General features: G+C 41.0%; 2 protein-coding genes and 1 long non-coding RNA gene across 3 annotated transcripts; 1 reads left to right on the top strand and 2 right to left on the bottom strand.

Annotated features, from left to right (window-relative positions):
- Window positions 1–3,255: 3,255 nt before the first annotated feature.
- Window positions 3,256–21,986, bottom strand: LOC308178456. The gene is made up of 3 exons (XR_013939775.1): window positions 21,892–21,986; window positions 11,415–11,545; window positions 3,256–3,538 (listed from the first exon to the last, which is right to left on the bottom strand). It is a non-coding gene; the product is annotated as an uncharacterized lncRNA (long non-coding RNA).
- Window positions 21,987–26,459: 4,473 nt separating this feature from the next.
- On the top strand, window positions 26,460–98,441 carry USP7 (ubiquitin specific peptidase 7). Its single transcript, XM_080557014.1, has 31 exons — window positions 26,460–27,169; window positions 58,154–58,258; window positions 64,083–64,281; window positions 65,682–65,820; window positions 66,565–66,653; window positions 67,334–67,442; window positions 72,846–72,976; window positions 75,850–75,904; window positions 76,440–76,520; window positions 76,608–76,698; window positions 77,565–77,647; window positions 78,672–78,781; window positions 79,092–79,248; window positions 80,329–80,473; window positions 81,059–81,189; window positions 82,278–82,412; window positions 82,584–82,685; window positions 83,336–83,441; window positions 83,837–83,929; window positions 84,852–84,919; window positions 86,867–86,967; window positions 88,347–88,500; window positions 89,198–89,265; window positions 90,475–90,583; window positions 90,678–90,755; window positions 91,062–91,162; window positions 91,671–91,770; window positions 92,618–92,737; window positions 94,031–94,102; window positions 95,005–95,095; window positions 97,817–98,441. The coding sequence occupies exons 1-31, from the start codon at window positions 27,085–27,087 to the stop codon at window positions 97,921–97,923; spliced, it is 3,315 nt and encodes a 1,104-aa protein (XP_080413140.1). The 5' UTR covers window positions 26,460–27,084; the 3' UTR covers window positions 97,924–98,441.
- Window positions 98,442–106,417: 7,976 nt separating this feature from the next.
- Window positions 106,418–119,315, bottom strand: LITAFD (LITAF domain containing). The gene is made up of 5 exons (XM_080557128.1): window positions 119,148–119,315; window positions 110,535–110,650; window positions 108,763–108,828; window positions 107,482–107,641; window positions 106,418–107,022 (listed from the first exon to the last, which is right to left on the bottom strand). Exons 2-5 carry the CDS (start codon window positions 110,635–110,637, stop codon window positions 106,914–106,916), a joined length of 438 nt encoding a protein of 145 aa, XP_080413254.1. The 5' UTR covers window positions 110,638–110,650; window positions 119,148–119,315; the 3' UTR covers window positions 106,418–106,913.
- Between the last annotated feature and the right edge of the window lie 2,581 nt (window positions 119,316–121,896).

Raw genomic sequence — 121,896 nt, forward strand, 5'->3', positions numbered from 1 at the left:
GAATGGATAGCCATATAGCAGTCCCATATGTTTACAGGTATCTGAACCTATTTGGGGTAGGCTTTTTGCTCCTGTGAGGTATTTTTTGTTCATTCATTCATAAATAAATGATCTGAGTAGACAGAAAATTGTTTTTAATAAGGATTCAATGTGCTTTGAACTCAGTGTGGATTTTCCACTGGTTTTAAAAGACTGGATGAGGTCTCAAAACCATAGATCACAGAAAGGGACATAGGAAGAATGTGTATTAGCAAACTGTTTAAAGATAAAGCCAAGCAATTTCAAAAAGAGAAACAAGGAGCCAATTGTTAACAGTAGGGGGGCATCAGCTCAAAATTTAACGCCTTTTCAGATGCAAAAAAATATATTTGGTCTAATAAATGATTTGATGTTCCTGTCTAGCCTTCAACAATATGTGGAGCAAGGCAACCTCTCACCAAGTAAGGACTTGGTGAGAGGTTGCCTTGCTCCACATATTGTTGAAGGCAGATGACACCAAGCTAAGTGCGTGTGTCGATCTGCTCGAGGGCAGGAAGGCTCTGCAGGAGGATCTGGATAGGCTGGAGCGATGGGCTGAGGTCAACTGTATGAGGTTCAACAAGGCCAAGTGCCGGGTCCTGCATCTGGGGCGCAACAACCCCAAGCAGCGCTACAGGCTGGGAGATGAGTGGTTGGAAAGCTGCCTGGCAGAGAAGGACCTTGGAGTATTGGTTGATAGTCGGCTGAATATGAGCCAGCAGTGTGCCCAGGTGGCCAAGAAGGCCAACAGCATCCTGGCCTGTATAAGAAGCAGTGTGGCCAGCAGGGCTAGGGAGGTGATTGTCCCCCTGTACTCGGCTCTGGTGAGGCCGCACCTCGAGTACTGTGTTCAGTTTTGGGCCCCTCGCTACAGGAAGGACGTGGACATGCTCGAGCGAGTCCAGAGAAGGGCGACCAAGCTGGTGAGGGGTCTGGAGAACAAGTCTTACGAGGAGCAGCTGAGGGAGCTGGGGTTGTTCAGCCTGGAGAAGAGGAGGCTCAGGGGAGACCTTATCGCTCTCTACAGTTACCTTAAAGGAGGCTGTAAAGAGGTGGGGGTTGGTCTGTTCTCCTGCGTGCCTGGTGACAGGACGAGGGGGAATGGGCGAAAGTTGCGACAGGGGAGGTTTAGGTTGGATGTTAGGAAGTACTTCTTTACCGAAAGGGTTATTAAGCATTGGAACGGGCTGCCCAGGGAGGTGGTGGAGTCACCATCCCTGGAGGTCTTTAAAAGACGTTTAGATGTAGAGCTTAGTGATATGGTTTAGTGGAGTACTTAGTGTTAGGTCGGAGGTTGGACTCGATGATACTGAGGTCTCTTCCAACCTAGAAATCTGTGATACTGTGATACTGTGACTTTTTCTTACCTTTAAATTACCTTTAAATGTTTTATATGGTCATATTCTAAATCTATTAGGTAGTAAGTGCTCATTCCAATATGAAAACCCATATATCCCAACAAAAGAAAAACTGGAAAATGTTTTGCTTTTTCTCTCATAGTTCCATTAGACCTGTTCTGATTATGTTTTCTTCTATAAATCTGCTTTGTCTTTGGAGTTATAGCCTCTGAATATCTGTATACTGTCTATCAATCAATGCTTAGTCGATTTATAAATACTCCCTTTAAACTCCTGCAAGTCTCCCAGTCTTTGTACAGCTCTGTAAACTTGGGAAAGAACATTTAAATGATTCAAACATTGCATGAGTTTTTCATAGGTCCTCTGCAGAGAAGTGATGTTCATCTGAAAAATCACCTTAATTTGCATCACATGGGAAATGGGGGAAAAAAAAAAACGGAAAAAAAAGTTAAATGTCCTCCTCATGGTCATGGTCATGCAACAGTTTGGTGAGAGAAGTAGCTTCTTGACCCTAGTCCCAGGCCTGACCTTAAACCATATGCCAGGTGGATATATATCTCTTCAGGATTGCCATACTGATCTCATCTCTGGCATCTCACTCGCTGCTTTTTTATCTGTAATTATGTACTGACATAATTATCCTTCATTACATAGAGTGCATGCTGTGCACACACGGACAGGAAAATGAACTGTGCAGTGCAGCTGGGGTGTGCTTTATTCTGACCAGAGGTAAAATTTAGCCACCATCATCAGTGTGCAACATTGCAACACAGACCAGTTGCACTGAGTGCAACATAGAACAGTTAGGGGACGGGGTTTTCTTTTTTGGGATAGAGCTGTCCTGATGTTGTGGTTTGCAGTTCATCCATAAAGCTGCAATGCATTTTTGTGTCTTCTCACTTCTGTTCTACCATTTTCTCCAATATTCAAGCATCTTTTGAAATAGGTGTGATAAAATTGCTATCACTAAGTCTTTCTGCTTGGTTCAAGGTGCTTTCCCTTGTCATCCACCTGTATTTTCTTCTCCTTTGTGAGGATATCAATAGACAAAATATAAAATCTTAGGCAATCAAAGTATTGTAAATTACTTCTTAAGTCATCAGATGGAAGTCAGTCAGTTCTTTACTCTGTGAGGAAGAGGTGAACGAGGATAAGGATTCCTGGCCTGAAGATCACCACACGCTGCTTCATCCATGAGTGAGGAGAGGAGAGGAGAGGAGAGGAGAGGAGAGGAGAGGAGAGGAGAGGAGAGGAGAGGAGAGGAGAGGAGAGGAGAGGAGAGGAGAGGAGAGGAGAGGAGAGGAGAGGAGAGGAGAGGAGAGGAGAGGAGAGGAGAGGAGAGGAGAGGAGAGGAGAGGAGAGGAGAGGAGAGGAGAGGAGAGGAGAGGAGAGGAGAGGAGAGGAGAGGAGAGGAGAGGAGAGGAGAGGAGAGGAGAGGAGAGGAGAGGAGAGGAGAGGAGAGGAGAGGAGAGGAGAGGAGAGGAGAGGAGAGGAGAGGAGAGGAGAGGAGAGGAGAGGAGAGGAGAGGAGAGGAGAGGAGAGGAGAGGAGAGGAGAGGAGAGGAGAGGAGAGGACTGCAAGTGACACTGATATCGCATAAGACGTTTAGCCGCACATCTGCCATTAACGGCACCGGTGACAGCAGTGCTGCTCAGAGGGCTCACCACCATAGCCAGCACTATTGCACCTTTACGGTGTGGCAGTTGGTGGTGGCAGCACGCCAGGATCCCTGGTTTACGCTTAATGCCCAGCACACAGCACTATTATCTATTATCACCAGTGCTTCTAACTGTACCTTTCCTGATAGACCACGTGCAACTAGTTTTATTTTATGCAAATGAGGAGTGGGGCCTTACCTTTGATCTGAGGAGTCACCACGTATCGGTCTGACAGAGAAGTCAGGTAAGGATGGTGGTTTATGAGTGCCCTGGGTGTGCTTGGCTCCTGAGATCACAAGCTGTGCCTCCCGCTCACAAACAATTCCGGTGTCTGATGCCAGTGGCCTTCCGTCGGCATATAGGCCCTTCAGATAACCGAGCCATTTGATGGCAGGAGTTTATCTGTCTGAATCTGTTACAGGTCAGTGCTATAAATACTAACCTTTTTAGTATCTTGGTTCCTCCTCAACGTTTTTGCCTTTCATCTTCCCTATTGGAGTCAACCTGGAAAAGATAGGGATGGTTTCTGGTAGAGTATAAATCTCCTTTGTAACAGCCAAGGATGTGAACCTATATGCTTGGTACTGCCCAGGAAAGGAACTTCTCTGTTGTCAAGAGTTGGCTTTCCCAGTTAAATCAGCCTTCCATCCTGCCGCCAAGGGAGTGAGTGTCACATTCCTTTGTATTTTTTTGGATGAACTATTAGACCATACTGGTCTGAAAACTTACTGAAAAAAGGAGGCAGGGCTGTGTTTTCTTTTCTTGTATTGTTCTAAGCAAGTTGATATGTACCACAAATAAAAATGCTATTTGTTTTATGCATAACAGCAAGAGAGGTTGGGAGGCTGAAGCTTTCCAGAAAATCCCACAGGAATTTGAGTCCAGTGCTGTGTTCTGGCCCAAATGCAGTATTGCTGGTAGGAAATACAGATCTCCATTGTCTCCTAGCTGTTGATGTTTGACTGAAGTCTAATCTGAGCCCTCCGCTTCTATTCCCAGTGATCACCTCTGGAGCATGTCTCAGCTTCCAGGGGGCACACAGTCAGGAGGAACTCACCTGCAGAAGGTTTCATTCTTCAAAATGCACACACTAGATCAGAACTGTTCACTCGTTCATATTCACTTTGAATAACACCTCACTCCCATGACCACTTGTACTTTCCATGGGTGAGGATGGCAGACAGCAGCGCACCACCTGGTTTGTAACCTGTGTGACCTCTGGAACCTGAGGAGTGCAGTCACTTCACCATTGCACAGCACGCGTGCACCAGGAATGAGATGCCTTATGACTGATTTGTATTGTGATAGTGCTGTATTTTATGTGCTATATCAGTTTTTGGCAGCATCAGAAAAGTTCTACTCAAACTTTTTTTGTGGGAGGCAGAATAGGAGGTGAATGGAAAGACTACTTTCCCCAGTTTTGGTCAAAGGAATGAAAAATACCTACCATAAAAGAAGTGGAACAGCCAGTTCACAGAAATGTAATGCAGTTTGCCTGTGGCACTGCCTTGCACTGAATTCAGAAACCCTAAAAACTCACAACTTTTTTATTTCAGAATTGAGACAAGTTGTGTAATATTTATGTCCTTCTTTAACAGATCACAAGAGTGAGTCATAATGCTTATCTCACATTGTTGTCCCTGGCAGCATGATTTGAGGCTTTGTGCACCGTCATATTATTCAGAATAGGATGGGAGATTCAGAGCAGGGGCTGGCACTGGAAGACCAGACCCATGTGTGGCTGCTGGGTAGACATGATGCACACTTACAGAAGAAATCCTGCTGCATCAGAGCCTGAAATTCGGGCTTATGCTCTTTATTAAAATAAGGAATATTATTTAAAAAATCAGGAGTTTTGGCAAAGTTTCTTAAAAAGAAAGTTCTGGGCAGAAAATAGACAGCTTCAACCTGATGAGTAAATGTTTCTTTAAAGCCTTTCACCTCACGTGTAACAAGACTGGTAGCAAATTTTATCTGAAAGACTATTTTCATTTGATACTTTATGCTATTCCACCATATCAATGTATTACTAGAAATTATAACCCGCAGAAAGAACTCAAATAAAACCTGGAAACCGTGCATTGCTCTGGCCTTGAGTACTCCTCAGACACAGCTCCACATTCATCTCTGTCAACTCAGCTTAAATTGAACTTTTGTTCCTATTCCTGCCTGCTCTTGAGGTAATATCCAGTGACATTACTGTAACTTTATTTGGGGATGCTTAATGTCAGTCAGAGATCAGGATGCTTACACTTCCAAAACATGAGAAAAAATACTAATCTATATTTTTAAGAGAGAGGATGTAGACTACGCTGTTTTATTCATAATGAAGGAATTAAAATTACTTATCTGATATTTCTGAATTTGGGAGGACTGAAGAAATATTTCAGATTGGTCTTTGTGTTACTTTGCTCAATGACAATTATTTTATTACTTTTCACACTAACAGAAATTTTTATATCATTTTGTACACTAATACTGATACTTCTGCTTCATCACTGGCAACCTCTTATCTTTCATAAAGCTGCACTCTAAATATCCATTTCTCCACTAAAAGCCTTCCAACACCGATCAATGTTATCACTGTAAAACAACTGTCCTAATATTTAAGCATTGTATTATAATTGCCTGTAATAGTTGCAGAACTGTAGAAGTGTAAAGTTCTTGGGACACAGACTACTATACACGTTTAGAGAGCAACATGGCTAAAACAAAGCAAGAGAAGGTGAAAGTTGAGCTCCTTGAGTAGACCATTCCATCACCTCCTGTGAGCACTTTAACCCTTATTTACTGCTGAGGTTTGCATCTTATCTTTTCACTAGAGCCTGATTGAACCTTACAGTCTCTTCATAAAGAACGGCAGTACATTTTTATCTTCCCCCTGAAAGATGTCTTACGCTTTGGGATTTGGGATTAGAGGCAGAAGGTGAACAAGCTGTTGTCTAAGGGCCTCACATTTTGACGCTATGCCAGAACTAATGGAGGTTTAAACCAAAATGAAAAGCAAACAACCTTAAGCAAACCAAGGTGATGACGGTAGGGAGAAATGAATGTTTAGGGAACTGCTAAACGTCTCTGAGCCACTGTCAATCTACAGGCTTTGCTTTCCTTTGACTTATGACACTAGGGTTTGTTGCTCTTGGTGTCAGGATGACAGAGACTCTCCCAGGCATCTGATAACTAGGGAGAATCCTCCTCTTACACCTATGACCTTGCATGCGCTGCCTACCTTGCATATATGGTCTTGCAAGCTGTGATACAGAACTTCCTGAATAACTGCAATGTGCCTCAAGATAGAAATAACAGCCAAATGTTGCACACAAACTTTGGCTCTATCTACACACATTGCTTAGAAGTTTGTCACAGTTAGCGTGTTAGGGGTTTGTCACAGCAATACTCTGGGCTTCACACCAGGCTCTAATTCTGGATCAATTACAAGTTCCTTTTGCCTGGGCAGCGCATCTCAAAGTTTGCCTTTATATCCATCACTTTACTTGTGATCAACTCTGCCTTTGGAGTGCGGTGCAGTTAATAATGGAGACTACCTGGGGAAACCCACACCAATTGCCTCACATGGGGGACCCTATCTTGGGATACTGCAACTGCACATCAGGACAAGGTTGTATCTTCAAAGCCAAGTTGAAATCTTCAAAATCTGGCATAAGAATCCTTTGGCATAAGCTCACCCTCGCTGCTCTGTCTGGCCTCTGCAAGCCAATCCGAATAAGTAGCCTAGACTTACTCCTGATAGTAAATATTCACCAACAACCCCTCACTTCAATATGCATCTTTAAAAATAAGCACAAATTTAATGCTGGTAGCAGAATATATGCTGTTTTTTTGTTGTTGTTTTGTTTTTCCCGAGTTCTCAGGCTTGGCATGCACCTGCCTTTCACATTTGCTCTGGCATACCAAAGTTTCTATGTGTTTTTCTCACACAGAGGGTTATATGCTAAGAAATATGCCTTCAGAATCCTTAATTATCCAAATTCTAACCTTAGAGCTGAGTGGTTGTTTCATGAGCAATCATTTATGTTTGTCCGTGAGCAGAAGCACTCATGCATGGAAGCTGGCTGTTTAAAAGGTTCTCACCTTCACTCTGGCAAGGGTTCAAGTAACTATGTTTACAGTTAATAAAAAAATTTCGTTTTATCTTTTATTTGCTTCTTGATTCTGCCTTTTCAGCCCATTAAAAAATAAGAACAGAATCACCTCAGAGAATAACTTCCACGCTGTTTTGTTGTCCCCTATTTCTTTAAGTTGTGGTCACCAAAAGCAGTCCTGTCCTTGTCTGAACTTTGATTCAGCCTCAGGTCTAGAGAGTCCATTTACTGAGGAGCCAGGAAGAGTACATAGACAAAAAGGCACATTCACAAAAGAGGAATTATATTAGTCTCCATAAAATTCACACTGATACTTTATTTTCAGTGAATATTTGGATATACTCCTTATAAGAATGACCCAGAGCTTTTCCCAGCTGTGAGGCAGTTAAATATTGTATGATTAAAGATGCCAAGATGTCTTAGGATGTAGAGGGCTTGAGTCCTTCTGCTGTAATGGCTCCATCTTCTGGGATGCAATCAGTTGAGCTTTCTAGGTAGGTTATCATTTTGATGCTCCTAAATTCTCACTACTACCTAAGCCTGGTAATAATGTCCTGCGAGAAGGCTTCTGAACTGTGGAGCTTGTTCTGTGTGAACTTATCAGTACAGCTGCCTCTACTACCAAGCCCAGACTTGCCAGCAAATCACTCTTCTTTAGGGAGTCCTACACGCTGGAAAGCAGATTTAGTTTCATTATCGTCTCCTATGAAAACAGGGTAACTCTTAGTCCCGGGAAGAAGTAGGTCGTATTAGAGAGGCTAACAAGATTATGACCAGTTCAGTAGGACACTCAGGAGGCCACAGATTTCTCCCATGCTGCACCTGACAAATGCCCTGCAGCATATTTGAAAGTGCTGAACGTCCCTGACAAAAACAAGACTTAAATTCTTGTTCCTCAGGTACACACCTGCTGCCACCTTGAAGAATGAAAAGAACGTACAATCTCATAATGGGGTCCAGGGAGTCAGCAGAAAGACTATACAAAATACTTCACATTTTATTCTTTCCTCATCTCTTCATTCCTTACTTCTTAAAATTCCCGGCGTCCTCAGTGGGAGTCGTATGTGTCGGATGCAGGGCTGGGTGCAGACCACAGTCCCTACCTTAAATCTTCATCATCTGTTGTAGCAGCAGCAATTACATCCTCTCCACTGCCTCTAGAGGGTAGAGCAATCATGAGTCTCTACCAGGGCAGGCAGACTGAACACTGACTGCTATTTCAGTCTCCCAAAAGCTTTAAAATTTCCTTAGCAACCCTGCACAAAAACTGCCCGTCAGTGCAGCCAGCCGGCAGACCTGAGACTGGTGATACAGCAGTTTAGCAGCGCTTTGCCAGATTCATCCCACTCCAAACATATTCATAGCAGTCTCATGGAAGTCCCAGGACTGCTTTGGCAGCAATTGTGCAGGATAAATAAAGCTCCCATTGTTGCAGATGATTCTGCTTTCAATTGCATGGGAATCCAGGACAGCAGAGACTTCTGACTGATAAAGGTTAGCACATTTGTACTACTTTTTGAGTGACACTGGGCTAGAACCAACGCACGAAGCGGCACCTTTTGGAACTTAATTTTGGGCAGCTTTCAGCATTTTTTAAGCAGCTAAGTCTCTTTGATTTTTGTCACTGCGCTGCCATTTGAACAAGTATGAGTTAATATATTCTCAGACATAGATATGTCTGGATCTCCAAGTAAATAAGGAGGGAGTCTTTTCCCCAAAAATCTTTGTGAGGTGGAGTTATATCATGGAAATATATATATCATGTTGAGTAGAAGAAACAGTGCTCTTTTTATTCTATGCTTTGATAGAAACTCTTTATAGTTGAAGATGAAGAGTGTATGTTCATTTAAAGTAGTCCTGATCATGACCTCTGCAAGTATTCCTGAAAATTCTTTGAATTTCACCAGCTATAAATATTCCTTCCATGGCATAAATTAAAAAGACCCAATACATCTCCTTGTATACTACCTTAACATTACAATAAATTTATTTGTCCCTCCAGCAATTTACTGAACTGAACTTACTGCTCCTGAATATACAGCATGTACAGAATAGAGATACAACCTCTTCAAAGAAAAAAAATAGTCTATTGATTATTTACCTCCTAAAGCTTTCCAGAAAGTGCATGCAGCTTTCCTGAACCAGAGATTTCCCAATAGTAGATACCTGAATAATTAGTGGTGTTACTGAATATTTACTTCCAGCAATTTGGTCTGCCTATGTGGTGTATGGGTTTTTTTGAGCCTAATCAGATCTCCAAAGGCAGTTTATATAAACCAGCCTCAGGATGGTAATATGATAGCAGCTGAGCTTGTTTATAACACAGACTTCTACATGGTGCAAAGTCTGAGTTTGATGGTTTATAGCAGGCAATGAAAAGGCATGCCTCTGCCTTGCCCTTTGATTGTTTTGCTGAGCCCGAACCATTGAACATTGCAAAAAAAGTTCACAGCCAATTTTTCTAGAAGTTTAATTCACTGTGTTGCAGCCTGTAGAATAGGGAAAAAAAAAAAGTATATAATAAAGTTTTTCAGAAGTTTAACCTCCCTCACGTGAGCCAGAGTTTGAGTGTAAAAGCACATAGGTGCCTCTCTATGCCAGCACAGTAACAAAATTCACTGTGGCATCCTGAACTGATGGTCCCCAACTCTTTACATCTGAACCCAGCCATGCAACAGCTAATTGACTGCGTGCTTGCAGCCAGCGAGCTCAGCCAACCTGCTTTCAAAGAGGAGGCAAAAAGTGGCATTGGGACTGCGAGAGCAAGTTGTTTGTTTTTCCCCCTCCTCTGGATGCCAGACGTCTCAATCTGCCAGCAATTTGGGAAGGGAGCGATCCCCAGGGGAGGAGCAGGGAATGCATGGAGGAGGCTGCTTCCTTTGCTCTCTGCAGCATGGCAACCCGTTGAGAAATAAGGGAAGACAGGCAAGAATAGTGTTAAAATATAGTCAATTAGGGCTAAGGAAGATGGTAAAGGAAGAGATGGCTGCACTCTACTCAAGCAAAATTTAGAAAAAAATCTAATCTTTGGGGCCTCACTGTCAAATTTGACTGAACCTGGCAACAGAGGCACATGTGTGCCTTATTTCCACAGGGAACTGGGTTAAATACCCTGGAGTTTTGGCTGGGGAATGATATACAGACAGGGCTTTTTGGGGCAGTTTGAGAAGCAGGCTCCAGGGCTGGGCAGAGGTGTGAGGAGCACATGTGGCTGTGTTGGACATTCAGAGCCCCTCAAATGGGTAAATCAGGGCTGGCTGTGAGTTAGTGCATACCACAAATGTATACGTGTGCACATACACATTGCAGAATGAGGTTTTGGGGGGAAACTTGTCCCCGAGCCCCAAGGAGCACCGCAGATTCACTGGTTTTAGGACTGATCTTGCCTCTCCTGTGACCAGTGAGTGAATTTTCCTCAGGGGAGAAAGGCAGGAGGCGGCAGGAAGGGTGGGCTTCCTTCCTCACCCGGCTGGCACCGTGTGGGGCTCAGCCTGGCCCTACACACAGGAGTGCCATAGGCCAGTGCAGAGGGTACCTCCTCACCGCTGAGAGCAGGTGGGCACATATTAACTTTGACACAGGCAGTCACAAGTAACGCGGCCTGTCCAGCTCAGGAACCATCTCACCTCCTATTGCCAGACGGCAACGCGCTGCCCAGCCGCAGTGCCTGTGGGATCAGGGAGGCAGGGCCAGGGCTGTTCTCCAGCACCTCATAGCAGGCACCATGGGCAGCAGGAGGCAGAGGGCCCTTCTGGGCATACCAGCTTCACCCCAGCCACTGAACTGCACTCAAACCTCCAAAATAATACCACCAACGGCTGCGCTTCCATCGGCCCAAGCGCAACTTGCCCTTATAAAGCTCTTAGTGATCAGATCATTTGTGATATGCAAAATATAATGAAAAGACAAGTGACCAGGAGTTGGCCTGCAACGACCACCTCTGTGTTTCATGACAGTGCTCGGTGTTCACTGGCAGTGCAGGCCGGGTTTATGGCCACCACTGAGGCTATGTGGAAAGTCACCTGACTCTGCTGGATTACTACAAATGCGTTTATGGCACATTGTTTTCCACTTCATTGTGCTTCTCCAGGAATGTAGTGTCACTTGAGATTTGCAAGATTCATACACTATGCTGCATAAACAACCTCCAGTGGACTGGACTGACGTGTCTGTATTGCCTTCATTGAACTGCTCAGTTCTACAACAGTTGAGGATTTAGCTTGCAAGGCCTATAGCACGTTAAAGATGATATTTTGGTAATTTTGTTATCTGATTACCTTACAGCTCCCCCGAAGAGGGACCTGCATTCACCCATTTGCTGCCCGGTGCTCTCCCCGCAGGACGAGCTGGTGCTGGCAGTTGAGCTGAGGTGTGCTCACATTTGGGGGCTTGCTCCAGACAGCACTCTCTGTGAAAGACCAGAATGTTAACAGGTTAGTCCCAAGCAATTTTTTGGTTCCCTTTATCATTTTTCAGTGTCTTCCTTTAACCTTAGTTCTGTGTTGATATTTTTGGTGATGGTAACGACTGTCTTTCCTTCTTTCTCTTAAACCTGTTGAAGTAACAGTGTACCTATACTGAAATACTGTCCTGTTTGGTATACAACAATGTAAAGTTTGAGGAACTGATTTTAAAAGAAAAACAAGAAAAAGAAATTTATAATTGTTATTTTGGTGCTTACGTTTTTTATCAGAGAGGGAAACAAATTGCAGAACTCATTTTTTTACCTCACTGCCCTATTCCCTCTGTTCTTGAAGCAGCTGGCATTTCTTCCAGCTCACCAGCAATGTTCTAAGAGAGTGATAACCCTGGCAGCAAATTATTTGGGGATTGGTAGTCTGAAATCGTGAATTTTGAATTCCAGATGCATGGCAGAACCATTTTGCTTTTCCTCCCCTGGAACAAACTGAAATTACCTACAGGTTGCTTTTATACTTTTGTGCTTCTTTCACCTATTTAGCCTATTTTTCTGCTTCCCCATTAAACCATTAAGGTAAGATTCACATTTCCCTACAGGAATGCCATAGATGTTTCACAAACGTAATTTCTTGGGAACCGTTCCTGCAATAGTTAAACATTTGTGTTTCTAGCATAAGGGTTAAGGAACTGTCCCAAACAGAAGAGGCAACACCAGGCTGCTGACTGCAAAACATCACACAAATGCGCCTTCCGTTTGTAATATCCCCATTCCGTGTCTTTTGCATAGTAAAAGCATTTAGCAACAAATACAGGCCACAAGGAGTTTATTCATGTCATTGTTTAATATAAGAAATGCCATACATGAGCATCTAGTAAACTACAGATTTTCTTAAATGTCACCAAATGTGGTTTTTGAAAGAGAATCGTTGCATCTGCTAATGCAAAACAAGATGACAGACCAAGATGGAAAGACATGGTCTATGCTCTTCCTGCTCTACTAGCAGGTCTTCCTCTGTCTCCCTCTGTTTCACTGAGATGAGCTTATTTCATATAATTTCTATGGTAATTTTTCTGTACACAAACTCTCGATTAGTACAATAAGTATGTAATTGGTTGTTGTGTTAGTTAATCATGTGGCCAAATAATCTCTCCATAAATAACGCAGGAAGAATCATACATCATCAATCTAGGAAAACAAATGAAAATAAAATTTTCTACAGAAAGATTTTTAAAAAGACTTAATTCTCAAGAAAGGCGAATGAGCTCTGTATGCCTTGCTGCTGCTGAGTCTGGCCATCTCTTTCTTGCCTTTGGTGCAGGCTGGTGTTTCCACAATGATCCTTGATTCTGCTCTAGAAATGTTTGTTTGGCATTATGAAACATGAGATTCATTATTTCATTGATCAATCAGTTTTACATTCTGTCTTTGGGAAATGGAAAGAGGTGGATTCAAAAACAACAGGGAAAGAATGAGGAAGCTCCTCCAGGCAGGGACTGGCACAGAGCTGATGGAGCCAGAAGAACAGGAAGAACAACAAAATAAGGACCAACAGGCCTTTCTCATTCATGCAGGTTATTGCTATTTGTCTTCTCAAATTCTCAAATCTTCAGAAATGACTCCTTAACCAGCTCTTGCTTCCTCCAGTTTCCTCATAAATGTTTTCTGGTTGGAATTTTCAAAGTGCTCTTGAAGAATTAAGATTTGAAAAGGTCTGGCTTTCCTTATGATTATAACATGGTGGTATAATCTTTTTGCAAAAACAGTTATTTTTTTTCCTGAAATAAAGGGGAAGAAAAAGTAATGAACCCAAAAGAAAGAACTGAGGGTGAATGTGGGAGCTTAAGCATTGCACAAGGAGCATGTGTTTGCACATGTCTCTGTGAAATAGCACTTTCCTTGCAGTGCTTCAGACCACAGCAACTACCAGGTGGCAGAAAACCATGTGCTAGGCATGCACCATCACACTGCAAAGTGACGTCCACATGAAATAAGTGTGTCTCTCTTCAGAGCTGCACCCTGTCACAGGATCTGGATACACATGTGGGCTTCCCTGCTCTCAGGAACCCCCATCTGTGCTATTTTACCCTTCCCCTCCAGGACTTCTGCCTACGCATGGAAATTCCCTTCCCCTCAGGCAGTGGGTATGCCCGGGCTTCCACTCATACCTCCTCCACCACCACACTCAACTGTAGCTCCCTCCACTCAGGCTCTGACTCCCACAATCTGCAGCTGTTTCTGCATTGTTCTTGCAATCCTTTAAAAACCAGCTAGGGTCTTTCCACCTGCAGCTCCTCCTCCTCTGCTGTCTTTCTGCTGTGTGTATCACATAACTCCTTTACTTTTATGTCTCGTCTGTTGGGGTTGAAGACAATTTAGGATGTCCCATTAATTTCTAAATAGCCAATCCTCAACTTTTAGCTTAACAAGGTTCAAAAATAGCCTATCTGTATATCCGAGTGCTACACAACCCCCCAAAACTCAGCACTGGAGTGTAAAATTATGCTATTCCAGATTATGCTGGCCTCTAGTACCTCTCATGTAGTACAGCCCCTCTCCATCACTACCACTACCTGATGCTTAACAATGCTCCAACACACTTGGTGCAGCAGATTAAAACCAGTGGTTTCATGGCCTCCAGCCTGTGGCCTTACTCCTTTCCAAGGCGCAGACATCTGATTATCCAGGGAACCTGGTCCTGGATTGCCACTGTGGTCAGCCCAGTACCCTAAAGGAAAATAACTCAAGCCTGGGCTGGCCTTAATACAGAACTGCAGTAGTTCGAGGGCTAATTCACAGGTGGGTGAGCTGTCCTTGCTTTTAGGGCAGTGACGTCCAGCAAAAGGATGGGAATGGTGACTAACAGTAGTGACCTCTTCAAGTGCAGTGACCCTTTCAGTGTAATGTTTCTGGGACTGTGTGACCTTGCTATGAATTTCTGTTCAGAAACATAGGAAATGAAGATGCTGGACTGGAAAAAGTTTCCGACTTCCTTGAAACTAGTGCCTAGCTATTGTATCGAGAACTGATCGGTAACAGGTTGAAAGCATCCTCAAAATGTAACCTATTTAAACATCGTTACCTTCATGTTTAAATAACACTCCCTTTATTATAAACTGTATTCAGCTTTCAAATTATAGCATACAGAGAGGAAGACATCAATCACATTAGGTTTGCAAGTCTGCAAACGTGTGTGTGTAAATTTATGCATGGGAATATTCCCACTGAAAAGGTGTGCATGAGCCTTAGGCCTAGCAACTCATTCTCTTGGAACTGCAGCTGTGCTGGCTACAGCCGTTGTTGCCTTCCTCCGGTTCCAAGTGTCTGGGTCACCAGTACTTCAGTCTGTCCAATCTGCTAGTGCAGGATTGATTCCTAATATTTTAAACTGCTTAAAGGACAGACTTCTACCCTTTTACTTAAAAGATATGTCCACGATTTAATAAGTAGCTCTTGTAACACATTTTTCACATACTCTCCCTAAAGGTTTTGAAAAATGTGCTCACTTCTCTTACATTTACTCAAATTCTCAGAACAGTGTTGTTGTTGTTGTTTTCTTTTATTTCTGTAAATAATCAAGATTTCATATAATAATCCATCTCTGCATTGACTTATGCATGGTTAGTTATTGACTTGTTCTCTGGTTTTGGTTAAGCTTTAATGCTGCAAATACCTAATGGCATCTTACACTATATTAGCAACATGTCAAAAACAACTGATTGTGTAATCAAGCAAATGCCTAAAAAAAGTTACTAACCTGTAATTTTCACCTTTGCAAAGAATATTCAGATTCTCATCTCATTGAAGATCCTCAGTCCTACTTCTTGACTTCTCAGAATGAGATAAATGCAACTCTTTGAAATCCTGAGAGGTTTGGGCCCATATAGTGGTGGCTTGGTACTAGTGCCAAGCACAAACTGGTGGTCTCCACATCTGGATCGGCTGCTCTGTGCAGCTCCAAATATGAGCAGGCATTAATGTTTTACCAGTGAGATAAACCAGTCAAGTAGGGCAAAAAATAAAAGAGGATGGGAAGGGGAAGAAAGTCTAACAGAGCAATACAGAAGTTACAAAATCAATATCTTATCAGAGACTCTCCAACAATAGGACAGAGGTGAACAGTCTCTTCAGAGCAGTAAATTCCGGTGAGTGGCTGGCCCTCTCCAGAGATCTGTCTGGATTCTTACCCCTGGAGTGTCAGGAGGTGAGAGAAAAGAAGGCACAACAATAAGAAAAGCCATGTAAAGGTGGAATTCATAGGGGAAAGGAATGTATATAAAGGCAGTCATATTTAAAAGAAAAGGTGAGGCAACTCGGAGCAACCTCCAGCACAGCGTTTCCAACTCTGAACGATGCATGCAAGACTAAAGCAAAACTCAGTCAAGTAATGTTATCCTGCAACAGATGAAGTTTCTGCTGTGTTGAACAGCTTGATTCCTATAATCTTGGAAACAACTTCCACAGCACAGGATGACTAAAATAGGATCTCTTGCTGTAGACTAAATCTAAATCATAGCGGTTTTGTGAATGCGTGGAGCATGCACCACGTAGCTAACTTGCAGTTGTCTTGGATGAAAATATCCCCAAGAAACACAGTGGGGGCTGCTTTGCTTCAGATCAAATGCATTTTGACATGATTTCAAACTTCAGGCCAGACAGGTTATAAAAACAAAATGTACTGGAGCAGCTTAGCAGTTAGACAAGGTATTGGTAGCAAAGCTGCTTGTTGTGTTGATACCAAGTGAGACAGTAAGGTAGATGGGCCTTCCAAGTGCTTTAGTTCACTCAAGCCCTTTACAACTGGTTTTTACAATAACAACAACAACAACAACAATAATAATAATAATGTTTTACTAGAACATGCAGGGCAGAAATGGCAAAGTAGCTCAAGTCTCGTCTTTGCAGTGATTCTCAGATGAGTCCTCTGCAGCACTCTACCATGTAAAATCTAAAAGATAACTGCTTGATGTGTGAATCTCACTTGATGCCACCAAGAAAGTATATAAGAAACCACAAAGTGAGTGGTTCCAAGGAAGTCAGTGATGGAAGACTCCATAAAGATCCTAGAAGAGAGCTTTTAGTAGGAGGTTTCAAAAATACACTTTGATATATGAACGTATAAAAAGTCTCAAGAGTCTACCCTGGAGTAATTCAGTTTAGGTAAAACTTGGCATTTTTACTATGAGAAGCCTGACTACTTGGATATACTGCTTCCCACGTGGATTGGGGAAGGTTAGTGCTTCAAGCTTTAGGTTCTGATGGAGTGAATTGCCAAAGAATCATCAAATAAAAGTGGCAGTCCTGTACTTGCAGCTGTAGGTCTTTCCAGATTTGAAAACCAGCTAAGAGCATTCAAAATCTTCCACTTGTTCTGATCTGAGGCCAGAGTTAGAAGACTTGCCTTTTTTAGAAAGCTTCTGACAAGGTGAGTTAAATATTCCAGCCTCCAGGGACTTGGTCTGTGTTGGAAAATGGCTTTTGCACCTTCAGCTTCTGCTGTGAAGGACCTTTGGGTCTGATCTCCTTGAAGCTATCCAGAAGCATGAAATCCTGTTAATAAAAAAGAATTCATTTTCTCTGCCATGAAAGGAACACTCGGATGAGTCAGTGAGCTAATATTTGGCAGAATCTTCCAATTTGATGGTGATAGTTTATTGGGCCTATGGATGGAAATATGAAAAAGCTAACCCATTGAGCACCAAATTAATGCTTTTGTAGAAGATACTGCTTAAAAAGATATTAAAGGAAAGCTTCTTAAATTTATCAAGGCACCTTGAGCATTGAGGCAAAAAGTAAAATGAGTACCAATAACTGCAGTTTGCCGAAACACTGAAGTAGCCTCCAGAGAAGCCAGGCAAATTGTGTCAAAACAGGTTCCTACAGGCATCACACCACTTAAGGCAACAGCCTTCAACGTTGGCAGAGTACTGGTGATTCTGCAAGGGCCTCCTTTGCCAGGTACAATCAGGAAGAAATAATGGGGGGTATATAATATATATAATATAAATAAACATATGTTTGGTGGAAAAGGTAAATGATGAACATAGGAATCCTGCTTTTTGCTTAATGCAGCAACTGCAGACATCAAGGATCAAACAAAAAAGTTATTGAAAATTATCTTATACTAAGGATCTCAAACCAAGAATTCTGGCCATAGGCTATCTTTATAAATTATCAACTTAAGGGTTTCTAAGCATAGCATATCAAAAAAAATAAACTTGTAACTCTCTTTTCTCCCCAAACCCTACCACTAACACACCATGCACCAGATTTATTTCAAATGCAATATATCCAAAACAGCCCAAAAGAACATTTTCCCCAAACTTTCTCAAAGAAATTAAATGCTTTAATCTTGCTAAAAAAAAAAAAACCAACAACAATAACCTTAGCCAAAATTTACTTTGAGTGAAAGGATCCTTCACTTCCACTACACTGGAGGTGGGATGGGTTGCCTAGAAAGCAAGGCATTCCGAAAGAGTGCCAGCCTGCTTTAAGCTGCAATGTTAGCACCAGCTGCTTTAAGCTGTGATGTTAGCACCAACTAATGCTTAATGCTCATATTCGAATAACAAAACAGCTTGCTTTAAATATAATTAATATTCATTGCTAAATATTGAGAACAAATAAAGGTGCCACATTTGGCTTTGACTTCACCACCGTGGAAATGTTAATCCAGGCTCTCATCTTGCCTCCCACGGCCTATTGTCAGTTCTCCTTCCATGTTCTTTAAAAGCCCAGCTTCCCAAACTCCCCTAAATGTAAACTATTGCTGATAATAGGACGAAGTACACTTATGTGATTCCACCTGCAAACAAATCTCCCAGTTTCAGTTCCATTTCAGGACTGCAGTTAAATTCATCCTTCCTATTTTTAAGTCTTCAAGTGGAATTGCCCCAGGGAGCCTTCCAGATGTTTATCTCTGTGCTCCCAGCCCTGCTCTTCCTATTAGTCTAATTGGTGTCTTCCTCCTTGCTGCAACATAGCACAATTCTGGCATTGCTGGTGTTAGGAACTCCTCCTCCACAGACCCCACATATAGCGGCAGTTTTCCAGCAATGAATTCTCTGTCTCTACTCAAATATCTGGAGTGATCATTGCTGTTTAAATAGCCCTCTGAAAATTGTCTTAAAGGGGAGAAAAAAATCCCACATCTCATTTATTTGTTATGGATTTATGAAGAAAGAGCAAAGACACCTTTTTTATTCTGTCCTGGGTTTTTGGCTTGCTTGCACTTTGACCTCTCTAGCTTTGCTAGCTGCCACAGAGCATAGGAAAACCAGAACGATGGCAATGACAATAGGGTCTGACATCTGAACAATCAGAGGCCAAGGGTCTTTAATCAAACTTTTTCTTCCTCCTGCTGAACCCAAATTCCTAATAATACTTCAGAGACAGCCTTATCTGGGAAAAATTCAACAGTCACATCTTTATCAAAAACCAGAGAGCTTTCACTTGAGCAGTTTCTTGTAGGGACAATGAAACTTCATAATTCTGATATTCCTTTCACATACACACAAAAACTAAGTGGAGAAAAACACTTTTGTCTATTTTACTGGGACTTTCTGACCTGAAATCAAATCTCAAGACACCGAAGAACACCACATTGCTTCTTGGATCTGTCTGCACAGAGCTCCCTGCAGGATCAGGGCTCACATTTGAGTGATAGAAACAGACATGTCTTCTAGGACCTGGTTTTGTTCATTGCAAAGCAAAAGGTGTATCTTCCTGAGTTTATCTTTAAAAAGTTTTTTTCTGTTATTCAATTCACTTGTTCTAATTTATTCCTTCTCTAGGATCTTTTCTCTGCCACTCAAAACAAATGATTAATTCAACCAATGCTAGAACATTCATTTGAAGTAAAAATGACAATGCAGATCTCAATTGCCTTTTTTATTTAATCACTGAGAGATTTTGTGAGGTTTGCTTGTTAAACAGGTTAAAAAATTAATCTTCAATACTGGAATCTGATCTATCCACTGACTTCATTCGGTTTACCCAGGCTGATCAAATTGCAGGATCAGTTCCTACCTTCGTACTGAACTCTGCCAGACATGCTACATAGAAAGGAATCATAGCTACTCCTTACTATATGAGAGATAATTCTAATATGATAACCATTCAATGTAGTCCTAGCATCACCTATGCTTATGCTGCTCCAGACCTGTTTTCACAGTTTTTAACCCATCAGTATAAAGTGAAGACCAGGGTGAAGAAGAATCAGTATCAGAATAGAGGTAATTGTTAATGTGGCCTCCTGAAAGAAAGAAAGAATTTGTGGGTGTGGGTTTTTCTTCTAAGGAGGAAGACAGAGTAAGGAGGTAAGGAAATGGCACTGGAGATATGGCACTGTAGGTCCCAGCCTATGCCTGGGCTGACAGCTGCTTCTGGGTGTACAAAAGCTAAACTCAGTATCCAAGTGGGGATGTGATTTGCAGCCAGGCAAAGGGAGGTGATTGCAGGAAGGAGAAGTAGTTTAAATCTTTAAGCACTCTGATTTCTCATATTATATTTTATGTTTATTTTCATGTGAACATAGTAAGTTACCTTTGCTTAGGAGCACTAACTCCTGGCAGACCTAGTGAACGTCAGGAAACATCTTATTTAGCAGAGACAGTACCTGCCCGTGTCTGTGACCTTTTCCACTAAATTGACCAAACAAATTGACATTTACGGATACAAAACTAACTCTTATGTTAGCAAGACCGAAGTTAAATCTGTGTTGTGTTCTTCTGGATCAGCCGCCTGGTGCTTTGCAGAGGAGGTGTCACAGAGGAGGTCTGTGACAAAGCCAGGAACTCAAGTGTCCTCTCATAAGTCTCAACCTGATACCTTAACCAGAATGTTTATCTTCTTGTTGTCCTCAAGAGCCCCCGGGGAAGATGGCACAGAAACAAATTCTTTGTTATCCTCCACAGATGAATGGACAAGCGGCCAAATACCACTGCAGGTGCTATTTGCCTTTTGATGCCAAAAGTGAAGAGACTTAAAATTTGGGAAAATTGCTCAAAGGTGATCAGTTGCTACGCCATGGCAGAAGAATTCACCTGATTTTCATCCCGCTACTCTGTGCCACCTTTCCATGGATGTGTCCAGTCCCACAACAGCAATGTGAACAGGGGTTATGAAGCTGCAAGTGCATGGCCTGTTGGGGCACATGCTGGAAGGACCTGCCCCTGTAACTACATATGTGATACATGGATGGCCACAGCAAAGAAACCATCATTATTTTTTTTTCTAAAAGCAAAGAAAGTAACAAAGAAACAAGCAAAACCCAGACCATGTAACTCATTTCTGCTTTAATATATTCACAGCTCACATTCTGGCTCTGACAGTGAGTTAGCTGGTGTATGACCTGTGGTGTACAACAAGTCACTTAATCTTTTCCTGCCCGTTTGTAAATATGGTGATCTTAAGCACCTCATCTCCCTTACAGAGAAGGAGTTGTACGGATTATTCAAACACGGCATTACAAGCATTTTGAGAACCTTTGTGGGTCAAGGCGCTTCAGCATAACAATGCAAGCTGCACGGAAGCATCGGTTTTCTTACTGGCAGTCCCTATCTTCCACTAATAATGAATTCACTTTAAAAAGGGCTGTTGCAAGTATACCTAATTTCATAGATACTTTTCAGCTTCACCTTCTGCCTTCTACTCAGAGTAAGACACAATTTTTATGGCTAGACTTATTTGATTAATTATAGTTGCACAGAAAAAGATGAACCAGTAGAGTACCTTCTGTTCCTTATTTCACTATGGATGTATATCACTGGTAACACTTAACTTCACAGTTTACTGTGTCCAACAAAATTTGATGCGAAAAAGGGATCATCTGACTTTTCAAAGATGGTAAACAGAGACTGGGTCACCACCTAGCAGCTCAGATGTAAACACACCTCTTTATAATAACAGGCTAGTTTTTAATGTGAAAATTAAACCTCGTGGTTTTTGCTTTTTTGTTTTGTTTTGTTTTTTTGTATGTATGTCTTGACCCTGTGAAAGTCATACGAAGGACGTGGCTTTGGGAATCGCTCAAAGTATACCTTAAATCATGTAAAACTTTAAACTGTGGGATGCATTCAGATGTAATGGATTTCCCACCTTTTATTATTAAGGAATAATGATTTCTATATCTCCTTAAAATATAATTGTTATTCAGTTAAAGAGGAATCATCAAACCAAAGATCTCTGAATTGAAAAAATCTCTAAAATAGACTTTGTCATTATGTATTTTTACCCTATTTTCCTGTGAAAGCAGAACTTATGGCACAGTCTGCCTGTCTGTCAGATACTAAAAATAAATAAATAATGAACGGGTAGAAGACTGAAATATTAAGTACCTGCAAACTGTGTAGAAATCGCTGGCTAATTAAAGAATCACAGAATAATTTCAGTTGGAAGGCATTTCCAGAGGTTGTTGGATCCAGCACAGAGAAATACTGGGGTTATTGGGAGCTATTTGTCACTTTGTGGAAAGAAAAAAATACAAAAGTCCAGAGTTATTGCAGGATTTTGAGGGTTAGAAAATGTGGAAAATACGTTCATAGGACATGAGATGCTCTCCATCCCACTAGCTGTGCACTAAGTTGTTGCAGTTAAATACATGCACTGCAGCCAAAGAAATTACTCAGTTTTTGCATCCAATTCTGTACCTTTAATGACTTTTTCTGCCTATTGCCTTCCTGTCTCATGTGCTCCAGCAGCCTCATGATTATTTTCTTCCCCACACTCAGCTTGAAGGTGTTCACAAGAGCAGCTGATCGCCTGCTTCAGCTGGAAGGTCTCTTCTCAAAATTGTCTGCACTAATGTAGAGAGCTCGGGACGTTTGACTCTGACTCCCTGCATAAGGTGCCCGGGGATCCACCTTTCACTCTCTAGATGCAGTGCAGTATCAGCAATGTGGCAAAGCACCAAAAGAACCATGAACACGGGAATGGAGAGCTTCTGGCAACAGTGAGAATATTTTCACTTACTTTTATCACTGTAGCACTAAGTGTCTCTGATCGTGGAAGAAGCAAAACCGTGAGACCAGAAGCAGCTGCCTGAGTGGGGAAGGCAGCCTCCGGCACACTTTAACTCATAACTTTAAGAGGTATAGGATGGTATAACTGTGCATATGGTCCCACGAATGCAAACGCAACATCCTGAGGAAGCACGTTGCTGGCACAGGGGCACGTTTGCATTAATATATATTCATCCAGAAACATGGTAGAATAAGCTGCACAAGTGGTAACCCCAGTTTTGCTGGTTTAGTGCATCTATATTAAGGGTGTGCGCTGGTGTAGTTGCCCTTCTGTCATTACACAGCTATAAATTTCCTTAATTATAGACATGGCCACCTGCACGCATTATGGGGCACCATAAGTGGTGCTGGAAGCGTAGAGCCTGGCCACGAGAGGACGTCTGCGCTGAAGCCAGGGCAGCAAACAGAGCCAAGTGGGAGGCGAGATGTCCTAACTCAGCTAAGGATCTGGGAGGAAATCAGCAGACTGGCACAAGTGCTCCTGGTCCAGGATATTGTGCCATGGGGCAGCATCCTCCTTTCCTTCCGCCCGGTTTGCTGTGGTGTTCCCCTCTACAGTTTACCCTGTGGTGGCCATCTGAAGCCATGGGTGGCCACTGTGGGCACCTGAAGCCTGCTAAAGACAACGTGGTCTTTCGGAGGAGGGGGCAGCAGCAGGGCGGGACAAAGCCTCCCCGACTCCATCACAGCCAGGATCTCACCTGGAGGGCAGACAGGCAGCAGAGACACGGGGCTGCCTGGTTCGGCGCTCGGCCTGGCACTCAGGCAGCCAAACACTGGCTTGCGAGTATTTTAAAAATAAACAGACCGAGTTGGATTTATTTTTAATTTCAGTGAGGCTCAGGAGCAGGTCAGCTTCACGAAGTGAAGCCCATTTCTTCAATGGCATTTTAAAGATGATAGCGCCTCTTTAACTTCATCTCTCATTACGATGACTAATGTGGAGGGAATGCCGGGAGGCTGCAGCCTGTCTGACAGCCCTGTTGACCCAGCCAGTACAAAACAGGGAATCTCCTTTGCCTACTAATATACAGCTTGGGCCTGGAGGACAAAATCCTTTGCTCAGGTGCAGCTTTACCGAATTCCCCAGTGCTTTGTGTGGGCATAAGGGCCAAGAGGGACTGGATTAGCTTACAGGATAGAGGCCTAAATTTAGATAAGATTCAATAAGTGGGTGTAGGAAATGAAAGGAAGGAGTGAAAAAGGAAGGACAAGAATAAAACTGATAGCAATGGATACATAGACTGTATTCATCACGTCCCCACTCATGATCTTAATTGTTTCTTTTTCTTTTTTTTTTTTTTTAGTACCAGTAACCCTTGTCAGGTGTTTGCCCACCCTTCCACATACGGAATTTACCATCAGAACTGCAGGAGACTGGAATCATCTGCAGAGGGATGTGGCTGTTAAAGATGGGGCGTGCAGTGCAAAAATGGATTTCTTATGAAAATAGAAGGTATTTATGGAACAGCTGGATAAATAAGTGATTGGATATCACTGCTGAGGTGGAGGCTAAGCCAAATGCTGGCAGCGATGCTATGGACAAGCGGTTACATAAAAGGTGACCATCCTTTCCTTTAAAGGATGGAGCTTTTGTGTCTTGTACTGGGGAGAGGTGAACAGCAGTTTCAGAAGGGAGTGGCAACAGGCCAGAAGTACTTTGCAGAAGTATGCTTCATGTAGTTGGGATAAAATGTTAGCATATGTTGAGATCTGGACTTCACCTTAGGCTTGGCAACTGATAAAATTTGTATTTCCTGTCCAAGACCAATCAAATCGCAGTGTTACAACCACTGGCTGGCTGTGTAAAATGCTTACCATTTATTTCAAAAATGCATTTGAGATCATTATACACACAAAATTTATTCCCTCTTAAATATGAGTACCCAAATCAATTTTCAATAGATTTTTTTTACTTATAGCTATATTCACACAATGTAAATGATATATTTTCAACTGTTTTTTTTTTCTTCAAAACATTACAAGATACTTAAGTCTGCATTGTATCTGGACCCCGAAAAGTTCACTTAAATTAGAAATATACGGAAATGGCACTGCTTGATTGTGGCATTCTTCATAAGCTGACTATGCATTGTCCAGTTGATGACAAAAATTCCTGCCCCTCTTCCACACTGCCCTCTCCACAGCAAAGGATTTGTGCAGATGCCTTTTGCCGATTTCTGCTCCCCTAGAACAGCAGGAGAAGCCAATGACTTTGGAAAACTTAGCTGACTGAAAAATAACTGAAACTGAGAAATTTTCATATGTAAAAAAAAATGTTTTTAATGCTTATGATAAATTAGCTTGACTGTCTTTAGGGACTTGTTCCTAAACAGTGAAATTGTTTTCCTCAGTTGATCCTTGCTTACAACCTCACCGTCTGTGGCTGAAGAATCAGGTAATAATCTGTAGCTATCTCCTCGTTGTGACATACTCGTTCATCCTGTATTGGGAATCACTTGTGGAGGAAGGACAGAGGGATGAGTTTAAACCTGCATATGATTTAGGAGGTTGGAATGGAAGTCATTAGGAAAGAGCAATTGTTCAGGGAGGTAACGATAGGGAAAGGCTGCAGTGTGCAATTCAAAGTTTAGGACAGAAATGAATTTCAGAAATGAAAGATCTGTGCATAAATCTCTGTCCTAAACCGGATCCCATCTCCATCTTTATTGGAAACCCGGGTTTTGTAGATTTCCATGTTTTTGCCCAGGTCAATATCAAGTAAATGCTTGTAAATGATTTTTCTTTAAACAGCTTTTGAGAATTGAGAGGAAGAACAGGGAACATCAGAATGTCCTATTTGGAAGGCAAACTATCAAACTGTTTTTAAAAGCTGATCTTCCCACTAATACCTTCAGCCTCCATTATTTTTCCACTTTCTAACTCTGGATTTTTGCTACTTAAGGCAAGGCTTCAGATGTGGGACATTATTTTCCTGTCCTGCCCACCCTGCAGACTCCTGTGTTGCTGAAAAGGGACCAGCTGGAGCCCAGACAGACTGGGTTTGTCCCCCAGATCGGGTGTGATTTGCTCATTTTATAAACTGGAAAAATAAATAAACTTGTAGATTACTTATCCACTTGCAGTCAGAGCAGCACTGTCTGCTAGGGTACATTTTCAGTCCCTTCAGGAGGCCCAGTCTTGCACGTCCTGGGCATTTCCCTTCAGACTATCCTCCTGCCCCGTTTTCCCACTACCGCGAATTAAATACTGCACTGTTTAACACCACGCATTACTAAGGCCCTCTCTGCAGTCTCCCACCTACTCTTTCATACCTAAATGAATTTGCTTCCTTCGTCGCTCTAGCTCTGGACTGGCCAGGCATTATCTATTCATCTGCACCCTTCCCTGCTCTTTCCAGTGTACAAAAACATAGTCCACGGGAGGGGCTATCCCCCACACAGGGCCCATGAAAAGCAATGGCACCCAGGCAGGGAACAGCCTTGTTTACAGGATCTCTCCCGTGCCTGTTCCCCCATGCCGCCCCCAAACACCCTTCCCCCGCCTGCCCGCTCTCCCCACGCATCGCAGCCCGGAGCCGTGCGGGCCGGGGGGCCTCGGCCACAGCTTCCCGCGCGTGCGGCTGTGCCCCGAGCTCCGAACCCCGGCGCCCGGCGGTTCCCCCGAGCCCCGGCGGCCTTGAGATGCCCGCGGAGAGGCCGCGGCCCGGCGGCAGGCCCGGCCCTGCCCTGCCCGGCCCGGCTCGGGCGCGGGGCTGCGCGCAGGTGGCGGCGGCGGCGGGGCCCGGGCCCCTGTGGCTCCGCCTCCCCGGCCTCCTGCGGCGGCGGCGGCGGCGGCAGCGGCTGCTGTTCCCGGCGCGGCCGCGGCGCTGCCTCCCCCTCCCCGGCTCGCTGGGCTGCCTGCCCCTCATGCGGATGTGACATTTCACGGCGTTTACCGCAGCCGCCATTTTGAGGCACAGAGCGCTGGCGGCGGCCGAGCGGCACCAGCGCGCCGGGCCACGGGCGACGGGGGCGGCCCGCGGGCCGGGAGCAGCGAGCCGGGCGGCGGCCAGCGGCGGTGCCGGGGCGCTGGGGGGGCCGGGAGGGCAGAGGAGGGGCCCCGCGGCGCCTCCCCGACTTCGCAGCGCCGGGGACACCTCGCCAGGGGAGGGGGAAGCGCCGGGCGCAGCCGCCGGGCCCTGACTCCTGATCTCCTGGCCCCCCCCCCCTCCCCCCTCCCCTCGTCCCGGTCCCCTCCCCTCCGGCCCCCGGGGAAGCCGCCACCCCCGGCCGGTCCCTCCTCCCCACCCCTTTCCCCCGACCGGGTGCCGCCGCCGAGATTGGGCGAATAGCGAGCAAATACGTGCGCGTCTCGCTGCCTCCTCCGGCTGCCCGCTCCCTGCCCGCCGGAGCCCAGCCGCAGCCCCCCGAGGCGGGTGCCCAGTCCCGGCCGCTGCCCAGGCCCCGCCGCTCCTCCGCCCCTTCCCCTCCCGACGCAGGCCCGCAGCCCCCAGCGGGAAAGGCCCAGGCCGCCGCCGCCGAGCCCCAGCCCCAAGCCCAGCCCGACATGAACCACCATCAGCAGCAGCAGCAGCAGCACCAGAAGCCCGGGGAGCAGCAGCTGAGCGAGCCCGAGGACATGGAGATGGAAGGTAAGGCCGGGGCCGGGCCGGCCCCTGGGCCCTCTACTCCGCGCCGAGTTTCCCCCCCGCTCTCCCCCAGCCTCGCCGCGGGCTCCCGGGGCTCCCCCGCAGCCCCCGGCGCAGCGCAGCCCGGCCCCCCCTCGGGGAGCTCCCTTCCTCGGCCGGAGCCCCCCCGAGCCCCGGTGCACAGGCACCCGGCCCCCCGGTGCACAGGCACCCAGCCCTTTCCCTCCTGCTCTGCAAACATGGGCGGCCGGGGCCGGCCGTGCTGCGGGGCCGGGGGAGCTCGGGCGGGCGAGTCGGCGGCGGGAGGCGCTGAGCGAGGAAAGTTGAGGCTGGGAGCAGCGTGCGAGGGGCTGGGGGGCGGAGGGGGAGCGGGGGATGGGGGGGGGGGGCGGCCCGGGAGGGGCTCTCTGCAAGAATGCGAACCGTGCTGGGGGGGGGGGGAGCGGCCGTACGGCAGGGGGCTCGGCTCCCCGGGCCGCCTGTGCGGGGCTCGAGGCTCGGCGGGGCGCGCAGCAGCGCTCGGGGGGCACCGGGAGCCTCCCGCGTGGGTCGGGGGCTCCCGGGGGCTGGGGGGGGGCAGCGGGTCCCCAAATCCCTGCAGCTCGGCAAAGCGGGGGGGTCGCGCTCCCGCGGAAGGCGACGCCGCTGCCCGGCGGGGGGCTGGGGAGGGCAGCCCGGGCCCTGTTTTCCAGCGGGGCGTGGGGGGCCGGGGGGGGTCCGCGTTGGCCGGGGATGAACGGGGGGGGGGGGGCCGGGGCCTCCCCGCCGCCCCCCTCGGGGCGGGCTTGAGCAGCGCCGGGCCGGGGCCGGGGCCGGGGCCGGGGCCGGTGCGGGGCCGCTCATTGTATGCGCGCAGCCACGCTGCTCGCCATTTTTAATTAACCCTCATCCCGGGGTTATTTACAGCAAACGCGCCCGGCCGGGCCTAGCGCGGGGTCGGCGGGGGCTGAGCGCTGCCCATGTGTAGCGCCCGCGAGCCGCCGGCCCTCATCCTGCACCGTCATGCAGTTGCGCCGCGCTCATAAAGGAGGCACTGCGTGTGCGGGCTGCTGCCCCGCGCCGCTCCCCGCCGCTCCCGAGCGGTCCCTTCGGCGTTTCTCGCCTGCTGTCCTTGGGTTTTGTTGTTTTGGTTTTGTTTTTGTTTTTTTTTTTCCCTCCCTCCTTCCAAACTACGAACTCAGCCCCGTGCAGTTATCTTGGGCAAACGGCACGTCGGGGGTTCGCTTCATCAGGAGGGGCAGGCACGGCGCTGAGCGTGCCCGTGGGGTTTGGCTTGGAGGTCAAAATATTGCCTAAATCTTGTTTAGGGTGGCTGGCCATGAATGCACACATTTTGTTATAAATATTTGGATTAGCAGTAAGGTAAATCGACACAGGGTATTTCACTTGTGAACCACGGAAATTGACATAGCAGATGTTTCTACTAAATAACAGGCCTGGAAATTACAAGTAGCAAAGGTGTTTTGGTGGAAGTTTGTCACAGTAACTGTGTGGTTACCTTTCAAGATTAAAAGGTCATTACAGGAAGCCTTGCTTTTTTGAATGTAAATCCTATTTCCTAAAATTATAGCTAAAACCTATTTGCTATTGGAGTGATTTTTTTTTTTGGAAAAATCTCCAAATTGGCAATTATATACTCAGTGACCAATACAAAAGACTTTTAAAATGCTTCATATTTGTTTTTGTGCACGCGTACGCACACATTAACATTTTGTGGGATATATTTTCCAGCAAACTTTGATAGCCTTTAGCAATCTGCTTTCTCAAAATCCTTTTCAAGTTCATAATACTACTGACTATCTAATGTTTTTCTTTTGATTTTTCTATGGGCTTGGTGTTCTACCATGCTGGGCACGCTGTGAAATACTGAACACCTTTATTCAGTTAAAGGTGTCCTGCACCTCTCAGGATTGCATCCCCTCTATCAGTGGGGAAACAGAAGCCCAAAATACACGTGGAAGTCCTTCTGATGGTCGTGCAGACCTTATGCTGCTGGCCACCTACTTTGGAGGGGCAAGGAAGGAGTCTGTGTACATCAGCACAGCGTCCCTGGGAATGCAGTGTTGCCTCAGAAGTCTATTTGTGATCTATTAGGCTGCGCTCAGCTGATTCAGGATGTTACTATGAGCTCGCTAATTTGTGACAGCTTACTGACCTGTCTGTTTGCAAAACAAAAATTGTTCAGCCTTTGGAGGCTCTTTTTAAATGCTTTTTCCCCCCCTTGAAATGTGAAGTTTACTGAATTGCTGAGATCAGGTTATTGCTAACTTTTAATAAAAGTAGATGTCATGGGTATATATTCTATTTTGTGTGAAACAGTGTTTACCATCTTATGTATGGGTGTTCATGCTTCCATGGGGGAGATGTTTTCAAGCAGTGAGGAAAATATTTAATAGCGTGTAGTTAGCTTAATTTTAACGTGCATAAAACAGTGTCAGATGCCATTCTTCACTGAATGATCACACTAGATTTAGGAGGTATGTGAAGAATGCACAGTGGAAAATTGCACTTCTTGGCTTCAAGCTATGTGAAGGCATGCTTGTTCTCTATACGCCTATACTAGATGAACAATTTTAATGAATAAAATAACTATCAAGCAGTAATAAAAGCATGGAACTAAATTCTCCAGGATTAAGCGGATATGATATTCTGAGCGTCTGCTCTCTTGTCCAGGGTTTTTCTCCTTTCCCTTTCCCTTGTAACTAATGTACTCTTCACTGATGATCTTGCGGACACTGTAAGTGAGAGTAGTGTGCATGGGGCTGTCAGGCTTTAGGAGTGAGGGAGACGTACCCTCTAGAAAGGAAAGCTGCTTAATCTCTGCATCATGAGCTAAAGAAGCGATGACAGCCTTGATAAGGGGCAGGTATCTACTCCATATGACCATGTGTGATACAGGCTTACTTTATTCTGATTTAGCTAGAATGTGATGTTGTGAACCACCTCTTTGTATATTTAGTCTTCCTGTGGATGTTGTGTTTGAAATCAGTTTTAGCCTTACTAAGGTACAGTGGTAGCGATGCATGGACAGAGAAACTCTGAATTTATGAGAAGTGTAGGAAAACATTTTGTCCCTTCAGCTGAACATGATAGCTTCCCTAGCTAGAAAACACAGCATTTGCTGCTGCTGGTTCTCTTCTTGTGTCCTTCCCCAACATTTGCGCTAGCGCAACTTCTTGTCACCATAAAGTGATTGAAATAATTTTTGAGTCATTGAAATCATTGAAATGATTTTTTTTAAATGTAGCTTCATTCTTTACTTTTTAACTTGGTTCCCCCTGCAGCCCTGTTTAGTGTTATATTAATACGGTGAAGGTTTGGCATTGGGATGGGAAGGAACAAGAAAAGTGCCACCTCGAGCAGCCTGTCTTTACCAAATTATGTCAGTAGTAATGGATTTTGCCAGCACCCGTCAGCCGCTGCTGCATAAAGCATGTGATTCTGGTACAGCGGCTCCCTTTGCACTGAGACAGCCTGGGAGTGCGCACGTTAGCCATCGGTGCCCAACTTTGAGATAATTACCCTCTCAAGATGTTAATTTAGTCAATTATTCCACAGCATATTTTATTTGTTTATATACTAAATAAGTTTAGTGGAAAAAATAAATACTAGTTTTTCTGTACTGAAGGTGGGGTACGTAGGCTGCTTTATCATGCAAAGAATTAGGGCTGTTCAGTTGCTGGTGAGTTGCTCTGTGAGGTGTAATTGAACCCAAATCCCCCTACGTTCTGTATGCCTCCTCGGGAACTTCTTTGCGCAAATGTGTCTAGTTGAGCTTCAAAGAACTTGGCTTAATACAAATCTACAGTTACGTATTTCATAAAGTTCTTTCATTGCCTCCATGGAAAGTCTCATTTGCAGCTTAATAACTGGAGGTTTCCCTTGTTTATAGTTTGAATTTGCCTCTTTGTAGTTTCAGCCTCTGCCTGTAGTTGTATACATACGTATGTTTCGCATTAGGGCTGTTTCGTTTCAGATGTAGCAGGCGTAGTGTAGCCCTTGGACGCATGGTGATGGGTAGCTGGGGTTGCAGGCTTGTATTTTCCTTGTGCAGCCCTGCATCCTCCCTGGTGCTGCTGTCCTCTGAGCATTTCCCTAGTTAGGCTAGCTTACAGTTGAGATTTGGATTCCAGGTGAAACGATGCAAGCTATTTAGAAAGGAGGAGATGTCTGTGTGTGTGTGAGAAAAGTTTAAAATCGCGCTTTTTCGCAGCGTCCACACGATGGCAAGTTTGCGGCCCTTGCTGTTCATCCGTGTTTTGTTGGCTGCTGACAGCACTTACTGGATTTCTGTCCAATTGTAGGAGATTGGTCACAAATCCATAACACTTTTTTTGCCCGTCTTCTGAATACTCTAGTATTTTGTCCTCATTAGTGTTCTCCATCCCTGTCACTTTGGTATCAGCTGCTTACATGGTACGGGGCTCGGTCCTTTTCTTGCCTGCCCTGGTGTGCCTTGCTCCTGAAGGCCCGTATCCCTCTTCCCTGAGCTCCTCCACTGTCCTCGGCACTGCTTCCAGCCCAGTGCTGAGGAAGGGGGCTGTACATTTGGAAGGAGAATACGCAGGCCAGGTTCATCATATGAACACGGGTACCTGCTCGTTTATCTCTTCTTCCTGCCCCCTCCCCTCTCCAGCCTTCACGTTTTTCCAAGAAATGGTTGATGCTCAAGTGAGGGGTGATAAAAGCGCTGATGCAACAGACAACGAGCAAAATTAAGTTAATTCTGAGGTTATGGCTAGAGTGAAGAACCAGGCCTGGTCTCTTATGTCCTGTAATGATAATGTGTAGTGCCTCTGGAAACAGCGAGCCTGGCCTTGGGAGGTGGCGTGTGTTGCATCCCTCTTGGAGAGCTGCTCCGTGCCAGCTGAGGAAACGGCACGGAGGGGACTTTAGAAGAGTGCCAACTATCTCTAGTTCTCTTCTGTGCTTTCTTTGTCAAATAAGTGCTTAGTAAGCTCTCAGATTTAGTAAGTTTTCTGTGAAGGAGAAGTGAACTAAATCAAGTAGTGGTAAATGCATGTAAAATGCAGAAGGAAACAGGTAGTGCTATTCAGGATGAAGTACATATCAATACGTATCAGACCTCCTTGATGCAGTACATACCAATACGTATCAGACCTCCTTCCTCTATCCCAGCTGTTGCTTGCTGCTGGTTGAATTCAGAACAGACGTAAAATCTGCTGCCTATTGTACTTGGTCGCTGTATTAAGTGATGGAGCAAGTTGTGTGTGTAAAAGCAGCGTAGCCCCGAACTTTAGAACCACAGATGGAGATGGTTGTTTGAGACTAACTGAATCGGTTTCAGAGCTGCAGAATAATTTATCACACAAAATCTGCGCAGTGCATCCAGCCTGTAGCAGTTAAACCAGTTCAGCCAGTACATCTTGCATGACATCATTCAATATTTGGGCTAAGGGTGAAAATGAACTGGTTTAGAGCTTGTGAAGCACCCACTTTTTTGTTAAATGATTATACATTTAAAACAGGGCATTGTTTGCTTTAGTTTGTGCTTTGAGATGTCTTAGATGAGTTGTATTAGCTTAACTTTGTATCTCGTGGCTGTAAAATGTTGATTGTGAAGGAGAAAAGTATTGGGTAGCTTGCAATAGAAGGTATTAGTAAACTACAGCATTTTTTTCTTTTCAAACACAGATGTATGTATATTAGCATATATAGAAAATCTGTTATGTGCTAGTTTGATGTAACCAGCACATTAACATTTAATATAAAATGCCTTGGCAGGTAGATTGGGGGCTGTAGGCTGGTTACGTTATCAAGTTATTAAATACGCAGGGTAGTTCTTAAAAAACTTTCTTTATTAGTACTTCAGATATTTAGTGTATTTTGCTCAGATAGTTTTAGTATTGTAGCCTGATACACTAGCAAAAAGCTGTATGTTCAGAGTAAAAGTGCACATAATCAGTGACAACAGCTGTAGCATAATGTATCTGTGCATGGTGTTGCAGGTTTGAACTTAACACTTGCATTTCAATATTTCCGCTGACCCCTTTTTTCACCTATGCTTACTGATTGTAGTAAAACAAGCTCTGTGGTTTAGAAACACTGAGAGATCAGAATGGATTTTGAATGAATTGCCAGCAAAATGAGGAATGGTCAGCTTGGAAATCCCATGTGTTTCTGCTTTATATTGCGTACTTTCACTAGGTGGTTGAGCGTTTGTCAACCAGAACCAATTCAGCTGGAAATAAGTGGATGGACTTTGAGAACAGTTAAACTGTACTGAATATTTGCAGTTTGGGGAAGGCCATTTCACTCTTTTACATCTCGCACTGTAATGCCTAGGTGCTTTTTGGAGTACTTTTCAGAGTACAAAAGCACATGTGAAGACTGGTTTGTGTTGGACTTAATGTGCATCCAGAATAACACAGCTTGATTGTTCAGTGTAACAGCACGCATGTATTTGTCAAGCAAAATCACTTAAAATAGCATTGAATAAAAAGATGGTAAATTTTGGTAAAACTAAAATCCTGTGATGTAAGCAGCATAACATGTCTCAGTTTGGTTTTAATTGGTATTTGGCAGCTGTTTTAAGCATTAGTGCAATAAGTCATTCCTGACATGTTTAATTGTGAAGATTTAAGCAAAGCCATGACAGTTTGTTGCACCAAGCATCTCAGGAGGATGGGACATTCAGCATCGGCAAGTCCAGTTCTCCTTGCCTGCTGCCATGAAGCGAGCTCTGGAGCGCTGCCCTGCAGAGATGTGCCGGGAGCATCCCTTGGACCTGGGACGGGAGGGTGCCAGCATCTCAGCTTGCTCCTGCATGGATGCTGGTGTGTGAGGTGGTCTTCCAGGTGGCCTGAACACCTGGGGTCCCACATCGAAACCAGCACCTTGACAGCTCCAAAGCGTATTGCAAGCCAGTGGAAGACAGCGTGAGTAAGGAGCTGAAATGTCCTGTGAGAGGAAAGCTCCAAGCAGGTCTATAGCAGTTCCACAGCAGTTTGCAGCCTAGGAGATAGGATTAATATTATTTTTTAAATACAGTCAGTTCTTTTATATATAACTCCATAAAAGAGGTGGAAAACAGAACTTTTGTATGTTAAGGGGTTGATTGTATTCCTATAGGATTTGATTTAAATGTAGAAGTCTGTGAAAATTCTTAATGCTATTTTTCCGAATTTCCCTTTTCCTTCTGTAAATCTGAAAGGATGTGTAGGAGTATCGTTGATAATAGTGTTTGCCATAGCTCTAAGCTTGATCATCTAGTGATTTCGCAAGGTGCTACTGAAAGAGTATTCTTAAAAAATACATCTCTAGCTGTGCGTGTGCGTTTTTATAAAGATCTAAGGAAAACTTTTCTTTAGGGCTCTAACTGCGACGTTATATGAGTATAACAATTGGATGGACTTCTTTTGAGCTCTGTTTAAAAAAAAAAAAAGGAAAAAAAAAGGAGTAGTTGTGTTTCCCCAGTAGAGATTTTGCTTCCTGTATTTTTCAAGAGGTCTGTTTTCTAACATCACTGGCATTGATCAGCAGAACTTTGATGGAGGTTTGGATAAAAGCAGGTGTGTGCGAAAGTCCGTTCAAACTTAGTGGCAGTTCTAAATTCCAAATCCACCTCTCTGAGTTAATATTCTTCCTGTTAAATGGATCAGGGGTCAATAGTGGATATTTCTTTGTTAAAATGGCTAATTCTTCAATTAAAAAGGCACAGAATTTACATCTATAGTAAATGCATTGGTAAAACACTTAATATGCAGAGACGTTATTTAAGAAATGATGGAAATTTAGGATATTTAGGAAATGATATTTTTAAGAGTCTCGGTATAAGATCAATGCATTTTTCTTTGCCTTGATAGGAAGTTATTGGTGTGAATCTTGCGCTGAGGCTGCGGGCAGGATCTCACCTCTAGGCCATGCGGTGATCCTTCTGCACTCCTGAGCATCTCCCACACGGGATTAGTGGTGTGTCTGGGCTGCTCTGCTCCAGGGAGGATGCTTTCAGCTTGTGTTCTGCACCTCTCCAGTGCGCTGGATGTGGGGTAACACATGGCTGTGGCTTGTGCTGGTATTGGACGGTCTGGTGTGCAGGTCAGGTTGCAGGACCAGGAAGGCTGGCCGCCCTGCTGCTGGTACCTGTATTTTCATGCATCACGGGATGCACATCGCTGTTTTGTCCAGCAGCTGCGATGCTGACTCTCACTGATCCCGTTCCTGTTCGGGTGCCGCAGCCCCTGCGACCAGATGGGTATCTGTGTGGAAGTGCACTTAGCTGGGACTCTGCAGTATTTCAGCAGTGACCTGTTGTGGTTTTTTGTCTCACTGCTCTCTGATTACTGGAAAAGAATGAAGAGGTTACTGGTCGGGCAATGATCAGTTGCCCTTTTTTTTTTTTCTTGCATAGAAGTACGTTTTGTTTTGGGCAGTCAAGGCACAGTTGGCAGTCCTGGTAGGCAAGGTAGTTTTTGCATCTTCTGTGTATTTTTTTTTTCAAGAACAGAATCATTACATTTGGAGGTAGGGAAAAACTTGCATTCTTCCTTCCTGCCTGTAAGCCCAGGCTATTCTGCTCCAGCCAGCTCCTCGTGGTTGCTGTTTAATAGTCATGCAATACATCTCAGTTACGTACTGCCAGGATATTTCTGGTAACTGTAATCAGCTAACAGTTTTTAGACACAAGTTTGCCTTCACAGTATGTCTTAACTATTCTATTTAGATAAATGGCTGTTTTGCTTCTGTTATAGATTTTAGAGATGTCTAGACACTCAGATGCTGTTATATAGGTTTACAGGCTTCAAATCTGAAGACAACGTGAGATGTAATTTTTCTTAAAGGGAATTTTGAATTCTGGATCTGCACAGGCTGTGTGAATGCTGTTTAATTGTTCATTAAATCAAGCTATGGAAAGCTGGATTTCCTTCTTCTTTGGGAAAGAGCTAACCTGTTCTGAAGAGTTGTTCACCAGGTCAAGTGTTACTTAATGACATTGAAGGTCGAAGGTAATTTCTGGAGGAGAATAGGTACTATTCACAGTTCGAACACAGAGGTAACTCAAGTGCGTCTGTAAATTATATGAATTAAAGAATGGGTCACAAACCACATGCAAAGCCCTCCTTGCTAGTAGCAATTGCAGCAGTGGTGTTTCACAATTCTCTTCTGCTTTCCTTTCCCTCTGCTCATTCTTCCTGTGTGGTTTTCAGCTCCTCTATTTCACTGTGACTGTTTCAGATGCTACTTGGATTTGAACCCTGCACCTATAAAGCGATCCCCTTAAAAACTAGTACAGTGCTGTGCAGTATCTCAATCGTGCCACAAAGGTGGTAACCATAAGTGCTTTTTTGTTTGTTTTTTTGTTTTTTTTTCCCTTAAGGTGTCCTCACAGCTGAGGAATTAAGTAGCAGTTCAGTCAAACCGGAATCTGCCAGAAATAGCAACTTTCTGATTTTTTTTAAGCATTGTATTTTAAAATCTCGACCACAGAATTTGATAACTGCTTGTTTCTTCAAATGTGTCACTTCAGTTTCATACTGATTTTAAGATACTTTATTGTTCTCAGCAGATTTGTCTTGTTCTTCAGCTTTTGTTCATCAGCTTATGCTTTGGCTTACACCCTCTGCCCTGAAATGTAGCTTCCGAAGTAGGAAAGGGTTGGCACGGGAGGGATAGGATCTGTTTCGGGAAGGGATTATTGGGGTTTCTCTCTGGATGAAGGAGTGCTCTGTAATTCCTCTGCCTACCAATGGATCTCTGCTGGGGAAGGCATCTCTTGATCTTGGTAATGGCACAGAGGGAGGGGAAGAACACGTGGGAAGTGCAGAAATTGATCTTGTTTCACCTACTGCTGCCCGTAAGCAACCCCTGATCATCCTTGTCTTTGCGTGCGGAACCGCAGCGTGTATCTGCAGACCTGTAGTCTCAGCGTGAAACCCCAGCTGCAGTGGTCAGTGACCTCTTGCTGGGTTAAGAAGACATTTCAACTAATTCTTTAAGACCTTTTCGTCAGCCTTCAATATAACAAACTGAGAGGTGTTGACGCTAATGCAGTGAGAGACTGTGCCTCCAGTGGTTCTCATCAGCAAGAGTCTGCTGGTCATCTTACAAAAGTACTTCGGCACTGGAATCATTTGTATAAATGGACCTTGATAACTTGAGTCCACGTTGAATCAACATTTAGATACTTTGTGGCACCTGTGAAGAAAAAAACCCATGTGGAATCGCAGTACTGGATTGATTGCAATGCAAAGTAGTCGAGGTCTGAGTGTGAGCCTCAGTGTGAACACATCCCTCTGCGAGCCGAGCTACACTGGTAGCACTGAATTCAACACAGAGCACACCATCAAGGCCCATTTCTTCAAAAATACCGTTATTGGTACCTAACTTTTGCTTAAACGAGCACAGCAGAAGCCTGCTCACAGTTAGCAGATGTGCATGCCTCGCTGCAGTCAGCAACGTCAAACATCTGTGTGCAGCAGCAGGTCCTGTGCAGCTGCCCACCGGACACCAGTGTCTATAAGGATGAGGAGCCCGACCCAGTACTGGGCAAAAGCTTCAGGGAAAGGTTTGGATTTTCATCTGGGCACTAAACCTGACTTTTTTTTTTTAAGATTACTATTTATTTGCTACTGGGAGCCAGGAGAAGAGTTTGTGTACAGTTCATGCTGACCCTCCTGCAGAGAACAGGTATCTCCTGGAGCAGTGTTTCACCTCTACGCCTCTCTTTTGCATCCTCACTTGCACTGTCACAACTGTTTGGGGGAGCATGTGGTAAGTAGGATGAATGAAGAGAATGAAATTTAAAGTAACTTCCTTATTCTGGGTTTATTTTTAACCGAGCTCAGTTCACTGGACTAGCTTATTGTTTGGCCTCGCAAACAAGTGGGCCAGCTTGACTGAGGAGGCAGGAGAGAGAGAGGGAGAGAGAACTCTTAAGCTGTTGATAACTTCCATAACTTCTTTAACTTTCCCAAGAATCTTTGTTTGACACTAGGACCTTTCTCCCCCAGTAAATGCATTAGGAGACAGGGCTGTAGCAAGGTTACAAGGATGAGTAGTAAATCAAAACTTAGTTCTTACTGCTGACACCTGGCTTTTTACCATTACAAAAATTGAATGTTGTTCAGATGCGAACCACTTTTGGGGATGAAATTGTTCTCATTATAGGTCTGCTTCTGAATATCTTCCTTTTTTTTTTTTTTTGCACAAGGGTATTCCTTGGAGCTAAAAATACTCCTGAATTCTCCAACTTGAACCTACATCTGAAGGATCTTCAGCTTTTTCACCTATACTAAATGGGTTACTATTTTTAGATTAAAGTACGTATTAAAATCTCCAGCAATCACAGTGTAATATTTGGGAAGGAGGGAAACCTCCTGCCCAAGCCAGCTTTTCTTCTGATACAGTGATTAAAAAATTTCAAGGTCATATTCAGACCTGGCGTTAGTGCTTACTGCGGCTTTTCTATGAGCCAAGCTCCCTGGCCAGCTTAATTGTCCTCATCTAAACAAGACCCGCCAGTTTCTGAAATGTGGTTGGGTCGTACAAGTTTGTAGCAGGCTGCTTAGAAGATTTCAGAGTTAAACATTTTTCATAAATAAAGAGGTTATTGGAGGAGACGCATGTAATTTTGATCATTTTAAAGTTAATTTAAGTATCTTTTGCTGTTAGTACCTTATTCACAGGTTAGATTTGGGAATACAAAAACATCTTAATGCTAGACTGAGTCTAGTTAGTGTAGCTTGAGTAAAATATTGGCAGAGGTTAACTAGGCTAATGTTCATTTTTGATCTCTTGTTTTAATATACCTTGAAATGCACATTAAGCACCTCAGCTGCATGCTTTATTAAATCAAAGGATAGGCTTACAGTAAAAGTATTTGAAATTTTGGCAGAATACAACTCTGTAAATAGAGATTTTTTTTTTTTTTGTTCTAAGACATTTTTTGAAGCTATTGGAATTGTTGAGCAATTAATGGGTCATTTCTGCCCTAAATATCGGAGTGCTGTATACCATGAGAAGCTAGTTAACTTCTGAGTGTTAAACCCATTCTTGGTGGTAGTGTTGCACTTTTGTTTTCTATATCATGCTCAGAAATTTGATGGGGGGCTAATTTGGTAACGTGGCTCTCCAGCTGGGGGTGCCTCGCTTGCCCATAGCTGCCTGGTGTGCAACACCAGTTAACCTGCCCATCACCCTGCTACTGGCAGCACTCTTTCCTTGGGAGCAGTCTCTAAGCTGGGTGAATTGTTCTGGGGATGGCAGAAGCCTACTTTAAGCCACTGTTTCCTAGATGAGGGTGCCTTGGGAGAACAAGCTCTGAAAATAGGTCACTACTTTGAAAAACATAATTTTGGCCTACATCCTGGTTGAGTTCAGAAGAGTGCCTGGCGAAGTGGGAAGCCTGGGATCTCCTGCTTTTATTTTATGGGCAGAGTACTTTGGTTTTGGTGGCCCTGTCTAGATGCTCTTCAGACCCAAACAGAGAAGAGGCCAGAGGGGTATCAGTTCCTTTTCCCCTGCTGCCACTCAGATAGCGCCTTGATCCCCTGCCAGGTTAGGAGTGGCATCTGTGCTCAGACGGATAACACAGAATTTCTAGCGCTATAGAAACCCAACTTGTCAAGTTAACATATTTAAAAGACTCTTGATTATATTGGCTTAGGCATTAGTGTTCTGGGAGCTGGAACACTTTCCTCGCACTACCTCATTTCTCTGCCATTTATTGGGATCTGTAACTGTAGGTCATGTGTTGTGGGTGAGGGTATGCAGCTGCCTCCTGGGTCTGCTCAGAAGTGTTCGGATTGTCTGTTTTATTCACCAGCAGCACAAGTTATTTTAAAATAACATTTTAATGGTAGTTCAATACCTGGACGTACCTGAATAATTTAGGTTTTTGGCCTAGCCAGGTTGTTTAACTGTCTTGTGAGATTTAAGAGAAAATAAATTAAAAAAACAAAAAAAGCTGTAGTTCCACTTGTTGTAGTGGGGAGAGATGCATCTCCCATTCTCCAGGGCCCTACTGGTTATCTTGGATGCATTTCTTCAAGCAATGATCAAATATGAGGATTGGAGTTAGGCTGCTAGAGCTATACTGAAATGTAGGTTGCTACTGCAAGAAGTTTCAAGTACCATTGTAGCCAGCAACACGTGCGGCTGCCAGTGCCAGCTCTTCTGGGGATGTGTGCATGCCTTGATTTCCACCGATCCTCTCCTCCTTTCTTATCAAAGCTCGAAAATACAATCTGGTCTCAAAAATACTTAAATGACCTAGGACTAATGTGCTTTTTGTCCACTGCTTTCCTCCCCCCAACTCCATTTTCACCTTAAGATAAGGAATCACAAGGATTAGGAACCACATAAGCGGGTGCATGAGAATTGGGTGTTGAGAAGCTCTGGCTGGTGCCTGAGCTGCTGCGGGGGAGCTCTCCTGGAAACCTGACAAACCAAGTGCACCAGCACAGGAGCTGAAGGGTAGCGGTCTCGTCTTTCGACCTGGATAAAGGATTCATGTAAAGGACAGTTGCAAGAATAATAGTAGTAATAGTAAAATAATACTAAAGAAAAAAATGTTGTCTCTGGTTTTACTCCTTGCTTGCAGAACAGATTGAAAAAGCTACTTCTTATCTGCTCCAGTCTTTGACTTACTTGCATCTTTATTAAAATCGGTAACATAAATCAAATGAAAACTTTGCGTGCCCAGCAATGCTCAAAATGGTATTCCTTAAAAACAAACAAAATAAAGTACATTCAATAAACTAGATAGAAAAATGACATATAAAGCCATCCCTAGAGCAGGGGTTGTATCATGCAATTAATCCAGCACATGCAATGCTACCGTGTAACTGGAGTTCGTCACTTAATACAGGTTCTTAACTTCCCACATAGAAGGATCCCATAATTTTGCCAGAGTGCTTTGGACACCAGTGTCGTGAATTTTAATTTGCATGTGTGCAAATGGATGGGCTGGGCTGGAAGGGGAGGCATTTAGTGGGTGGATCTGGGACAACCTTTCTGGTTCCCCTGCAGCTGGGCTCCCACGTTCAAGTGGATGCTTGCCATGGAAGCCAAAGCTCAGGGGGAGTTGGGAATCGCTGGATCCGGGAAGGAAGGTTGTGGTGACTTGAAGTGCAGTTGGACTTGAAGAATGCTGAATTGGACTGAGTGCTAGGAAATAAGTGCTCTTGCAGTTATAGTGTTTCTGTTTGCCTGCGGAACTCATGAGGAGTTTGTTGCTACTGATATTTGCAGAAGAGGGAAGAATGAAAATAAAAGACTTTAAAAAAAAATTGGCTGGGAACACTGCGTCTATTAGGTAGGGATGATGGTAGGAGCGATAATAAAATCTAGAAACAAAGTGTCTATAAGCTATATTGGAAGGGTTTCCTCTGTGTTCTGAGGTCATGCATTCTGTGTCAATACTTAGCAAATATTTTAACAGGACAGAGGGTTGCATTGGCAGCAGTTTTTTTGATGAAGGCATATTTTTTTTGTCTTGGATCGTGCAGCGCAGTACTAGTGGGCAGGATATCTCTGTGTGCAGCATGGTCCTTGTGATGGATGACTTCTCTCCTGCCATACAACAGTGTATGGGATAAATCCCAGGGCCTTGCTAGAGAGGCAAGTACCTAGAGCACAGTAGACAGCCTAATAAAATCCGAGAGATGTCTAGCGTCCCACAGGTTATCATTTGGATGTTTAGAGCCATCTCTTGTTTACCAAGGCTATCCAAGCCCAAGTGAGACATCTGCTCACTCATTCTTTGTCTCTCTCTTCTTGTTTTCAGGGGTTTCTTTGATCTTAAAATGTGCTGAAAATGCATCAGGAGTAAAGCATCCACAGGAGTATTAAAATACATAAACTTAGCCATATGAGCTAGAGCAAATCAAACGACATGTGTGTTTATTTCTTTTTTTTAACATTTTAATGGTCAAATGATGTAGTAGGAAAAAAACAAGTGTATCTGCTAGGTAAAACTATAGACAATGTGTTGTGTCTGATGGGGTTAGTGAACAAGCTTAAACAGGTAAAGAAAGGCTCTCCTGTTACATGTGCACAGATGAATTTCCTTTTGTGTAGCTTAGCTGTTAAAAGTATGCCAGTGTTGTGTTACCACACCAATAAACACAACATATTGCCACTTACAAAAACCCAGGTGCTTACAAGGAGGTGAAATAACTGAATATCATATCAAAGGGTTTGCTTTGGCTGGTTCTTTTGCAGGTCTGAGTGCTCTGCCCCAGAATGCAGCTTCTCCCCCCAGTAACCTCCAGCAAAAAAAGCATTCTCTTTTCAGCCTCAAGTCTATCTTGTCTTAGTTCTTTTTGTCTCTTATATCTTCTTATTCTTTACTGCAAAAGCATAGCATGGCACATCTTTTCCTTGCAGAAATGGAATAGAGTATTCCATGGAAATGGAAGAGTATTTCACTATGAATAGAAGTTGCAGCTAAACTATTGCTTCTTCTGCAAATTGACTCTCTGTAATCATTCATAAATCCGTATCTTACTCTGACTTTGACCCATAACATTTGGGTTTATTTTCCTTTCGTTTTGCCAAACTTGAATGTAATGGCATTCAAACTGGAGCTCTTTTCTTCAATTCTGTTAGTTCACGGTGTTAACAAACAAACAAAAAACTTTTAGATGAGAAACCTTCAAAGGATTCATACTAGCTGTTGATGTTTTTAATGAACTTTATTTCTTAAGGAAGATCTCTTAATTTGTGTCCTGACTGCTTCTGAAAGGAGAAATAAATCTGTATAGATTCTTAACTGAATAATACGTTGTTTAAAAAAAAAAAAGTGCCAGGAATTTCATTCTGAACAGTTTGTGGTATACCTCTTCCTCTGCATTTGTTTCTCTGTCCTCTCTTCTGATCAGCTGCCTTGCCCTGTCCTACGCTCACTGTTTCTCCGTTCCTCCAAGGAAAAGTGTTGGGTTTCCAAATCATGGAAAAGGAGTCCAGGAAGAAGAGAGGAAATGAGCTGAGGATCCAGTAATGGGGAGGACTGGAAAAAATAAATCTGCTTTTTCATGCTCCAAGGGTATACATAAAATACTGACAGCATTTGTGGGATAAAAGGTATAGCTAGAAGTGTAAGTGACCTAGATAGATCAAAAGAAGAGTGCGACCAGAAGGGTTTCTGTACCAGCGGTGCGTGAGCAGTCACCTCGTTTGTAATGTCTGATGATGACACAAGCCACAAGTGATACATCATTCCAGAGGAAAATAAAGGGTGGGGAGAAGACTTCTGGGACTTACGGGTTTCCTGAGACAAAGGAAGAACCATTCATCATCAATAGAATAAGGGACTTGAGATGCAGCTTAATTTGGTGGTGATGTTTGTACCAGCTTCTTGCCAGAGGCAAAGCAGGAAGGCAGTAATTAATTTTGGAAGTCCTCAAAATTTGCTTCAGATGAGTGGTGCAAGCAATGGAGCAAAAATAGCAGTAGTTAGGAAGATTTGCCAGAAAGAATAGAGTATTGAGATTGGGAGTGTATTTGTGGAATTAGGGTGTTTTGCAGAGCATAAGAAAGATTTAATTCAGTGGCTGACACGCAGTAGTCAGCTGCTCTAAAACACATTTTCAAGTCTGTTTTGTTGCCTTTGTGCTCTGAGAATGGTTGTCCAGAAAGCTATTGAAATACAGTCTGAGGGCTTGGCTCGTGGAGCAACAAATGAAATATGCAATAAATAAGAAAGCAAATACACAACAAACTTGTAAGCAGTAAAGTATAACTCACTCTTCAGAATGCATTTTTGCTCAGCAGTGTGCTAGTTATACTCATTGCCCCATGTGAGGTGACTGGCTTTTCAAGGAAAAAGGATGAAATTTGTGACCAACTTGGTATTCTTTCTCCGTTCTCAGAGGAAACTAAACTAAAGCTTTATCAGGACGGCTCTGAGGTAAAGAGCTAAATGTTCCTCAGCATGTGGCATGGACACTTGGAAATGCTGCCTCCAGTCAGCTGGAGGTACGGAGAGGGTGCTGTAGGTGGAGTGGGGTGGCTCCTAGTGGAGGGAAATCCAATGCCTTTCAGGGGAGAAAAGTGCTCTTAACCTTGGAATGGGTTGGAGAGAGGGTTATGGAGAAATAGTTATTTGGGGTTCTGACACATCAGGGCGTTAATGAGAGAGCTGCAATATACAAGAGCCCCACCATATGTGGGGACGAACAAAGTTCGTCCGAAGCATCATCTCCCCACCTGTCATTCACTTGGTTGCACTGCAAGGTGAAATCTAAATTACATAGGTGGACAGTCTCATTTCTTGAACGTCTGTCTCAAATTTCTGTTTCTAAAATAGTTTTTTTTGCACGATTTGCATAAACCATGTATTTTTGAGGCTTGCAGCTGCAAATAATACTGTGTGATGTGTAAGTTCAAGAAGCTGTGTCTGTGATAAAGAATCACTTTAAAAAATGATTGCTGCTTTACAGGTGTTGCAGTGTTTATCAGTAGGCATTCTTTTCATTCTTGTTTGTTTTCCAAGATGTTTGATTTTTTGGAGACCTGAGTTTAGCTGTTCTCAGCTGATGCAGATACGGGGGAATCTACAGCAGTACTTCTGCCTCATTGATTTCGGTGCATTTACCTTAGGTTTTGGAAGAGAAAGCTGGCCTCAAAATGTCTGCACGGTTGTGGCTTTTGTGTACGTATATTGTTTTCTCTAAAATACAAAGTATACTTCTTTTTCAATTGTGTTTGCTTAACTAATATGAGAACTTGGCTACGTGGTCCTGTGGCAGCTCTTTGGCACCAGAACAATTGGTTGGATGTTTAACGCTTGAGTAGTCAAACAGGAAAAACTTTTCGGTCACTTCTTAAAAGTTTTCTTATGTTTTCATTCAAAAGGGAAAAAAAAAAAGACTTCAAGTTGCTGACAAAAAAAGCGATAAAATTGTCAGTGGAGTGTTTAAGTGAGAATTAGAAAATTCCTGTCCTGCAGTCTTCTACGAATTCCTCTGTAAATAATGGAAGCCAATGCCGGCAAGTCCTTAAGTTTCTGCAGGAAAGGGTTTTGGAGCTGTGGCTTAACTCTCTTTGTTTGAAGAAAGGTGTTCTTCATGTAAATAGTATGAAATAATTAACATGGTTTAATACTGATTTTGGTGCCTGCTAGCGTTTGGATGTTTTCAGTGTAGCAAATTCCATTTTTGAAGCAGTAAGGAGAAGCTGATGTTCAGAACCCTTTCCAGCAATAACCACCTCTTTCTCAGAGCCCAAGTAATTATTTGCCCGCATTAGCGCTGCAGTGGAAAAAATAGGTTACTGTCAGAATGAAAGGGAAAATCAAGTTTAAATCTTATGTAAAAGTGAACGCTGAGCAAAGCCTAAACTGCACTGGGACCTACTGATTCTGTTGTGAAGACCGAGAAGGACTCTGGATTCAGTCCCGTGTTAAGGCTTTTTCAGTGATTTCAATGATTGCTGGCATTTATACTGCAACGACTGAAAAGGCAGAGCAGCCACCTGGCAGATGATTCATTAAATTAATGCTGGCCAGAAGTGTAATGGCTGTGGTTTCTTGGGAGTGGCCAGACCCCAAAAATCTTTGTGGAAACTGCTGCCCAAATGGGCCCACTTCTGACATGCAGGATGGGTTTTCTACACAGAATTGTAGGGAGTGGAAGGGACCTCGAAAGATCATCGGGTCCAACCCCCCTGCCAAAGCAGGTTCCTTAGAGCAGGCTGCCCAGGTAGGCCTCCAGATGGGCCTTGAATATTTCCAGAGAAAGAGACCCCACAACCTCCCTGGGCAGCCTGTCCCAGTGCTCCGTCACCCTCACTGTGAAGAAGTTCTTTCGCATGTTGGGGCGGGACTTCCTGTGCTCCATCTTGTGGCCATTGCCCCTTGTCCTGTCCCCACAAACCACTGAAAATTGGTTGGCCAAATCCCTCTGTGTCCCACACTTAAGGGATTTGTAAACATTAGTAAGATCCCCCCTCAGTCTTCTTTCCTCAAGGCTGAACAGACCCAGGTCTCGGCCTGCCCTTCTCTGCTTGTCGTCGTTGGCCTGCTGAAGTTTTTGTCAAACATGGAAAAAGTGCTAACAAGGGAGATCGGGAAACTTAGCTTATTAAATAACAACCTCAAAAACTTGTGGGAACAATATCTTTCAGGAATTTGGGAAACTGGTGGAAAGTAGAAATTCTGTAATCTGCATTTTGGACAAGAAACTGCTTTTTTGTTCTAGCCCTTTGTAAAGCATCCCATTTGAAAAAGGAACGTTTCTTGTTTTGCTCACTCTGTGGTTGTTAGTTTTAGATGACAGCATAATTACTTTTTGTTAATTACAGTGAAAACGAATGGTGAAATTAACCCAAAGCGTAGATTTTTGTAGTAGGAATCTCTTAAAATCATCATTTACCATTATGTTTGCTTGCAACTTGTGTTATTAAACCTAAACATGCTGAAAACTGAATTCCACGAGGAAATAATGCTTTTGGTGGCAATGCTCCTTGCCTCTCTGAGGAAATCTTACTAGTTCCTCCTCTGGCAGGATGTGGATGTGTGCGTTTATGTCAGTTCCCATAAAGAACTGAAACCATTCAGGGCTTTTTTGTCGTTGTTAACCCCCATGTGTAACCATGACCCTGGCACAGGCTGCGTCTGTAGGGGTCGGACACCCGCGGGCCCAGCTCAGCGCGCCGCAGCCACAGGTCGAGCGAGGAGGAAATCTTCAGAGGGAATTGGAGGGAGTCGTGGGAGGTGAAGCCCCCGCGCTGGGTACAGGGCTGGGTGGGGAGCCGGGGCTCAGCCTGCGCCCCGAAGCCCTTCCACATTGCATGGATGCTCCCCGCGGGGCAGCTGGGATTGTTTTTCTGGAAGTGGAAGGGAAACATGACCCAAGTGCTCTGTTAGTCTGAACACCAAATTTGTATTCACACTAAGGATTATAGACGGTCTAAAACTGTCTTCTGAGTTAGGAACCTTGGATTTTTTTTTCCTACACTGTTCCTGTTTAGGCTGTTTAGAGATTTTTCGGGTCAAAAGCTTCTTATGGAAACCCCACGTATCTCCGTAAGATTAGGCATCCTGTATTAAGCAAACATTGTGTTTAACCTGGTGCCTTGTGTCTTGAGGGTTGTCAGCAGCAGATGCCTATGGTGAATGTTAAGACATGGAGCACTCACTTCTCCACTGCCTGCGCCCTGAGGGTTTTCTGAGACTCCCTAGGCTGCCTCCTCGTGTTTTAACAGCTTTTGATGGAGTCATCTTCCATTCATTTCTTAGCTTTTGGAAGTGAATGGGAATAATATATGCTTTGTATAAGTTCACTGCATCTTGAATACTGAGTGCAGCCTGGTTTAACAGCCTTGCTTTTTTGCTTTTTTTTCTCCATTTTGACAAGGTCCAGGAGAAGTTAAAAAAAAAAAAAAAATGCAGCAAGGAAAATAAAAATCATCAAAGGTATTAAATGGCTGTTGTAGCAGTAACGACTAAATAGACTAGGAAGCGGCTGTCTGGCACTACCTTCATGGATAACTGAGGAAAGATACGATAAAAGCCTGGAAGGCACAAGTAGCAGGAGGAGGAGCAGAAGCAGCAGTTTAAGAACTGGAGAATATCAAATGCAACATCAGAGGGTAGGTTGAAAACAAAAAGAGTTATTTTCTATAAGACAGCTAAACAGTGGCACTCTTTGCTGGGATCTTGTAAACACCAGTGATGTATGCTGGTTTGAAAAGTGGGGGACACCCTCACAGGGAATTTTCAAAAGCAGAGGCACCATCCACAGGCCAGGACGTCCCAGAGCTGTAAGATGTGGGGCCTGGCAGGACAGTAATTTAAATTTCATGTAATTTCAAGTAATGCCCCTTACATTGCAAGTGGAAAGTAATTGTTTTCTTGGGCATCCTTTGTCCCCCTGCCCCAGGTTCTGTCTGGCATGTTCCTTACCCTCATTTAGTCACCTTTTCTGTACAGGGAAGGAATATATCTACTCTGTTTTCTCTGCCCTCATTCTGAATTTGTTTTAACTACAAAATAAAAGCTAAGTGTACAAGACAAACCAGCACACACAGCAGCCTTTACAGTTCTCCCTTGTAAAACAAAGCGTATCTCTTTGCTTCCATGTAATAGTTCAGATCATTGTAGCATTCAGCACACTTAATTAGAGCCCGTGGCAGTTGGTTTTTATACAAGTACTTACCACTTCAAGAACAATGCAGTCAGATACTGTGGTTAGCAGGTCCCAAGATCTCCTACCTGTGCATCCAAACTGAGCAGTATGTGCATGATGCCTAGTGCCCTAGATCCCCATGCTCTGGGTACCAAGCAGTGTTTTCACATCATCAGAGACTTGCCATAGGACTGCCAGACCAAGTCTGTAGGTGACTTGACTTGTGGTTATAGCTGCTATGCTGTAATAGTTACCTTTAAAACAGGTTTAGTAGTTGCATAATTAGGCTAAGAGGAGTCATTTCTTGTGAGCACATTTGATTTAGACTCCTTCGCAGTAGAGCAAAAAAGCCTGGATTTAGAGTTGCTTGTGTTCTCTGATGAGAAAGAAATACCATTAACTCCACTTTCTTTCTTTCTTTCTTTCTTTCTTTCTTTCTTTCTTGCAAACACGTAACAGGATTTAAAGTTGCTCTCCTGAATCTGGTTTGTTTGCCTTTCCTTTTCACTAGGCTGCTCTCAGAACTACTGAGAGACTGCCTGTAACAAGCACGTCAGATTTCTGTGGTCCTGCCCTGTGTATCCATTTTTCTGCACGTTGCAGTGCGTAAAGAAGAGATGAAACCAGATCAATGCTAGCAAATCTGTGATGGTAAAGGAAGACCATTAAAAGCATTTGCAAAAGTCACGGGAAGAAGTGCTGATGGTGTTGGATCTCAGATGTGAAGTCTCCGATGTGCATAGACCACACTTTGTCTAGCTTGGAGTGATCTGTTAATGGTGTGGTGGTGGTGTTTTTTTTAAACAAACCCTGCGCAAGAAGTTACTGTTAGTCCTACTTACAGACAAGGTATGAGGCTAAAAGTGGTCTATGTCATGTCATTCCCCCCTGTCCTGTGTGCTAGTGTCATTGCAGTGCAAAATCTTTATTATCCACTGATGCTCTCTGCTGGAAAATTGGGTTTGCATTTAAACATGGGCAGATGAACTACGTTTTCAGTTTCAGAAAATCATGTCAGTATTACAACAAAAGAAGACTTCTTGTGCCCATGCTACCTCTCCATGCTGCCACTGGTGTCAGGAAAGCTCAGTGTATGCCCAGGCGGCATTTAGCAGTGAGCAGCATAATTAGTGATTCCTGTAAGCACAAAAGCATTCTCAACAAGTATTTCAGAAATTAAAGTAATGGCTAATGATGTTTTAACTAGGTTACAAAAGTAACTACACAAAATCATCCTACCTTTAGAGCTCATTGTACAAGTACTGTATATAATCATACTAACCCTCATTCTAAGAAAGGGTAAAGTAATATTTTATATTATTGTTACAAGTGAAAAGCTTTTTCGCTGCTCTAAGTATGTAGCAAGAATTCAGCCATGGTATTTTGCTTTAATACCCCAAAACTTTAGAATCTGAGAAGTGTACTCAGCCAAGATGATCCAGAGATGAGTTCTGGGTATGTACGTAGCTGACTGACAGGTCAAAATTAGGCTGGCTCAGGTGGTGAAGCCATATGCTTTTCTATACTTGAAAGAGAAGTGTATCAGGCTAAAGGGAGCATAATCACCAGCCCCATAACGTGTTCATAGTACTACCCAAATAAGCTTATTTAATTATTAATTTCTCTCTCTTTAAAGCACAAAGAATGTGATCACAGCATTGCAGCATGCTGAGTGTAGCGTCACAGGTAAACAGAAGTGCTCCATGATGCTTGGACTGCCCTGGCTCCAGTTGAGAATGTATCATTTTCCGTATGTTAGAAGTTCACTTTGCTGTAAGTAGTTTTTCAGCCTTTCTAGTGATGATTGCCGAAGAGCTTAGTGTTTGTTGTTGCAAGAGATAAGTCAATTAATTAGTCAGTAGAGCAGTAAAACATAAAGAGGGGTGTGATACTGGAAAAACACATTGTTTAGGGTGTGTTCAGTAGGTTGGGACCAAGTGCCTTGTCTTCAGCAAAAATGTAATCATGCTATCATCTCTGGAATGCGCAGAGACAAGACTTAACGAGTTAGGATGGTTGCCTCTCTAGCCGTGCTCCTTTAGATGCAGTGAAGAGAAGGCAGTGCAAGTCCGGTGGTTGTTGCTATAATGGGTCATGACACTTCTGATGTTTCAGCCTTTCCCCTGTCGTGGAAGAAAATTATTTGTCTTGTCAACCGTTCCGTTTACTGTTTTGAGTACTACATGGGAGCCAGAAGCAGTCGTCTTTCCTTTTTCTTCCGGGTCTGGTAGTTTTCTACACGTGTAACCTAAGCTAGCAAAGCTCAGCAGACTAAGAAAAACAACTATGGAATGATTCTCAGCAGACTTTCTCTTGCCCGGATGACTGCTGAGGAGCTTGTGGCACTGTGGAATGGGTAAAAACAGGTTAGTGAGAGGTTGGCATCTTTCAGAGAAATAACATCACTGTATTGAAGAAAAAACTCATGCTGGTATTGTTGCGTATCCCAAGTTATTAAACACTTTAAGCTTTAAAAGTGTGTGAAAATTTTCTTAAAATACATTGAGAAAGCAATCTATAGAAACTGCTCCAGCAGAAGTATAAAGTTGTAAATATGTTGGATAATTATAGGTGTGTTGTTAGTGTCCAAACTGAACTCTGGTTCATGCAGTCTTTCATTTGACACTGAATTATTCATAAAGCAATGAGTTAAACTGCTGAAAGCTGGCAGTAATTTAGTCACTGCTTGTTTTAGTAAATTTGGGGAGGTGGGGTGACTTCTTAAATGGCAGCTTTTGGTCCAGTGAGTAATTGTATTGATAATCCTTTAAATGATTTATATATGTCTATAAGAAATTAGTCGTATTTTCAAGACTTCAGCATCCTGATAAGCATTTTACAGAACAAAATGTTATCTCTAAAGATAAGCAATTTGTTGCAGCAACTCATTTATCTGCCTAATTTAGGGAATAGCTTCTGTGTAGGCTATTTGTTCTCAGCTATTTTTCTATTCGTGAAGATACATTGTACCTCCCTTTTATTTTCAAGTAATGATAGCTTTCTTAGTAGGATGACGTTTCAGATACTATTTACCATGATATGTCTCTCTCATGCACATTTGGTGTTCAGAAGTTTCTTAGGGGAGTAACTCTGGTTTATCTGAGAATGTAATAGTCCTGTAACTTACTAAGATCATACCTTTTTGGATTCATTAGGTACACTGACACAACATAAAAACACTCTTGCCATCCCATATTTTGTCAAAATGTTCTCTTTAACAGGCGGACGTAATGATAGGAATACAAGACAACAGCAATATAATGATTGATCAGTGTAATAAGTGGTGGCTACAGCATTACTGTCTGTCTAGTCATTGTTAAATGTTCTGTAGGCATGGCAGGGATGAGTCTGCTTCCAGGAAGTTTTCCCATCCCAGTAATGTTTTCTTCATTTACTGTCTTGTGTAGCATCGTCTCTGACTGTGGGGGATTTGCAATTCAGTCAATAGTGCAATAATTATTTGTTTCAGATGACAGCTACAGGGCAAGAGACTCCTGTATAATTCTTTATTTTTTTTTTAAAGAACTAACATTGGCTACTTGCTCTCTCTTTAGTAAATAAATGTCTTTCCTATTTTCTTTCTACTAAATTTGCTAAGGCAAATTTTGAAAGCACCAAGGACCATTAAACCATGCCTCCCTCCCTCGCTACAGGTCATTTCTCATCCTGTGACCACAACACCTTTGTTACTTCACCTGCAAGCTTGCCTCTTGCCTTCTGATGCTTCTCCTTAAGTTTACGTAGTGTCCTTTATAGCTTTCTAGCTTAGGGGCTTGTACACAGTGCCGTTTGACACTGGATCAAGTAATGAAAGAGGGAAAAAGAAATAGAAAAAAGAAAATTGGGGGAGGGGGCACAAATCACCCACCATTTTGCTAATATGAAAATTAACTCTTTGCTGTAATTGCATGATCTTTTACAAGTCATGGAAACATCTGTGGCAGCAACAATCTGTACCTTCACATCAGTCTTCAGGATCCTACTGATTTAGCTACTTCCTTTTTCCTTCCTCCTCTACCCGGCCAGCTTGAGTTCCATCTCTTTATTCCATCTTTTGAAAATGTTTGGGGTGGCACCTGCTTTATTTTTTGGATGCCTTTTGAAAGCCAGTCAAAGTACAGAAATTGGTTGTTGCATTTTCATGTTTTCATTACAGCAACCTCAGAGTGCCTTAAAAAATGGAACTGTAGCACACTTTTTGCTTAATTTCCTTTCTCCTAAGTCCCTTCGTGCAGGTAAGAAGTAGTGTTTGTATGCTAACTGCGGGTAGGGATTAGAGGCCAAATATTTTCTCTCACTTTTGAAAGGCTGAATTCTTCCAGAGGAAGCTGGTTGCTTTCTTCCATCAGGGGAAGAATTTTATAAATCTTTTCTTTGAACAGTTCTACTTGTTCAAAGATTGGGTGTTGTAAGTTAAGTTTCTTGAGATCACACAACTTGTTTGGTTGTGTCTGTTGTGAGTTTAACCTGCTGCTTCCTGGGAGTGGTGCCTGTTTCTCTGCCTTCACAGCAGGGCTTTCCAGGCTCCTGGGGAGCCAGTCGCTGGAAACCCGCAGGCTTTTTTGTAAACTTCTAGTGTAATTGTATAAAACCCAGTTCCACTGACTCAGTAGACTTCCTGCACACTACTTATGGTTTGGGGAATCTTTGCTGCAGAGAGCTGTGAAGTAACCTGTCTGCACAATTGTTTCCCATTGAAGGTGGGTATTTATTCTTTCATCTTCTCCACATTGTTGGAAGTTTCTTGTTTGCTTTCAAGAAGTAATATTCTTTGAGTTTTTTGGAATGAGTCTCATCAATGTCTAGTAAAGGTCAGTGTGGTGGCAGATGACGTGATTATTTAAAATAGCACTTTAAATCACAGAGCTCTGTCTCAGGATGATTTCTAGCAATGGTGTGGCTTTTGTTTATTTTTGTTTTTCAGCTGTGTGGTATTATCAATGTGGTATTGGTATTTTGAATCATGTAGTCCCTGATGAATTTTAATATAGCTACTTTAAAAAATCCTGTAAAGACGCTGTATTTCCCTAAATTGAAAAGGACTCGTGATAAGCCCTGCGGACCAGCAGTTCAGCAAAGCTGCCTCAGAAGGTCCTTTTCCAACTTCAAGTGGTCCAATGAATTCTGGCACTGAGATGGAAAGTTGGCCTTGGCTTTTATGTTCAGCATGTGATTGATACCCTCTGATGCTGGTGTAATTTGACTGCTGCAAGACTGATTTCACTCATTTTTCAGAGAGATTTGCGTAGTCTGTCTACATACTATTATATATATGTTCTTAAAAAGGCATTAAAAGGCATTTTAAAGTCTTCAGTGAAGTAACAAAGGCTGAGATTCTGGAACACCCAGCAGTGGGGGAGAAAGGCTGGTCTTTTTGCCTTTCTCTCCATAAAGGCAGAATCCTGGGTCTGAAACACTGCAGGGCAGCTCCTGAGGCTGCTGCCAGCAGCAAGCGGCCGTAAGACTTCCCTTCGCCTTGTGAACGCTGGAGCTTCTCGCTCGTCCTTTCTGGAGTAGTCGTGGAGGTTCTGCATGGAGGTCTGTACGAACCGTAGAGACACGGGAAAGTCCTCAATGCTGATGGTTGCCATCATGAGGCAGCCGTACATGATAAATCATAAGTTTTTAGTGTCACTGTTACTCCAAAACTGTGGTCTGTTTAACCTGAAAAGGAAACAGATTTTTTTCATAACCTGCTACGGAGACTACTTCCGTTTCTCCTCTCTGTCTGCCAGATCCAAAAGCTAACGAGAAACACTGTAGATAATCTTTCAAAATTTGAGTACATCGTATGACAGAAGTCATGACTGAAACCTGTGAGGTTAGTAGGTTGCTGCTGTCAGCCTTAAACTATGGCAGAATACTGCTACTAGTTTAATTGCTGCTGTAGAGGGGTCAGTCTGTGGCTTTTGCTTACCTGTGACTGCAAGCACAATTTGCTGCTGAGCTACCTATCCTATATCTTGGAGATGCGTGAAATTCTCCAGTATTTTTTCAGTATGAATATAACAGGCCTCATATTGTTTCAGAGGCCACATTATCTTAGGAAAAAAAAATAGGAAAAAAAATTACAGCGTTCTTTGAGTTTTCTTTCCCTGTAGATTTGAATTATTGTGAACAGTAAAACAATAGAGCAATACATCTTACAGTGACACTGAGTTCATCCTACTAAACCAGCTGAATCCATCTGAAGAGCTTTTTTGAGTCCAGGCTTTTTCAATCATTGTGCTATTTTCATTCTGATTAGTTAATGTTGTATTTACCTATGTTAATGTTGAGGTCACTGTCCTTAATGAGGAGATTTTAAAAAAACCTTTCTGTAAGAGGTGGCATCCTTCGGCATAATTCTAGCTCCAGAGAATTCTGACTTTCGAATAACCACTTTGCTTTCAGGCTTTCATCTGAACTCTTCAGTGATAGACTTTGTTAATGAGTGATGAGGAGTACACAGTAATTTGATGCACAGTAATTTGTGTATGATCCAGTAATTTATCTGTGTAAGGTGACTTGCTTCTCACTGCTTTCCTAAACTGTACTGTCATGTTCCAGTGTCTTTCTGGTTGGATACGCCAGTTTCTTAGACTTGATTTCACTTCAGCATTCATGATCTTTCAGAAAATAAGCAAAAGCTGTTTCGCTCAAACTTGCTAATATCTGAAGTGCCTCTCTTCAGATGCTAACAGAACCTCCAAACTGTAGAAACCCTCTTTAAACACTCGGAGCTGTTTGGTTTCTTAGTAGTGCAGTGGCATGAATAGATAGAAAACTGTGTACAACCCTAAATGTTTAACTTGTCATCACTGTTCATCATGTCCTACATTTCTTTTTCTAATAAAACAATATCTAAACAGTTGTAAGTGTTGCATTTTAGGAGATAGAAAAAAAGTGTTCTTTACTGACAGTGTTTGAAGTATTGGAGGCTACAGTAATTTAGTATTTTGTAGTACTGTATTTCAGGAGTTGAAGGCACTCCTTATTCACAAGGTCATTTTATGCTTTGTTATACTACCTTCTTCATTTATGTGGTTTATGTTAAATTTTGGTTGATTATTAGATTGTGCCTTTATTTCAAGGATACAATTAAAACTGGGTGTTCTGGTCTAGGAACTGACGGGTGACATGACTTGGGTGGTGTTGACCCAACGTGGTTTTAAGCTGTGCTGAAGACAGCAGTGTGTTTGGGAGGAAGGCCTTCCTGACCTGTGCGGACAGGTTTTTTTCTTCATCCTGCCTTGTATAATGCTAAGAATTCTTTGGCTTGAGGCTAAGAAAAGTGTTGTTTCTTGTTGGTGGTGTTTTTGTTTTGTTTTTTAATTAAATCTTGGTGCAATTTGACATTTCTTTCCTCTTAAGGGCAACAGAGGAAGACATCAATTCTCAATTTTCAATGCTTGGTTCAAAAACAAATGTCGTACTGCTTGCTAGCAAATCTGTTAAACAAGGTCTGTGTTTGCTTTGTGCAAAGCATTCACAGTAATTGTTGAGTTTTATTAGAAATCATAAACTTCCTTTATTCACAGCAGTCGAAAACATTTCTATTATCTGTCTTCCCTATCTGAAGGCTGTGTTACAAAATGTGTGTCAATATCTGTCAGGAGAAGCAGCAGCAGCAGCTCGCATTGTGATTCAGTTTATCTTATCACTAAGTAGTATCTTTCAGGAGCTGCATCTGTTGTATCTTTTAAGTTGATTGCTTTTGCTGTGATAGCTTGTGTTTTCTCCCTGCATGCTGCTCCTGCTCATGCGGATCGCAGAGCGGTATCTCATAGAAAGCTCTAGAGTTAGCTAAGGACAGATATTTCCCAATAAAACATGATTTCAACATTTAAATTTTCTGTGAGAAAAATAGTTTGTTGGTGAAGAACCAGATATTCCTCAAAGGTTTGCTTCAATTTGTTTCTGGATATCAAGTTAGCTTGATGGCAACTTTAATACTGGGCTTTAATTGTACCAGTTCGGTGTGTGAGCAGCGGTATTGCTGCGAGCAGGCTGGGTGCTCCCGGGGAGGAAAAGTGACCCGGAGGATGGATGGCTTCCTTCTTAGGCTTGTTTCATGCTGTTAAACAAGAAAGGGAGGAAAAAAAAAAAAAGAAAAAAAAAAAGCAAGCTGTGGACATAAACGTAGTGATCTGTACTTTTTACTCTCCTTTTTGTCACCCTCTTCTTGAATTGCAGCAGTTTAAACTTCTCCCTCCCTGATTCTGTTGTAGTTGGGCTCTTTTTATTTGAACTTTCTGTGCTCTAGCATTGCTGGTTTTGATGCCTGCCAGCATGGGCTTCTTTAATGTTCTGCATACCTGTGTCTAGTGCAACCCAAACTTTGCTTCGTAGCTGATTTTGCTATCGCCCTTCTAAGGAGAGATGAGGAAGGCACACGCTTCAGTGTGGGCACTGCATGCTGTGTGTCTTCAGCATTTAAATAGCACTCGCGCCTCAGTGAGATGTGCTCTAACCCAGCAGGCCTCTGAAAGTCATGGGTCAGTGTCAAAGTTTACGGTCATTTGTGTCTGGTCCAGGAGCAAACCTCAGGTGGGTTTCTGCTGATACCCGAGGCAGAGGCTGTTTGTTCTGGGGATTTCCTCACAGAGCTGCTGCTTCAGTAACAACAGGGTAGGAATGCCCATCATTTGTGTCTCTTTCCTTCAGTACTGTGCACTGTAAGGAGGCTGCAACACCCAACGTGACAGGAGGATTGAGGCAGCCTGACGCTACCTCACTTCTCACCTAGCTGGCAGTGGCTTTGGCCTCCACTCTGGCTTCTCAGGACGTACAGGGTTGGTGACTGTCATGCAGCGAGTGCGCGTTCCACTTGTCGCTCCTCTGGCACGAAACGGGCAAAGGAAGAGCAGCGGGCGGAGGCGGGTCCCGAGTGAGCTGTCCCCTGTCCCAATCCCCCAAATCCTCCAGTCCCCAGCCCCGCTTCTCCTATGGGCACTGGGGGCTGCGGGTGTCCCGGGCCAAGCGGGTGCTGCTGTCCGAGGTGCTGACGGGGCGCAGGGAGGCGCTGACTGGGGGGCTGCCTACGGTCTTCTTTCTCTGGGGTCATGTGTGCCCCTGGGCTGGCGGCAAAGGGGGTCCGGGTTTTGGTTCCATTATGGGAAAGAGTTTGTTCAAGAATGTATATGGAGGAAAAGCAGTAATTGTGGCAGTAATTGTGCTGAAGTGATCAGTCTGCTTCTGGTGCAGAGCAGTGCAAGAAGGTGGTGTTCTGTTGTTGGGTTCATCGTGAAGATGCTGAAGCAATTCATCTCCGAAACTCTGTTCTACGGTTCACAGAGTTGTTTCACATCTCCTGTTTTAGTGGCATTTACGTGTTTAAAATGGTTATCGTAACAAAACTTAGTAGCAGTAGTGGCTAGAAACTGGAAAATGTTACCTCTAATATGGTCCTGAGAGGGGAAAGGATTTTCCTTCCAAAGTTTTCCAAGTAAGATTTAAAAACATAACTTTACGTTTGATTAAATATTTAGTTTTACTTTAAAGAGCAGTGGCACTGAAGAAGTCTTGAAGTAGATTGTTAATTTATGTCTTATGTTAGAAGTATATCTACAAAAAGGTGGAATGGCAGGAAAAAAGCCATTTAAAGGTTCATTTTTTTTACAAGACATGATTATGAGATACTTGCAAATGGCCTTACACTCAGTTTAAGAATCAAGTTGTTTTTTTGTATGTGTTCTGTATTAACATGGACTTTTTGCTCAATCCCTAAGTGTCTACCTCTTTGAGGAATTTTACAGTTGGATGTACACCTGTACAATAGTTGTACTACAGCTTCAGTGGATACTGTTCTGCAGGAAAAAGCATGCCTTTTGTGTCTTGGTTATCTCATAAACATTGCTGGAGATAGAAATGTTAATACAGCTGAATAATATATATTTTTTTTATTTTTCTGTGTTAGCTGGAGATGCAGATGATCCTCCAAGAATTACTCAAAATCCTGTCATTAATGGGAATGTAGCAATGGCTGATGGACATAACAACACTGAAGAAGACATGGAAGATGGTATGTAAATATTTGATGAAAACCTGCAGCTTGCTCATTTCTTTATTTTTCGGAGTTTAAGAACAAAATGCTCCATGTCTTATGTGTCCTCTAAACTGCAGCTAACTAGAAAATCAAAGCCTCAATAGTTACAGCTTTTTTTCTGTTTAGGTGTTCTTATGACCTAGCTATACAGTAGGGTTAGGCATCTGAGAGTTTGTTACTTTTTTTTTATTCATTTAAAAATTGCAGAAAGTGATACTGTTTGTTGTTACATTTTGTGATATATCCCTTTAAACATACTGCAGCTGGTGCTTTGCTGAATTGTAATTTTGTCAGTTATGCAATCCCTTCAGGACGTTTAGAGTCCTTATCTGTCCTACTCTGTTGTCAGGTGGCAGCTGTGATCAGTTATGATAAGTCACTGCTAACGATTTGTCTGAGGAACACTTCTCCCCCCAGCTCTGATGCACTTTTATTTGTGATTTGCAAGGGAAAAAGTCTGTACTATTGTCCTGTTAATGAAAGGGGAAAACAGTTAGGGTTTTGATTTTGTTGTTGTTGTTGTTTGGTTTGCTAAATAAAAATTAGGGGGTAAACTTTATTTTCTATTACAGAAAAATAATTTTAAGTAGATATGTATAGGCTTATTTAAAGAAAGATAACACATTTGTAATTCACTTAAATCTGTTATATTTAGTGAAGAAAGTATGTAATACTATTTCTTATCCTAAGATACTAGGAGGAGAAACTGCTCCTGTTTTGAAGAACTAAAAATTAAATTGGGGGAAAGGAGACACAACTTGAATGGGATCTGTTCCCTTCTGACTCTCTGTCGCATGCTGTCTTGTGAGAGTTAGGAAGTACTCAAAGATATGCTTAAATATTTGTGGAAAGTGTTGTGTGGTTTTTGTTTGAGAAAAACCACAAACTGAGTTTAAAGGGCAAAAAAGTGCTTGCTGTCATGTATTCAAGGAACCTAACAACAGATGGAATGCTGATAGAAAATGATAATGTTCCATGAACAGAATATGGTTTAAATTCAAGACAGAAACATCTCATGGTTGACTTGTCTCTGTAACACTGGCAAAGATAAAGTTTCCTAAGATCAGATTATTGCAAGAAAGTAAACATGATGTCTGTTTAGCTTATGTTCTTGTTGATCATCATTCAGGGGGGCTTTGATTTCTCAAATCAGGAATTCAAGAGTAATTACCCAAGACTAAAAGAGGATTTTTTTTGTCTTGATCAAAACCAAGTTACCTGCTGTTAAAAGATGTTAAGCATCTTTTTTGGGTCCTGGTATTTGGATGATAGCAAGAGGAGATTGAGTGGATTGACTGGCAAGGATGGCTCTGAATTTCATGCTCTTGGTAACAGGATTTATAGCTAGAAAACCTGATAGCAGTGAACCAGTGTAGCCAGTAGCTAATATTATTGGTCAATTAGTACAAAAATTTGTCCAGATGTTCGACCACATATACTTGCACAAATTAAGCAAAAGGAAGTTAAGCTGCTGAAGCAGCTGATGAAGCCCAGGCTGCATCAAAGATGGCAAGTATTCAGACATACACCTCTCTTCATTCAGAACAACGTTGACTTTTTAATCAAAAAGCTACAGTAACACAGTTTGTCATTTACCAAATATTTGAGTCATCTCAGACAATCAGTATGCTGCTGTAGGAAAAGAAGCATCTGAAAGCATTCAGCAAAAGGCTTGTGAAAGCTTCTGTGTTTGTGGCAGTACTAATGTCTTGGTGGACTTTTCAAGAGCTTTGCTCCATTCTGCTGTGGGACACCTTTCAGGGGTAAAATGTGATGATTTAGCAATACTCTGGTAGTTCTTGACTATCATATTTAGTTAAGGAGTGTCTGGATACATCTTGGTGCTATGGTACTTCTACATTGACACAGATAGAAAGTAGGGTTATTGCAAAATGTTGTAATTGCAAAAACATTCCTGAAGACTTGCATCACATAAGTGAATGATGCCTTTTCCAAGCCTTGTAAACCAGATGAGTTGCTTGCTGTTGCATTACTTACACGTCAGTGCAGTTGCTGTCTTGCTGTTTGTTCCTAGGCTGTCCTGGTTTGCAGCATGGTATACATGCATAATGGACAGCGTGGGAGATTCACAAGATAGGAAAAATGCAGGGAGGCACTGGCCTCTTTAAACATGCTCTGTTTTCCACTGCTGTTTTTCGTAGCAGTGAGACCAATCTGAGCTGAAAAAGAATGCTTGAATTCAGACACTGCTTCAGTAAGAATATTCACAAGTGAGTTTAATGGTTTCTGCAAAAGAAGTGAAAAGCAGGATAAAACGTTGATGCTGTTTACTGGATCATAGAGACCAACTTCCTAGTGAATTTCTGAGTTCAAGAAACTTTGAAGGTGATTTTTTCCTCCTGCTTAGACCACAAAAAAAAAAAAAGGCTGATAAAGTGGGAAAAGTGCAGCTTTCATCCCTTTTGCTAGGTGGCTCACTGTTGGCATTGTACCATGTGACGGGGGCAGCAGTGGACCGCCAACTGGACTTTCAGACAGCTTTATTCTTACGAGTGGTTTGACTGTAACCTGGTGTTGCCCTATATGATGTCTTGGCAATTAAAAAGAACCAGCTGAAGGAGTGTGCCATGCTCTGTACAGAGAAGGACTCGAGGAACCAAGCCTTGTGAGGAGGAATAGCAGCTTTGCAAATATACATATATATTTGCAAACAATAAAAAGGGAGCTCTGATCAAATTTGTTTTGTAACTGCATCAGCATTACAACCAGTAAATAGAGTAAATTCCCTCTGAAGCTGAAGTTCAAGCAGAAGGTCCCTAGCAAAACAAAATCACAGCATTGGAATTACCCACTGAGTCTCATTTTGGTGAAGAATTACAGTGGCTAGGAGGGTTTCAGAAGCATAAGTCTTCGCCATATGCTAATGTTGCATGCTGTATTTGGATCACTATTGAAATATTCAGAGAATTTTCAGCCAATTTCCCCATTAATAATTCAGGTTCAAAATATTTTAATAACCCCAGTGTACTTTAAAGGTAGCAACATCTACTAAGAGAAAAATCTGCTTTTCTCAAAGGTAAAAATACTTAAACATGTACAAAGTCTTGAAATGCATCATGTTCTGTATTTGGATCTCTGATCTGAAGGATCTTTGTTGTATCACGATGTTAAGCGTGACATTCATCTCACTGGCGACCAAATCTTTTCCACCTAGCAAACACAATCCATTGCATGGAATTTCACCAGGCATTGTTAGCTGGGTCTGTTCTTTTTGTCTTGTGGTTAAGTTCATGTGTCATATTTGTATTTCAATGATTTATGAAAGCCTTACTTGCCAGTCACTAAGAAATTATCCTGCTGCCAATTGTAGCCTTTTATTACAAGTTGTTGGATATGTTTGTGATGGTGAGTAAAGGTTTTGCCTATGTGCTCAGTATATTAATCAGACTTAGTATTTAAACTTTTTTTAAACACAATTCTTGTTTTAATCAATTGCACTTGTTAAAAATATGGGTTTTCTGGAAGGAAAAGAAGGTTGTTGTTTCTAGGGATTGTTTGTATTCTTAGAGAAACTTCTATTTTAGGGTTGACCTTTGCTGCGAGGTTGAATTTCTGTGGAGTGGTTTCTAGTGATTGCTCAAATATTCTACTGAGAAGAGTGCCCTTCCCTGGTGAGGTCTCACACACAGGCTTTCCTGAAAAGAAATCAAGAAATACAGGCAAACTTGCTCTGAAGCATCTGCAGATGCTGCGTGGGCTGCCTTTTTTTAGCAGATAACGTGGCAGCACTGCTGCATCCTTGTACTGAAGTGCTCTGAAAGCTGCATTAAAGGAGGCAGAAAGCAAACTTGGTCTGCTCATTTTTTGGACGCCTAAACCAAGTCCAGAAGGACTGATCTTGGTGGTGAACAGGGAGGCGTTCTCGAGCTGTTCTGAGAAATGTGATGCAAGGCTGATTCTTAAATTGTTAACTCTGTTAAGGATCTTCTTTGATTGTGTCTGCAAAGAAGCTTGCAAGCGTGGAGCTCCTTTGCTCGTAGAAGAGCAGCTGCCTGAATTCTCTCCACAAGCAGTAAGTAAAATGGGTAGGAAACAGGTGCAAAGTAGGTGATAAACTACTGGCTAGCTACACTAGCACGTAGGGAAAAGGAGGAGAAGGCAATCCTTTGAACTCTTCTGTTGCTGAGGAAGCTGACAGCACTGAATATTACCAAGATTATTACAGGTGTGGAGGGGAGAGGAAGCAGATCGGTTGGCTGGTTTCTGTTGTAGTGCTGCTACTTTTGAGAGCTAATTAGGAAAGCTTAGGGATAATAAGACCAACTGTGTTGCCAAGATCAAAATCAGCAGTAGAATAACTGCTTGGAAAGAAAACCATTTTGCAAGGGTGAAGAATGAAACCTGTCAAAGCTTCTGCACAGCTACGGACAAAATTTGTAATTTTCTTTGTGAAGTGTATAATCTTTACACTGTTGCATGTTGTAATCAAAAGAGTTTAGTTTCTTAAACAAGGCAGCAACCAGGACTTGCCTGCTTTAAAAAAAAAAAAAAGAAAAGAAACAAAACAACAACAACAAAGCACCATTCAACACAATCTTTGGTGTTACACAAAGCATTCCAAGTAAAAGACTGCTTTGCAAGTACCAAAACCCGACCTTTGTTGTATACTGTACACCTTGTCACTAATTTCATGGTCCAGTTTCTGGCTCGTTGTCCTTGTACCTCAGTGCTTTTGGCTTTGGGTGTCACTGCATGTGACACATCTGCTCTGGTTCCGCACCCCCTGTGGGTGACGTGGGATTAACGTTGGGACCCCGCATGCCATGTGCCACCCTGTGCTGCTCGTACTTTCCCACACCCAGAAGCAAATCTTGCCATGTTCTGCAGATGTTAAGTTGGAGCCATGAAAAAAAGAGGGGAGCATCATGAGCGCGCACTGTACGTGTTCCTTGCCTTGTGAAATTGTTGAGATAAGTTGCAAGTTTTTTCTCCCTATATACAATATGAGGCATGTCACAACAAAAAAGAGCCCAGTCTTGTGCCTTCCTGAAGCTGTCGCAGTCTCCAGCACCCTGTTACAGCTTTGTACAACAGAAGTGGAACAGATTGTGGTATATGAAGAAGCAGGGATGTGGGAAGAAGGCAAAATTAGTTTGTGTGTCAAAATAAGCAATATTAAAAACTGTCTTATTTAACTTTGTTTTAGACCACTAAAAATCTCTAAAACTTGCATACAACAAGGAACAACAGGACCCTAGTCTTGAAAAATTCTTCACTTATCTGATAGGAAATTAAAAGAAAAGCATGAGGTTGATCTGTTTTAGAAAAAATACTCTTGCAAGCAGAAACCAGCTAAGTAGTGACTTGGTATTGACAGGCCAGTTGAACAGATTGTGTAAATCCTTCAAACGTCTTGGTTCATGCCGACAACTGACTTAAACTGATCTGTGAAGACACTGCACAACAAGAGGAGGTAGTGGGCTGTGATTTTTGTTGTAAAGCATTCGATATTTCTGTCTTACTGTACCTATAGCTTTAGAAGAAACTCAAGTGGTAGCAAATTCTAGTAATAAAATGGTTTAAGAAACAGTACAGAAAGAACGTGTCTTTCAGTGCTCTGTTTTCCAGAATGCTGTTGCAGTGTGTTTTCCAAAACGAGAAAATTGAAACTTCAGTTGCTAAAGAGTTAAATGACAGTGGATTTTGGACTTCTTTTTGGTTGCTTCCAGAATCTCACTACATAAAACACACCCATGTTGCAGGATTTTTGAAAATTATTTTGAAGGGCAAACCATCAGATCTTTCAAATGCTCTCTGCATGTATTTGTGTACTTTACAGATACGAGTTGGCGATCGGAAGCAACATTTCAGTTTACAGTCGAACGCTTCAACAGATTGAGCGAGTCAGTTCTCAGTCCTCCCTGCTTTGTACGGAATTTGCCATGGAAGATCATGGTTATGCCACGACTCTACCCGGACAGACCACACCAAAAAAGTGTAGGATTCTTCCTACAGTGCAACGCTGAATCTGACTCCACGTAAGACACTTTTTTTTTTTATAAGTCTTCATTTGATACTAGTTAATCTGTATTGCAAGAAATGAAGACAACTATGGAAAAAAAAATCTACCAATCTTTCTTTGAGAGGAAAGAATTCTTGCGAGATTTTGAGTCCCCTTCCCCCTACCCCCCCCTTCAAAAATCAAAAAAAAAAAAGTAATCCCCTCTTTAGGCAGTGTGGCGTATAAGTAATCTTCTCTTTAGGCAAGTTTGTGGTAGAATTTAGATATATTTGTTTGATTGCTGGAGGGAAGTCTTTGATGGCCAGTTCTCTTAGCATGTGAGAAGTCCTGGGTTTACTTCAAATTGAAGAGCTTCTGGAGTTTCAGTAGCCTTGCTGAGCTATAAATCCTGCCTGTAAAGAGCATGAGCAGGTAATTCTTAGCAGCTAAGGCAGAACAGTGCATTGAGGTATCTCCTTAAACAGAGTTCATTACTCGTTGGCCAATATGAGGACATGGACATGTTCTTAGATTCCTTTATGCCAAACAAAATTGGCTGTCTTTTACCCCTTTGGCAAATAATGCAGGAAATTAGAAAGGTAAATACAAATTTCTGGGGAATTACTGCACCTTATCCAGCTAGAGAGCAGATGTCTCTAAGGTATCTTTTCCAGTAAGATAATTTCATTCTTGCATGAAATCTTGCACAGTTTGCAGCTCACTGCATAACAGCAGTTGTTTTTTCACATCATTTTTGTAACCTAAAAGGTGAATGCTCATCTCACGCACGTTTAATCACAGGAAAAGAATAATGTGATCTTTAGAAGTATATCAAACAGAGTGCAGCTGATGGAGCTAAGAAAGCAGTCATGCCACTGGATGAGACAGTGACAAGGCATTGTTTGAACTGTTGTTCAGTCTGATCGTTTTGCACAAGCGAGATGAATTTTAACAGGACTGGTCACAATGAAATGCTACTGAAGACAGATTAAGAGTGTAGGGGAATTTATCTAGTGGGAGGGAACGCAGAGGAATCTCCTCCTTTCCTTAGTCAGAGGCTGAGTTACCACACTTTGGAGACACCAAGACCACCTTCAGTTGGCGTACCCATCTGCGCTGAAGTAGGTTAGAAATAGCTTACCTTGAGATCAGTTAGCTTCTTAAACTACTGTTACCTGTGCTTGCCCAGCAGTAGTTTATTAAAAATGTCGTTGCCCTAAGAGAACCTCTGTTCCAGCTTCAGGTTCATAATGCACCCTCAGAAGGCCCCAGGGATTCATGCCCTTGAAAATAATTAACCAAATCTTAAAATCTAATAAGAAAAAATAAAAATGTGAAAGTAAGGTACCAAAAAACCACAACTAACTAACAAAATGTTTTAATGACTATAAAAAGCTGGTTTTGAATGAGTTTCAAATGTTTCTTCTGTGTTTATAGGTCGTGGTCTTGTCATGCGCAAGCAGTTCTCAAGATAATAAACTACAAAGATGATGAAAAATCATTCAGCCGTCGTATTAGTCACTTGTTCTTTCATAAGGAAAATGACTGGGGCTTTTCCAACTTTATGGCCTGGAGTGTAAGTAATTGGACATACATTAATCTATTACGTTATAGATGCAATTTTGAACTTGCACTCCTGGATCCTGAGATATACCTATAGAATTTTTTTAAGCTGTTTTTTAATCATTGCTGAAGATTTATTTTCAGTTTCTTATGAATTCCTGTACTTAGTTATTATAGATTGATTTTATTTCCATTATGACATAAACATTCCTTCATTATTATTTCCAGTGTATCTGAATGCCTGTCATTGGGGGGGGGGGGGGGGGGCGGGGGGAAGGGGCATCATCATTCTGAAGCAATGCAGACTTTCTTCTGTTTCCATGTGTTATTTGTATATGTATATAGATACTTTAATGTACTAATAATACTGCTAAGGCTTATCTTAAGTTGAGACAGCTTTTTAAGCCTTTTCAAAGGTTGGCCCTCTAATCTTTCATCTGGCTGGAATAATGTTCTTCAAGTAGAAGCCCAACTTCTGATTACCGATTCTTATTATCCACAGGAAATTGAAATAGTACTGTAAAACCTTAAAAGCCAGGAACGAGTTTCCTGTATTGAGACATTAGAAAAGAACTAAGTGTATTGAGCTGAAAAACAGCCTTGCCGATGTCCTTCTTTTTTTTCCCTTCAGTTTACTATTACTGGTAGGTCTGACTTGGAAATTAAGCAATGTCTAACTGGATGCTTCACAACAGTCATCTTGTAATATAGAGAAGTTTTGCAGTTCTCATATTCCCGTGTCGTTCTTGTTTTACAGGAAGTTACTGATCCTGAAAAAGGCTTTATAGAAGAGGACAAAGTTACTTTTGAAGTCTACGTTCAAGCAGATGCTCCACATGGAGTGGCGTAAGTATCTTTGTTTAAATATAGTTCTTAATTTTAATATTTCTACATCACTTGAGGTTGTTCAAGTACTTTGTTATTAATAGTTGTAGCTTATTAGACACTTTATCATGTTTACTTGATTATTTCTCACGAGCAATATTTTTCATCAGTCATAACGCATTTTTGTCAAGGTTAAACTTCAATTTATATTACGATGTTGTAGAACTTTTACTTCTGTACAAATTAATTTGTGATTTAATGTGTCTGCTAATGTAGCCTCAATATATCTGACCTTACAACTGATAGGAGTTTCAGATACAGTCAGGTGACTCTTCTATCTAGCTTCCCTTGGTTTACAGTTTTAAAACTGCCTTGTCTGAGTCATTCTGCTTTGTGTCACTTCTAAACAAATAGGTTCTACTGAAATGCAGACTTGCTTTTAAAAGGATAGCTTTGGATTTCAGTACACTTTCATAATAAATATTTTTTCTGCCATATAGAACATCTTGAAAAAGAAAATCTAACATCAAAACATTTAATTCCAAAGATATACTGGCAGGCAGTAGGAAAGCATATATAGTCTGGTTTTTTGAACCTTAAGTAATAGTGAAGAGTAGCTGATACCTACCAGCAGTGCTACCTTAGAACAAGTGCTCTTTACAGTTGATAAAATCTTTTTTTTTTTAACCACTATTTTCCAGGTGGGATTCAAAGAAGCACACAGGATATGTTGGCTTGAAGAACCAGGGAGCAACTTGTTACATGAACAGTTTGTTACAGACTTTATTTTTCACAAATCAACTACGAAAGGTAATTAGTATATGGAAAAAATGAGATTGCTAATTGAAATATCCAGAATATTTATATATAAATGCTTCAGAATGCGTCTCTCTATTCCTTTTGCCTCCTTTATCCTATTACGGAAGCTGTGACATGCTGATGCACGTCTTGCTTCCTGCACTTCAGCCCCAAGTTTCCTTTTCTAGTTTGAGCATAGGCTCTTGGTTTTTGTGAAAGTAGACAGAATACCTGGTGGAAAAACCTGAGTTAAGGGGTGTTTCCTAGGCTTTGTTATGTGTGAATGTTGCTTGAATTGTTGAAGGAAAAAAGACGACTGATTCTACTTCTTGCAGATGTGAGGAAAGTAATTTTCGTTTCTTTAAATAGTTAAACTAGAAAACTCACTTATGACTTCTCAGCCCATAAACAACATAAAAAGATAAATAAGTACGTCCTGTGAGGTTCATTTGTTCTGTCTTTTAATTTATGTTGCACAGCTGAATTTTCTGCTGTTGTGGTTTGCATCTTTGTAGTGATGGGAAAGCATTATAATTTCAGCAATTTAAACAACTTTTATATTTGCTTCATTCATATGTTTTTTATTTACTGCAGATGGTACTTCTTTGCTGGAAGGAGTAAAATTTTGGAGTATGCGCTTAATAAATATTTCACTGAAACAGGATGAAATGCACTAGATAATGTGTAATTTTAAAATAGTGCAATAGCCTTAATGGGGTAAAAAACATAAATTACTTTATTGAAGCATAGCTAGTTAGATATATACTACTTGGTACCATTTAGTTTATTGGAGTGTCCTTTTGATCCTACTTTATCCTTCTACTGTTATTAGTTGTTGTTATTATTCCTTAGGAATAATAATAATAATAAAAAAACTCTTCACTCAAAGATTTTTGAAGATTCTTTTGCCATTCTTAATCTTCTGTTGTATTTTGTTCTTGTAGTTTTACCTAAGTTTTTTGTGTTCTTGCCATTTGCACTTGTATCTCTTAGTGAAAATGAAGAATTCTGACTTTTCTTGTGTGTATACTAGGCTGTTCCATTAAGCTTTCTTCAGTACTTTTCATTATACCTATTCTCCAGTCTTATCATTATTATTTGTATCACAGTGGCCTGTAAGAGCCCCAGTTGGGATTTTTTTTTCTCTTTTACAATGTGCTGCTTACGCTTCAGAGTTGCAAAAAATAGCATGTTGAGCTTCAGTAGACTGTAACTGAGGTTTTACCAATGCCATGCACAAGAAATAAATACTTGACTTGTTTTATGTGGTGCACCTGTTTCTTTTTTACAAGAAGTGTAATTTACCCATTCAGCTTATCATTTGTTATAATGCCTGGTTTTGGCTCAGCATTCGTAATGTTTGAGCATTTTATTCTTTTCGACAACCTCACGTTTCTTGAAAGAAAAATGTGTTTTTATAATAGCTACATCTAATCCAATTGAGTATTTCCTTTCTAGAATGTCTTGCAGTCGGTAAATCAGTATGTAGCATGAAGAAAACTTGTTCTGTGAAGAAATGCTTTTTGTGATACAGATCTGTTTCAATTGAACTAGTCTTCTCAGGCATTCCCCTGCACTTCTTCCCCAGGCCCTAAATAAATACCAGCTGTTAGGGATTGTTAATATCTGGATAGCAACCATATGAGAGAGCTTAATTTACTAGCTGGTAACTGCAGATTCTTTAATGGAAACGGTACTGGATGCCTAATTCTCTGCTTATTCTTCAGATTTTCAGAGTCCCCTGAACCAGAAGAACCAATAGTGGTTGTTTTAGGCAGTTTTGGTACTCACTTGCTGTTACTACAGATAAGGAAGAATCACTAGCTATCTGGTCTGAAAAAAAAATATGAATTTCTACAACATATTTATTTTCACTTTGAACAAATTTGTTCCTTTTAAAACAGTTAATTATCACCAATTCCGTTATTTCTGTTAATCCTCCATACTTAGGATAAATAATTATTTTTATTGCTGTTATTCAGAGGTTTGTTAACAGAGAAATTGCTGTCAGGAATAGAGCTGGGAAAGCATGAACAATATCAAGTGCAAGCGTATATTTATGGGAAGTCAAACCCTCTGATGAAGCATGGGAGAGGATGAATGCAGACATCTTTCCTTCTTTGCTCTGTTTCCAAACAGCGGTTGGAGGGTTCCTGGGTACTTGAAACGAAACTTCCCTTTTTTAGCAGCCGGGTGGCTTCTGTGGTAGGGAATAAAGCAGGGCATATCTTTGTGACGGGTAAATGCACGCCTAAGCACAGTCTACTCTGGCAAAGGACAGTGGGGAGTCCAGATATGATCTCAGACCACTTCATGTTGCTTCCCATCTCTGTCATCAGTGCCCCCAGCCAGTCAGTCTGTGTTGCTTCAGCCAGTCAGTTTTAAAATTCTTTGCTGGTTCTCTTGGAAAAATTCTCTACAGTTTGTGAGCATGTAGCAGAACGTTTACATAATTATGCTAATATCGTAAGTATAGGTGCAATACATTTCTCCCTGATCTGCTCTCCTTAATTTAGCTAATAATTTAGCTAATATATTTTTACCATACCTTCAAATTTCATTCACAGTGCTTTCTTCCCTTCTTTAAGCAACTGTCTTTGACTCTAAGCACTGTCTTCAAGCTTGTCTGTAGCATTCTTTTACCACATAAACATCTAAAAATTTTTCTTGTATACCTGTCTGTTGCTTTTAGCCATTGCCTCTACATGTTCCTGTCATTCTTGTGTGTTCATTTCCCGAGGGAACTTCTCAGGTGTTAAAGATGCTGCTTTTTTCTAATGGATCAAAATGCCTGACTCCTTGATCTTGAGATCAAGTTTTCGAAGTTTGGGAGGGCTAAATGTGAAAATAAAGGTTTGTAAAGGATCGTGGTTTGTTTTTAGCTTGAAGAAACACTTAAGCTTTTTGAGAAGTGGTCTTCAGTTGTGCTTATATACACACACACAAGGAAAAACCAAAGGCAGGCTGTATGTTAGATGTCAGTCTGTAGTAAAATATTAGAATTTCAGAAGAAATAAAACTGGTGTTTTTATTCAATTGCATCTGGAATGTAGTCATTATATAAATTTTTAAATAATTGATTTAATATTATTTGAGAGATACAGGAAAGGATTTAGTCATCCAGATGGTACATGAGGAAACCAAATTAGAACTAAATGCAAAGAACCTGATTTTGTTTAATCATCACGCTATTCTGAACTCCCATTTATCTCATTTTGCAAGGAGATAACCTAGTGGTTGTCACTATAGCTGACTTTTAGCCTGCTATAGTACCATCTTGGGTTTGTCACAAAGAATGTTCATGACAATAGCATTTGAATACTTATTATTGATAAATATATACAAAAAGTATTCTAAGAAAATGTATCTGCACTAGTTACATTTGATTTTTTTTTCCATATGTGATTTTCAAATCCTGTTTGCCTAAACGTAGCAAGTAACTTCTTAAATTTTTGCTTTTTATGAGTGCTTGTTTACAAGTTATGAAAAACAATTAATACAGGCTGGTTAGATTTGAAAGATTTGAAACTTGGTCACTCAGATATTTCCCGTTTCTTCTTTTGGCCAGTGACAACCAGCTTATAAAAGGGTTCATAAGCTGGAGTTAGGGAGAGGTTAATTCTGCAAGATGCTGATAATGCTTCACAGTCTGGGTGGTCAAACTTGACGGTAGCATGTGTGGAGAGGTTGTGGGTCTCCGTTCCTGGAGATACTTGGAACTCAACTGGGTAGGGGCCTGAGCATGTTTTCCCTTTTAGGTCTGTAGATATTGCTCTTGACAATGTAGTTCACAACTAAGTAGAAACATAAATTTAAATGTTACTAGTGTCCAGTCATGATTCTGTTTTATATCATCTCTGTTTACTGCTAAATTTTGAAAGTTAAATATAAAATTCAAAAGGAAATAAAATGATGTGAATTATCACATTGCTTTACTGTTGCATAATTAACTTTTTTTAAAAGATCTGAATGTCAGGGGTTTGCTTTCCTTGCCAAACTAATCAGTATTTCAGTAAAAAGTTGTGAAGGAACTTTAGTTTGTTTTATCTCATCTTACTACTGTGGTTGGTCTGCTGATAGCCTCGTATAGTTCTTATCCTTCCAAGTGTTTGTTTCTGCATATTTGAAAACTTATTTTGTGGATGTTCTGAATTTTTTTAATCTTCTTAACTGGCCAGTCAATATCGTAACATATTTTATTGCCTTTTTTTTTTTTGGCTTTTTTTGTTCGACATTAATTTGTATTTTTCTGTCAGCCGTGTCTGTATCTAATGTCTGTCTTGTGGCTCCCATTACCTCTGCACTGAGCATTCATGTAACAACGAATGCGTTTACCCCAGCAGTTGAGCAACCCGCTGGAAGTACCAACCTCGTTCTGTGCACAGGGAACATAAGGCACAGGGTAGATGTGCTGGACACATCTGAAATCTAGGCTGACACAGAAACGGAGTGAGAGGAGCTGAGGTCCAGTTCAGTGCTTCGCGCACAAAGCTGTACACTTCTCTTGTTTCACAGGCAAAAGCTCAGCTGGCAATATTTCTGTTTCTTAACAGGATGTTTCTCTTATATTACTTAACATCAGAGTCTATTATTTCAAGTGTTATCTCCTTTTGAAGTTGCCTCCATTTTCTTTTTACAGTCACAATTTTTAAACGAGCATTTCTCAGTCAATACCTTTTCTTTGCTGTTACTTTTCCCTAGATATATTGGTGTATAATTTCTTCAATGAATCTCATTTCACTGCCAGTTCGAACTTTCCTAAGGCCTGTGTTGGTCTGGTTGTGTAACTTTTGTTCTCAGGCCTTTCTGGTTTGGTAGAATCAGTGAATTGAATTGTTGAGCTGTTTACTTCAGTTGCTACCAGTGGTGATGTTAAGTAGGAAGGAATGTATCGGAGAATCTGTGTCCTTTGACATCCTTCTCCTGCACGTAGACCCTTTCTGTGTTCCTGATTGACGCCCTTTGTGCTTTCATGTGTTGTTTTCCCCCAGTGGAGATGACAGTATTCACACAGAACCAAGCTAAAGCACAAAAGTGATATTATTTTTAAAATCCTATAGTGTTGTTCGGTATATCTGGTCCTACTGTGATGATTGCATAGGCATACAAGGCATGATCAATTGTTCATGTGTTTTGAATGCTTCGGTGTATTTACTTTTCTAGGGTGGAGTTTAACTATTTAGATAACGTTCCTGTGAATGGAGTCTGTTCAGATCATTTTAACCACTGTGCTCTAAGAAGAGTGATTCCAGACAATTAATATTTTTACACTACAGTAAAAGATTTTTTTTCAGACTCTTTTGGAGTGATTAAATGGAGTTATATGAAGTAAGTCACTGAAGAGGAAAGGATGCATTCAACGATATGAGCAATGAACTTTTCCTTAGATACTAATTGAACTAAATACTTTTTCAGGCGGTGTACATGATGCCCACTGAAGGAGATGATTCATCCAAAAGTGTTCCTCTAGCATTGCAAAGAGTGTTTTATGAGCTGCAACATAGTGACAAACCAGTTGGAACTAAAAAGTTAACAAAATCTTTTGGGTAAGTTTCAGAAATTTCAATTATTTTTTGTTCTCATATAACATTTCTTTAAAAAGGCTTTATTTAAACTAGACTTTTTAGAGAGGTGCAGAGAAATGTTAATACGCCATGTTAATTGCTAGTTTTTCATAGGTTTTTAGTAATAATCATTCCTAAAGTCAGATTGGTGGGGCTACACAGTCATCAAACAAATCAGTAGTGGGATTGGGATTCATGTTACCTGAAAGTTGTGACACATTTGTCTAAGTAAGATTGAGAACAAAACACATTGCTGAAATATTGCAGTTCATATATTGTGTCTCAATTGCTTCTGTTTTAAATCTAGGGAAATAACAGTAACTTGTATTTCCAGATTGTTAGTTCAGCACTGATGACTGTTGTAACACTTTGTTATTATACATCAAAGATGCATGTCTTTTTGCCTGTCCACAGTTTAGAAACATTTATCCCATATTCTGTTTCATGATTTAAAGCTTAAAAGGAATACCTGTGGTGTGAAGTAAAGGTGTCAGAGCACACACACAAAATATTTCTTTGCATTTTCTTTACTCTTGCACCCTCTTTTCCTCCATAAAACATCTATTAAAAGCTTGTTTTTTACTTTCATTCTTCCCCAGTATCCAGTTTGTTGCCCAATATTTCTTTGATCTGGTACTACTTCTTGTGAGACAGTGTTAAGAAGTATATTTTTAAATCTAGAATATTCAAATATGCGGAAGACAGAATTACACGATATAGCTGTGTTGAGGATATTTTTGTTGTTTGTTTTTTACACTAGTTTGATATTTTGGTTGGGCAGAAGTTGAGAGAAGATGAAGATTAGCATAGCCTCTACAAGTTTTCTCTTTGCACATCCTATGAATTCAGAGGATTTTTAACTAAAAATTGTTCTAAAAGATTGTTTTTTGCATTATTTTGCTACATGTGTATTTATAAACTAACCTTTTGTAATAGTATTGAAAGGTTTTTTTGTTTGAAAACAAGTTATAAAATTAAATTATATGATCTTACATGATCACACAGCTGTCCTAGTGTTTAGCACGACAGTCACATTTCTGAGGTCTCTGATCCTGCAGCTTCTGCTAAAACTTGTAGAAGGGGTCTGTCCTCATAAGATTCTTGTAACCTTACAGCTACTCTTATTTTCTTTTCACCTTTTGAGGCGATTTTAAAATGAAATTGGTAACCTCAGTGCTGTACCTTTATCTGGTGGTATCTTCTTCCTACTGGTACACTGTATGCTTAGTTTATCAGCACTCCTGCTGTCCTGTTACACTATAAAGATTTGTTGATATCATAAATACTTCATCTTGAGCTAGTATCTTAACTGTGTCATCTTCAAGAGCATGAGGAGATCTTTCCTGAGGGTATTGCACATGCTTAATTTTGTATCTGAGAGTAAGCTTCTGAAAATGTGCTCATGCATGCCTTTGTTCTTGGGAAGGAACTTCTGAATGTGGTTGAAGATTTGTTCTTTTTCCTCCTTTAAGTCAGAGAGGGAGGGTTCTGACCTTGTGAGACGTAGCTATATGCTGTGTATATTTATCGGGTATTATGAGTTTCTGTAGAATCTAAATAAGTTTGGCTTTTTTCAGTAGAAAGTGATGCTGTCTGAAGGAGCTCCTTTTTAAAAATCCTTATATTAGTATGTAACCTTTTCTTTGATTTTTGTCCTTCAAGCTGGTAAGCATTTAAAGCCTGGAGATTCAGGAGGCTATTTTCCATTCTTAATTGCCCAATGGATTACTTCATTGATCTTGTTCCAGTGGGGACCCCCACACAGTTGTTCTGGCATGCTTTTGGGAGCAGCATGCTGCAGTGTGACAATGCTGATGAGTCACTGAGAAGAGAGTGGGAGGGGAAAATAAAGTTAGTATTGCTCCTGATCAGCCCTGTACTTCTGGCTTCAGGAGCCGGGGTTGAACCTTTGGCTCACACAGGAGCTGAAGCCTATGGTAAATATAGCTTATTTTATATAGTGGGAGTGATGGCTGTTGCAAAAGGAATTGTCAGAGACTTGAACTCAAGGATGCTTTTTAAATATAAAGAGTTTCTAGGAGCAAGTATTTCATGGTGAAATTAAAAACGGCTCCTTTATGCTTCTTCCCTTTTATTTAAGGTAGTAGCACTGAACATCTTTGCTGCAGTGTACCGTTTCGGCTACTGTGGAGGCATTTTGACTATGTTGCACTCGCCCCTCCGTTCACACAACTGCTTACAAATGTACATACAGTGCAGGTGGTGTTCAGGCAGCTGGGTGCGTCCTTGGATTTACTGTGCATCCAAGAGTTAACTGTTCAGATGAGCACAAAGGAGCCAGGATAAGTCCATTTGCTTCCTCTGATGTGCGCAAATAAGCCCTGAACGCTACTTAGCTGCACCTGAAGGGCGCTCCATACAGAGGCAGCTAGAAGCATGTTGTGGGAACTTTTCTGACAGCAGTGAGTTGGTCCGAGGCCTCCTCTTGAGTTTTTTGACATGAATTGCAAAGAGGTTTTAGACTAGATGAATTCTGCTGTCAACAGCCTGACCCTGGCCTCTTCCAGTGGCATGGGCTGCTTTCCTGGTACCAGTACCACAGAAAGAAAAGGCAGGAGGGTGCAAAGCAGCTGCCAAAATGTTCCACAGGTTCACTGCCCCTTCCTCCTCTGAGCTGGGCTTACTGAAAGGAAAAATGGCTTTAGAAGCAGGCTGTAGGCCGAGTAAATGCTACAGAACTAAAAAGCATGCGCACCAGGCAGTACTAAATCTTAGAGTCTATACATCTCACTATATATTAAATTCCTGGTATGAGAAGAAATCATGAAAATGACTTCTGAGCTGTAAATTTTCGTTATGGTATGGTAATTTTTCTATTGATTTGCCTTACAAAGGTGGGAAACTTTAGACAGCTTCATGCAACATGATGTCCAGGAATTATGTCGAGTGGTATGTTTTTGCTATTTCTTACTCATGTATCATAGTATTGTCTCTTGATACTGTGTGTATATAATACAATTCAGTAACATTCCTAGTAATAGTGATACTAACTTAAGTCTATATGAATTGAGGCAGTTTTTGCCTTGGTTTATTTCTCTTTTTTAAGAATGGGATTAATTGTGACTTTTGAGGGTGAGGAGTTTGTGAAGGATAGGGAAGGTTGAAAATAAATAGAAAATATATATTCTAGTGGTCCTTATATTGCTGTAGAGAGGAATGCAACATTGAACATGCAGGTGCATCACTTAATTTGTGAGGTTTTCCAAACCCAAAAGATGGCAGCTGGGGTAGCCCTCAAAACATTTTCTAGGGGAAAGAAGAGAATTTGGAGGACTAAAAAAGGAGATACCAGTATGAATAGACTAAAACTTCATTTTTATGCAAATGGCTTAGAGTTTAATCAGTATAATAGTCATTTGTATGTGATGACTGAATTCAGCAACTGTGCATGTTTATCCTATGTAAAAACTAATCTTTCTTTCAGCTGCTTGATAACGTGGAAAATAAAATGAAAGGCACGTGTGTAGAAGGCACTATTCCTAAATTGTTCAGAGGGAAGATGGTGGTATGTATTTAATCTGTTAGTAATTTTTAAAATTAACTCTGTTATTTGTGTACATTGAAATTCTATGGTGTTTGTTTTTGTTTACAGTCTTATATCCAATGCAAACACGTAGACTATCGATCTGAACGAATAGAAGATTATTATGACATCCAACTAAGTATAAAGGGAAAGAAAAATAGTAAGTGATACGTCATGATATGCACCAATCAAATACTTCAACATGTTGGGCTGTTTTTTGTTTTTTTTTTTTTTTTGTTACCGGATGGGTTTAGTACCTGTTTGTTTAGTGGCTGCTGATTTCAAATGGGCTTGATGGTGCTCAGCACTTTGAAAGATCCTTGTTTTAATTTCAGAGGAATGGGTCTTACTTTTTGACAGCTCATTGAAAACATTTTCTGTAGAAAACGTCTTTGCTTATGTTACCCTTTTTCCCCTTCTCCCTTTTCACTTCGCTGTTCCTTCCCGCCTAATTCTCTGAGATATATTTTCATGAAACTCTTTGAATTTAGAGATTTTACTGGTGTCATGGAAGTGCATCAGTGACATGTTAATAACAGTAGTGTTATCACCGTAGGTTATAATTTATACATGGAGATGAACTTGTGGGTAATAGGTTCGTATTTATGCCTGACCATAGCAATAAGAAAAAAAGAATAAACTAATCAGATTAACGTAACATTGATCACTTATCGGTGGTCACCAAGTATTTGGCGTACAAGACATGAAAAAGGATGCGTAAGACTCAAGCAAACAAAATTATCTAGTTTGATACTTAATAGCTGTAGAGAGAATATATTTGGCAGGCAATTCTAACTGATTTTAAAATCTTGAAATTCCTATGTATGCCCCTCCAATTTTGGTGTGTTTCTTGATATTCTTGAACAATATAAAACTTTAATTTTAATTTTTATAAAGACAAATACTCAAGTACAAGTTCTGGTGTCTTAAAATGTTATTTGATAAATATATTGTTAAGCTCCTATGCTAGAGTAAACTTAAATTTTTCTTCCTCTTTCTGTATTATTCCCAATCTTTTTCATTTAGTTTTTGAGTCCTTCATTGACTATGTTGCAGTGGAACAGTTGGATGGTGATAACAAGTATGATGCAGGAGAACATGGCTTGCAGGTATTTTTCTTTTAATTTGATTTTTAAATTTTATTTTTGTGTCCTTGATGAAACAAAGCTACAGTGGCCAAAAAACTTTGCTACTGATACAACCATTATAGATTGTATCAACAACTGATCTCGGTCATTTTTCTCTTCAGGCAAGCTTGTACGTAGCTCCTCTAAATTGCTATTAGACTTCTCAAAACAGAGCTTAGATTTTAAAAGTCTACTCAGCAATGAATTTTGATTTTGTACCTATAACAGTTTTAGTGACTAGAATGATTTTACAGTTAAATTCTTTACTGATTTTCAAGACTGAGAATTTATTCAAATCCTTCCTCTAAGAGTGGCCCAGTCTTCTGTGTCTAGTTAAAAAAAAAAAAAAAAAAAAAAAAAAAAAAGCTCTGAAAGTTACTTTAGAGAGGCAATTTCTATATTGTCATCAAGAACATTAGATGCACCTGTGGAATTTTAACTGTTTATGTGCACATTTCTGAGCTTTTCAGTTGTACTTTGCAGCATCCACTGTAGGGAGTAGTAGTCCTTTAAAAATTTTTCTTTTTCTACTAGAGCTTATTTTTGCAGCTTCCCTATAGCAGTTTTTGTCAGTAATGTGCTATATATTCTTAGGTGTTCTCAGAAAGCAGCATAATAGTGAAATATCTGTTGTCAGGATACAGTGGACATGAAATCCTTAATTGATCAGAAATGAGATTTTGCCTCAGTATTCTTCTGTAAATTCATTCTCTAAATTTCATTTATATCTGAGTTGCTCGTAACGTAGTGCTATGTTCACATGTGCTTCATGAATGACCTAAATTTAAATGAAATGTTTTCTTGTATGATGCTACTTTGAGTAGCTCTTGGGAGGACTGCAGCATTAAGATGGTTCAAAACTGGGGTGGAAGTTAACTATTCTTTGCACATTATAGTGTCAAGTCTATAAAATAAAAGTTTAAAGAAAAATATCTGCAGCAGACAGGTATTTTGAATTGCTAAAAATCTTACAATTTCAACCCTCTATTTCCTTTAAAATGTCTAGGAGGCAGAGAAGGGTGTAAAGTTTCTCACGTTGCCACCAGTGCTACACCTACAGCTCATGAGATTTATGTATGATCCTCAGACTGACCAGAACATCAAGATAAATGATAGGTGAGTTTGGGGTGGGTTTTTTGGTGCATTTTTTCTTCGTGTGCTTTTGGTTTTGGATGTAGAATTTGGACCAGTTGATGTATTTTTGTAAACAATAATAATAAATAATAATTAAAAAAGGACAAAATCCTATTTTTGAATCAGTTCCAAGGGGAAGGTGTGTGTACAGGCATATGTTAGAGGTCCCCAAATTGAACGTTAGTGTTGAATTTGTCATTCAGAACTTCAATTGCCATTTGTAGCTGTTGTTTTAAACATAATGCAAGCAAATGTAGTTTTTTAATGTAGTTTTTTTCTTTTTCAAAATTAGGTTTGAGTTTCCTGAACAGTTGCCACTAGATGAATTTTTGCAAAAAACAGATCCTAAAGATCCTGCAAATTACATTCTTCATGCAGTTCTAGTACACAGTGGAGATAACCATGGTGGACATTACGTTGTTTACTTAAATCCAAAGGGTGATGGCAAAGTGAGTATTCAAAAACAACTAAACATATTTGTGTGGTGTAAATAGATACTTGCAGTTTTCATAATGGGCAAATCTTTGCAGTTGTTCTTTCCCTAACAGAAGAGAGTACTGGCATGGTCAATTAGAGAAGTCAAATCTCTGTTTGATGTAGTTTGTAGGTTGATATTTGCCATTGTTGTTTCTGTTCTAACATATTTGGGAAACTTGCTTTGGATTTACAAAGACAAAGCAGCAGCCCTCATGGCTAGTTTTCTTTTGCTCTTTAGGGGAGAAGCTTGCATTTGGAGGCATCACTTGCCTTATTAAGAGAGCACCTTCATATTTGCTGTTGGCTTTTGGCAAAAAGACTAAGGGAAGCCCTTCAGTCTTCTGTCTGTGTGTTGAATTTCTACAGCGAGCAAATTTTATCCAGCATTTCTCAGACTTCATGCTGAAGCAAATATGAGTCTTCCTAATGTTTCTGTGACTCAGAAATTCAGTATCTTTGCATGTCCAACTGTTACAGGTTTAGGTGACTTGATCAGATTAGATGTTTATGGGTCAGGTGCCTCTTCCCTTGAGCTTACTGGTTTTCTGTGTCAATGACTGTTCACAGTAAAAGGAGCATTCAGGTTTTACTGTGAATTTGTTTCTATTTGTCTTTCACTATTAATCGGTTTTATTAGTTTTATTTAGAATTTCTTGTAAACTATTTCAAATTTACAAATAATTACCAGATAACTGGTGCATCATTGCATTGTGTTATTTAATAAAAATAAGGCCAGCTATCTGAACTTCGTATAGAAATGTGAAATACTTCAGGAATAGTCTTGAGATGAATTCTTTGTATAATTATCTGGCTAAAAGCTTTTGATATTCAGTGTAAGATTTTCAGATGAGTCGGAGGTACTTGTGACCTCCCTTATGCTGAGTGCAGGTAGCACAAATTACACCGAACTGTAGAATTTTTTAAACTTATGATGCTTGAAGAGAAATTGTAATTACTTGGAGCTGAAAGGCATGCCAGAAATAGGATTAATTTCTCATTCAAGAACATGTTTTTGTGTAAAACGTTATATTGATGTAAAATTTTCTCTCTAGTGGTGTAAATTTGATGACGATGTTGTATCAAGATGTACAAAGGAAGAAGCGATTGAACACAACTATGGAGGCCATGATGATGACTTATCTGTACGACACTGTACCAATGCGTACATGTTGGTTTACATCAGGGAATCAAAATTAAGTATGTATACCCTGTGTGTGTTCCAAATTAGATCGGGATAGCGGGATTTAGAGATATATTTGATTTCTGAATTATTGACAGCCTTCTTATACAAAGGGGCTCCATTAGTTATAGATGGCATCTATAGATTCTATGGGGGTCGACCAGCCTTTCTCTCACTTCTGGAAAGTGTTCTAATCCTCCGGCATCTTGTCTTAGAACAGTAAGACAAGACTGTGTATCAGCAAAGTGCTTTAGCCTTAATTGTTTTATAGGATGAAAAATCAGTGACTCTTGGAAATTAAATCAAATCCATTATAAATATGTAGATATATGTATATTAAAAACAATTGGGTGGTGGTAAATGTTTTTTTAATCCTGAAGTGAATATCTAATTCAGAAGTCTGAGATACATATTTCATGGAAATAGTGCATTTTGGCTCAGGATAGAAAATACTTCTTTTGCCAAAACATGATGATATCAAATAATGTTTTTAATTGAAAGATGAAAAAGGCAGGTTTTTTTTCTTCAGAGGAAAGTCAACTGTGTATGAAAACCCTGTTTGATGTAAATTTCAAAATGACATCACAAAATTTGCTTTGTAGGTGAAGTTTTGCAGCCTGTCACAGACCATGATATTCCTCAACAACTTGTAGAAAGGCTACAAGAAGAGAAAAGAATAGAGGCTCAGAAGAGGAAGGAGAGGCAGGAAGCTCATCTCTACATGCAAGTGCAGGTTAGCTTTTGAAATAGACCAAGTTGCAATTGCCTTCCAAACAAATTGAATATTGAGCCACCTAAGACAAACCTAGATTTTCAACTCTTGAATATGTTTTGGAAGTAGCATTTGAACTGAAATAATTTCAGTGCTTGTAAGTATATTTACATGTGCACTGAGTACTGATGAAACAAACTGTACTGTGCTGGAAAATCAAAGCATTTCTGTTTTCTCTAGAAGGCTGTGAAAAGTTACTTGCAAGGAAAAATAGTAAGTTCAGGTGAAAGGAAAAGGACTAGGTTATTTTAAATGTCTGCCCTGCCACTGCACTTTTATCTCCTTCAGGAATTATTTTCTAAAATTAGAATGTATCTAGCCATAGGCAGCAAGGCTGGACTTCTGCCAAACTGAGCTCATCAAGTAGAAGCAGAAGGAGAGAGTGCTTATATTTGCAATTATCTCTTTGGAAAAGCCAGATGGACTGGATTGTTATGAATTGCCTTAAGGAACCCTGTTTATGGCTCTTTCCAGAGCCCATCTGGCAGAAGAAAATAAAACCTATTTTCCATTTGCCTCCATGTTTCTTTGCATGTTCTTTCTAGAGTTCTTATGTAGAGCTATTGGTAAAGGTTAGCTTGTTCCACACTACATTTACACTAGAGCTATTTCCAGTGGAGAGATTAGCAGAGTTGTGTGGTCTTTCTCTCAGTTAAAAAAAAATACATGGGAGCTGTAGCAGATGCAGGAAATGTTTTAGGCCATCCTCTGTGCATTACACAAAATAGTTATGTAGCCTTTTTTTTTTTAAGTGCCAACATTTTTAGAATACATGTTTCCAAGATTGGGATCTAAGTGCAACTGGTGTTTTATTGTTCAGGATTTGTAAGAATTACTGTACATTAATTACTTACACTGATTTGATTCACAATTTTTAAATTCCATTATAATCTGTGTACTTGCAAATTTTCTTCATGAGAACACAAATAGCGTTAGCAGTGTGATGCCAACCATAGAGTCAATGACGCTGCATAGGAAAGCATCATAAGAAAATATTGTATTGTGGAGCTGAGTAATATAAATAGTAACCTTTAAATGTAATTTTTCAGATAGTAGCAGAGGATCAGTTCTGTGGCCACCAAGGCAATGATATGTACGATGAAGAAAAAGTGAAGTATACTGTTTTCAAAGTATTAAAAAACTCCACGCTTACGGAATTTGTTCAAAACCTCTCTCAAACAATGGTAAGCTTTCTGTAGCTGGCTATGTGTGTTTATTTTAGTATGTTAGTTTTTATCTTCTCCAGGTATTAGCAGCAGTCATAGTTTAGACCTTTTAAAATAGAAGTTCTGTTTGTTTTTAATAAAAATATCTTAATCTTTTTTGTTTCCTGTCACAACTTTTATTTATGTCAGGGATTTCCGCAGGATCAGATCAGATTATGGCCAATGCAAGCTAGAAGTAATGGAACGAAAAGACCTGCAATGTTAGATAATGAAGCAGATGGCAATAAAACAGTAAGTATTCATTGATAAGTAACATGTATGTCGTCCGTGATTCTTAGATTTCAGATCCTAACTTTGGGACATCAGATCTTTAAGTGTTTTAATTTAGCCTTTGTCTGGTAAAGTTTCATATTTGAGAAGATCTGGGCTATAGTGGGTTGATTGGGGTGGAAAGGAGGATTGTGGTGTATGATTCTTCTTCCATGAAGAAAAGACATAATCATGGTTTATATCCTAGATTTTAAACATAAATATATTTTTAGTCTTCCATTATTTGGGCAGAAACAATGGATTTAATGAAATGTATTGCTGAAGATGTAAAACATTGTACTTAAATACCACAAGAAGGGGATTGGTTTCACTGTCCTCTATTTTTTTTTTAGAGTGAAGTAATTTTCTTGCTATAATAGAGATAACTGTAGGTATACTTTTAAATGAAAAAGAAATAGGTCCATTTTAAGTAAAACCTATCATTTGTGCTTCATTAAAACTCTTAATTTTTTTCTGTCATTGTTTCTCTTCTCATAAACTTTGTCACTAGTGCAGCTAAAAAAAAAAAATCCCACTCAGAAAGTATGTCAGAAAGTTCTCATATCTGATGAAAATATAGATGTTAGTATTATGTTCTCTAGAGACTTTTTTCTTCTTCCACATCTACATAGATGATTGAGCTCAGTGACAATGAAAATCCATGGACAATATTTTTGGAAACAGTAGATCCAGAGATGGCTGCTACTGGAGCAACATTACCCAAGTTTGATAAAGATCGTAAGCATATATGCTAAAACTCGAGTAAATGCAAAATACTTTGGTTATTATCTCAAGAAACCTTGTGTACTTGTGTTTTTCGATGATGTCAATGATGTACCCATCAAACTACAGTGCTGAAATTAGTTTGTCTCGTGCATTTTTTTTCCCTTCATTTCTTTTTTTTAAGTGCAAGGTGTGTTTCAAATGCTTTTAGAATCACTGAATAATTTTTCATAAATGCAGGTAAATATATATATAAATTCAGTATTTAAGAATATTTTAAGGGCATTAATTAAATGAATAAAGGAAAGACACACTTACTTTGCTGTTTAAAGAAAAGTACCTAGGTGACTATTTCCAGACATAGTCAAATACTCCTTAGAAAAAAAAATAAATCTTGTCTTAATTTCTAGATGATGTAATGTTGTTCCTGAAAATGTATGATCCGAAGACTCGGAGTTTGAATTATTGTGGACATATCTACACACCTATATCCTGTAAAATACGTGAGTTCTAAAATTCAATTTCATTATTATAATTGAAAAAATTTAGAGACAATGTATTGTATATCTAATTTATTTTTAACAATTAGTTGTTCTATTGAAGTCAAAAATAGGCCACAGTGAAATTTTGATTTCTCCCAACACCAGTGCAGGTTCTCTGGTACGCTTTTCTTTCCCATGTTGTCAGTGAAAGTTTCTGCGAGGCTGACAGTTTTGCCTTAACACAGCATTGGCTGTCAGGTGTTTTTTTAGTTTTACAGTATTCTTCAGGTGTTGCTGAACATAAAAAGTTGTTTCAGACTTACTGTAAAGTTTTGTGATATGATATTGCTCCCCAGTTTTTTTCTTTTATTTCAGGTTATTTTTCAGAATGGACCTTTGCAATCACTCTTAAAGTAGTCTTATACAATTTGAGTACCCTAGTACTCGTTTTCACGCTGGTAGCCTGAGAATAGCTGCTTGGGTTTACTTAGCTGTGAGCCTTGGTTTTCATATGGATCCATTTAAGGAATTCAACAAGTGGCCACCAAGTTAAGATACTTTATCATTTTGAATATCTCATTCTGTTGATTTGTACATGCTTTATGTTTTTGTGTTTTATCCATGTGATTTCAAAAAAAAAAAAAATTAAATTAAAATTAAAATCCATCTCTGAAGAAGGAACACTGTAATTTAATTTCCTTGATCTTGGATGGCCTTGCACATTTTTTTTGTTGTTCAGATGAAGTGAAAGGAAACCTTAAAGTCTCTCTCTGGGTTAAATCTCAATATGGGCAGCTTTAGCCTAGAAGGTTCCATTCCTTAGAAAGGCATTTTAAAACTATTTAACCAGAACAAAAGAAAATAGATTCTCTGTTACTTTACGGATAGGTCTTGCAAGCAGTTACAGTGCAATGCATTTCACACTCCTTTTCTTTTCCAACAGGTGACTTGCTTCCAGTTATGTGTGAGAGAGCAGGATTTCCACAAGAAACTAACCTTATCCTCTATGAGGTTTGGATCGATAGACTTGTTTATTGTAAAAATCATTATTGCTGTACCAGTAGCAAATTTTGGGGTCTTTTTTTTTTAAGGATGAACCACTGTTTGATAATGTTCTAAACTGTGGATAATAAATAACCAAGTAGGTTGAGATGCAATCTTAGCATGGCAGTTGTGACCTAACATTCTCATGTACAACACAGACACAGTTCTGTCACTCGTAAATCCAGTCATTCACACAGAAGGGAACACTTGCATCTGGAGAGTTTGTGGAATTGCAACCTTTGGGACATTTCCAGCACCTGAAGGAATGAGGCCTTGAGCAAACTGCTCTAAACTGGAAGTTAGCCCTGCCTAGAGTAGGAGGTTTAGCTAAAGGCCTCCAGTGGTTCCTTCAAATGAAAATTATTCCATGATTCAAAATGCGTATCTCTGAACTTTTGATATTACACATCTGTTTCATTGTTATCTTATATACTTAAGTACATTACTAGTGTTCCCAACTCTTTTAAAGAAACCAAATGGTGAAACTCTACTTGCAAATTGAAGTTCAATATTTAAAAGGTGCATAAAAGCGACTAATAATGTTACATGTATGTTATAATACACTGTGAGGCATGATTCTGTTAACAAGGTTCTGTCAAACCAATACATTTTTCCTGAGAACTGAAGGGATGAATATTTTGACTTGATCAAGTAAAGGTGGTAAAGTATTATGATTTAACATTTTTGTCATTTACATTCTGTAGCTAGAGGGTGGGAAAAAAAAGCTTTATTGGTTTAAAAAAAAAAAAAAGCAATAATTTATAAGTCATAAGTACTCTAACTAGTAGGACTGAGGTCTACAGTGCTGCAAGAGAGTATCAGCAGATAGTTAACTTTGGAACAGATTTAAAATTAGAAAACTAGAAGTCTGAGGCTTTAAAAACAAAACAAAAAAATCTCTACATGAACTCCTACATGTGCAGCTTTTCTAGTATGAAATCTGTGCATACCCTCTGAAACTCAGCGTTAGAGGAGCTATGCTGCCAACATTATCGGCCATTGTATTTTCAGTGCCCCTCTTAGACAGATGAGTTGAGAAAATGTTGCATCATCTCCTTCCTTCTACAAGTTCAAAGTCAGCAGACAAAATACTTTGTCTGCTAACATATTTCTATTACAGAAATAGTAAATCTTTGCAACTGCTGTATTTATTGAGCACCGAAGGTACAGATCTTGCCAAGGCAAAGTTCTTACTATAGTAAGAACAAGGAACTGTTTTTTGTGTGTTTTGTTAGCAGTCCTGCAGTTCTCTCTGGTGGTTCCAGGGGCACACATGCAGTTCCATGCTATAGAGCAGACTTGTCAGGTACTGCTGTATGTATTTATTTTCAAAAATCACATGTGCCTTGCAATATGCAAAACATTTGTACTCCTTTACGGGTCAGGGTTGCATTTGTTTCTAGTTATAGGCAGGTGCTTTTTATCTCGGGAGGTTATCCTACAAGTAAAAATAATATGTATATATATATTTTATAGTATAAGCATTTTTAATAGGGCTTTGTTGTCTTTTTTGTGCGTGTTCCTTTACAAAAGCTCTGCATTATTAAATCAGTAAGCATACTTAGTATTCTCCAATCTTTCTGGAAGCTGCACGAGTAGAAAATTAATCTGAAATTTACAAAATTTCAGTGGTATGATAATACTGAATGATAAAATACTTCAAAATTAAGATAACTTGAGTGAGAATCCTAAGGTAAAGTATTGGTAAAATAAGCATTTTTATCCATAATAATGAGGTGGCTGTGAACCTTAGCTAAGATTGCATTTAATTAAAAAAAAAAAAAGTATACACACACACTTCTTTCAGTTGAAAGAAAATAAAAGTTACCTTGTCTGATTACGTTTACTATTGTGACTTTTATTTTTGTCTCTTGTTTATTCTGTGTGATAAACGATTTTCTTTTTTCGTTGCAGGAAGTTAAACCCAATTTAACAGAAAGGATTCAGGACTATGATGTATCTCTTGATAAAGCTCTTGATGAACTCATGGATGGTGACATCATAGTGTTTCAGAAGTATGTATTTTAAGGGGCCGGCTTATCATTACAATTAAATCACCTGGTTCACTTTGAAAACAGAACTTCCTTTAATTTAGTACTCTAACAGGAGCAAAGTGTAGTTTTCCAGCAGTAGATGTTCTCAGCAGTTCTCATTTGTTCATTCAAAGGGGAAATGAAAATATATTGATAGCTTTTTAATTATAACTTCACATAATTTAAGGAAATTCATCCTAGTTTAGAAAACTAATGCTCATAAATACTGAAATACGTCTCACTATTACCAAAGCGTGGTTCAGCAATACATCTGAGTTCTGCAGCTTTTTACTTGGAGCCACTGTAACCCAAACAGTGAAGAGCCTACCAGAATTTCAGATCTTGGGTTCTGTACCACCAGTGCTGTACAAGGCTCTTGACTTGGAGCTCCTTTCAACTTAGAACTGAACTCCTCTCCCTTTTTCCTTTTATTCATGCTCACTTTAAGTTCCATACTGGTCTGCGGTGATGAGATGCTTCCAGTTTGCCTGAGTGTATACAACTTATGGGTGTACTGGTGCTTCGACTGGAGTTTTCTCCAAGGCAACAGGAGAACTCCTGCTTCTTTATCCATTAAAGGGATCTTTCCTAAGCTTGTCAGGGCTATAAATCAGCATTTCAATGCTCTCACTCCTGATGGTCACACCCAACTGTGTTGCTCTGTTTCTCTCCATGGGCTGACAGTGGGTGGAAGCCAGCTAGTCTATCTTCAGCACTCTTACCCCAGATTATGTGAGATGAATGTATTTCTCATGTCATGCCTTGGAACTCGCATTCCCTGTTGACCCAGTTGGTGTTATGCACCTTTGGCTGGCTGCTGAGTTTTGGGTAAGTGCACAGCTTGTACCCTGGTGCTATTTCTCTGCTGAGAAGATAGGGGTACTGGTCAGTAGTGACCCAAACCAGCATCTGTGCAGGTTGTTTTGCTTCTGTGGTTCAAGGAGTGCTGTTGTACATCTGGCCTCTGTGCAAAGCAATTGATACAGGGGTATACAGAAAGTTTTGGCAGCATTAATAAAGACACACACTAATGTGCCAGGGTGGAGAGGGAGGGAAGAAAGCTGTTAGAATGCTGCTGTGAAATGAGTGGAATTGTCTATTGCCAGATTGCCAAATGAGAGAGCGCGGTGTGCAAGTGCATTGACTCTTGCACTGCACAGAAATATTCAAGGGTGTGAGTCACTACTGACTGTATTAGTTCTACTGTGTACAAGTGGTGGCTCTTTAAAAAGGTTTCTTAACTTTATTTCTGTATTTCTCAACTGTCACTGATTTACTGTAGAACCTGTTTAAGAGCCCTAGCTACGTGTATCTATAACAATGTAATGTGTAATGGTATTATCATTTGTCTGCTCCTGTAGGGATGATCCAGAAAATGATAACAGCGAACTACCAACAGCTAAAGAATACTTCAGAGACCTCTATCATCGAGTGGATGTCATTTTCTGTGATAAAACCATCCCCAATGACCCTGGCTTTGTTGTTACTTTATCCAATAGAATGAACTACTTTCAGGCACGTACCCTATTTGTTTCTTTGCATTTATTTCCTTGTGCTGGAAGTGACTTCTGCATTAGTTCATAAGCATGTTATAAATATTTTTAGGGAAGAGTAGATATGTTCTTGTACACTTCTTGCATTATGGTAAGGAAAAAAAATAAGAAAACCACTAATGCTTCTGAGAAGAAAATACTTTAAAAAAAATAATTTATTAATTGGATTTCATGCTGTGACATGAAAATATTGATGAAAATAACATGGTGATATAACCCAGCAAGCTAATTTCCTATGAGTGAGTTGAAGAACAGTGAGAATCTTCAAAGAACAAAGAATACAGGTTTCCTAAAAAAAAATAAATATTATAATGAAAAACAAAAGAGGAGTAGAGCTATTGTTGTGGCCTTTTGGTGACAGTGATTTATTGTAATTAGAGACATGTTCCCCTCCCATTCCCTTTCCTTCTTACTCTGGGTCACCTGTTCAGAAGCTAGAGATAGTAGTTTCTTCTTTTCTTGGAGAAGTAGACATAGTAGATCTCTCCCATTATTTCTCTAGCATAATATTTTTGAAGTAGAATAATGAATGATTGGGGTTGCACCAAATGACCTCTAGAGGTACCTTCCAACCTTAACCATTCTGTGATTGTATGACTGTAGAGCAGTGCCACAACTGTCTGAAAAAAATCAGAACTTACACAAATTTTTGTTTGCAGGTTGCAAAGACAGTTGCACAAAGACTTAATACGGATCCAATGCTATTACAGTTTTTCAAGTCTCAAGGGTAAGACAAATTTTCTAGTTTGGTGTTCTGTGTCTAAAGTATTATTTAAAATACTTAGCCCCAAAATAAGTAGGTTTCAGTTAATTTGTAGCTTTTCCATGTTGTGAACTAATTTTTTATCATTATAATGTTAGCGTTCTGGCACACACAGCAAGTTGCATAGACAGTTTACTAACTATTACAGTGGCTGGGTCTAGAGACCCCATGAATTGTTCATTTTATAAGAATTGTAGTAAGTAAAATTAAAAAAAAAAAAAAACAACAAGCATTTTAAAGGATTGTTGTTTAAACAACATTTCTGAAATGATTAATTGTTTCAGAGCCTTTACTGTACGGGTCAAGTTATTAAACTAATGGAAGTGCTATTTCAGAATATGCAGATGTCTAGAATGGAGGAGACCAGAAATAAGTGCATATGTAAAAGCAGGATTCTTGCTGCTGTTAAAGCTTTAAATGCAGGAGCTACTTGTCTCTGACTTTTATTTTTACTATTTATTTCCTGGAAGCCTGCAAATAAGGAAAGTTAACTCCATCCTGTCCAGACCCAATACAATGACTGGGATCCCACAGAGCTGCTAAAAGGGATGTTTCTGGTTAAAGTGGTGGTTTTGGGCACAGTTGTGTAAAACTGGATTTGAATCTATAGGAAACTGCAACTGCAGCAGAAAACAGCATACTGGTAGTTATAGGTATATGCTGCAGGAATAACACACACACAAATTGTATAAACTTTTTGTAGGTATGTAAAAGTAGAGTGCTCTTGAATCATTAACCTGCAGGTCTCTCCCTTCCTCATCAAGGAGCCTGTCCCAGTTTGGATAGCTCTGTGTAGCTTACTGGGCTTCGGTCACTCTGGAATTTTGCTGTGTCATATGGCCCCACAAATTAACCTTTCACAATCTGAATCAGGTGACTTTAGTGCTGCTATACTAGTAGTTTCAGAGGAATGTAGGTCTGCCACTCTGCAGGATTAAAGGTAAACTCTTAAACATCTGAGAGAGTTAACATGTACAGCAAATGGTATTTCTGTTCCCATGTGCTTGCCTGTTTCTAAAAATCAGTAAAGCATTGGATGTAATGCTGTTTAGCCTGTACTAGCAATTACGTGAAACTAGTAGCCAGGAATAAAAATGTTCTTGGTACTTTGATTTACTGAGCAGCAATGGATTCTAAAGAGATGTTTGTGTTTTTTCTTTTTCTCTTCTGTAGTTATAGGGATGGCCCTGGCAATCCTCTTAGGCATAATTATGAAGGTACTTTAAGAGATCTTCTGCAGTTCTTCAAGCCTAGGCAACCTAAAAAACTTTACTATCAACAGGTAAGAGTTTTTTGTTTTTGTTGGTGTGAATAATAAAAAAAAAAAATTGCCCTGTACAAAGTATGCCTAAAGTGTTTCTCTTTTCTTCTTTAAGCTCAAAATGAAAATAACTGATTTTGAAAACAGAAGAAGTTTTAAATGCATATGGCTAAATAGCCAGTTTAGGGAAGAGGTGAGTGAGGTTGGCTGTTATTTGTTATAATTTCTTTGTTGAAGTTGGTACAGCTGTGGTTATGGTACAGTTTGTACATTCTGCTGTCTCTGAAGAACACCAAGTTAGAACAGAGCTGTACCTTATAGAAAAACAATGCCAGTTCTTAAAAAAAAAAAAAAAAAAATTGAAGCGGTTGTTCACTTCAGTAATTTTTATTTTTTAAATATGGATTTTTGATGAAGAATCCAGTGTTTTCTGTGCTTTAATATGGTTGTTTACATTTTCAGGTTTTCTAATCACTTTTCTGTTCTAAATACCACCTAGGAAATAACAGTATATCCAGATAAGCATGGGTGTGTGCGGGACCTGTTAGAAGAATGTAAAAAAGTTGTAGAACTCTCTGAAAAAGGTTCAGGGAAATTAAGGTAAAGCTGGAAGATTTTGGATTTCTTCTATGTGATTGTATGCAGAAAAGTATCCATAGAACTTAAAATACTGTGAAAACTATTATTATGAAATGAAGTCTAATACCGTGTTAAAAAATGAAAAGATTCAGGAGTCTCATTAAGAGAGTTCTTATTAAATACAAATAGGAATCTTACGTAGCTATGTAAGTTTATGAAATAAATAATAAATTCTTGAGATGCTTAAGATTCATCAATCTCAGTTATTAATTCACAACTTAATAATTGTTTCCAATTCATGCTGTTCGCTTTTCAGGAGAGAAAAGTGAGGTCATTTAAAGAGAGTTTAAAAATAATTAAAACCTTTGCACTGCTAAAACAGAAAATTCAATCCTAGTATCTGTTTACATTCTGACTACACTAATTCTTCTTCAGGTTTGAGAAACTAATGTTGCATTGTTTTTTGTCTTTTCCCCACCACCCTCCATCCTTCCCCTTATAATGCTTTTTCTGTTCATGTGTTTTTAAGGCTGCTAGAAATAGTAAGTTACAAAATAATTGGTGTCCATCAGGAAGATGAGCTGTTAGAGTGTTTGTCACCTGCAACAAGTCGAACGTTTCGAATAGAGGTAAATACTACTTTCTTTAAGAAACTTTAAAACTTGCCTTTGAAAGAAGAAAGTATTTCAGGTGGTTATTGTCTTTTCCTAGATTCTGTTTTTCAAATACTGTGATACTTGCAGCAAGCAAGAATACGTGATTATACATATATATTTTAAAGATAATCCTTCTAAAAATCTCTGTTCCATCTCCTACCCTGTAATGGTTCCATTCTTTCAATCTTTACATACGTTTATATAACAAAACGTGAACAATTGGCAAGGGCCTGTCCTGAGAACATTTGCCTTCTTAGCAATAATTAATTCCAAGGTTTGTATGGGGACTCATCATGCAAATTTTCATGCTTGGAACCCACATTGATATGCAGAATTGTATTCTAGAAGACTGTTTCCTTTTCTTTTTAAGTTAGAGCTTCTTGAGCCAAATCTTGTTACTTAGTGTGATTTTTTTCTAAACATTTCATCTTGCAAATCTGTTAACTTGCCTCAAAGATAAGAAATAAAAAAAGAATAGTAAGCTTCCAATGTAAAGCTGTAATGAGAAGATGACAAGAGAAGGTCTGTGATATTTTTGTAACTACAGCTGATGGAAGATTTCATGTCAAAAAAGCCATCCAGGGAAGCCAAGAGAGTGTTTTACTGAATAGGGGAAGCTCAAGCATTGTTGTGACAGAGATGAATGGGGGTGGGGAGATGACACTATGTCAAAAAAAAAGGTCTGTCTTTAATTGTTTTTAAATAGACTTGTTTTGCATCAGTAATAATACGTTAAGTATGCATTTAGTTACTTAATATGTTGGGTTTTTTTTGTGGAAGCTTTAGCTGATTGCAGTCTTAATTTTATGTCTGGATCTAGGAAATTCCTCTGGACCAGGTAGATATAGATAAAGAAAATGAGATGCTAATCACAGTGGCACATTTCCACAAAGAGGTTTTTGGGACATTTGGAATTCCATTCTTGCTGAGGATACACCAGGTACATATGCCTCCCTTTTCTCCTTATGCAATAATCTTTTTGATGTTTCTTAAAATACTGTAAAAGAAAGTGATTAGAGTTAGTAAAAATTGTTGCTGTTTAAAAAAAGGGAAAAAAAAAGTTCTGCCCCATATATGCATTTTTGTGGTTAAATCCCTTGCTGTCTTGGTTTTCCTTTGCATATACAGATTGCTCAGTGTTTCAGTGAGCCTTTTTAGGTCATGAATATCAAACTGGTGATTGACATGCTGTATATGTAATATTAAAATAAAAATAGAATCTGATTTCTAATACTGTGTTAGCAATTCCGATGTAAACTTATTGGCAAAAGTGGCGAAGCCATTGTTGTTTGGCTTCTTATTGAGACAAATGATTATGACAAATGAGTGAGTTTGCTTTCTTGAACATTTTCTAAGATGACTCTGCATTTTATAATTTATTTCATAACTTTAATAATTTGGTGTGCTTTATCTTCCAGGGCTGGAAGTTAATACAAGAATGAAAGCTAATTTTGAAAGTTTATATTAAGTTTTTATGTATTGCTACTCTAACCAAGTGTCACACTATTTCTTTCAATAGAAAAGTGTTTTTATGAGGGCAGTTAGCACTTGTGCTTTTAAACTATTTTTCTGTTTTTTGTTTGTTAGTTTATACGAAAATTACATAGTTTCATGGAAGTTTTGGTGTGAGACATATGTCCACACCTCTGAATCTTTGTGTCATTTTACCATATTTCCATGTTTTTGACCAATGTAGAGTAAGATCTTTGTGTTAATTTTTGGTGGAGACTATTTGCACTGCATTTCCCTAAGATAGCTCTATTGATCTTTAAGTTAACACTGTCTGGTATTATATTTCAAGCAGCTTATATACAGAACATGCAGAAAAATACTATAAAATTTACCAGTTGAGGGGAAGCATCACAGCTGTAGAGGTTTGAAGAAGCAATATACTTAGGAAAGATCACTTAAAAATAATAATACGTATATTTTTAAAATCCCTATTTTGCTGCTAATTTCTAACTTTGTTTCTTAACTTGTATATATTGAGCAAGTCAATTTATGGGAGAGATTGCATAAAGACGAATCAGTAAGACTTGCAGATGCCGAGTTTATAGAAAGCTGTACATTGTACGTACTCTATTGTAGTAGATAGTGTTGACACTTCAGTAATTTTGGTAATAGCTGAGAGATTAAGATATGCAATGTATTCTGATGTAGCTTGAAGTAGGAAATATTTACGGCACCCCTTTTGCTTCCTATTTTTTGACGTTAAAAATGTCGTAATCATTAGGGTGAACACTTCAGAGAAGTTATGAAGCGGATTCAGACAATGCTGGACATACAAGAAAAAGAATTTGAAAAGGTAATGGCAAGTTGGAAGAAGTTTTATTGCTGATTGCAGACTCTAAGTTTATTTCAAAAAGTTTGAAAACTGTAAATTTGGGATAAGTGCAGATGTTGATCAGTAGAACAGTTGCTTGCCCTACTGACCTTTCTGAGAATAATTAGGTAAAATGTGTAGGACTAGTACTTCTGTACTGTGTAAAATGAGATACTCCGCAAAATAGCAGAATAACCTAGAAAAAGTTTGGATGGTACAGAAGCTCAAGAGGGCACGCACTTCAGTTTCCTGCTCAGAGTAGAGCTAGCTTAAAGTTAAGTCAGGTTGCTCAGGATTTTACCTAGTCGCAATTTAAATATTCCCAAGAATGGCAGTTCTGCCACGTTCTGGACAGTTATTTTAGAGCTGTATCACTCATTGTGAAGGTCTTTTTCTTACCTGAGATCAGAATTTGTCATTTTGCAGCTTCTGATAGTAGCCCTCTTGTCCTTATGCTGTGCACCACTTGGAAAAGTCTGCCTCAGTCTTCACAGTATCACCCTTCAGTTGGTGGAAGACTGGATGTTCCTGTTAGCCTTTTGTTCTCTGAGCTAGATAAACAAGTTCCCCTTAGCTGCTTCTATGCCTCGTGCTACAGCCCCCTGTCTTACTGGCCTTTGCTGGAACCCCTGCAGTTTGTTTCCAATGCGCTTTCATTGGAGGGCCTGAACCTGGACACAATATTCCAGATGCAGTCTCAAGATTTCCTGACTGTTCATTTTTATCCTGCTGTCTAAGTAGTTGATGAAGATCTTAAACAGGATTGACTTCAGTATCAACCCCTGAAGAATACCACTCATAACCAGCTGTGTTTTATATTATGAAGTTAGACTTGGAGACTTTATTTTAGTACAGTATCTTAACAGTTTTCTTCCTTTTCATAGTTTAAATTTGCAATTGTAATGATGGGCCGACACCAATATCTCAATGAAGATGAGTATGAAGTGAACTTGAAAGATTTTGAGCCCCAACCTGGTGAGTTGTTCTCAATCTGACTATTCTGACCTCCTGAAGTCAGGTCTGCCAGTTGTTATAAGGCAGTTATCCTTAACTCAGAACACAGAAACAGATTAGTTGTTCTTTGTACGTCAAGTACACTGAATATAGTAACTAAGCAAGTATTTGCCTATACTTGCATGCACGCTTCACTGTTAGTCTTGAGAATATATATTCTGTAGACATATGAATTACTGCATAGTGTTTGCTTGTGAGCTAAAAGTTTGCATTTGAACAACCAGCATTTGAGCAACCAAATGGGTCAAATATCCATACAGCATGCTTTACAGAAGAGAGTTATGTTACTTGCACTGTATCTGTATTGCCCATCTGCTCCTTTGTATATTTGATTCTCACATTGTTATTGGAGTAGGTGCTCATATTATTCCTAAAACATAAGAAAGTGCATCCTCATAAGCTCCTTAAGTGTGCCACAAAGAGGTATTTGACTTCTCATATTCATTGAAGACATTCCTTGTTCTTTCTTGATATCTTCAATGAATCTATAGAATCAAACAAGAATATTACATATGTGACTAGGATGCTGTTTAGATTCTTCAGACAAGATTCACCAAGCTACAAATTCAGCTCTGCTCTGAATTTGTCTGTGGAGGTGGTCTACCATCTTATTTACTCAACTGATATTTAAAGCTTTATTCTCTGAGGAATATACACATAGGAGAAACCAGGTTAGTCATTGAGGAGTCTCACCACAGTCGTCTTTTGGGAGTTTTAGCTGGAAATGACACCCTTGAACTTGCAGTTAGGGCTGTATTGAAAGTCATGAGTTCTCTTCCCCCCCAAATTTGCCAGATTTGCTCTGATGTTTTTCAAGCTCTGGACTTACATAACAATTGTAAAGAATTCCTGTAACTGTCCATTTATTTCAAAATCCATAGAGAATTAGGCCTGTAGTGTTAATGAGTACTTTGCAGGGACCTAGCAAGAAGTCATCTCATTGTGGTATGTTATACAGCCAGGTTTATGGCTAACAGCTGTGAATATGAGGGGACTTGCCAAAACTTTGGATGTCTCCATGTGAACAGGCCATCAGTGCGCAGAGGGCAGTGTGGTTGGTGTCACTGGGGGGACCTGGTTTTCTGCACACATTGTGAGGGGTCTCTGGATGACTAACTCAGAGGTAGACATTTGTCAGTGGGCAAATAAGCTCGCTCTTGTGTGTTCAGAGCAGGCAGAGTCCTGATTTTATTCTAAGTCATCTTTCTGAGTGCAGGGAAAGGGAAGGCAATAGTCCAAAATGAGTTATTGGACTTCCTGAGCAAACCTAGAGCCAGTATTGCTGAGGCAATGTGAAAGACTAGGTAACTAGGTCAAAAGTACAGAACATAGAAGAAATTGGAAAGGGGAGAACTTGGTGTTTGAAGCAGCTGTAGGGAATCTGAGACTAGTGGGTTTCCATTTGAGAGTTGCCCTTTTGATATTATAGACTTTGATAGAATTAACTCCCCACAAGATTCTCCTGTTGGGTGGTAATATGATGTTCTAATGCCTTCTTATCTAAATAGTATTTCAAGGTGTAGGGCTCACAAGTTCCTATAAATACCAGATTTTAACATGTGCTGGACTGACTGAACTGAAGGTTTGGCTTTCACTAATTTTATCAACATAGTTGGTGTCGATCAATGCTGTCCCTCTCCTTTTGTAAAGATGCACTCTAATGACAATTGTGCTAACAGCATATGATTGAGTTTCTTTCTTTAAAAGACATTAAAGTGATCTCAGCCAGATTGGCAGTACTTTTATATTGGACATTGACCATTACGTCAAAAAGAAAAAATATTTTGATTGAAGAAAATATATCCAAAAATGCAGATGCAGGCAACCAGAAAGGTCAAGTGTTTTATGCTTTAGTGATTACAGTTGATGTCCTGAAATGTAGGAGTGTGCTTCTCTTGCTGGGGGGCTATTTAGTTTGTGCCGCTATCACTTCACTTCAAAGAACATTTGATGCTCTTCATTGAAGACATCTTAAAAGGGAGTATTTTCCATTTGCAAGAAGTACATGGAATGTGTTTTTTCATGAAAATTAGCAGCATGTAAAACAATATGGGGTTGAACAAGTGAAAAATTCTGTATGTTTTCTGTATAGTCCAAATATGACTAAATTTTTTCTCAGAATAAATACAAGGTTGGTTACATGATTTCTTAATGAACACATGATTTGCATTTTACATGTACTTAAGAATGTTCCTACATAACCAGGTGATAAGAATAACTTAATACAGCAGCAATCATTTATACTGTGGCAAATACTATAGGTTATCATATTTAGATGATGATTTCCTCTTTCAAGCACTGCCCAGCAGTTCTGTGAAAGGTGGTACTTCAGTTGACATGCCTCTAGCCATAAATTGCAAAAGCAAGGGTTTTTTTGTTGTTGTTGTTGTTTTTTGTTTTTTAACTTCAGCACATACTTCACTGCTGTAAACTCTCGTAAGTGACTGAAGAGGAGGAAAACCAGCTACCTGATGCAGAAACAGTTGTAGAAATATTACTGGGAGGAAAGTTGTGGTCAGGAAAGCAGCTGTCATGGCTGGGGACTATAGGAGTGTTCTGCAGCCCTCTTCCATACTGTATGATTCCTAGCAAACTGAACAGGGCACGCATGAGTAGTTTGTGTAAAGGAGTCTTTTCAACTTACTCTTAAAAACTTCATTTTTTTTCTCTTTTCTTTTCTAGGCAACATGTCTCATCCAAGGCCATGGCTAGGGCTTGACCATTTCAATAAAGCCCCAAAGAGAAGTCGCTACACTTACCTTGAAAAAGCTATTAAAATCCATAACTGACTTACGTAACCAGATTGTCAAGGCAAGGGACAAAAATAAGTGTGTGTGTGCACCTTTTTAACAACTGTAGAACTTTGGTACACGTGCACTATATCTGAAGTCTTCAGCAAGAGGATTTGCTGCTGATGTTAATTTTATTTTGTTGAGGCTGTTCAGTTTGGCTTCTCTGTATCTATTGACTGCCCTTTTTGAGCAAAATGAAGGTGTTTTTATAAAGCTTGGATGCCAATGAGAGTTATTTTATGGTAAACGTAATGCAAGGCAATTGTCAGCATAATGAGGGAAGAGTTTAGTAGAACAGTTGACATTGGCAAAATATTTGTCTGTAGTACGTTTATAGATGGCATAAGCTGGCTGGCTGCCCTTCCTGGTATGGTATTCACCATCACTGCAGCTAGTAAGTCTTATGTTTAGACTCACATCAGATTTATTTCCTTCAGTTATACTTTAAATGACATTTTTGTGCATTTGTAAATGCAAAAAACTCACATCATCAATAAATAGCAATCTCTACTTCATTGTGTACATTGTTGGCACTTATTCGGGATTTTTGTCTCCTCCAGCTGCATAGAATCTTTTTTAATAAACTAGTTTTCATTTAATTTAGTCACTACTTTGCATCCTGTTTTGCCAAGTGGATGCCCTGACTCCTAAAATGAGATATTTGGGTCTTTTTATTAAATTTTCAACCATTGTTGAATACAGTTGCAATTTATTATGCCATCTTCTGGGAAATAGAATGACACTGAAAGTTGGCAAAAGCAAGTGAAAGGATTATAAATATCATTAATTTAGTTAACATGGGAAGAGATGGGGAAAACACAAGAAATAGCCTTTTAGCACAGAGGGGCATGCTCACTAGTATTTAGTAAGCTGTTGACTTTGTATAAAAAAGGAGGAAAAAAAAGAAAAAAGAAAAAAAGAAAAACTGAAATTGTATATTTAATGAATGAACATGTACAATTTAACACTTGGAGGTTAATTTTGTTGGGTGAGTCTGCAAGTGAATTTCACTGATGTTGATATTCATTGTGTGTAGTTTTATTTCAGTCCCCAGACTGCTTCCTTTTATTTTGGAGCTAATGCCAGCCGCGTTTCTAGTTTTGAGTGCAGTAAAGATAGAATCAGCAATTCACACTTAATTTTACATTTTTTTCCAGTATTTTATTTTGTTTCTGTAGCCGCAGTGTACAACAACTCTTCCTGTATATTGCCTTTTTTTGCTGGAAAATGTTGTATGTTGAATAAAATTTTCTATAAAATTTTTCTTCAGTGAGTGATGACATGGAAGTTGAAGAAGATTTTCTCTTCTCCGTGGAAATAGAGTTCTGGGAAAGTACTTTTATTTGTGAGGTTTTGCTAAAGGTGTGTTTTCTTGTTTTCAGTGTTGACAATTGTATAACCCTTATATTGGTTGTTTTGGAGTTTGGGGGAAAATTTGTGGGGTTTTCTGTTCAGTTGTTTTAGGTTTGGGATTTTTTTTCATTTTTTTGTTTTGTTTTGTTCTGTTTTTGGGTGTTTTGTTTTTTTACCTCCTAACTAGTTACATTTGAGCTTAACAAATAGAAGGGTTTTCCTGGAAGGAACCATGTACAAATACAATGAATGGAAAAATTATTTTGCTAGTTTGTTTGTAAAGCTTGTAGTAGAGTTTTTGTGGTAGACTTGACTCTGCCTGCCTGTACAAAATTTTGTTGTCCAGATTCTCAAGTCTAATATTATACATGGTGTAAAGTTAAAATCTGGAGTCTCTAAAGGTAAGCTCTCTTAATAGAGTGATAGGTTCCCTCTGTAGTGTGTTCCCTGTATTCATAACCAAAACAAAGTTCTTAGAAGCTTCCTTTTCTCAGACCTACCAATAAACATTTAGTAGGGGTTGTATACATGTGATGGCCTTTATACTTTCTTTTCTGAGATGTGGGTGCTGGTGATAACTGAAAACACCAGCAAGTATTTTTAAATTGAATTTTAAGATATTTTGTTCATATAGCTTTAAAAATGCATTAATCTCCAATATTAGGTGTGTCTGAGTTTTTTTAATTTATATGCCGTGGTGCTTTTAACAGTCTCTAATTCCCAGTCAAAGCAAACTAGTTGTTTACATTGCTTTTGTCGTCTGAGTACATAGGTTACAGGTAGAGGGAAGTGCTTAAATGGCATGCCTTAAATGGATCAAGATTTCCTTTGACTTGTATTTGCATTGAACTGGTGAGAAAGGTAACACAATCCAAGACAACTGGTACTTTTACTAGTAGTACTTGGGTTGTCTCTACAGGCTTTCAGTAAATATCAGGGTTTGTATTCAAAATACTTCCGTAAAATTAGGTACTCTGATCAGCAGTAGTACACCCTATTTTGTGAATTCAATGTTATGGTAGACAGATATGAAATCGAGTTTGTATCTGAATGTCACTAACTTTTAGGACTAATTTATGGGATTCTGGCAGCTTCTAGGGAATATCTTATGAAATCGCAATACTTCCTATTTCAGAAGAAAATACTGCTAACAAAGTAAATTTTGGGTGCCTTTTGATTTTTAGATGACTAGTTCTTACATGCTTCAGTATTTGTGCAACTCCCACACCAATTTTGAAAAGACAATACATTAAGGCATTCCGTATGCACTATTTCCAGTAACTGAAGTTTTTTATGGAAAAAAAAAATTGGAGCACAAATAACTTGTTACTCAAATGTAGAAACACACACAGCTATGAAGAGAAGAGGAAGAATGGAGGTTTTCTCAGGTGCAGTATCTTTGTTTAGCTCATTCTAAAAATTTACAAGAGTACAGTCTTCAAAGCTACTGTGCTTTCCATTTCTAATTCAGATATTGGAATTATCTGGATAAGAGCAAATGCATTAAATTAACTTGATGATGATAAGTGTTAAGCAATAAGGATGTAAATTCATGGTACACAGGATCAGAGCACCATGATGTTAGCGGCCCGTCTGAATTCTTGAAAATAGCAAGAATTGTTCCTGTAGATTTACATAGTGCCTTTTATTCTAAAGGAGTCCAAAGCATTCTGTGAAATCTAAGCAAATCACACCAGTGAAATAGTTTGACTAGAGAGTGACAGCCAACAAAAACACCCTTTATACAAGAAGGCTTGCTTAAGCAGCACCAGGACGAATTCGTACTGCTGCAAGACACGTCAGAGGGATCAGGCCGATGTCGTGCCGCTGGACGTGCAGTGCCCGGTGCTGTATCTACCTCAGCTGCTGCCCCTCGGAGCTGGGACCCAGCCTGCTGCTCCCTAGAGCCTCAGACCTGGAGCTTGGACCGCCCTCAGTCCTGCGGGCTCTGTGCTGGCTGCAGGCGTCAGTACGTAGATCTAAGCGACGCTGTGTTTTGCTATTTGATAACCTTTGTGAGAAATCTTTTTTTTTTTCCTGTAGGAACTGTATATATTGTAAATAAAATAGATAAGGGTAAACACTGGATTTGTGTCTTGTCCGTTCCTTTTTCAAAAAGAAACAAAAGTGAAAGCGTTGCTCAGAAGTCAAGGTGATTTTGATTAGACGGAGGAGATGAATTTTGCAAAATTCAACTAAATCATGTCAAGAATGACATTCATAATGTAAGTAGACTTGGCCAGAGGGTAAATGCTGAGTTCTGCAGCAATTCCTATGGTTTTATCTCTTCCCGTTTTTCCTCAGAGGATCTAAGCAAGCATTTGGATATTGAGATAGGGAGAGTCAGGGTTTAGCATGTGTGTGGCCTGGTGTCATTTATCCTTTGCTTTTAAATGAGCCTGGCCTTTAGGATCTGAAAAAGGGGCTACACCAGGCAGCAGCTGGAGTCTGCCTTTCTTATAAAATACTTGTATAAGCTATTGTGCCTCCAGATATTGGTGCAAAAATGTTTTGACTACTTTTGCTAATATCCTCTGCACATCTGAAATCATATGCATCATTTCTTTCTGTTATGTATATATTCAGGATTATTTGTTTCTGCACTTGCCTTCTAAATGTTATCCAAATTGATGTGTATTCACTGTTATTTAAAGGTGAAGCTTACTCTTTCACAGACAGATTTTAAAATTGATAGAAAAAAACCCTAACATTTAAAAATATTTGAAATGGTGGAAAAAAACTGGCTGATGTCTGTCTGGCTGCTTGTGGATTTTATCATCGTGGTGTTACTTCCTGTTAGGTCAAAGTGATTAAGGAGGCTGGGTCACCAGAGGATGCAGAGTTACTGACCTTGTTATCATGTGAAAGCCAGGGCAGCCCCTAGAATGGCCTTCCTTGCCCCATTACTTCTGCCACTGGGTTGAGAAGGCCGGAGGAGCTGGGTCTGGTCTTCGTGCAGGTCCCTGGGAGTCACCATGAAGGTTCCTGTATGCAAATAGCTCACCAGAGAAATTTTACTACCAAGCTTGTACTGCTCTCGGAGCTTCTAGGTTTCTAAACGATGTCAATATTGTAAGAGCCTTTGTATTCTTCAGTAAAATTCCCTGCATCCACCTAGTTTAATAGCTTGGTATTCACTGCCACCCCATCACACCCACACACCCACCCACCCCTTTGTGGTCTAGAGCCCCTTTTTTAGCTATATTCCTATGACTGGAGCCTTGTGCTGTTCTGCAGAGATCCTACTGTAGCAAGGTGACCGATGTGTTCAGCCTGGGAGATGGCTGATGATATTGAAGGCCTTTTCCAGCCTAGATGATGCTGTGTTTCTGTGATGCAGGGGACAGGGAACAAGTGGATGGGAGAGGCCAGTTTAATGAAAGCATTTATAGGAGCCATAGACAAAGAGAAATGCATTGGGGTCAAGATGTACTACTGCCCTCAGGGCTGTACCAAACACTTCTATCAGCTTTTGTTTAATGTGAAAACAATTCAAATACAGATCTTGGACAGTTTGTTTCCAGGTAGCATAATTTACCACCTGCTGTGCTCAAGTCCTGAGGAAGATCAATGACGGGTTTGTTGCATGGGATCATTCTGGCACTAAATCACAGCTTAGGCTAAGTGATGCCCAGCTGCATCAATTTAAGCATGATAGGTGATGATCTGTGGAACTCTGAATTACACCTGCTTTGTTACTAGCAACAATTTTCAACAGTGCCTCTTGTTTTTTGCTGTTCTCATCAAAAAGGTGAGGTGTCTTTTCAATTTGTGGTGTCTGCCAGACTGAAACATCAGCCTCTGCTTGCTGTAGCACAGACGTTGGCTTGGGCTACACATGAGTTTGATTTGTCTGGAAAATAGTTGTGTAATGGTTTTTACTTACTCATACACCACAGCAAAAAAAGTACACTTGTATTATTCTCTGTTTAAACACTGGAGTTCTCATACTTCTTATATATACTCCTCAAGCAAAAGCGCATGCACAAATCTACACTAGTTTAGCTGTGGCCATTTAAAAATATGCTACTAGCTAAATAGATGCTATTTGTAATAAAGACGAGCTCCAGGTAGTTTAAGATGACTGCACAAGGGGGAATGCCACTCTGAGAACTAATTTCTGATGCATTCTTCAAACCTATAGCTTTCAATATCTTTAACTTTTCAGAATTCTGATTTTGCTTGTAACACTGCCACCCGCTGGAGCGCTGGCAGCACAGCGCGGGTATCGGGGCTCGTGTACAGCCGGTACAAACTGCGTCCTGCTGGCAAATGCTTACTGGGTGCCACTGGGGCAGTGTTAGGCTGTAACAGGCACAAATTCAGGAAAAATCAGGAGTCGATGCTACCTAGAGCTTATGATTATCTGTCATGTGTGTGGTATTGAGTAAGCTGCATTGCCAATGCACGCATGTAGGCCAACTCTGGCTGGTATTTATTTACATATTAAAAAAAAGTCAGTTTTAGTTTTCTCATCAGATTCGCAGACAAAACTGAATGTCTATGAAAAAAATGCACTTTTTTTTTTTTAGAGGACCTCCCTGTGTGTATCTGGAGTACATAACCAGTGGAAGCAAACAGTCCCTAAATTTTAGGGTGTGGGGAGGTCTAGTTATAGAAAACAAGAAATCACAACACTCACTTTTTGAACTTACTTTTTGAACTTCTTTCTATTAGTAGCAGTAATATCTTCTCAGTAGTCACATTTAAATCCTCTCTGGGCTTTTTCAAGTTAGCAGTTTTTTGGATGTTAAGACCGTCAGTAAATACAGGCTCCGGGTATGGGTTTGTTTTCTTTTTTTTTTCTTTTTTTTGTAACAACTCTATAGTTTCTGAGAGCAAATTATTAATTAAAGCCTCAATTCCTTGGTAGTTTTTTATTCAACCTTCCCATAAGCAGCTGCAGTTATAAAATTCGTTAAAAACACGAACCCGTGTTTCTACAAGGAAGAGGGCTGCTATTTCCAAAGCAGGCCAGAGTTGTTCTGTTAGGCATTCAGGCTTCAAGGTTTTCCTTCTGTCACACAAGTTACTTGTTTTCAGCTTCATGAAAGCAGTGTTCATATGCTGCCTCCCCTCTGCCATTGATCTCGACATGTGCGGTCTGCACGGGCAGCAGAAAGGAGGTGAGGTGTGTAATCTGAGGGCGGGCAGGCCTCACGGTTCCTTTCTCCTGAGGCACGGAAGGTCTGAGGAAGCCCATGGTTTTCTCAGCCAGGTCAAGATGCTCCTGTAAGCGAGTGCTGACAACACACTTCGGCTATGGTCTCTGTGCCTGAAGTGAGGACAGGGTGCTCCTGTTCAGACCTACCCCGTCTGTCCCCACAGCCTTAATGCTTCACAGTTGATGTTATTGTTCGAGGAGTGAGAGGGTGTTGCATTCAAATACAACAGCGTGTCCAACCTGGCTATGCAGTAACCTGTAAGTACACTAAGAACTGCAGTAAAATAGTTGTTTGAAAAGACTATGGTTGCTTCTACATGGTTGCAGATCGATATAGTTGCAGATATGTGAGAGGGATGTGGAAAGACTTGTTCAGAAGCTGTGGTGATAAAGCAAATGGAAGAAGCTACACAAGTGAAGGAAACTAAAAAGTTTTGAATGATGTGCTTGCTGTGTATAGGGCATTGGTTGCACCTGGTTTTACATGTTCTTCATTTCTAGTCTGCTTGTAAACCTGTGGCTCTCCTACAACGAGCACAACCTCAAAGAAAGCAGTATCTCTACTTAGCTCTCCTAAAAAGTAGGCAGAAGCATGATCACGCTGTTACTGTCGTTGTGTGATAGCAATCACAGCATCGCTGATTAACAAATCTGAGTCTCAGTCCAGAAGAGATCCCATGCATGCGTGCGGTCAGTGCAGCAGTTTCGGCATTGGCAGTAGCTCTGTATTTGGGGGACTGAAGCTCCCCATGGGGGTGCTGGTGGGACACAGACTCGTGGAAGTCCTGGCACCCTCAGGCAGTCCTGCTAAGAGCCTGTGGGGTTGTTCTGCCTCTCCTGTGTAAAACAGCTGAAGAAGGCTGAGTGCGATGAGGTAGAATGGCGTTCTGCTCGGGCAGAGCAGGTTTTGAACGGGGCCCAGGAGCCGGGGTTTGATGGAAGCCGAAGGCTGCCTGGTATCTCCTCTGATCCCCTTGCTCCAGCTGGGCCCAGCCCCGTCCCTCCTTCCTCCCTGTGGCTGTGCCTGGGCTCGGCTCGGGGCCTGCCCCGGGCGCCCGGGGGGCAGCTCTGCCCCGCCGCGGGCCTGAGCCCGCCAGGGGGCGGCCGAGAGCCGGCCGGGGCCGGGGCCGGGGCCGGGGCCGGGGCCGGGGCCGGGGCCGGGGCCGGGGCCGGGGCCGGGGCCGGGGCCGGGGCCCCAGCGGGGAGGCCGGGCCGGGCAGGAGGGGCCGTGAGGTGCCTGGGGAGCGCGGCTGAGCGGGAGGCGGGAAAGGAGAACCGGTGTTGTCCGGGGATTCCCTCAGGTCGGTAGCCCAGCGGCGAACGCTGACTAGGAAGTTCTGGCTGTTTTACTACTGAAAGTTTGAATTTGTGATGATTTTGTATAAAAGCTATGGGAAGGAGCACGGGTAGATCGAATGTTCTGCTGAAAGAATCACAAGAAGCAGGCTTGGCTCGTGAACAGCTTGGTGCGGACCAAGGAAAATCCAGAGGTTTTCTCACGTCGCAGGTCGGTTGGAGCAGCTCTGCACCAACACGCTTCGTGCTCATGGGCTCCCTGCGAGCTGTGTCGCAGCTGGGGAAGTTTTTGCCTTGCCTCTGGCCTGGCCTCCTCCACACCAGTATGTGGGCTGGTGGTTTCCCCAGCTTGCCGGACTCTGTTCCCCAGTGGTACGAGGCTCTTGCAGCCGCCCTGATATTCAGGAGACGTCAGCATGTCAGCACTTGGGTCTGGTTCTGGGAAGTGGAGTGGGTGAGTGCTGGGATGCTGCCTCTACCCCAGTCCCTCAACACAACCTTCTTTCTGTGGCTTAATTGCCTGAAGAACTAAAATACAGATTTTCGTCAAATAGCGTCAGGCTAAATGGGACGCTTTATGGTTCTTCTAGCTACATGGTTTCTACGGATCTTCCGGAGCATGAACAGGGTGCCTTCAGCAATGGGAATATTTGTTGTATCTCATATGTAACACAGCAATGACAATCTCATAACGGCATTTCATCAATAAATAATAAGAATAATCAGCTACCCCTGTACCACTCACAGCCCTGCAGGGGTAGGTCACATACAAAGAACAGAGAGAAGATCCCAACCAGTCAGTTTCAGTGCATATAAGGTAAGTGCTTCTCTAAAATGTGCTTTTCATGCCTGGTGGGTTGAAAAGTCTGTGTCCCAGCTGGGTTGGAGATCTGAGGGTAGTAGTAGCAGCACTGAAGTACTCACTAGCTGGTCACTTTATAACTCAAGAGAACTATTCAAACAGAGCATGAAATAAGTGAAAATGTAAATTAGTCTTTAAGGCTTTCCATTTTAAAGTCAGTCTAACCATGGTATGGTAAACTCCAGATGACTTAGCCAGGGAGCTGCAGAACCAAAGCCTACTCCTAGGTTTCCTGGCAGTAGTTTTACGTGTGGAATCTTACACCATTAGGGAGCAGAAACTTGGCATCACCTGGTTGCATAAACTCTGTCCTTATAGTCTTTTGTATCTATAAATATGAAAATGGCAGCATGGGCAGTAATGGTCTGCATCCTTGAAGATCTTCACGAAGAAAGGTACAAAGCAGCATCCAAAACAGCACCTACAGGCAAAGAGGAAATGGACATACATGAAGTGATTTACTAACTTTTCTTTTTGTTGGCTTCCTCTATTCTTTGTCTTACTCTGTCTGCCATTTCACAGTATGAATCCACTTGACTCCCAGGTTTCTTAATATTTAAATTGTCTTCCTAAAGGCTAATCATCTTCACCGCTAACATCTTATGCATTAGTCTGATTCTGAATTATGGTAGGGAAGTGAATAATCTACTAATTTTTACTTGTCTTATGAAAAGTAATAACATACTTGGTTAAATTTAGCAACAGATTGCATCCCTGGCAGCCATGATGACTGTGTCTAGTATGGACAGACTGACTTCTTAGGATGTACAGAGAAGGGCTAACTGTCTATATAAGCATTAACTAGAATTTTATTTTTTAATGGATCTATCTTTTTAAACTTCTGCTACGAAGAATCTCCAATGTATACATGAAAGCTTACCCAACCATACACAAGCTGGTGCACAGAAGGTAAGACAGTCTGCCCAGCCTGTAGGTGACCTGTGTGGTGATGTGCTGGCGGCAGGAAGGACATATTGTGGATGTTGGTCTGCTTGAGAAGATTCCTGCTACTATGATCGGAGGCTGAGACACCAGGTAAACTGAGTTTAAGAGGAAACAAGAAGCAGCAAAATTAGGAGGATGTGGAGTATTTTACACATTATTGATTCTTAGTTGTAGAATGTAGGTTCTTAAAATGACCAATCTAGAGCCACTTCTGTTACTAGTATCGACTAAAGGCATATTCACAAGAACTACTGTAATGTTTGTTCTATGTATCCCAACACATTCCTTCTACCAGCCAGTATCTGCATGGATAAAGACATATGCAGGGAGCTGCTTACAGGAAAATCTCTACAGTCAGGCAGTCTCCACTGCTCAGCGTTGACACTGAGAGTTTATCTTCTGATATTTAACGTATTGTGAAAAAGTGTGTTCTCCCTGAAGAAAAGGATTTGAAGGATATAGAGGAGCTTTCTGGATCGGCTTTTCAGTAACTACAAGAAATTCAGAAAAGTAATTATTCCATTATACAAATGTCATCAGTCAGATGCCGGCATGACTCCAGTTAGTAATGTCTGTAACTTCCCTCATGTCTTTTTAGTCTGGATTTGAGTATGTTATACCTCCTTGAGAATTGTGCACCTGGTAGCTACGGGAAAGATTTTTTTACAGAAATATTTTCAGTGAAAAATACCATTTTAAGGCTCCTAAAACAAATTCAGGGTACGTTCAAACTGTAGCCTAAAACAAAGATCTGGGCATGGGAAGGTAGTGTCTGTTAGACGGGTAGGATGTATGATATCTGAGTTTGTCTCCTGGTCTTAGGGATTTTAAAAAACAAATGCATCTCCTTCCCTCCCATAAGAGATGGTATTCAACTTTCTTTGAAGCCTTTCCTCAGTGTCTCCTTTGAGCTTGTCCGCTTACATAAAGGTTACTAGAAAAGGAACAATAAAATAATCTGGACTTAAAATAATTGTTCTGAAAGTTCTAGCTGGTTTAAAAAAAGAGTGCTTCTGCAGACTGGCAACTTTTGGAAAATGAGTCTGAGTCTGTCATCTTAGGTTATCTTCCAACATTTCTGGGGAAATTTTCTATCTTCTTAGATTGTGATTGTTCAGAAAACTCCATCTTTGTAGACTTGAAAACCAAAACCATTTTGCTTTTGTTAGCAGTAGAATTATGAACGTTGTCAGAAACAGAGTCCCCTGGCACATACCTGGTTGCTCAACGGTGGTTGTTTCATGATAGGAGTAAGGTGGAGGAGGAGGATATTCATAACCACCTATGAAAAGAAAAACAGTAACACAAAAATACATCCTGCTCATGCCTCCCAAAAGCCCTGTTTGGAGTCAAAGCAGCTGCATTGGAAGGTGCCTCACAGGGGAGGTTGACATGACTCAGTGAGGTACAGGATAGGGAACAAATGCTATTGATTTGATTCACAGATTTTTTAAAGCCAAAAGCGACCACAATGACTAGCTGCTCTCATTTTCTGTATAACATAAGCCAAGAAATGAAATACTTTTTTCAACATGAAGGCTTTGACTGCATCTACTCCAGCATAGCATCAGAGTGACGCTTTGTCTAATTTTAAAAACAAAATCAACAGTACCTCTAACTAGGTTGTTTCAATGATTACTACCTTTACTATTAATATTTGGAATCTTTTCTCTAGTCTGAAATTTTATCCAGCTTCAGTTTCCAGCCAAGGAATTCCATCATACCTTTTGCTCTTAAAAAAAAAAAAAAAAAAGTACCTGGTTAGTGACACCTCAATTTTGTTGTAGTTTTTCTGTTGTTTTTGTTTTTTTGAGGGGGAGACGGAAGGCTTATTTGTAGAAAAAGAAATTTGTAAGAAATTACAAAGTAAAGAATTTCCTCTCTATCTGAAAGAGGAATGTTTTGTGTATAAGAGAATTATCACTTGGGATGTTTTGTGAAGAATCTGCTTCCTCTGTGGCTCTCCACACCGGGACAGGACAGTGCAGCTCAGCGTTAGGTGCGTCAGTGCCTGTCTCTTGGATGGCTGAGTAGTTCTGAAGTGAGGCTTTTTGTCCCCAACCTCTTGTAAGTTCTTCTGAGTGTTTAGAAAGAGACCAGACAGATCTTTGTAAAGAAAAATGTGTACAAAGTGCTGATCAGAGTAAAGTGCTCTGAAATGAGTGACGTTCAGAGGCCCAGTGCTTACACATTTAGCCTCATTAGCCACCGTCTGACCTCCCCTTCTGGTTTCTGCTCCACTCCTGTCTGGTGAGTGGCGATTTCCTCAATAGCAGGAAGGCAGAAGAGGTAAAACCACTGATACCAGAGTGTCTTTCAGTGGGCATGGGCTCCAACAGGCAGAAGACAAAGGAGTGTCAGTATGAGAGCAATGCCTAATTTCAGAGCAAAAAGCCAACCCAGCAGTACAGCAGCTCTCGGTGCCTGCTTGCAGTCATTGAGCTGAAATGCCAGCACTTCAGTCGTGATGTTCCCTGTGAGATGGCACCGGGGAAGGGTTGCTCATCGCTACGCAACCCAGGTACAAAACTGACTCATCTAGGGAGGGCAGCTCTGGGCAACAGGAGTGTTTGGGAATAGGCCAGTCCTCTGGAAAACTAGATCACAGTTTAAGTAAGACATAGCCAGTCTGTGTACAGAGTTTGCTGGCTGAACACTTGCTTGTTAGCAATATGGAATTACTGTAGAAAGACGTTTGCAACTCCTTTTCCAATAAAGCAATTGTTGTTAGGAAAATGAGTAACTAAACCAACACAAATGTATGTTTTCCATTTTAAGGGCGTGCCCATTAGGAGATCATACCAGCTTGCCTACCCCACGCTGCATTTTATACACTGGCACAGGCACCTTCTAAACCCATCATGTCCTAGCAAAGCCGGGCCCTTCACGAGGTGGCTTAGTTATGGTCTGGAAAACAGCTATCAGTGTTTGCCCCACAACCACAGAGAGCGCGCTCTTTCCAACGCCCTCCTGGCAAAAGCTGCTTACCCTCTTGGCTGCAGTACTCTGGTGCAGAGGGTTCTTGCCTGTAGGGTTCTTGCTGTTCATACATAACCATGGGAATTTCCACACGTCCCTTCTCACTAGCCATCTCTGTAGTTCACCTGCCAAAAGCAGTACAAAACATCTCCTGTAAGTGACTTTCAGTGCCCTGCACTTGTCAGTGCCTCCTTCTGTAGTTCTTACACTTGGATTTCATGTAGAGGAAAACCAGCACTTCTAATGTTCTGTGTGTTTCACAGACTGAAGTGTGGTCAGTTACTGTTACACTTCCTCATGAGGAAGATGGGAAGGAGGAACAGAAATTACAATATTTCTTTACTTATTTCTTTGTGTTGGAAAGCTAAAACTGTTCACCCAGAAAACACTATGCAAAGTGTTCAGTGGGACTGAAAGTGTTACCTTTAGAGAAAAGTTGTAATTTTTTTTCTATGGATTGTCAAAATGATCAAGGAAGGGAATATCACACTTCAGAGCACCTGTAAAAGCCCTTCGTGTATCATTAAGTCAGAGCATGCAACTGTGCAACCCATGGCAATTTGGATCTTTCGTCTGCTTATTGTGCAACCTTATCATCACCATTGCTATGACCAGTTCTGTACCGTGAAACTATTGTCTCATCACTACTGTGACATGCTTTTGTTGGGCAAGATCGTCATTAAATATGACTGTGCTACCTGAGGCTCCGAACAAGATCAGGCCACAAAGTATGTGTGTTTTGCAGGTGTTAGCAGGGACTGTTCACAACACAGGAGAGGGGGAGGAGGAGGACACAGCTACAGATGTGCGTTTGTATTACTGTGAATAGAAAGGTGTTAATTATTCCATTAAGCACCAAAGCTTAATGCGGGAAAAAGCACCAAAGATAGAATCACAGAATGGTCTGGGTTGGAAGGGACCTTAAAAATCACGTAGTCCACCTCCCTGCCATGAGCAGGGACATCCTTCACTAGACCAGGTTGCCCAAAGCCCCACCTGTGAGGCATGCACAGCTTCTCTGGGCAACCTGTTCCAGTGCCTCACCACCTTCATCGTGAAATGTTTCTTCCTCATATTCAATCTAAATCTCTACTCTTTCAGTTTAAAGCTATTGCCCCTTATCTTGTCATACAGGCACTGTTTTATTTAAAAAAAGAAGTTTGTCTTTCGTTTGTCTTTCTTACATGCCCCCTTTATATATTGAAAGGCTGCATTAAGGTCTCCCCAGATCCTTCTCTTCCCCAGGTTGAGCAGCCCCATCAATCTCAGCCTCTTTTCATAGGAGAGGTGCCCCAGCTCTCTGATCATTTTTGTGGCCTCCTCCAGACCTACTCCTACAGGTCCCTGTCCCCCTTGTGCCGGGGGTCCCAGCAGCACTGCAGGTGAGACCACAAGATAGTAGAGGGGGAGAATCACCTTCCTCAACCAGATGCTTCTGAGGGCTGCCGAATGAGTCTGGCACAGGGTTACTGGCTGCTCAGAGGCTTAGGTAACTCCACGGAGCACCTTGCGGTCCAGCTACGTGTCCTGTGTCACCATGCAGGTGCCTTCCCTGTTTTGGGTCGGGGCTGTGGCCGTCCGACGCAGTCATGAGGGATTATGTTAAGAGACATTTGGATAAGCAAGTAGAGACTGAGAAATGTAACATGTGGCAAGCCAGCACAAGCTGCATGAATATGTGAAGTCAAACTGGAGGAGCATGGAAATTTCTGAACAGGGCAAAATGATCTCAGCAGGCCTGCTTTCAGTGTGTGTTGAGGGGCAAGATGTAGGGGGGAGTGCAAAAGGTGGGGGGGGGAGTCTGGCATGATGAAATGAAATACCAGTCCTAGGGAGGAAGAAAAGAAGGTATTTAAAAGAATCACTAAGAAGTGCTGTAATTGTCACAGACCTGGATGAGAGGGAAGTGAAAATGGTAGCAGAATGAATAATAAAGCTAATAAGTGGGATGGTGTAGAGAAAACATCAGAAATACAATATTGGCCATGTTAAGGCCAAGCAAGTTGGAGAAAATTGCTAATATATGGATTGGAGAGGAGGGATGGGGAAAAGTGTATCTCAGTATACTTGGTGTAGAGAAGCTAAACCAGACCGGGAATGTCAGATGTATCAATAGGCCGACGGGGAACCTTCAAGAGGATCTCACTGAGAAGAAAAAACAACAGCTGAGAATCAAGAGGCCTTGGGTAAGATGATGCAGTGAGAGCCAAGGGAGGGCCATGATCAATGGTGAAGAGTCTCAGCAGTAACTGCAGGTTCAGAAGTGCGATAATAGACAAATGTTGCATTAGCCAGTGTCGATGGCCCCATGAGCTGTTTCTTTAGGACAAAGATCAGTGGGCAAAAATTTAGGGAGTGTGTTCAATTTTTTTGGCTTATTGCTATCTTGGTACTTAAACATCATACACTAAATACTGGGTGGTGTCCGTTCTGATGACATTTCTGTTCAATTCATCTCACTCATAAAACAGGAAAAAGAAGGAAGGGATTTTGAATTTCATCCAGTGACTGTAGGCCCAGGCAAAAGGCCTGTCGTGAAGCCCAGAGCAGGAGGGAATAATAATAATAATGGTTAACATAGTGAGAACATTGCAAGCTAACAGCTGAATGCGAGCAAGCACTGACTAATGCTTACTCCACCCAGCAAGGTATTGGTACAACAGCACCAGCTAAATGCATAGGGCAGGCGATGCAGGAGACAAACCAGTGACGTCTGACTCGGCAGCAGCCAGGAATACGGAGGGTAGACCTTGTCTATGTTTCAGAGGCATTGAGCTCTGAAGCCACAGGCTGTAGGTGTTGATAAAGGTGGTGCCCTGAACGTGCATCGCCCTCAGTGTCTCGTCAGGCAGTTAGTAGTGCTGCCGGTAGCCCCCTGTGTTGTGGTGGAGCACCTGCCCCAGAGATGGGCAGGAGTTGCGGGTCCTTTCTGACTCGGGATATTCTGCGATTCCAACTGGATGGGCAGCTGGGCCCAGCGTCTGCAGGAGCTTCCTCAGCCTCCCTGGGAGGAAGCGCCCCGGGGTTAGCTAACTTCTGGGCCTGAGCACTGCAAGCTCAGAGGCTCAGAACAGCGTTCCTTGGAGTGCTCTATGCAACTCAGGAGGCCCTTTTATTTACCACATAAGTGGTCACTCTCAGTTTTTGGTTGCTACTGGGCCTGTGATGTCTGAGAGCCCTCTGGGGCTGTGAGCCCCCAAATCTCTAAGTGTTACTGCCATGGGTTATAGCTGGAGCCTTTCCTCTCCGTTCTTGGAGGTGATTGTCTGCTGGCAAGGAAGGCACAGCAGAGAATGGGCAGTGTTACTAAGGAACCTTGTAGAAAAAAATGGTAAGGAGAACTATCAGGCAACAACTCCTGAAGAGGAATAGGAAAGAACAGGAAAACGTCCTATAAACATATTGTAAACATTAGGTCATCTGGGTCCTCCAGAACCCAGCAGCGTGTAGGAGGCCCACACTTAATACAGAGGGAGGTGGTGTAGGTGTCTTGTCTGCAGTCATGCTGGGCAAAAAGCTCTCCACAAGGGCAGAGCAGAGCCCTGTGCACTCCTGACATGGGGGCTTGGTTTGTCTGGAGCACCTGAGACTGGCTTAAGGAATTGCAAACTACCTAACTTGCAGGCAGGAACATGCAGGCCGAGGAGCACAGAAACAAGTCTGTGCCTTCTCTACTCTGAAGTCTCAGTCTCTTCTACATGTGGGCAGGTTCAGATTTTGCACTGGAAACTAAAACTCACTTTACATCCCGTGGAAATTAGTATTAAAAAAAAAAGAAAGAGAGAGAGAAAGCAAATCCTGCCCTGAGGCATATATACAAAGATCCAATTCAGAGAAAGGAAGGTGCAAAGTCTTTATGTTCCAGGAAGGACATGTCCTAGGGGAGAATAGGCAATGGCAGTTTCTATCATCTTCCTCTGGGTTTGCTCCAGGCCCTCGTGTTCTGGTGTGAAGAGCAGTGCTCACACAGCCAAGCAAAGCTGGTGAAATGCAGAACTCCGTGGCAGGGAGCACTCTCCAGCATTCACGCACACCTCTGCACATCCCCTCCCGAGCATCCCCGATGGCTAAATAGTCCTGTAGATGAGACTAGTCTGACATGCGTTTCTAGGTGCCTGCAGAGAGGCACAGGCCCTGTCATCTGTGCTATACAAAGGGGAAACTAAGGCACACAGAGGACAGTCTTGTCAGGAGTCCTGAGAGAATTGTCATTTGGCCTCCCATGTATAGGTGAAGTAGTTGCAAAGAGAACAAAGATTTTCCTCCTGTCTTTACTATATTTTTTGCAGAAGGGGTTTTCAGTTGTTGTGTATTTGCAATGATGGACAGAAGTGCAGTCATATGAAAGTGTATGAAAATCAACCATTTTTTCACTTTTCAAAAGCATTTTTTCCAGCTTGATTCCAATTTTGATGGGAATGCGCGTTGCCCACAAGCACCTCTCCTAGGGTGACATTGTGGTACTTGAAATGGAGGTGTTCATGAGACTGGAGTGTCTACCCCATGGGATTTGTGTCCATTTTGACTGAAGTGTAGCTCAGCAGAACATGAACTGGGAGTTACTGAACTGTCATTTCCGAAATCTCATTGCCTGAATGCTGATACCTTTGTTTTAGTCTTATGAGCCTGTGCCAATGACGTATTTATGATTTCATTTGAGGAACTGAAGTTGACTGCAGCACTAATTCTTCTCCATTCAGATTCAGAACCTATAGCCTGGAGAAGAGGCAGATGGGATTCACAGGTGTGTGTGCGTGTCAGAGCCCAGGTAACACTTCCTTTGCCTCTCTGTTCTGTTCTGTGGCAGTTCTCTGTCAGAAGTAGATTGGTCTAATTAAAAATGATGTGGTACAGTGGTGAAAACTGGTCAGAGTTTTCTAATCCTTTTCATATTTTACTGAGTCTTTTTTTAGCAAGAAGGTTAATTGTTGGTCTTGTACTGCAGACTCCAAATGCGGTTTCCAAAGTGTTTTCAAGAGCACTTCACATTGGCCTGCCTCTATTCCAACTGAAGCAGTGGTGCTACTCCCAGGACCTAGTTGTGGACATAGCAGCACAAAACAGCCAGCACTTCTTCTCGAGTAGAGGAGAAAATGTAGGCAGAAGTGGTTATGTGAGAGTGACTAAAGTTGCAAAGGGCTGTCTGCACCCTGTCTGTACTACAGCTGGCATTAAGAGCTGGATCCATATCATGGCAGCCAGCACGAGGCTATCCTATCTGGCTGTCACGTCGTGTACCAGGATGGCATCCAGAATCTTAGGCAGGACAGGAGCAAGAGGCTTTGTGAGAAAAATATTTATTCCCTGTTCCAGCTCCAGCTGATGTCAGTGTGGGATTTGACATTGACTTTAGTTTTGTGTGTTGGAATATTAACATTAAAATCCTATAGGAAGTGATCTGCAGGTTTCATGGATGTGTGGAGGTATAGCAGTTTTCACCAGGGATCTCTTGGTTTGGAGAATACTAGTCCAAAGACTACTTTGCTGTGATGTGTTCTTGCTCTCCTCTCATTGCTAGTTTAATGTTTCCTTGGGCAATTAGCCCTTCCAGCTGCATTTATGAAACAATTTCAATTTCTCTTATTTTAAAGAGTGACCATTAAAACACCATTGTTGGCATGCAGTTGCATCTGTGGCTTGAATAATATTGAGTGCATCTGTTTTACTTTATTAAAGCAGTTAATTCTAGTTTTCAGCCAGCAATGAAACACTGAATTCCTCAGTGGAGAGGTCTTCTCCCATTAGCCCAGAATTTGTTGTTTAGGGTAACATTCACAATGTGCCGAGGCTTTTCAGATGTTCAGGAAGGAAGAGTTCCAGCTCTAATACAGATAAACAAAGAGTTGGGGAGCAGCATTCAGGTATATGTTTATTTGTATTCTTAAAATAGAAGCTTAAAGACATGACAGCAGGCAGCATATAAAAAGTTGGACATTAAAAAAATATTCAACATGTCTGATGTAGACATCCTGTCAATGAAATCAATGAAGGATGCTCTGAAAGTACTGTGCTACCCTGCTGCCTTTTCAAGTTCTTTACTCTAGAATTGCAGTTTTAATCCTATGGTTATTCTGATTTTTAAGCCTGTACCAGGCTACCAGTTTCCTCTCTCAAGTGGAGAGGATGGAGCTATGGGGAATTCAGCTGCGTATGAACCATGTTGCTTGTTGCAAGCTCTTCACTTGGTTCCATTGGCTTGTCTGTTGGCCGCATTGACTCACCAGCCAATATGTAAGGGCCCTGCTTCAGGCGGTCAGTGGAAGAAGGTTGATCATCTGTTGAAGCCATCGGAATGGTTTTGTTATTGACCCAGAGAGCTGGGCAAGAACCCAGAATGTCATTGTGTAGATAGATGTTGCTCCTCCTCTCCCTCGTGTACAAGGAGATATTTATGTGTAATCCAAGTCACAGTGGCTTAAATGGCAGTTTAGAGCACAAAGAGAATAACTGTTGTTCACAAAATTAGGAAGAAGCATTTACTGAAGAGTGAAATGCTGGTGAGCTGAGCTCCTCAGAAAGAGCTCTTGGCTCTTGGACCGATCTGCAGAAAGCCCTTTATCCTTCATGATACTGTAAATGGTTACAAAAATGCAAACGTATTTGAAACCTTTTCTTTTTTTTTCTTTTTTCTTTTTTTTTGTCTTCCTTCAGTGCACTTGCTGTAATGTGCACCCGGAAGGCTGGTCGCCTGGTTGCTGGGCTTGCACAGGCAGCTGCAGCATTCGTGCATGCAAATCAGTGTGCAGGGCAGCCTGGCCCTGCCTACGTGGACTCACCAGGCTGCTGCCTAGGCAGGGACTCCCTGGATTTTCCAGTCCTGTCCCAGGTCAGACGTTTAAGTTAGGTTATTCCTCCTCGAAGGGAGTTCAAGTCTATAATTTAGTGCATCTGCTCCTGCTGCTCTCACCTCTAAAGCAGTTCAAAATATTGTAAACTTTTACAAACCTTCTGGCCTAAACTTATTCATGGGAGCTTATCCCTGCTTGTTATTGTGCCAGAATCACCCTTTTAGAAAAGTCCTCCCCCAGAGAGCTTTTCTATCTCTTTGCAGCCTTTCACAGCACTACACAGTTTGTTGCGTCCTTCTCATTTCTGTACAGTAAATTTATCCTTCTTGGACATGAGTGCCCAGATGAGCTCTGTCCTCAACCTATATAATGGTATAAATGTCTTTTTATATTTAGTGGAAATGCTGTCTATAGTATAATCCAGAGTACTTTTTCCTCTTCTACAGTCACATTGTGCTGATGGCTTGTATTTATGCTGTCATCAACCAGTAGTAGGTCTTTCTCCTCTGATGTAATTTCCTACTAATGAATTTGTAGTTGAAATTCCTGATAGTATTTTCTAAATGTATAGCTTTGTAGCATTACAACAGATACAAATTCTGTCACGGCAATTGTCTAGGCTCTCTCATTCCGTGTGCAACAGATTTTATGCTTCCCAACTTTGTGTCTTCATTCATACGTTTTATTAGTCACTCCTATATTTCTGTGAAGGTTATTAATTAAAATACTAAATAAGATCTGTCACTGATTTCTGTGTGAACCTTTGATGTAAACAAGATGTCTCTCTTAATACCTGCTCCTTAATTTACTGTTTGAGGCATAATCCCTTGCCTTCCTCAGATGACCAGCCTCACATTTAAAGGGCCCTTGTTGTGAAGAATGAGGAGGATTGGGCCATGAGATTGCATTAGACCTTCTCCCTCCCTAATTACCGTTCCAGAAATAGAGTACTAACTGCCAAAAGGAAGCACTGTCCAGTGGTTTGTGCATTAACCTGTGCTGAGGGGAAAAAAAGATGGGTTCAGTTCCTGTTCTGCAGCAGTGATGATGAGCAAATTAGTCTTGGTTTTGCTCAGCTCTGCTCTATACAGAAATACTGTATCAAGGAGATACGATGTCCATTCTGCAGTAACATGGTCCAAACGTGGTTATGTCTTGTCTTAAAATTTGAGCAAGCAGCAGAAGATAGGAAATACCAACTTCAGTCTCTGCCTTTGTACTGTCTTGACACAGTTTTGGCTGTCACATTCCCTTCTAGCTGTCTGAACTGAGCGCAGCCTTACACAATTGCTTTCAGCACTTCATCATTACCTTAAAATTTGATATTTGCATCTTTTATTTGATTCTTTTACAGATTAATAATCCCTACTGAGAGCATTGAATCATGGGTAGCCAGCATTTCATTTATACCCAGGTAAAAATAATGTCCAGAACTTGTCCTTCACTTGAAAACTGATAGAACAGCTTAAGTAACGTGACATAGCAACTGGACTAGCAACTCTTACAAAGTTATGGATAAACATTAATTTGTAGAAAGCAGGTTTGTGCCCTGCTTTTGTGTGTGAGCTAAGCCCTTTCCTATGGCGCATTAGTCTAACTTTCTATTCTTATTACTTTTCTCATCTTCATGTGAAGTATCCTAGGAACAATCTTTGCCTCCAGATTTCCAAAGCTTGGTGAAGCTTGACAATGTAATTATAAAGAGTTAACATTTACAGCCCAGAGCCACAGCTGTCATACTCCTTGAGCTCCCTGTCGTATCCTTGCCACATCCCTCTCTTTATTTGTAAGGAGTAAACACAGTACTGATTCAAAGTAATTTGAAAGCTCTTACCTTTATGTAGCTCTGGCAAGTCTTTGGAGCAAAAATGCTTCAAAAGTTGTTCACTTCATCCACGTCTTTCCAGTGCAGCTGTGTCTAGGAAAGAAAGTAGCGCACATGACCACTGACATGGCCTGCCGTCATGCCTCAGCAGTGTATGGAGCTGAAGAAGCCAGCGAGTCAGGTTGGTAGACACTATATAATTATCCCAGCCTACAGCTCACACCTGCTTTGCAGGAAAAGGAATGTTGCGTGACAGGCTTGCACCAGAGTTTTTCCCAGATAGTTTTCAAATATCAGATTGAGTTTATTTCATGCTATCTTGAAGCCTACATGAGGATAATCAGAAGAAATATGGGGTTAACTGGAGGACAATGGAGAGAAGAGGATAACCTAACCTGTCACACTTTTATACCAAACTGTCACACAGAATGATGAAAAGCCATAGGTACTGTTGGGTCTGGGGCTCTGACATTTTGTTCTTGAAGTCAGTGATCTGTTTTGGTTTCTGACTGATAAAGTGTTTATGCCTAGATCGGCAAATACACCTGGGCCGGGTGGTAGACATTGACATTATAGCTATGATCTTCTAGGTAACTAGGTTTGTGTCTGAGCTCGACTTTCTGTGCAAACAATGCTTTATCTCTGCGCTGGGTGACCTGGGCTGGCTGCCAGGCCCCCACCCAGCTGCTCTTTCACTCCACCTTCTCAACAGGACATGGGGAGGAGGTAAGATAGAAAAGCTCATGGACTGAGATAGAGACGGGGAGATCACTTGCCAGTTACCATCATGTGCAAGACAGAGGTGACCTGGGGAAAATTAATTTAATATATTGCCAATTAAGATAGAGTTGGATGGTGAGAAAGACCAAAGCTAAAACTCATTCCCTCAGCCCCTCCTTCCCAAGCTTAACTTCACTCCTTTGCTCCCAACCCATCTACCTGCTCCCCACCCCAAATGGCGCAGGGCAGTCAGGAATGGGGACTGTAGTCAGGACATAACAGTTTTACTTATCCCAGATTTCATCTTCAACACCTTTTCACCACCTATTGTAGTTATACATTATAGATATACCTCTTGACATTTAACCTCATATACATCTTCCCATTAAATTCAAACATCCTTCATTGCCTACCATATTTAGCCATACACATGGGAGTGATCTTCTTTCTCCTTCAACAGAAATGACCAGTGGACCCTAAGAAATAAAACATTCCCTAAGAAAATGTTGTCAAGATACATCTACTCAAAGCATTTCTCTTTGAATAAAGCAGCAATTTAATGTCTCTGTTCAAATTAAATTGTGTAATAATATTGTGATCATTCCCTTCACATGAGTGAAGGAGTGAATAACTTGCTTGGTATCACACAGGAAACCTGGGGAAGAGCAAAGACTTGAAATGCAAAACTAGGATCAGCCAAGCTTAGTGTCTGCCATCCCTTCATATTTTGAGAGTAGCCTAGAGCTGGGGCTTGTCAGGGGAGTCTGCTACTATTCTGAGGAGGGTTAAAGGTAGCTCATGCATAGTGCAGAAAGTGCTGAGCCTCCTGCCAGTGATGCAGACTTGGGCAAGAGTTCTGTATCTGGTCTTTGAGTCCAGGTGAGAGACGAAGGCGATGTGCTTTCACCATTAACATCATCCATTAACAATAAATCATCCATTATCAACAACAAATCTCTGTTTACGTGACTTTCCAAGCCATGCTGACAAAAGGAGCATAAAAACCTGGAGGACGCAGCTCTTTGCTCTGTTCTTCCTTTACTCACGGGCAGTTTCTCAGCCATACCTTAGTTCTAAACCTTTTGCTAATTATTTTTCATTCCTGACCATTGAAGGTCAGGGGCTTCCTGCTCTGCAGCCCATTCTTCAATAAGACTGCCAGCACTGATGGGCAGGGGAAGTAATCCTCGTCCCCGTGTGCCTGGTAAGATCTCGACACACTGATGTGTTTTCACTGTGAGCTGAGGGCAGGAGGGGCTCCATGCACAGAGATGCCCCTGCAGCCCGGGCAGCCCTGCGGGGAGCAGGGCGAGGAGTGGCAGGGAGGAGCTGCTACGTCCTCCTGGTAGCCCCCCATTCCTCTGCTCCACTGGGGTGGGTAGGAGTCAGCAATGAAAGAGCAAAGCTTTGGAGTGGAGGGAGGAAAGGTGTCTCAATATCTCTCTTTTTGTTTCTAATTACCTGAAATTATGTATTTCACTTGGCAATAAGTTAATATTCCCAATGTTGAGCCTGTTTTGCCCATGGTGATAACTGACAAGCGATCTCTGTCTTACTTTCAATCCATGAGCCTTCCCATTCCAGTTCCTCCTGTTTTCTCTGCCTGTCCCACTGAGGTGGGAGTGTGAGCAGCTGGGCAGGAGCATGGCTTTTAGCGAAGGTTAACCCAGCACAAACTCTCACTCTGTCTCTTTACTCTTTCTGTCCCTTGCAGATGCAGTCATTAACAACACACGGTTCCCGTGAGATACAAACATCAGCATAAGGTATTCAGTAACCAGTTGTCTCAAACCTTTCAGCTACAGATCCATCTGTAAAAATCTGACCCTCTGCTAGCACACTAGGGCTGGTTTAAGTTTTTCTTAGAAACACCTTATTTATTTTCATTCATAACATGCTTTGCACTGGTGAAAATCAAGAACGAAGGGATGATGTTGATGAGCAAATAATAAAATGAATGAAATGGAGAGGATAGTGAGCCTTCTGAAACTCTGCCTGGCACAGGAATCCAGAAAGTTACAGGGTAGAGAGAATATGT

The sequence above is a fragment of the Anser brachyrhynchus genome (assembly GCF_964034855.1).
Source record: "Anser brachyrhynchus genome assembly, chromosome: 15".
Classification (NCBI taxonomy): Eukaryota; Metazoa; Chordata; class Aves; order Anseriformes; family Anatidae; genus Anser; species Anser brachyrhynchus.

What these genes read in the sequence shown, in the direction of transcription:
- LITAFD (XM_080557128.1), bottom strand. Translation starts at nt 110,637, where the DNA reads ATGGCTAGTGAGAAGGGACGTGTGGAAATTCCCATGGTTATGTATGAA. An exon ending in AGAGTACTGCAGCCAAGAGG is followed by an intron (nt 108,829 to 110,534) that starts GTAAGCAGCTTT and finishes TTCTTTTCATAG; the next exon opens with GTGGTTATGAATATCCTCCT. An exon ending in ACCAGCTTGTGTATGGTTGG is followed by an intron (nt 107,023 to 107,481) that starts GTAAGCTTTCAT and finishes CTTTGCCTGTAG; the next exon opens with GTGCTGTTTTGGATGCTGCT.
- USP7 (XM_080557014.1), top strand. Translation starts at nt 27,085, where the DNA reads ATGAACCACCATCAGCAGCAGCAGCAGCAGCACCAGAAGCCCGGGGAG. An exon ending in AACGCTGAATCTGACTCCAC is followed by an intron (nt 64,282 to 65,681) that starts GTAAGACACTTT and finishes CTGTGTTTATAG; the next exon opens with GTCGTGGTCTTGTCATGCGC. An exon ending in GACATCATAGTGTTTCAGAA is followed by an intron (nt 86,968 to 88,346) that starts GTATGTATTTTA and finishes CTGCTCCTGTAG; the next exon opens with GGATGATCCAGAAAATGATA.